This window comes from Lipophrys pholis (genome assembly GCF_963383615.2).
Source record: "Lipophrys pholis genome assembly, chromosome: 2".
Classification (NCBI taxonomy): domain Eukaryota; kingdom Metazoa; phylum Chordata; class Actinopteri; order Blenniiformes; family Blenniidae; genus Lipophrys; species Lipophrys pholis.
Window position 1 is genome coordinate 16,131,926 of NC_137636.1, and position 107,223 is coordinate 16,239,148.

The window sequence follows — 107,223 nt, forward strand, 5'->3', positions numbered from 1 at the left end:
ATAATCATTTAAAAAATGTCTAAAAATGTATTTATTTGCATTAGCAGCTATTCAATTTAATTAAGCCTATACAGAATGAAGCACATTTCTCAGAATAACAGTAAAGTAGGTAGAAAATACCATATATTTTGTGAACAAATATGCATATAATGAAAAATATGGTATATAATAAATATTAATAAAGAAATTGAAGAAGCATAGGCATTAGTGCTGTCAAACAATTCCAATTTTAATCAGATTGATCACAGGGTTGCTGTGGATTAATTTCGATTAATCACGATTAAATTTCGTTAATTTTTAATCTACACTAACTGCTTTTCATTTTGCAAGGGTAAACATATTCAAGAAAGAAAGGAATATATATGCACTTAACGTGTTTATTATATTAACACCTATAACGGTTCAACGGTTCAAACAAAACACCTCTCTTTTTCAAAACAAACATTTATCGACATTAATGTGTTACTGTTACTCCTTCTTCAGCCAACTACTAAAGATGTGTTCTTATTGTCCGAGTGGAGGGCTGACCACTTCTTATTTATTTCCTGCAACAGAGAACAGTCAGCTTCACTTAATGTAGTATTTAAAGCTGGAAGTGCTTCAGTAAAAAGAAAACTGTGCTAAATACTTTATGTTGGTTGACTGTTCTATCTTGGGCCTTTTTGTCCTCAGATTTATTATTGAGAGAGCCAACATGCTGTTTAGCATCTTTCATATCGACTTGGTTCTGACTGGCACCACCAGCTCAACTGGCCATTTGGACAAACTGCCTGAAATGCATTGCCAGTGACGTTTCAGGGATTTTGAGTCATTCTGTGCTGCAGATGGGTTATTTCTTAATTGCGTAATTTAAAAAAAATCTAATTAATCATGATGATAGATTAATCTGCCTTAACGTGTTGTGACAGCCCTAGTTGAAATATATGTGTTCATATTGAGGGAAAACTTTGTAACAACTTTAAAAGCATGAGTAAAATTACATGCCTATGAAAGTAAAAGTACTCAAACCTTAATCGCTATAATGTAAGAGTTTGTAATTTCTTACTTCCCCCCAGCCTCAGTGTCATGAGTTCAGACATGTCCATGCCGAGGAGAACTTGAATATAGAGGAGTGCTTGACCATGCAATGGGTGATTAAGTGAAATGTGCTACCTAATAAACTTTTTTGCTGAAATGTTGGTTCATGCTTTCGACAGCCTGTGTAAACAGTCCAGGGTGTGCATGTGTCTGTCTGAGCGTGCACGCCCTGTGTGTGTGAATCTGCCTCATATGCGCTGCACCGCTGGTCTCATGGTGCCCCCTGATAAGCTGGTGCCGCAGAGGGTTTCAGAATGGCGCTGGTGGCAGTGGAATTAGCTTCCATTGTCATGATAATGACAGTGATACTCTTGCCCCTTCCAACTCAGACCAGCCATTGTATGGAAACAGGAATGCAATTTCTCCTGCAGAAGCAACCGACAATCCTCAGTGAGAGTGAAAGGTCCCTAAATGACTCTCCATTCAGGCGAGGCTGAGGGGCCAGCAGCCAATTAAAGTGGGAACAGCAGAACAGTGCCAACCCTAAGACCTAAGGCTGTCTCTAAACACTCACATTAAGCAATACCAAGACACACCAACACACCAACACACACACACACACACACACACACACACACACACACACACACACACACACACACACACACACACACACACACACACACACACACACACACACACACACACACACACGTACACATGCACACGCACATACACATTAGCTGCTGCATTTTCCGTCTGACAAAGAGCATCTAATCCCTTTTACTGTTTGTTTTTTTTCCCTTCCAGACCTGATTATTATGGGGGAACAGGCAGTTTGTACTAAAATACTTGTACGATTTTCTCAGAACAACGTGTGTACAGACTTGGGAATATGAGTTGCAGATTGGAAAATGCCTTAATACAGACTCCTGGAAGTTTCTGAACAAAGTGGAGACACTCTCAAACACCATCCATCATGGTTAAATACTTTTGGAGTGTTTATGGTATTGGACAGCCTCCTCTGGGCATTTATCAGGCAGCTGAGGCAGAGTCACGATGGAGGGTATAGGGTTTCAGAAGTCTTCACTCTGCTGAGCTGTGAGGAAAAAGGGGAAGTGAGCCTCAAGAGCTCCAAGCAAGCCTATTGGGTCAGATAAATTTGTAAGCAACGTTGCTAATAATTACCCGTCGCCGTGCTGACAATCAGTCAGTCCCCTCGAACTAAAACGCTCCTCTGGAGTCACTCGTTTATTTTGCCGCCACCTTCACTCAAACATTTCCTGTTTGTTTCCACTGCTGCTTCTTATTATCGAACAACATTTAATCCACTTTTGAAACTTTCTGTGTTAACATGATTTCAAAATGTATTTCCAATTCCATCATAATAATTCTACGAAGGTGGTTGTTTACTGTATCGACCCACTATACTTTGTATTGTAATACTATGTTTGTTGATATAAACACACACAGCTTATCATGAGCATCATGAACTGTTCATGATTTAACTTATGTTAAAGTTTTGAGTCAGAAACAAAATAGCTTTATATATTGATAAAATAAGCCAATAACCTGGAGGAATGTACGAATAGTGTCTTTTTGTCTGTTAACGTCATAAGAAATATTTGTAATTTTTATTAATGGGTATCACTATACATCACAGAGTTTTAGTCTTTGATAACAAATCTAAAACATACCTTTTCCTTGCTCACATTCTTTTCTGATGGCAAAATTAATTGAACATAAAGATAAACACGAATGGTAAATGTATTTAGCTTTAGTGCTTCTCCAAACTCCAGTTTGAATCTGGTATTGAAGGCCTTTCTGTGTGGAGTTTGTATGTTGTCCCTGTACGTGTGCATGATTATTTGTGCACTTTGAGTCCTTCCCAGAGTCCAAAAACCATGAGTTTCAGATAAATTGGTTACTACCAACTTCCTGTGAGTCTGTGATTGTGTGTGCAGGATCTGCGATGGGCCCACAGTCAAGTGTGTTTTCAAGTGCTACAGAAAATAGATGTACTTTAGATCAACACTTTTCAGCAGGTATCTATATTTTAATAAAAACAAAAAAAGAAGCAACTTCAATAATATTATTGAAACAACCATCTTTAATAGTCATTTTGTAAAAATAAAACAATTTTACTCTCGTTAAGTTTTTGCTTAGCAGCAGCTGTGCGGCAAGGAGCACAATGTACATTTGAAGGTGGCAGTAGACACAAAGTAGAAAATATCTACTGCGGTTTAAATGAAAGCTCTCATACGGCTGCAATCAGCCTCCAATTAACGCTCTTTACATCTCAATGAGAAACTCCAGCTGCACTGTAGGAGCTGATGATACAGGCAGAGGAGGCACCGTGTATGTTTATGAGGATACTTAGTGACAGAATTACTGGGGAGTTTCTAATCATCTGAACAAATCAAGTAACGACTGCACTTACTCTCTGGAAATCTTCCCCTACTTGTGGCCTGCATGCACCTGAAGGGCTGAGGCAGTGTTTTCTTCTCGGTGGTTGTTTGTGAGTCCTGACATTCACGTTCGCTTGCAGCACTGAGTTGAAAGCAAATGACACGAGGACATTCAGAGAGGCTCTATTATGAGCGTGAGATTGAATTACGATTATGAATTCAATTTAATTATTTGCCTGTGACGTTTATTCTTCTACAAGGTTTTTCTGATTCGCAAATATTCAGAAGGACAAAGAGATGCATTAGTTCATGGGAGAAAACATAAAACATACTTATCAGACTTTCTGATAGGAACACATTTAATTTTACATCAAACCAATATTCAGTATTGTGAGAAGACGCAGTGATTATCCTGTCCATTCTCAACCACCATTAAACATTTATCTGTCCAATGCTCGCTCTCTCTCTCTCTCTCTCTCTCTCTCTCTCTCTCTCTCTCTCTCTCATTTCTCTTTGCAGAAAGCAGTCAGCATTGAGCAGCCCTCAGCATTTGAATGCAAGATGAACTTTGATAAGAGTTAATGAGAATACAGCATTGTGCGGTGAAATAATGGCTCCACTCATGTGCCTCCTCACCAGGAAATGGACAGTATGGAACCAGAGCTCCTCGCTCCTCCAGGTTTAGAAAGAGGAGAGGAAACAGCAGTGAGATGAAGAATGATGTAGAATAGAGCGGGCATAGACAGGGAGGATAGGTTGGAATAAAAACAGAAAACATGTACTGTTCGAGAGAAATGCAGATTAGTGTAGGAAGCCTACAAACATAATGACAGATAATTGCTTTATTTATGCATTTATGCATGTCAGCTATGGGAAAGTAAGAAAACTGAACTGCAATATATTGTGTAAATCTCTCTCTCTCTCTCTCTCTCTCTCTCTCTCTCTCTCTCTCTCTCTCTCTCTCTCTCTCTCTCTCTATATATATATACGTGGATATAAATGTGGATGTGTGTGATGTAGGAGTGAACTCCAGTGTGAGTAAGAGTAATCACAAGTAGATATCTGAACAAACCTTTGAGGCAAAGCATACATAAGTATGTAAACCCCAAATGGCCATACCAATTTAAGGTAAAGAGAAGAAATATAGAGTATTCAAATGGTGAATTCAAGAAATCAATGTAGATAATGTATTTATATTTACATACATATTCTGCACAGCAGCTTTGATAAGAGGCAGCTGCTCAGACACCTTTTAAAATCGCTTTAATGATTCTTATTTCATATGGTGAAAACATTTTGAAAACACCCACAGCGGTATATTATACCAAAACAGAAACTTTTTCTGAGTGTTTCTCTTGCCTTTGCGTTAGCTGTGGTGTGCATCCGTCAAATTATAAGTGCTCAATCAGTATGGACATTCCAGTTGTATTCTCATATATTTTACTAAATTAAACATTTTTTTAAATGCATGCATTTTTTGAGTTACACTCGTTTTGAGCATGTTTATATGGCCGTTTAAAGTAGCTTCAGTGTTTGTGTGGTGTGATGTTGTTGCTGTCTTAGTTATTATGTTGTACGTTTTATGTACAATTCTGCCGTCTTTAATAACACCGTCTTTTCACTTTCTGATTATTTTAGTCAAAATATTACAATTCATCTGAGAGAGCAAAATAATTGTTATTTAATTATGCTAACGATGTTACCCACATTCTAAAGTCTTCTTGTATGCCTCTTTTCATCTTAAAACACAATGAACGATAGTACATGAAGGCATATAAAGGTAGGTTTCACTGAAACACTTGGACTTGACCTTTACTAACAAGATGTGATTTTCCTAAAGCAAAGTAGAGACAGTCTACCAGTTCTTTTTTATTATACTGATGAATACATATAATGGTACCAAACCTCAAATACCTAGATTAGATTTGCTGTAATTTCACTGATAACCAACCAGCAAAATGTTGGATACTTTGGGCCTGATCTTGGGCGTGTGGAATCTGACCTGACTGAGGATCCTATCTGACAGACTCAATATAACAAACTTCATGAATATAGAATATCAGAAAAAATACTGACAAATAGATGAATGTACAATGTTATTTACTGCCTTTGAAAACACTTCCATTGTTTATGGTTGCCAGCCTTTGGCAGAGATGCTGCTGTCATTGGGATGATTCCTCAGCTGGCTCATTTGACTTTGTGACACATCGTCTCCTAGATTGTGTTCTACAAGCAAACCGACAGATCACTGGTATAGTTTCAAGGTGATTGTCCTCCTTGTACCAAGCATAACTGTGTATGTGACCTATAAAGAATCTTGAAATCTTGTAATCAGTGTGAAACATGCAAAGACCTACAGTAATTTGAATACTGTTTTTTGTGCGTGCCGTTACTCGTGGTGTTGTTCTTAGGAAATCCTCAAGAAAAACACACGCCACACAGAAAGCACTAGATATCTAGCAAGCTTAGTAAATCAGGACAAAAGTGCATTTGGGGCTAAACAACCTTTTCTTAACGAAGACGACAAATACTAAAACAAAAGGGATTCCTGCTGCTCAATTGCATTTTCTGACTGATATTTTGAGCAAGTATGTGCAGGACATCTACACTGCAAAAACTCACTGTATGTGTTTGATTGTTTTATTTCCTCTTGAAATACCAAACTAAAATGCCGTACAGTTACATTTGTCCCATTTGTACTCTGGCATCATGAGGTCATGTCTTCTAGCTGGCTGAAGAAAAAATGAAAATCATTTTTTGTAGTTCAGCACCTAAAATATTAATTGAGGAATTTCTGAAGAAAGTGAGGAAAGAAACTGGAAAAAGGAAAGAATAAGACATTTACAGAATCCACAGACACAATCCAAACCTGACAAAACAAAGCTGAATGAATGCCTCGAAAACCTGACATATTTCAAATAATTTGCCAGGGCAGATCCACAGAACGTTCCTGCATTAATCACCTGCAACGGCCTCGTCTCAGAGGGCATCGTAAGTTCATAGTGTGCCTGTGATGTTATGCAGGAAAGAAATGTTCACAGATCAAAGAAATATCTCACAAGTAATTACATTTTATTTGTTGGCCCTGTAAAATCTGGGGTAGGGATGCCTGTCTGTTGAAAAAGAAACTGTCAAAGGAAATACTTGGGAGCACATTAAAAATTACTTCTTTTTCGTCTTCTAATAGAAAAACTTGTCTCTGCTGTTACAAAAAAAAACACCATTCACATATGACCTTGATTTTTGTTTATACTGTGTTTGGGGAGCAAAAAACAACCGAACAAATTAAGCAAGTCAGAATTTTACAAAGTTGGCTCCATAAATTTGAGAACCTTTTAAACTTTTTGACAATTTAAATAATACATTTTTCCCTTAACAATTTGTCACATATTTTCATCCTCCCTTAATTTCCTTGGCATGACATGCATTAGATGAACTCACAAAATAAATTCAGTTCAGTTTCATCACAACACAAGAATTTCAAGAAGCATATCATGTCAATGTCCCCACCCCCCACCCCCCCCCACCCCCCCACCCAAAAACTGTCAAAGATACCGAGATTTAAAAAGACACGAGAGGATTGCTGATGGAGGAAGAAACTTTTCAGTTGAAGTGAAACTAAAGTGCGCGAGCAAGAGAGATGTACTGAAGATGAAGGAGATACAAGATGAGATCGTAAGATGAGGGTAAAAATAACACATTAAACTCAATAGGACAAGCTGTGGTAATGCTTGACAACAAAGGGGACTTCATGACTGATATGGAGGGTCTTAAACAGCAAAGGAAGAGGAAAAGGACAGAAACGAGATCAGTAGGCACACGAGTGGAACATCTTGAGAGGGCTGCTGATAAATGAACAAATAAAAAGGTTGAGAGAGGAGAGCGCTTCTCAGGGCTGTCATATCTTAATTGAAAATGACAGCTTCAATTAAAAATGTAATCATTCTGTCCGTTTTCTAATTAAAAGCGAAACGACTGATAGTTTTGACTCATTAACTTCAAAGAGTGATGCAGCCTGACGGAGTGGGGGAAGTGTATCATTAGCTGAATGGAGAGGGGATGAACAGATGAGAAATGGTGCAAAGGATGAGGAGGAGTGATGTACAGGCTAAGGATAATCTGCTTCAATGACTTTGTGTGTGAGAAAGACGCAGCTCTCGGTCAATGTTGGAGTGGGTAAGGGATAATGGGCAGGATGCAAAAAGCATCTATAGTCAATGAAGAAGATCTTCAGGCCCGTGAAAAAAACAAAAAAGGCTCACAGCAACATATTACTTTTAGAAGGTGATCTCTTTACCATTTCGCCTTTTCTGAACTGAAACAGCCGGCGCTGATGTCCTTTATCTGACTCACACGTATAATGTGCTCCTCATGAGGAGGACATTCGAGGACCAGCCCACCTGCCGAGGGCTTTGTGTGACAGTGACTGGGCAGCCTGGTAGCGTAGTCAGAGCCGTGGCTTGTTCCCGGAAAAAACAACAACATTTCAAATCACCACAAGTTAGCAACAACGCACCGCCAGCAGCACGGACTGGTTGGCTGTGATTTGGTGAATTTGGTGCATAACTAGAAACTTGCAAACGTGTTTGCTTGGGCTGCCCGGAGGAAATGTAATCAGAGTACAGCAGTGACACATGCAGCTGTGTCTCAATCAATTAAGGGGCTGCATCCTTCAAAGGAAGCAGCTTAGTTGGTCTTCAGAGGACGGGACCTTCAAACACTGGGTAAAATAACAAGAAACAAGACTGTGACGACAGTAAAACATGAGTTGGAGTCGTCTTCTTTTTGGCAACACTTTTGAAGATTGTTGTAATTCACACAGCTCCACTAATATCACACGTTTACATTTAGTTGTAATTTAATGCGCTTTCTTTTTGATAGGGGTGAAAGCTAATTTTGACAATTAAAAGTGTTTTACCCTACCAAGGATCACGTTAGTTCAGGTGTATTTTCCATAACGCAATGCTAAGTGGGGCTAAAGACAGAGCCCGAATCTCGCCACACAAATGAATATGTTTACTTGGTGCTTTGAATCTTCAGATAGCAGTGAAGGAAACATGTTCAGTGTTTCATTGTCTTGAAGATGCGGGGCTGCGTTTAAAAGGGCAGTGGACCTGCTCTTGAGGGGAAAATCTGTCTCATAGGGTCCAATTGTTTGTAACAGCGAGCTGCTAATTTGTCTGTCTGGGGCTTGAGGTGAAAATCATGGATCGCACTTTGGATGTGTTAAAGTAAGTTTAATTTGAATATCCGACATCGCTGACCATGCAGCTTTCTCACTTTTTCCTGGAGCTCAGTGGTCGGAGCAGCACTCACACTCTATGTGTATAGTTTATAACTTGTATAGAAATACTAACTACAACACCTTTAAGTCTGTGTGACTGGAAAACATCTTTACCATCAATTTGATTAATCATTCAATGTCACTGACCTTTCTTAGAATCTCTGGTATCATATTGGTCCTTGTGGAACCACTGTGACAGAACCTGAGAGGATGTGCTCAGAAATGGTTACAGCATTAGTATCCTGAATCTCGCTGTGCGTGGTAAGTGGAAAATAAGGCTAAATGACCTTCATATGTCCTAAAACACATACAAGCTGGTGAAGAGAAAAACAATAGTAGGTGAATAATGAAAGTCATTAACACGTCTGTTTGTAATTCTGCACAAGAAGGGTGATCTGAAAGGTGAAGTAAAAATTAACAGAAAGACACAAAGTCACAGAGAATTCAGTGAAGTGTATGAGGCTGATAAAAAAAAGGGCGGGGGCGCTCTGCAAGGCTGTGCCAACAGAAAATCCTATGGGCACTAACCTTAAAACTGACAGTACCCCACTGGTATTGAACACAGAATGAAATACTTTCACAGGAAGTCACTTGTCGGTTTTTTTCCAGTGTTTTAGCTGTAAAACATTCTTCCAGTGACCGAGTATCAAAATAATACACACTTCGTCCATCAACTGTTGCTTCGTTCAACCTTGTACTACAGAGGATCTTTCAAGCATCTGTACTTGACTTGCTTTTTTTTTTTTATTTCCTACTCTTACTCCCTCCATAGTGTGATTTGCACTTCTTACATTCTTATACCTCGATGCTTCAGAGTTGCTGTGAAAGGTTCAAGGCTACTGACTTTACCATTTAGCAACACTGAAGCTCCAATATTGATGATGTTGCACCCATGACTTCCTGTTTCTGTTTCAAATTAGCCTGAGAGTTTGAGGGTCCCGTGCTCCAGGCTTCAGTTGTTGTTCCTGGGATCTGCTGCAGCCACTCTGCAAGTTTGGGGTCACCGCCCCCCAGGTGCTCCTACAACGGGACCACGTGAGGCGTGTGAGGCGTACGTGCTCCATTCTGGCTGAAAGACATTGAATGAGAGTCCACGTCTGATCACAGCAATAAGATGGTTACATCTATTGGGCATAGCACCACCTGCTTGACATGCGACACATTCCAACCTGTGTGGGTGTTTGAGGACCCGTTTAACGCTGTTTACAGCTTTAATTGGTTTTGACCCTTCGTCAGACTGCAAATTGAAGTCCCACAGAGTCATAGCCCTGTTGTTCTCAACCACCTTCGAAGGGATGTCCCTCTGGGATTTGGATACTTTACGCAGTGAAGAAGTTGATTCAGTTGTTTTGTTTTTACCAAAGTCTTAACAACAAGATTGTCGTCATATATACAGTATACCCCAGAAGGTGTATTAAGTGACATTCAGGAGATTCATTTGTATTCATGCTACATTTCGGTCTATTTGCCATTTCAACATAAATTTTTATAGTAATCTCATGGAATGATTATGAAAATTGTTGGCATTAAGCCTTACAATTACAAACAAGTTGTCTGTTTTACTAAACAAGTGAAAGGGAGTGTTGCACTTTATGCCTGTCAATAGGAAACAAAATATGATGAAATGAGGTGAAAACAATTCAGTTATTTGTGTGTCGAACAAGAACATTTTCTCACTTATCGGCTGTCATGATGAATGTTATCTGACCCAGCTCTGGGGGCTTTCTAAAACATCCCACTTTAACGGAGGGAAGCTCCCAGTTTGAGAGTTTCCAGATGTATTTCCACCAGTGGGGAGTGGGAGATCTATCCACCGACCAATTATCCATGAAAGTGACATGTATTTGTGGTGGTAAAAATATTACAACATTGTATTGATTGATGCAATTAGAGTTTGGTTGTCTCATTTAAAACAATGTGTTACTTGTTAAATAAACTAACATTTTTTTAATCTTGAACAATAATTAGAGACAGCAACCAGTAAAGTTATTTATGCTCATCCAGCTCCCTTAAGCTCTTCACAGTTCATTGTTATGGTTACACTGCTTGCTGCCAACTCCTTCCCAGATGAAGCTCTGGTGAATCTCAACAGCATAAAGGCCAGGTAGGTGGAGGATTTCGCAGCTGAACGGTTATTTCCCTCCAGACTTGAAAGACTCAAAAACACAATGGAGAGGGACGATTGGGTTTTTTCAGTTTTTTTGTTTTGTTTTGGGAGTTTTTAAATGCTGCTTTAAATGACTATCATCATACACAGTGGATTACAAAGGTATTCATACCCCTTCAACTGTTCCACTTTTTGTCACATTACAACCACAAATGTAATTGTGTTTCACTGGAATATTCTGGAATTGATCAACACAATGTGCTGCATTAATGTGAAGGCAAAGGAAAATGGTTCATACCGCTGAATCCATACTATGTAAAGCCACCTTTCGATGCAGCCACAACTGCAAGTCTTTTAAGGTATGTCTCTACCAGCTTTGACCATCTAGAGATGGGACATTGTTGCCTATTCTTCTTGCAAAATATCTCAAGCACAGTCAGAATGAATGGAGAGTGTCTGCTAACAGCAGTATTCAAGTCATGCCAGAATTTCAATTGGATTAAGGTCTGGAATTTGCCATTCTAATACATGAATATGCTTTGATTTATGTAAACCACTCCATTGTGGCTCTGGCTCTATGTTTTGGGTCGTGGTCCTGGTGGAAGGTGAACCTCCCTCCCAGTCTCAAGTCTTTTTGCCGACTCTTAACAGGTTTTCCTCCCAGATTACCCTGTGTTTGGCTCCCATCCAGCCTCCTTGTCCCTCCTAAAGAAACACATCCCCACAGCATGCCACCGTCATGTTTCACAGTGGTTGGTATGTAGTGCCACACATAGCATTTGCATTTGGGTGATTTCTGAATGCATTTGGTTGCACTGGATTTTATTTCAAAGTATCAGAGGAAAGGGATACAAATGTTTTTTCACCCCCACACTATTCAGTTTTTATTGTAAAGAAAAATTGAAAACCATTGATCATTTTCCTTTCACTTCACAATTATGCAGCATGATGTGTTGGTCTATCACATAAAATTTCAATAAAAGACATTTACATTTGTGGTTGTAGTAGGACAAAATGTGGAAAGGTTCAAGGAGTTTGAATACTTTATACTTTATGTTTATGATCCTAAATGAGCATTTTGTTGTTTGTTTGTTTTTTTGCTGGACGGATGGATCGATTCATGACTATTAATGTACTAACTGTATAAAATAAAATAAATAATAAAGTCTATGTAGGTTCTGCAGAAGTCCAGAATACGTTTATGCAAGTTTGAATACATATTTTAGTTTTGTTATTTCAAGAAAGAAATGAGGACTTCACAGTAACAGTTGCCTAACATTATTAACCACGATAAAAAAAAAATTAGCAATCATAATCATTATTTCAGCAATCAGTCAATATTTAAGCATCTCTTTTACGTTTAAAATTACAAATTTGGCCGCACGGTGGCGCTCTCGCCTCACAGCACAAAGGTCGTGGGTTCAAATACAAGGCCTTTCTGCGTGGAGTTTGCATGTTCTCCCCTTGTGCGTGGGGAGGTTTCCTCAAGGTACTCCGGTTTCCCCCACAGTCCAGAAAACATGCACTGGGGGTCCCTGAGCAAGACCCTTGACCCCCCCCCAGCTCCTCATGACACACTTGTAAAAGACATTATTAATCTTAATGTGGTTCCCCTGGCTAAGGAAGAATTTTATCTTATTGAGAAACTTTATTTTTTCTTTTGAATTTTTCATTGAGTTTTCCCTGTTCCTTTGTACGTGATTGATATTAATGTTTTTGAGTGTGAACCGGAATAAATATATATGTATTTCATGTTTTGGTCAGACTTAGTTTGATATCCTATGTCGAGTATTGCTGCGGTGTGTGTTGTCTTCTCTAATTTCTCTCCAGATGATGCAGAAATGTCAGGTTAGTTAAGACTTTTCTCTTTTTTTTCTCCTCAGTCACAGCTGGCCAGTCCGAGTGAACAAGGCTATCCCTGACACAAAAAGATAGGACTGTGGAGGATGATGAATGGGGCTGCTTGAGAATGCTGCTCGGCTCATCCACTCTCTCCGTTATGTCTGTCTCACTACAGGAGGTGAGGAAAGAGGCACTAATGCAAAGTTAACCGAGTTTCAGATTCTGGCTATCTCTGAGCATAATTGAATCCTCCTACTAATTACTCATCAGAGACTGGCCCATATGAGCTGGATCCTCCACAGAAGAACCCGCTGCGCTTCTTTGAGAGCATTATTTTCTTTGTTCGGTACATCAGAAGTCTGGAAACGGTGCAGCATCATGTGTGTAGTCTGTCCGAGAGATGCTCTGGGGAGAGGCAGCCGAATGCAGAACAGAGATCAAACTGGACAAAGGGCTGTTATCTCACATTCAGGTTTTCAGCATTCACACAAAATTGTCACAACAAAGACATGGTCTAAATGCATGTCTTACAGCATTTTCAGAGAAAGAATCAAAAAGGCTTTTAACTTGAGGTTGAAAATCCTTCAGGAGGTTTATCCTTTAAGATAACATGAAACACTTTCCACAGTCATATAGATCCATGCACATACTAGATGTAAAAAGACACTTCTGAAGAGGGATTTTTATTGGACACGAGAATGTGTAAGTAAGTAAAGCTAGCATCAAAGCCAAGGTGGGGGGGTGAAGTCTTATTAAAAGCATAGTTCTCCATAGTTCTCTATCAGCCAAATCACAGTGCCGCCACAATTATTCAATACCAAGGGGGGGGGGGGGGGACCTCACATGGCAGCTTTCACACTGACAAAGCCCTTTTTGACTCGTCCAACACTGATCACACATTGAAATTGGCTCACACACACACACACACACACACACACACACACACACACACACACACACACACACACACACACACACACACACACACACACACACACACACACACACACACACACACACACACACACACACACACAAATGCGATATGAATGTACATGCATCCACACTCACCCAACAACACAACACAAGAGGCTCCAGCTCAGACTGGGACTATAGCTTGCTGTCCAATTGAGTTTGCAGGTCCGGTAGCAGAACATAATGAGGTTTTCACACTGAGACACACGAGCTACAGAGAGTGGCGAGAGGATGTGTGGGGAGAGTCAGTGGGTGTGACGTAGAGAAAGATGGGAAGAGGAAAGAGAAAAAGGCCCTCAATTATAATGTATGAGCTGTCTGTGGTGCTCTGTGATGGGGGGGGGGGGGGGGGGGGGGGGGGGGGGGGGACGAGCAGTGGTGCATTTAAAAAGAAGATTATCATGTCAAGATACAGTGATACCTCGATGAACACTGATATTCAGTGGATGCTGGTGCTCTGCTCTGTCTATCTGGGTGCCAACAGAGTGGCTAATCAGGAGAGAAGGGGGTGTGTAGCCGTGTTTATTCCACATCATCTCATGAAGATAAATCAAAATGAGGTATAGGATTGGATAATATCACTAGAATTGACATTGTTACAAAATCCAGAATCCATCTCTCCATCCATCTTATATAGGGGGTAGGGTACACCATGGAAAGGTTTGCCAGTCCACTCCAGAACAAACACAGAGATACAGAAAAATAGACACCCATTTACACTTTTGGGAAAGAAAGAGACTCAAAAAAAAATAAAGCTTAAATGCATGTTTGTGGACTGTGCGAGTGAACTGTTCTACCCAAAGAGAACTCGATATATTGTTGCTGGGACTCAAGAGGGCTAACTCCTACACCACTCTGCCATCCTCATATACATTTACCTTAACCTTTAATAGTTATTTGTTTCAAGAAGAAAATAAACTACCGTATGAAAACAGTGAAAGGAATTTTTGAGTCATCGCTCAAATCCGCTCCCTCACAGTTTTAACAACCACTCTCATGAGTTCCAGCGCTTTTCTTTTTTATCAGTCTGGCCTGAAACTCTCAAACTGTTTCACTCTGTTTTGGTTTCACTCTCGCTATAGCCTGACTTTAGGCCACAGCAGGGATCCGCTTTAGTGGAAAAAAAGCTATAAAAGCCCAGACTACAGTACCTGCTTAACGCCAAAAGGCAAGTAGATGAAGTCAGAGAGCTGGCTGGTAAACACATCGGAGCATTCAGAAGCTGATGAGAGCAGGATATTTCCCCCAGGCTTCATAGAGACAAAAACAGAGCAAAAACAGAGCGGATATTACACTTATATTTACCAGGTCAGCAGAAATTCAACTATAAATGTCACATAGTGTAGCAGCCAGATATGTAAACACTGTGCTTGCTGCCAACTTTGTCGTAACAGTGTAAGAATACATCAAACCTACTAAAAGCATAAAAACTTCAATCCTCATAGGTGCAAATAAACTTGCCCACATTCTTTATAAAAAATGGCCTTTCTTCCAAGTTTACAAAATATGTCCTTGTACTGAAACTGTTGACTACAGTTGTATACCGATTATCACTGCTGCAGGGAGATATTTCACATGCTTGCTTGTGTGTGTGTGTGTGTGTGTGTGTGTGTGTGTGTGTGTGTGTGTGTGTGTGTGTGTGTGTGTGTGTGTGTGTGTGTGTGTGTGTGTGTTCAGTTTAACATAGCTACCAAACAAGAAAGAAAATCAATACCATCAATTACCATCAATTGGAGGTTCACATGATTCAATCCTTGTGTGTTCAGCTGTTATCTGTCTATAAATGTACATTTAGGTACTAGAAGTTACTGGTTTCAGTATCAATGTGACAAAGGATGAAAGAATATTACTTATGAGTACATAATTAGGTTTTTCTCCCACACCATGTGTTTATTTCAAAATGTAAAAAGTGGCATTGTGCTTTTGTTCTGTGTTCTGTCATTACAATGTGACTGCTAAACATCAGCATGGCTGCCTGCATCCTTATGAGAGTTCATCACCAGTATATAGCCTGCAGCATATGCTCCGCTATGTGGTCAATTTGTCAGTTGGCTAAGCACAGCTTGAGGATGTCAGCTAAAACAAATCTCCTTCTGCAGGCCGAGCTAACTCTCAACAATAATACATGTGGGTGTATTACAGTAACACTTTATCTTGCACACAACTCTGTGTGAATAAACAGAACTTCAATGTTGCTCCACTTTATTGTGATGTGAACACATTTTCATTAAAAAAATATGCTTACGTTCAGTTTGTTCCAAAAGCTGCTTGCGGACACATTTTACCAGCAAGGTGTTTCAGTGGCTTTTCTGTTTTCTGCTGCTCTCAGTTTATTTATTTAGTTTACGGAGCCGATCCCGAAAGCAGGCATCACACCGGACAGGTCACCCATCCATCACCGGGTAAACACACAGAGACAGACAATCGCAGGCACATTCACACCGATGGAGAATTTAGAGTCAGTGCATGTTTTTGGACTGCTGGGAGGAAATCGGACTACCACACACGCGCAGAAGGAAACATGCAAACTCAGCGCGGCCAGGCCTCATTGCTCAACCTTGACTGAAACCGAAGACCTTTTTCCTCTATTTTGTTCTGCCCTTATTTACTGTGGTGTTTACAGTAATTAAAGAGATTTTCTCTCTCTCTCTCTCTATCGCTCTCTCTCTCTCTCTCGCTCTCTCTCTCTGTTTAGGTGAGTTAGATCACTGAGCTGTGTCAAGCTGAGTTCTGCTTCACCACCCCTTTACCTCCCCGCTGTCCTTCTCTCACCCTGCACTCCCTCCTCTGTTTCTCTTGTTAATTCCTCCGGTAGCTCACAGGGACCAGGGACAGTAAACTTAGCACGGACTCGTTCTTAGAGATGATGCACACTCCACGATACAGCTTCCCTGACAGACAAGAAGATTATGAGCAAACACATGAGGAACAATTCTCAAAGTAAATTCAATAGATTTGAAACAGTGCTGTTAACATTAATGCTGGATACTTTCCTGTCTAACAATTCTCATGTATTTCCTGTTTACAGAGAGCAATACATTTTATATTGTTCATTTCAACTCTTTAATAAAATTAAAATGTAAAAGTTAACACAGACTTATATATATACATATATTCGCTTTGTATTGATTTAAGCATGGTTGACTATTAATGCTTTAAAAGAAAATCTTGCCTGTTGTACTTCCACCTTATTATTACCAATTGGACACTTCTGCACATTCCTTTTGCAACACTGTGGGGAAAAACTCATAAAACTGTAACTGCTAATGCTGCAGATATAGGTGACAGACCTTCAAACCAACAGAGGTTAGAAGAGAATCACTGTTCAAAGAGGAGTTCACTTTGCACCTTTTTGTTGTTCACAGCCTGAACCTCTATTTGCTATAGATGAAGGGAATCCTTCTCCTTCATTGTCTGTACTTATAGGTGATTATACTCTAATTTTGAAATCAAGCAGGACTGTATGTGGTAATGAACTAAAATGAGTTTGACACTTTGACCTTGAGGTTGGTGAAACGAGCTTGTGAACAATGGTTGCTAATTTATGGATTATGAGTACATCTATTTTTAATGTGTGTTCTTGGACATGCGAATAGAAAACTACCTAGACGCAGACATGTCTCTGAAATACTATGTTTTTTTAAAAAGCCAAGTGAAACAGTGCAGGTCTGGCCTTCAGTTTTAGCATTGGTCACAGTCTGAGTTGTATTTCACACAATGCTGCCTGGCCCAGAAACTTCACAACATTTCAAGTGAAGCTGTCAGTTGCAGGTAAAACTAAGACTGCATCAAATGTATCACGAACAAAGCAATTATGAGCTCTTTTCAAGATTTATCAAGGTGCACATATTTTGTGATTTATGTGCGACTCGGGCGGCAAAAGGCATCATATTTCAAGCAATGTTTTAAACTAGCATATGTCTAAATGTTCTTCGTACAACAACAAACACAAATAAAACTCAGAGGTTCCAAGGTTTGACTTAGCATTTACAAATATTTAATTTGGCTTTTACAGTAATATTCCAGCTCCTACACTATAAAACCTAACAACAGATTTGAGAAGTAAGTCTTCTGTGTATAAAAAGAAAAGTGTATACAACCATAACAAACTCTATTAAGTTTTTATATTAGATATTGTGACTTTATAAGCTGATTTAAGAGGATTCTCTGACTTATATGGTTGCTGGATCAAAGTTAGATTTACATGTGCATTTTGAAACATTTCTTTAGATGGAAACACTTAAATGATTGGCGAATATGAATGTACCCACCAGCATCAAAATCCCAATGCTATATTTATTTTATGATAAAACAAATACACTGCTCTTCAATGTATATTTTGTAAAGTCGTGCTATTGAACCTCAATCACTTGTGGCCCAGGGGTAATTTAGCTGCTTGTCACGCAACTGACAACACAGTGATCTAAGGGTTAACAGTTTAATAATGCAACTGTGCCTGGGTTAAGTGTAGTGTGAAAAGAGGTAATAATCATTTTAGAGTTGGCTAAGATTAAAGTTTGGCTTGCAGCCAGTCTTACTCTGTGTTGGTTGTTAAAGAAGCTAATTAAAGCCACATGAAAGCCCCTCCTTGGGTGCAAGAAAGATTAAACACCCTCAGGTGTATTCTCTTCAACTACGGCACAACAAAAATGGAACAGCGATTAGACAGCATGCACAGTATGCAATATGTAAAAGCCATCTGCAGGGTGTGTTTCCAGATACGATATTAATCATGATCAAGATTCCGGTGATGGAAAAATTGCTGTTGCGTGATAATAATGATGTTATTTGACTTGTAATGAAAGCCTCATTTTCTTTGTGACTTTGTTTACAAGGGGCTCACCTACCACAAAGTATTTAGGCTCAGTGTTGCAATGAGGTACTGTATTAGCATTTTATGCTCATCAGTCCATCCATTATACCGATGCTGTCTCTTTTCTTCCCTTTTTGGCATAATGATGAGTAAAAACATTTGTTTCCTCAGAGTGAGGTCCCATGTCCCCAGTGTACAATCATAAACACAAAACACATACATGGACACACCATGCAGGTGAGGTTAACTGGTAACTCTGAAGTAAGCCAAAATCAAAATCATGGATACGCCCGCACTTTACAGCTTGGTGCAAACAGAAAGGAGGGGACTGTTGGAAGACTTCTTTTTTTTTTTAGCAGTTATCCCATGTAATTTCTCCCTTGTTAGGCTTCCGCAGTCATGTGACTTTGTGCATTACTCCTATTGGTCATTGACTGATAAATTTGCCCTGTGTAGTCCTGGACCACGACAAACAGGATCAATACATTTTAGTCTGGGACCACCCCAGACCAGTCCTAGAATATCAACATTGTTTGGTATGGCCAGGATCGCCCCTGACCTGGTCCGGGAACAATAAATCCTAACCACTAACATCACAAACAGAGCAGATCATGACAAAAAAATCTGTTTCGACTTGCTCTGGTTGTTTCACCACCTTGGTGTAAAGTACTCTTGTGTGTGAATGTGTGTGTGTGTGTGTGTGTGTGTGTGTGTGTGTGTGTGTGTGTGTGTGTGTGTGTGTGTGTGTGTGTGTGTGTGTGTGTGTGTGTGTGTTTGGTTATATGTCTTTCTGTGTTTGCACTGTGTGATGGGCCCTGGTGACCTGTCCAGTGTGTATCATATATTACTTACTCTTTTATTGTGAATGTCATGTGAAGACTATGTCTTCAGGATCTCTCTCTCTCACACACACACACACACACACACACACACACACACACACACACACACACACACACACACACACACACACACACACACACACACACACACACACACACACAGACAAAACAGCTTCCACTTTGCCTCGCTGGAATTTGTTAGCCCTGAGCTCCCGCCAAGCTCCTGTTGCTGAGAGGGAATCAGCTGCACACTACCCTAGTCCTCCTCCTGCCGGTTTTACCGCTAATGGAACAGCCCGCTGCGCCCCTGTCCACCCCCGCCACAGGATCGCACTTGGTACATTCCATTGGTGCCTCTCGAGCTGGTTTGTCCCTGACTCAGTAGTATCACAGCAGCCAGCCAAGCGGTTATCTGCACACACGAACTACCAACACAACACACACACCGAGAGTGACGACTGAAGAAGACACTCACAACAAAGAAGCAAAGAAATCCTCGGCTTTACGGTCTCGTCGGAGTCTTCTGGGTCTTTTGCATCCCTGATATGACCCTTTTCAGCCCAAGATGTGAGTACAATGGATAGATGGAGTGTGTGTGTGTGTGTGTGTGTGTGTGTGTGTGTGTGTGTGTGTGTGTGTGTGTGTGTGTGTGTGTGTGTGTGTGTGTGTGTGTGTGTGTGTGTGTGTGTGTGTGTGTGTGTGTGTGTGTGTGTGTGTGTGTGTGTGTTACCGGATGTTTGCATGCAGCGGTGTTTCTTAAAGGCAGTATTTCTCACTGTCTTCTCCTCGCTCACTCCTGCCATTTTTAGCCTTTCGCCCATACTTGCATACCAAGGCTGTTTTGTCTGTCACTGTCCAGGCAGACACATTGACCCAGGAGAGGAAATCCAGGGGAAACCTGGGCTGTGTGATGTAAACACCGCGATGAGGCTTCAGACAGATTTACTCTTTAGATCAGAAGTGTGAGGTGTCGGTTTCTCATACAGGCCCATGTCATGAACGTCTGCAAGGAAGAAATAGCCAAAGGCTTAATTGTGTTGTACAAAACGGTCTCCCATGATGGATTGCACACACATTTGTCTTCAACTGTGGACTGTATTTCTGAACACTCCTGGATCAGTTGCATGCAGGATGAAGATACATCTTAACTTAAACACTAGTTTAGAAACTGGAGCCTGCTGCCAGAGCTATGTGTCGGTTGAGAAAGCAAAGACAAGTTCAGCAGAACAGGCTGAAAGACTTCACAGGGAAATTCAAAGTCATCTCAGTCTGTCTGTATTTGATGTTGGATGTATTCAGGTTCTAGTCTTGGTGCTGTATTGCCCTCAACATAAAGCAAGAGCTTTAATTTGCCTCCTGTTTCACTGCCGTGTCGCATATTCAAGCTTTATTTTTGGCATTTCTTTCAACATGCCATTTATTCATATCAAGTGACTCTTCTTTTCCTATATTTACTTTTTTCTTTTTTTTCTTTTAGGCTTTTAATCCACGTTATATGTTGACAGTGAAGTCTGTGATTATATCGCATTTAGCCATGAGAGTGGAATCTAAGGCTTCATGGTTGCCACTTGGCTTCAAGCCTGATTTGAGGTCAGCTGCTGCAGTGGGAGATGTAAAGAGTGGGTGTACGTCAGCTTGAGGCATGCATGCTATATCCACATCGACAAACCACCTCATATGTAATGTATTCATTAACACATTTTTTTTTTTTAAAGATTGCATTAAAAACTGTGCATATGTCAAGAACTCACACATGCTTTCCTGAGCTAGGAATTGTTTGAAACATCAGTAAAAAGCGGGAAAAAAAATGTGGTAACAAACCTTCCAAATGATCACATAAATTTTTTCAAGATGAAAGAGACAACAAAACCTTTTTGGCAAGTTTCGGTATTTTAACGAACATTTTACCGAAAGTGGCTGAAGAAATGTGTTGAGCAAAATGATAAAAATCTTATTTTTTTCCCATCTGTTTTTGTTTCCTGATTGCAGACAGTGTTTCATCTTGACACACTGTCTGAGTTATGCTGATCAAAAGGCTGTAGGTTCGAGCTCTGCCAGAAACAATTACATCAAAAGAGATGGCACTGATAGAAGGCATGTACAACACAGCCAACAAAATCAATGTAAGCGGAAGAGAAAACTATCTTGCTGCAGCATAATCTTTCAGCAAGATATTCAACTGTCTCTCAAAGCCCCTTCATCTGTTAAAATGAAATAAATAAAGCTGTCCTCATTCTAATGGTTCTTACGAAAATACCTTCTTTTTTTTTTTTTGCTTATGACTTTTTGGATGATATATTTGTGGAAAAAACTGATTTGTGTGAAATCAGGATGCAGGTGATTTGCATGTTAAATTAAATTGGAAAAACACGTCAGAAAATTTTTGGGATGCTGTTCAATCCACTATGTGGAAAATTAAAGAATCAAAAGAGAATTGGGTGAAGGCGGAAGACACTAAATCCATCTCCAGGTTTATCTGATCATTTATCTCGTCTCCCACGCGTTGGCAAACTCAAATGTTCATGTAATCTGCAGAGGATGGATCAGGCAACATGCTAAAATGTGAATACAAAATAAGTGCACAAAATCGCTCAATGCAAAGATGGTATATATCTTGATGGTTTACTGGATTACTTAAAGTCTGCAACTCAAAATAAAGACATCTCTCAGTGTATACGGGCAGGCTCAGCCTTCCTAAAGATGATAGAGAGTTCAAGGACACTCCAGCAGGGCGACTGATGCCTGTGAGGGAAATCCAACAAGCACTTGCCCTTCTTCTGCCCCCTCTAGATATTCAGAGCAAGGGAAGCTTTCTGCATTGTTGCTGTGTAATTTTGTTTCCAGGTAGTGTGATTAAGCTGGCTCTCACTTTGGCTCTGCATGAAGCGGCTGCCTGGCTCCCAGCCTGACATCCTCTGATACAAAACACAGTGACAGACTGCAGATTGTGCAGAGGCTGAAGCTTTAGAACTCAGTACGGCCAAACACACTTGACCTTGATGTGTCCTCCAGTCAACTTCTGATTTTTTTATTTTTTTATTTTATGTATATATAGAATTGTTGCCTGTTATATTAAGCTGCTGTGGGGTTTTGTTTTTTGGGGGGTCAAATTACTAGATTTTTAGTTGGACTTTTCTTGTCCACTGTTTCAAACTAAAAATAATTTTGGCCAGGAGAGAGCAATCCAAATCTTCTAAGCTTTTTCTATGAAGCATAAAGTCAAATAATTATGGTGTAAAACTATTAATACGTTCATTAGAATACACATCTCTGTGACACAGTTTGTTGTAGGTATAATAGAGAAAAATTAAGGGAATGAAATAAGCTTCAAAAACCACAAGTGTATCAATGGGAGCACAACACTAATAAAGACTTATCAGAAATTTCAAAGGAAAAATTCTTTATCTTCACAAAAAGAGACCTATTTTTTATCTGTTTTCTCTTCCATATTTTTATAACTGCATAACCTCCAACTGACAAAATCTATAGCTTCACCTAAAACTAAATTAGCACAATCAAAAATAATCATAGAATAGCAAAAAGGATAAGTAGTCACTGAGACACAATTACAGAAATATTCTTGCTTGTAGTTTATCACATACTGACTTAGTGCCTCATTGGGGTCCTGTTAATACATGTTGAGTTTATTTGAATTCACCGTTTCCTTGTGTGCATTTGTGTTCCCTCCTTTTCTACTGTTCCTGCGAAAAGCTGCATTACATATTATAAACCTCCACATAAAACAGGAAATAGGTTCAAAACTTAATCTGTAGGCTCTTAAACATAATAAATTGGTTATAAAACCACTGTAGTTATCTGTAAAGTTTGAAGTTAAACTGAGCTATTTACATTACATAATTATGTTGAAGTTATCCCTTTTGTTTTGTTTAATTATTGAATGTAAATAGAAAAAGAAAACCGAAACGTTATAGGATTTGTTCCTTTTGTTGAAAAAACAAACAAACATCCAAAAGAAACTTACCAGAAAGCATGAATGAAAGCTAAAATATCTTCTGATATTGATAGCATCAACTCATTCTGGTTTTATATATTGATGGCATATGAAAACAATGTATAGAAGGGATATGAATGTTTTTACGAATACAACACATTTCTATGTCTTTCTGTGTTCAACTCAGTTACTTCTCACGACCCCCCCCCCCCCCCCCCCCCCCCCCCCCCCCCACACACACACACACACCCCCATCCCACTGTAGGTTGTGTCAGAATTGGCTAAATGATCATGATTTGTTGTGGTGACCCATGAGGGAAGGAGCTGAAAGATGATCATCATCATTATAATGTTTTCGATTCAACATAACATCTCATAATGTAACAAGTTAAACTTGGAGATCACTACAAACCTGTCTTTATTGTCCAGACTACCAAATGAAAGCAAACTTTTTATTTGTTCATTTACTGATTTGATTTCTTCGCGTTGCTTTTTATGCCTCAGTTAATTCTATCCCTCTGCAGAGAGAGTGCATATGATTTCTGTAATTTCCACTGTCAACATTAATATTGGGTTGGACATTTCTCCTTTGCTACTTTGTTCACTTCAGTCTCCGTCTTCAGGAATTAATAAGCTATTCAACAGAGTCCTAAGCAGCTTAACTGCTGCCAAACAAGAACAATACAATTTTACCATTGTCATAATATAAGTTTGACATTTATTTCAGTCTCTTATAGTGAACAACACACAGAAATATCCACAAAGTGATATCAAGGACATATTAAGTCCTGCGCTTCTTGTGATAAATTACTGTCAGGTTTGACTTTTATTTTCTTTGGATAATACTTTGACGGCTGGCAGGTTTACACAATGATTGTCATCGTGTGACGCGATGACAATTGAGGTAAGGTTCACGTTTTCGTGCCCCCAATTAAATGTCAGTTGCTGTTGCTAACCCTGTTTCCATCCGGACAAAGAAGGTGCTGAACGTCGATGGATGAAGTATTACTTGTATATACCTTTGCTTTAATGGCTAAAATAAATAATACTGTCAGTAAAGTCTTCCATGGGAGATCTTTCAATCTTTTGAAACCGTAAACTCCCCAAACAGCTCTTAGTTTGAAGCTTTTAAAGGCTTGAAAGCATCGTCACTGCTTTAAAGCAGAAAGAGACACAACAGAAATACAGTCCCCAGTAATCTTGGTGGGCATGTATGTGAAGCCTGCACTGGAGGAGCAAACTGTGGCGTATAGGATTTTGTTTACTAAACAGTGCTCTGATTACCTCCTGAGGTTTTGCTCCTGTTGAGCACGATAACTGTGCTCAGCAGCATCCTCCCCTCTCTTCCTGTGGAACGGCTCCATCATGCAGTCAATCATACAGTCGTCGTGTGGCTTTGCAAACACGCGTCGTAAAACTCTGTTTGGTTTTTCCTGCCAGTATTCTTCCTGTGTGAAGGATGCTGCATTATATTGAACATATTTGGTGGAACTCGTTGTCCTTTAAGTGAAGGAGGAGATGCGTGTTGTCGAATAAAATTCAGTTTTATTTTTTCACCTGATTTCTCCTTGTGCATCATGTAATTAAAGTAAGTAATATAGTCTTGACTACCAGTGACGGTATCCTTTTTGTCACAGGCTGAATTTTCTTCTGGATTTCAGAATGACAGTTTGACATCCCTGTTGCATAATGATAACAAACGATAAGTGACATTTGAAATACAGGCATCTTTCCTGGAATATTGAATCCCCACGTACATTTGGTTTGAAATAGGTTTTGCCCTTACCCCTCAAATTTAGCACATAAAAGTAATTGGCTGGCTTGCGTGGGTCCACGGTGGAGACAAATGAAGTGAAGGTTTCAGCAGCAGCAGCAGCCAGTTCCTTCTCCAGCAGAGAGACTATTGGCCGCAGAGGAACCATCTAGCAGGTCACCGCTCGACGATAAACTGTCAGGAAATTATCTCTGCTGTGGGAGGTGAGGCCGCATACACGTGTCTGAATTTCTTTCCACACATTCAAACCCATGCTTAATTAATTGTAGCTTCCAGCCATTTGACAGTCACGCTGTGTGAGTGTATGTGCAGCTGGCTCAGTCACACTCCATTCACCACCCATCTGTCCATGTCAGACCGGACTCTCCTCTCCTCTCCTCTCCTCTCCTCTCCTCTCCTCTCCTCTCCTCTCCTCTCCTCTCCTCTCCTCTCCTCTGCTCTCCTGCACCTTTAGTAAATCCTGTAACCAAGATGGCTTCCGCTTAAATAGCCAAAGAGAACTCATGTATACATGTAAAAGGTGTTTTATTTTAAATATTTTTATGGCGAGATAAAGTTTCAAGTCACGGTAGTCTAGAGGTGTTTGTTATCCTGTGCCCGCTTTGATTTTCTCCCACAGTTCAAAAACATAAATGTTAGGGTAATTGGCGTCTCAAAATGGCCTGTATTTATGAGTGTGAGCGTGTGTGGCTGTCTGTCTTTCTGTTTTGGGGCTGTGATGTGCTGGTGACCTGTCATTGTTGTACCCTGCCTTCACCCCACGACTTGATGTTGGATGAAGCAGAATAGAAAATGAATGGATGGACGAAGTACTTGGATAAAGGACAAAACGTCTTTCAGGGCATTGGACCAGGTCCAGGGGACCGGATTCAGTTTGCCTTAAGATGCCTCCTACCTGGACAAATAGGAATATGCATAAACATGGAAGACAAAATGGGAGTATAGTAAGTGGTACGAGCACTCAATATGCTCTGAGGGAAGATGGATATGAACACAGCTGCTGTCAATCTTATGCAGCCTTTATAGTCGTTCTCACATTTTATTTCGAACATAATAAATAAAAAAAATAAAAAAAACCTGAATACAATGAAAATGAAAACTTAACATGCTCAGAAAAGAGTAGGAAGAAGCGCAGGTGTATTAAATCCAACCCGCTCTCCAGTCCATCTGTTTGCATCCTGTGATTTTTTATTTTTTTTTCAACCAATCATATTCTCATAAATTTAAATAACTACTAAAGCAAAGAAAGCAACAAAAAAGGAAATAAACAGAAGGGAAAAAAAATCACCAAGAAGCCCCCCCCCCCCCCCCCCCCCCCCCCCCCCCCCCACACACACACACACACACACTTGACTAACAGTTTTGGAATGTTCCCCTAGGAGTAAGTTATTATGGTACATGATGTGTTCTGTTTGAAATGGAACCAGATCAGTGCATTTGAATGTTTTTGACATTAAGAATAGTGGATTTGTGTTGATCTCTGTAAAGTGATGACAAAGACTTCCACAGTCTTTTTTTTTTTTTTCTTTTTCTCAAATTAAAGCTCTGGATCAACCTGAGCAGACAGTGTATTGTATTGTTCACTCCTTTTGTTGTGTAGTACTCTCTCCCGTATCTGTACAAAGTTAATTGGTTGCTCTTCCATGCAGACATGAGCATGAGTGGAGAGTTGAAGTCAAGCCGCTCGAGGGCAACCAGTAAGAGGGCCAGCAACACCACTTACGGGTGAGTATGACTCCCTTCCTTGCCCCTAACACACACACACACACACACACACACACACACACACTGTGTTTTCATGCCTTTTGGGGACATCGTATTGACTTAGACATTAATTTTCAACTGACTCACTGTAAACTCTGTCATGCCTCACCTTACCCTAACCTAAGTTTAACATTCAGACATGTTTCCCCCCCAAAACATTCAACTTTTCATGATGTCAACTTGCATTTTTTTTTTAATGTAGACAGCATTCCCCAGAATGTGTGGTGTGCAGGGTTTGGTCCCCATAACAGTAATACAGTCACGTCCACATGGATGATAATCATGCACTCGATTATTTGAAGCTGCGCCTTTTATCTGTAATGCAATGGTTGCACCACAGCTTTCCAATCAATGCAACATTATTCGTTATTAGCTTCATACCAGCTTTGTATGTAAGCTGAAATTGATTTTAACCTGAGGAGTCGTCTCCATCAGTCAGTGTTTTAATCTATCTGCTGATGTAGTGCACACATGTGATTGGAGCGGATTACTGTTTATTGCAGGTGGTTCGATAGGACACTGTAGAGCTCCACTAACATAAACTCAGTGCTTGGATAGCAGGAGAAGGGAATGAAGGGCGGTAGGAGAGATGACCGTGAGTGGGCTTGTTTGAATTCGTTCATGCCTTCAGTACTCTTAACACGAGCTCTTTCCTTGACCTGCATCTCTTGCTGTGCCTGCAGCTCTGTCGGCCTGAGCCCGTCTAATGAGCACAAACCACAGAAAAGATTGTTTGTGTCAACTTTGAGTTGATTCTTATTTTGTAGCTCTTATCCCTTTTGACTCCAGTGGTAGTAGTTTTCTCAAAGTCTATTGGAGGGGATATGGAATGGAAACAAGAGGGGGAAAAAGGATATTTGATTTAGTTTTTGAGAAATATGATGGAAAGATAATCATGTAAAGATTAGGAATGACTGGCTTTGCGCCAACACTGTTGAGGGGAGAGTTATTCACCATTCCTAAGAGGGAAAGCTGAACATGTATACCTTAATCGTGATTTTCAATTCTTGTGTGCTTCTACTTTTAGAACTTGGGGGTTTTTTTTTTTTGGTTTTTTTTTTTAGCTTTTCTCACTCAGTATGTCTCAGGATCACTACCAACTTCATCAGCCACAGCTCTTTAAAATGCGGAACCGCACACGTGGCGCTCCAGGTTTGAATGGCTTAAAGCAGTTTCTACAACATTTTGAAACTACACTTTCAAAATACTTTGCTAAACAGCAAAAATCTGGAATGGGTTAGAAATACACACAAAGGCGAAACTGAATATTAACAGAGGAGATATTGGAGAATATTAAGGCCAACTTGTTTATCTCTAGCTTAATCGTCAAATCTCATTATTCGGTCTTCTGTGCAAATGGAGCTCTACATATTTTCGCAAATACTGATACTCATCGGATATTCATCATGGTGCGTCGGTTCTCTGTTGATTTCAGCATATCATAAAATCCTATAAATTAAAAAAAAAAAAATTCAAATCTGTAGTTGATAATAATACATAATGGGTATTTATGAATACAGCTGTAGCAGTTGTCGGTGTCCTCAGCATGTCCTTCAAAAGAGTTAATCCAGCTCTCTACGCTCCATCCTCCACTCCCTTCTGCCTAAACCTTAAACCCCCAAACGTTATTTGCCCATTCCACCATGTAGTTATTCAACAGAGTGCTGCCGTGCATTAATGAGGTTAGTCATACAATGCATGCATAAACACATTCCCACGGTGACTAACTGCACATGGAAAACACCTGAGGTATCGTCCCTGATATAGCCGTCGGATGTTTTGCAAGCATGCCGTTGAGCATAAACCGAACAGCCTGTGTTTCTGTGGTCATTTCGGGTTTATTGACACATCAAGCTGTCTTGAACTGTCCTACCTGGTTCACAAACTAAAAACACTCGGGGCTGTATCTTACGTGTTTGTACAAAGCAATGCAGCTGCTAGTTCAGTACTCAGGCAGTGTGAGGAATAAATGTACTTGAACACCTCGAGGTGCTCGTGAGCGCGCTCGTCTTAAAATGAGGTGGGATCAGGCACATCATTAACTCACTGTGAGCTTGAGGCAAACAAAAGCAATTGACCTATTGACAAACCTGTATAAATCATTGCTCTTAATTTAATTAGGTTAAAGCGCATGGTCTGTAACGGAAGATATTGGTGCATTTAGGCATGTCCATATTCATTTTTGCTTGGTTGTACCGATTCTCGTCATTTTTCATGGGAGTGTCTTTGACATCATTTCAACTCGGTCAGTCAGGTGTTCTCTCCCATTGCCTTTAAATACCTTTCAGTGAGGAAGAGTGTCATTCTTGCCTCCACATGTGACCGTGTTTATTGGCATTTCACAGCAGATCTTAATTTTATGATGTAAATGGCTAAAAGTGGAACTTAATGTTCAAAATTGAAAACCGGCAGCTATTTCTGAAAAGGAATTGACAGCTGGGGTTCAGGACCGAGGACATCTGCTGTGTAACAAATAAATGGAATTTATTTTTTATAGCACATTATGCTCCTTTAACAGTCTCAACTTACTATCTTTAATCATTCACATCACCACTTCTCACACTCACACACACCAGTGGTGACAGCTGCACTACAAAATGTTCGCACACCATTTGGAACAAGTTGAGGTTCAGTAACTTGCCCAACGACACTTTGACACATAGACGGAGAGGGCGACACAGGATTTAACCTCCAAACCTGGAAGTGGAACCTGCTATCGTGTGACAACTCATCTTTCTTCAATCTCTAAAACACACAATGTAACCTGCAGTCATGTCTGATTCTCATGGAGTTCCTGTTCTTGATCATCTCAAAAACACAAAAATCCTCTCTGTAAGCAAGCGCCTTACAATTTCAGATCATTTTGTTGTTGTTCAAACTGAGGGATTTTAAACAAATGTGTCCAAACTAAAGTCAGTTGCCGAATTGACCCGCGGTATGCACAATGACCTGGTCCACATATGGAATTTGCCCTTGACTGTATTGTATCTGTGGGTTTAAAAACTGTTTTTAGAACAAGGTAGCTTTTCAACAGATCAGGGCTCACTAAAGAAGATTTCTGGTGACAATAAAGGGTAAACCAAATTAACAAAAGGGCAATTGATTGCAGAAAATTATTCTCTACTGATAGGAGCTTGCACTTGATATATTTTTCTGTATGTGACCTCTAACACTTATTGGTCATGAATTTTGGCCACTCATCTTGAATTGAAAACCTGATGACAAAATATAAGAACAAAAAAATTGGTTTTGACCAAATGCACAAAGTCGTTGGATTTTTGCTTGTGATGTTATACAATCAATAAAAGACTTGTGGGCTTGTGGCCATGTTAATCTGTATTTTAGCTTTGAGCTGAATGTTTACTCGTGTGTGTGGTCGTGTGCATGTGTATATCATTTTAATTGTATGTGAAGCACTTTGTTACAACCTTTTGTATGAAAAGTGCTATATAAATAAAGTTAAATTTGATTTACAATCTAATTATTCTGATGCAGAGACAATAGATATATGTACTATTCATCTCTGTAGTTTAGCACTTTAACACAGTAACAACAACTGATTCCCAAATAAGAACCTCAACCAATAAGGCTTGCTTATTTAGTTATTTGGTGATAGTTGGAATGTACTATAAAGTTAAACTTTTGACTGGATGGTAGACTTAGGAGGGTATCACCAGAGATGGGTAGCAATGTAAGAACATGGTTATTCAGCTGTTTTATAGATATCAGAATAAACCCCCTAAAATGCAACCTGACAGAAAAATCATATTTATGCTACTGTGAACTTCACTAACGTCTGTTCAAAATGTTTCATTATAAGCCATTTAGCAGTTATTGAGTCATAACATAGCTTGACCATCCGAAGAGCTCTAGTCTCACCATGGCTATCAATAGTCCTATTATGTGAAACTGCAAGTATAAAGCAAAACTATGAAATAGGATTTCCTTCATGGTTGTTGGAAGACAGGGTCTACTTATAAATGAGACAAAGAATAAATGATTGAATAATTGAATTTACATGGTTGTATATCAAAAATTGAGACTTCAATACAGTCACAGATGTACATCACGGCGAGACAGCTACCAAATTCTCTCCGTCCAGTCTCCAGTAATCCCGCTCTGTGCTGCTGGCATCAGTGCGCCCGTTTACTCCCTCCTCCCACTGTTCTCACGGAGCCGGCCAACAAACACTTCTGCCTGTGGCCTAGATTACTTCACACACAAACTTTCTATCTCATGTCTACAATACCAAAGCAGTGTAATCTGCTCGACCAGCATTATGTGTTTCTGAATGGTTATTAGTGCTACAAACAAACGTAAATGCTCATCCTGTACGTGTCCCGGGATTCAGTGAAAATAATTTATTGCCTGTGCGAATGTAGCTGAAGCCATTTCTTGTTTCATGATGGCAGGCCTGACGACCCACCCCCCACCCCCACCCCAGGTCTTGTATGTCTCCCCCTGGTCTGTTTGCTCCAGAGCGACCCTGGCAACATATGGGTGTTGTCATCATTTATCGTTCATACTTCCTGACTGTCACAGGTCCCTTCCAGATTGCCGAGCTCCAGCTGTGGAAGCATAGATGTGGTAGAGTGAAACGTTTCATAACCCAAATGCTGTTGCCGCTGCAGCCGTGGACTCTGCACGCTCCAGTGCACTACAACAAAAGCTTACTGTACCGTGCTATGGTAGCCCTTATGGGAAGGGGGGCTCAGGTGCTTGCAAGAAGGGTCTCGGCGGTGTATGTGAGTGCACGTGAATGTGTGTGTAGGTAATTAACCCCCAGTTTGGGTTATCAGATTCGGTCCAGCAGGACAAAAGGTCTTTATAGTTTAGAAGTTATTTATCGATGCTATTTGCAGCCACTACAAAAGAGGAGCGGTTGCCAGTATAGCGCAGCACCACAAAGTGAGATTCACTCTAGTGGGGGAGCTATAAGTTTAAAAAGATTGATTGCACTGCTCAACTCTTTCCTCCTCAGATTTTCATCTTGAGCATACTTTCAGGGCATTCTCTGGGAACCCCTAGCTTGTGCTTGACTATGTGTGGTTGTGGCTCTTCACAGAGAGTTTGTATGGAGAGCTCTTTCTTTTTTTTTTTTTCCACTGTCTGCTCCATTTTGCATTGAGAGGGGAAGCAGAGAGGCACAGAGGAGATAGAAGCGGACTGGTCCCAACACCGAGTGGCAGAGTGTACTGAGCATCTGCTCACTGGTATTTTTGTCTGCTTTCGCCACGCGCTTCATTCTTTTAATATTCTCTCATCTGTTTTAATTATCAGGAGGCTCAGTCAGGGAGGACTTTGAGTTAGAGTGGAAACCATGCAGCCGGCACATTTGTTATAGAGACTCCAAAAGGCTGACGGGGACAGGAGAGGTGGGGATGAACTCTGCACTTGCCAGAAGCAGAGGGTGAGGATGTCCTGACTTTTCAGTGGGGGGGGACAATGAGCCACAACTTAAAGGCTAATGTAATTTACAGGAAATAGCCCTAAAAAGTGTTATTTATGACGTTTTACAGCTTAAATGTAATGTTTCTGTGTTGGCTGTACTACCGCCAATAGGGCTACTACTACAACTACTAGTACAAATATTTTATATATATTGTGTGTCAAAATAGTATAATGTTTTTTTTTTTACATTGCCTCTATAAAAATACCTCAATGAAATATGTAAGACAAAGGAAGCTTTCAGCCATCCCTGATAATATCAAAATAATGATAAAAGACAAAAATTTCAAACAGGGCATACGCCTCTCATAAGATTTAATCCTCGTCTAAGAGATAACAAACAGTGCGACACAATCAATCTTGTTAACAAAAAAGACAGTTATCAGAAGGTTTTTCATTAAGAGGTGTTTTTGTGTGATTTGAATAAAGATAACGATTAGATACTGGTGAAGCTCCTCATGCAGATTGATTCACAACTGCGGAGCTCTCACAGCTTTAGTTTTTAATCGTAGAGTGGGAGAATTCCACAAATAGGAGTGTACCATTTAAACAGAAGAGTGATGCAGGAAAAACTACTCAAAACTGAACACAATGTAAATGTCGAGTATGAATACTAGATAGTAAGTGGCGCTGTGATTGATGCGGTATAATGCCATGCATTAATGTAACCTCACCCGTTTTGGCAGCAATGAGCTATTAAGATGTTGGTCACAATGTTATAGTTACTGAGGTTTCAGTAGGCTTGTCAGTTTGCCATAGAAGAACTGTAAAGAGAGTTTCTGAGCTGCTGTGTCTTTCTGTTATAGTCACTGAGCCAACCGCGAGCATTAGCATTATTCCATACTTCTCTACTAAAAGGAAAAACACCACTAAACTCCTGTTTACGAGTGTCCACTGATTTTACAACAGCGTGCGTCATTTCTGACAGTCAGAAGCCCATGTTCCCCCCATCTTTGACATATCAGCAGCATTAAATAAACATTTGCCTCCATAAGAGCTGACTGCTGCCATCTGTATATTTGCAGTTTATCTCAGTTTTAAGACTCCTTTTTAGTTTGCATTCACGTTTTAGAGCATCTTCCTTTAACTTACTCATCCAGCTTTAGCACATAGCACTGAACGCTCACAACACTGTAGTGATAAAGCAATGTGGACATTATTAAAACACTAATGTAACTAGTTACTGACAACTAATATTCAGTAGTCGGTGTACCACTGCTAACTAAAATGTGAAGATGAACCTCAATAGCAGAAAGTCGCCACCTCTGGGGTGGTTCTGCAGGTTTCTTCTTCTGAAAACGGGAGGTTTTCCTTTCCATAGTCACTTATGCTTGCTTCGGCACTACATAAGTAAAGTTGAATTGAATTGAATTCATCTTTTTAAAATAAAGCACATCATTAACAATTGACCCACCATCTTCCCAAAAGTACCTTAAATACTGCATAAAGCTGCTAAATCATATCACCAGTCATCTGCTGGCCTACCAGATATTCCTTTGTGGATATCCTATGTACACAACTCAAATTCATGACAGTGCTTCAGGTTTGGTGTAAACCTACAGTGAGAATCTCTTGTAAAGCTGTTCTAACTCATTTGTCACCATACAACTCCTGACACTTGTTTTGACAGATTGTACGTCGCCCCGGGCTCTGAATTGGCTGACATAAACCCACCACAAGCACTAAAATGGCAAAGGGCAAACGGAGGCAATCTGCAATAAAAAAAGAAAGCAATGCTGATGCTGACCCATTTTTTTTTTATGAGTAACATCTTTCTGCATGATATTGTTCCCGTGTTATCACTCTGGACTGTCACAACACAGCAGACTGCCAGCTGTTAGGATGACCACCCAGGGCTAAATGTGCACACACTGGATCAACATCATTTTTTTCCCCCAATGGCTCATTCACATTATTTAAAGAGTCATGTGCTCACAGTAATAACCTGTGTTTATTTATTGTTACTGGGATGGATTCGTGGATGGATTGATATACAGATTTATACTTTAGTTATCCTTGAACAAATTTGAATTGTCAGCTCGTCCACATCCCCAAAAATACAAAACTCTACCTGAATAAAATACATATGCTCTACTAAAATTAAATACACCAACATTAATACAATCAAATACCACAACACACACACACACACACACACACACACACACACACACACACACACACACACACACACACACACACACACACACACACACACAGAAAATTAATTCAATACTATTAACACCTTACTTAAGGTAAATCTCTTAAACAAAGTTTACAAAAAACCTGTGCTGTCCCTAAAAAAAAAAAAATAAATAAATAAATAAATATTGGGTAGCAGTTGTGGCCAATTTAAAGTTCAATGGTTTGAATCCCACTGTGGGTCCCAGAAGAAGCTCATTGTTTCTATTTCAGGTTAACAGTGAATAGGATTGGTTGAATGCAGGGAACCGCTGGTCATTTTCATCTTATTAAAAAAAATATCCTTTTGCTTGTAACACACAAATACATGAAGACGTGAAGAATACACGTCTTGATCATTACACCTCATACATCCTTCCTGTTGTGGACTCTGGGTGAAGATGTGAATGTGCACATGCTGTTTGTGATCCAGGCACGCTTCATGACTGGAGCTGTATGACTTTGTCGAGTCGGGGTACAACAAACATCTTGCAGACCACATTGACTTCCTTCCAATACGCAGTTGTCCTGCGTTTGTTGACTTGGCCGCGAGTCAAAAATGAGATTTATTTTTTTTTTTTTGTGTACACTCAGAAAATCAGTTAACAAAGAAAAACAAGGTGAAGATATGCAGAGAGGAAAAGCCTGCGCCTGGTTTGTGGGGTTCATTTGTTCAAAAGCACGACACGTCCTCCAGTTTACAGTGATGAATTTCTCGCCATTTAGCTTCCACTCTCAAATAGCGCGGCCGTTCTGCTTATGTCTGCACCTTGTTAAAACGCAGTTAAATCAAGTGTGGAGAGAGTTTGTTGCCTGTGTGACTAATTTATCAGTGTTTTTATTGTGAGGAGTATTGCTGCTTTGCCAGACAATGAGGCCAGCCGGCTTTCAAGACTATCCGCACAGCAAACATGAAACAGATCTCGCCTCTCTGCATGTTTGTTGGTGTTTAGCATCACGGCTCCTTTCCAGCCACGTCGCATAAAATCGATATGGTAATGGGACTTAACAGAAGAAGGAAGAGAAGAAGACAAAGATTCATCATTGAGAGGAGACTTTCTTGTTAAAACCACTTTAATAATCACAGTAATAAGCTAAGGATTACTAATAATGAAAACCTATTGAATACTTTGTCCACTTTAAAAAGGGATCCATAAGTGTTGTCACTGAAGTCAACCTCCACGCCATCGAATGTGGTGTACACCCGGATGAGAACGACGAGCGTGCAGATGAGCTTCCCTGAAGCCGTTTCTGACCGTATGTGCAGAAATTCTTTGATTATGCAAACCGATTGTTGCAGCAGCTGTCTGGGTGGCCGGGCTCAGACGATCTTGGAGGTGAACATGCTGGATGTGGAGGTTCTGAGCTTGTGGGGTTATATGTGGTCTGCGGTTGTGATGCCAGTTGGATGTACAGTGCTACCAAACTCTCTGAAACGCCTTTGGGGACGGTTTATGAACATTCAGTTCGCAGACAAGAGCTCGAGTGGACATTCCTGCAGTCAGCATACCAATTGGACGCTCCCTCAAAATGTCCAACATCTGTGGCATTGTGTTGTGTGATAAAACTGTACCTTTTAGAGTGTCGTCCTTCTTATTGTGGTCGGCCTAAGGCACACCTGGGAGGAGAAGTTCTCACTAACACCGATTGAGACACATTTGTGAACAATACTTGGGAGAAATAGGTCTTTTGTGGACTTAGAAAAAGTATTCGGCCTTTGAGTTCAGCTCATGAGAAATGAGAGTAAAAACAAAAGTGTTGAATTGATATTGTTGTTCAGTGTAAATCAATTTACTTATGAAATGGATTTTCTGTGATTATATATTTTTTTTCAGAAATTTTTATTCAACCGATATTAACATTAAAAAAAATAGTTGTTTTGTCAGGTATTGCTACACCTATTCTCCTCCAAACTAAAATGTTTCAAGTACATATTTTTTAATTGTGATGAATATGATACACATCCAAACTCAAGAAATTTTCTTTTTTATCTTGAGTATTTCCATAACTTCAGAGATTAAAAATAAAACAAATTAAAGCAGGGATTGAAATATTTTTGTGTTATAATTGAAAATATATAGATGCTTAATTGTTCCATTTAAATGACGGGAAAATATGATTTAAATTGTGTTTAATATTTTTAAATGGGCCTATCAAGAAGTGACCTGCCATGAGTCCCTTTTCTCTCAATCTTTCTGTTTCTAAATGCTATTTCCATCTGTGAGTGTATGCGCACAGCTGAGGTCCCAGTAAGGAGAGATTTTGGTTGAGTGAGTAAGTTGAGGTCCATAAATGTGAAATGTGTTTCAGTTATGGCAGTTTTTTTTCTCTTCCGGTGTCATTAAAAAAACAACAACAGTCTAACCATTCATCGAACAGCACTTCCTCTCAACATCTATTTTACATCCAAAATGCTATTTTGAATGCTCTTTTGCCACGCCTTTCCCTCTGTCCTTTGTCAGCTTGGTCTCTGCATGGATGCACAGACAATGAGCTGTTTGCAGTCCAGTCCTGAGAGATGACTGGGGCTGTGCTGTAGGTAAAGGTCAGTGCAGTTAGAGGTGGATGTACTGCTGGGGAAAAGGTCAGTCTCTGCAGAGATGGAGGGAAAGTGCGTCTGCTGGTTTCAGGGCCGCTGACAAAGCCTTTGAGACGGCAGAGAACAACAGAGAAGATAGGAGATGGTTGGATAGAAATGGAGGGAGAGAGAGTGAGAGCAACAGAGTGAGAGCAACAGAGTGACTATGATTTTCTGTGGAGATAAGGTCATGAGCCAGCAGTGGTGACACCACTGTCTCGGGGCACACTGGTGAGAATGAGCATGATCACATGAAAACATGGGTGTCTTCCATTTTGTAATTCTGTTCATAACACGGCCAGATGAGTTATCCCTCCTGTCCTGCAGGCCGATCGTTCTACAGAGGTTGCTCTTCTGTCTGCTAATGAAGTCATCGCTGTCCTCACCGCCTACTCCGGACAAAAGCACGGCAAGCAGGTGGAAGATTGAGAGAAGCAGCATGAATAAGGATTAATGCAAAAATCTGAAAGACGGTCATGGTGTAAGACAGCCTAGGAGGAGTAAAGCGGACAAGTGTGGAACAATTGAAAGAGAGAGGAGTATATAAGAGAGAGAAATGCAGAGAGAATAACAGGAGTCAGGGAAACTGAGGGGTGAAGAAAGCAAAGGAGAGAAAGCAAGTGAGCACTGCACTGCGTGTCATTGGCCCCCTGGCGTGAACAATCCATCTCAAATTGATCTTCCAGCTCGGCCCAGCAGGGCATTCTGAATCAATCTCAAATTGATCTCTGTGCCAGAGGTCGGGAAAACTAGCAGTGGAGCTTATCAGAAATATAGTGGTGCTGGGAGGATCTGACAGGGAAACTTATCACACTGCACAACAGGAAATGGGCTCTGAGCCCCCGGGGCAGCAAGAGGACGAGTCTGCTGCTCCCAGTACACACACACACACACATACACACACGCACACATATACAGATGCAATGTCTCTGCATGTTACCAAAACAACCATATACTGACACATGCTCCCCTGTGTTCAGCACAGTACAGGAAGGATATAGTGTGCACAGAAGTCACCTAATCTAACACACACACACACACACACACACACAAGCTCAGGCATCAGTACACACCTGCAGGCAACCTCGAAAAATACAAAGTTTGTCAGCGCACAATATGTCAATTTATTCTTAAGTTAGACAGGTGAGATTTGAGGCCTGGAGCTCTTAATGACTTATAACACACTTAATGTGTCCTCAGCAAGGCAGTTTGAGAGGCTGGAGGAAGGACGATCAATACAGGCTTGCATTTAGACAGTCAGTCAGCCTAGAGGAGTCTCTCCAGGCCCAGTAAAAAAAATAAAATAAAATAAAACCATGGAAAGCAATTGTTCAAAAGTGACTTTCACCATTGTGCCTGGAAACACTTAGGAACTCCAGACCAGCACTGTAGGTCCACAGCACCCATGTGCATGTCACGGCCTCCTTTGGACACTAAACTGGCAAAAGTTTGTCGACGCTGCTGTGCTGTTATTATCATCTTGTGGCCACTGTTCTCGTTTATGTTTCTAAACGGCTGTGTGGGCTTTGCAGAAGCGCTCCTCACTTCTCACTGCTGCTTCGGTCACCAGATTGATGCTGACAGGGACTTTGCAGAGCACGACCGGGCACCAGAACACAGCAAAAAATTAACTCAAAGTTCAGCTTGATGACAGAGGGAGCTGCAGAGTGACACAGAGATAAGATGATGGGAGCAATACAAGCGACGAGCGAGTGCAGTGGAAGCAGTGGTGAGGGGAGGGGTGTGTTTGAGTGTGTCAGCGTTTGGGAGGCAGCAGGAGAGCCTTTTCTGTGGCCTGGATAGGAAAAGCTCTCTGTCAGCACAGAGGGGTAATGGGGGTTAGCAGCAGGAATAGAGGGGTGAAGAGGAGTGTGTGAGTATAAAGTGAGTGAGTGTGTGGGTACAAGGAGTGCGCCGACATACAGTGATCTCCAGTGAGTGTCAGGATTCAAGACAAACGAACATGAACGTATTCAGACGTGAACAGCTATGAAACACGTAAAGCTCTTTGCGAACAGATTATTTTCACTCCGAATCTAGAAGGTGTCAAATCGGCACAAAGGAAGATGGGGATTAAAATACACATCATTGTCTTTCCTCAGACCACAGGCTTTCACTGATCCACTAACTAATCCTTCTGCCAAACCTTTTTATGACCTTTGGCCTCCGTCGAGCCTCCTTCGTTGCCACACAGGAACACTCCAGGATCCTTGCAGCTTTACACATCGATTTATTCTAGCAGTCTCACCTGTGATACCTCCAGGTGAATGCTCTGAAAGACAACACAGTCTGTATTTTTTTATCATGCGGAGGATCATCTTCTTTTACCACAACATATGTTTGACTTTCGATGTTTCTGTGAAATTAATCAAAATGTTTTATTAGCTCAAGGACACAAGTTGCTATTTTAACATTCAGTTCAGAATAGAAGGGCAGAAGATTTTAAGCTGCAGTATATAAGATTTGGGAGACAGTGGTTGCTTCAGTGTCAAGTATTTTCTCAGCCTGGCTTTCAGAGTTTCTATGCTGTGATACCATATTTTCCACAAATTTTTTTTTTTTTCATTTTTTATTTTTTTTTAATTGTTAAGCAGGTCATGCATGCGACCTTATTCAGAATCAAATCATATCAAAATTTAGCAGTGCTGTTGTAGTACTGCGGAAAAAACCTTTTACGTACTGTATTCGCAAAAGAAGAAGCGAGAGTAGAATCTCAGCTTAAAATGATTAAATGTGTGGTAGAAAATAGAAACGACATGGGACTGTCTGAGAAATCTGTGAGGGACTGGGGGAAAAGGAGACAAACTGTTACTGTGATGATAAATCAAAGAAGGCTAATCGTGGGTTACAAGCACGGCAGCCAGAGCTGGAGGGACAAATTCACAGATGGGTTCTGGAAAAGCAGCTGCTGGTCGAGGATTATCGACGGTGCCGTTACGAAAATACTTTCATATGCGTTTTGTTTTTGTTTGTTTTTCCCTCATCGAGACAAATTCTTTTTGACCGATGTGAGTTTTACTCCGCTGCGACTCGTCTGAAAGGTTCGATAGTTGCAGTGGTATTGTTCAGTCTGAGAGGGAAGTATGTGATCGCATCATGGCTGAAACGTGTGAGAACTGTGAACCCTGTTGATATTAGTGTGTCCGAGCAATTTTTCGTGGAGGTTAGACGGAAATCCTGAACAATTTTTGGTGAATAGTGTATTTCTGCTTTTTACATAGATGACAAAAATGAGTTGCCGGCCTCTTAAACAGCTTGCAGGTAGTTGACAGGGAGTGTATTTGTATTCAGCCGCAGTGACTTGCACTGAAGTTGCTGCACCTCTAGAAGATTTCTTCATGTTGTTAAAAAACACAAACAAACTCTACACTCTAGGTTTGATTCTAATAGAGAATAGTACAATAGTCTGAACGTTTTCAGAAATCTTCTGTTTTTATCATAGAATTCTTTTTTTCACAGACCGACAACGCAGACATGACCATCTGAAAACACAGAAAAACACGGTTGCGAATTGAAATAAAATGAACAGAAACTTAGAAAATGAGAACATCTTCACTGAAAGTTATTAAATACCTGATTATGAAAATAAAAAGTGAACACTAAATACATCTGACGTCCAAAGACATTATAACCTGGATACAGATTTGACCAATGAACTGTTTCTGCTGAAAGTTTGCTAGGGAAAAAAAAACTATATTATAATTATTATTACAGTACTGGTTATTTGTGTCTGCAAAGATCAGCTCCAGTTTCTACGTGTAAAATACTGCTTGCGTGCGTGTATGAAGACTTTTTTTTTTATTTTAAATATACACCAACACACATCATTTTTCTTTCCGTGTGCTCGCTCTCTATAACACTGTGGTTCCGGCTGTTATTGTGTTTCATGCACTCATATAATGTATTCACCTGGCTTCAGATTTTCCTTATCTTCTACCTTCTTCCCTCCACTCGCTACATTTATTCATGTATTGACTCATGACTGGAAATTTGAAGTTTAAACACTTTTAGAAAGCATACTTGCATCTCAACTCGGTTCTTGCTGTGCTCGGAAAATTGCCACCCATTTGCATCTTTCTTCTGACTTTGTATGGAATTGTTGCATCTTTGAAATTCGGCTGAGATTCGGTCCGAGGACGCCTAAATGCAAAAAGTTGGAGTGAGGGTATTTGTAGACTTGATTGGCTGAAGACCATAAAACAACGAACACTGTGGAAAATCAATCCAGAAATTGTTGATGAGTATAATAACAGATGAGGTGACCTGCTTCTGCTCGTTCCAGAAAATGAAAGGCCGGGCAAGTAAAAGTAGTTTATTGAAAAACGATTGTGTGAAAATCCAATATTGCTATCTGTCAGTAGAGCTCATTCATCTGCACCATTTCTCACATTAACCTGAAACAACTTGTTATTAAAGAGAAAGGTAGCACAACATGAGTGGTGGTGAAATACCTTGCAGAAGGTAGTCTCTCAAAATCTTTTTTTTTTTTTTAAGTCTATTGGCCTAGGACTTCTCAAAAATATACAGGAGCATGCATTCTACATTGATAAGCTCTGAAAGTCATTATTGCATTAGTCAGAACTTTAAAGAGATCCCAGAGTCAGGTAAAATTGTAACAGTTGCTGGCAAAAGCATCCATCTCCTTTTAATATTTGCATTTGTGGTTGCGAACACATGTGGAACATTTCATGGGCTGTCGTGACTCGGCTGGTATCCTTCAAACACCAAGATTTGAGAGTCGATCCCACATTTTACCGTGCCAGTGTGTCAAAGTGAACACAGACCTCCGTGTTGCGTCCAAGATGTGTGAGCGCCTTGCACAGCAGCCATCACCACTGGTGTGTGAGTGATTCTGTGTGAATGGGTGACAGTGATCCCCTGAAGCGGGATCCATGCACAATGTGAGTGAAGTCCATTTGCCTTTTACTGCTTACTGTGCTGATCTCCACACACTTAGTCTTTGTCCACTCGTCTCTCGCTGTCTGTTTTTATGTTTCTGCCTCCTTCGTTTGCTGTCTGAACCAGAATGAGGCAGATGCAGGGACCCTGTTGACAAAGTATGGCAGATGTTGGCTGAAGTTAAAGTTTTGTCCAGTGAGGATCGCAGACTGCAGTCTGAAGTTGACTCCGCAAATGTCAGTCCTGTCGATCACAGTTAAAATCACGAATGACTCTCATGAGGGGCTTTGTGAATGGCAGCTTATTATTTGCCCGAGATATGCCCTAAATGTTGGCGTCCTCTTTTGCGAACTGATGTGGAAGCGGACTTTGTTTGCTTCATGGCTGGACGACAAATCGAACTGGGTACAGGTGTTCTTACACTCTTATTTTTGTTGCTGTACTTTGTGGGGCTGCCTGGTCTTTTTTTTTTGGGCTACAAAGCAAAAAGGTAGTCTGAACTCTGCGTAACCATGGAACTTTGCTCTTGATGCCGTTGAGCCTAAATGACTTTTAGCTTTTAATTCTTCTGTAATTTGAGGGCAACGGCACAGTTCAGGACACGAAAATGATGCTCTGGGCTGACAGAGTTGAAAAGGCTGGCAGGATTAATTACTTCAGGCAGCCTCGAGTAACCTTTTAACTTGGCGCTCTAACTCAGTTGTGACAGCGACTGTGTTGGAGAAAATGTCTTGATATCTCAGCTCCTCACACTCTTTATGAGTAATGAGTGGAGTGTGGCGGAGGTCTCTGTGAGTGACCTGGATGTCACTTGTCACCTTGCGGTGTAATGCTGCTAATTAGCACTAAATATCCTGATCTCTGAAATTTCCAATTACTGCTCCCAGAGAGACCCTGAGCTTTTGATGAATGGCACCAAACTAAAGCGGTTATCCCTCCTGGACAGAAGCCACACACACACACACACACACACACACACACACACACACACACACACACACACACACACACACACACACACACACACACACACACACACATACACACACGTGCATGTACAAAGAGGCACATGTACTGCCTACTGCACAGGAATATATCATACTAGCCAGCACTTTTTATCCAACTCCTTCAACTTCTTTTTCTTCTGAATTTCTAAAGCATGTTGTTTAAGAACATTTTTTTTTTTATTATTATTTTTTTTTAAAGAGCATCATTTGTGTATTTTGTAATGTGTTCACTTGTGTGCAGATGGTCTTAAATCAAGCAGAAGAATTGGACTTATCCCACTCCAAACACTTTGCCTGCGGGAGGATTAGGCCACACTGTGACACTACTGGAGGAAGATTGTTTCTTCCTTTCGTACACATCAAGCCAAATCTACACTGATCTACAGTATGCCTGTATTCATGGTGACATACCTGCAACCACATACATACTGTACATACACTTATCAAAGAACACACACATTGCGGCAGATTATATACTGGATGTTTTCTTGAGATTTAAATTCAATGGTTCCAGTTTTTGGCTGTGGGATCTTTTTTTGAATTTTTAGTATTGCTGTATATTTTTCTGTCAAACCAAGGGCAGCTAAATCTAGCACCTGATCAGACTGGATTATATGAAGTGGTTTATCTCTGAAAACAAAACATCTACTCGTATAATTCATTTACTCATCTACTGTACCACTGGGAAGTACTAAATGAGCAATTACTATAAAAGCTGTTGAGGCTTTTAATCACAGTAAATGCTTGCGCCGTAAAACCATTTGATGTGAAAGGCAGATTATGATAATCTTTTGTTTTTGCAGTTCACAGGCTTTTCCTATCCTGTTCTCCATATCCTCCTGCCTCCATGCCGCATCTGCAAAGTCTTCCTCTCGCTGATGTGTTTCTGTCGTTTGGGGCTTCTTTTCAGTCTTTTGGATCTCATTAGTTGTTTTTAGCTGTGTGATCAAAGCCCTGCTGTCAAATGTGACATTAAGGTTTAATGGTTACAGACTGTAGTGACACAGTTTTCTATCTGCGGTGGGAAAACTTTTTAAAAAATACAAGACGTGCGAATGTTGAAAACAACACCCAACAATAAAAAGGATTTTCTTTTTTTTTTTTTATTACTGTTGACTGACAACAATGCTGAAGATACTAATACATGAGCTTTATCTCCACCTGACATTGTGTGTCTAGTTGGCTAATCATACCAACCTCCTCTCTGCCAAAGCTGATCCAACAAGCCGGGCGTATCAGTCAGGAATGCCCCCCACCCTGGCAGCTGTAGGACAATCTGACTCATTTGTCCCAATGTTCCCATCCTACTTCACTCTGTACCCAATATCCTCCAACTCTTTCTCACTCCCCCTGTCCATTCTATCTTATCTACTCTTGTCTGAGTGCTCCAGCAAGGTGGCATTGTCTCTGCCTGCCATTGGATTGTTAGTTCACCACTAATGAGGACACTTATAAGGACACATAAGGGATACATTTAAAGGAACAATTGGACCAGGGAGCCAAAGAGTAAGAGGCCTTTATTCTGTGGCCTGAGACTGCTCCTTCTTGATGCCTGCCTATATCGTCTCATTTGCAACCCAGTAGCCTGTGATGTTCCACCTCTGCTACAGGTTCCTGTTCAAAGCCTCATTGATGCGGCAGCACTTTTAAGCTCCTCTCTATCAATGCGCCGCTCTTCTGCTCCTCTTTTTGATGGCGGAGCTGCAATCAAACCTAAAGGGCTGTCAGCCATTCAGTCCTACTTAAACCAAAAAGAAGAAGGATGAGTGCCAATCTGACACATAACCCTTATCTATGCTCTCTTATTCCTCAGACTGAATAAATTGCACTCGGGCTGTAATTTAACCTTGATGCATGTAGGATATAAATTTATGAGCTCCTTGAGTTGCTATTCCTCTTGTGGTCCTGTACTGTGGCCTGTAGCCGTATATCACCTTCCTGCAGTCCATCCAGTATATCCAACCATTGCAGCGCAGCAGGCCAAGCAGTAATGGATGTCTGGGAGCAGATTACATGGTGATGTGATATTGATCGGTTACTATCCAGCATGACATTGATTACAGCCACAGAGTATGATCGCGACATGTTTAAGGAGGGTCTCTGGAAGTAATAAAGACGCTCTTCATCAAGTCTTAGTTCCCCCCCGGGATGAGTTAAAAAACTGATTTGTGGATATGTTTGTCCATGTTTAAAAAATCTAGCTTTAAGTCATGCGCTATTCCAGACGCAGGCAGTGATTCCACATATTTTACAGTCTTATAACAAATACATTTTGAAATGTTGGTATTGGCAAACCAACTCAACTGAGAGGAATATTAAATCATGTTTTGATCCAACAATTAAACAACAAAAACTTTTGGATTTGATTAAGCTGTGTTGCTTTTTGTTACGTATTACCACCAGAAGACATATCGGGCAGCTGTTCTAAATAATATTCTCACCAGGGCTTCAAATATAATTATTCTTTTTACGTTTTTTTTTTTGTTTGTTTTTCATTGCCGCTAGTGTCTGAGTTATACAGGATGTGCTGTTACGTGTTGCATGTCAATCGATTAAGTGATGGCTAAAACATAAGACTTGCACCGTTGAGGAAACTGTATGAAAACATGAAAGTCCATTTTGTACCACTTCAAACGATGGGAGTAAACCTGAGGACTCAGGGGAAAAGACCAATGTAATTACAAGTAGAACATGCAAACTCTGCACAGAAAGGTCCCTAAGCCCAGCAGGGAACCTGCAACCTTGTTTGCAAAGCACTGCCCCACCATGTCAGCAGAAATCAATTTTATTTATATAGCTCTAATAACAACATAGTAATCTCCCACCAGTTAAAATGTAATATGAAATAAAGAAGAAAAAGTACACGTGAGCAAACATATATGGGATTGGAGAGGAAAAAGTGTTGTTTAATTTAGCAAAATCCTACAGCAGAACTAGTTTGTGAGCTGGTGGTCATCTGCCTTGATCAGTTCCAGCAGGAAGTGAAAACAACAGGACAGGGCCTGTATGAACAAACAAACAATCCACATTTTGCAGACTGAGTAATGCAGAAACTACAGCCCAGCAGTGTTTTGCTCCACAGAGATTTGCAGAAAGGTATTTAAATAAGGAGGACAGGGAGCATACTCTCCGGCAAAAATCAACATGCAGCAGTGGCATCTAAATGTATGTCAAGTTAGGAGATGAAAACATCTGGGTGCATTGAAGGAGATTTCCCAGCTGTCTAAACCTACTGCAGCCAAACTAGGAAATGGCCCGCAGGGTGACATGAGCCAGCCCTGAGAATCATAAAAAGGGAATAAGCCTTATCAATCATGTCGGTGTCAGCAAAACCTTATAAAAAGGTTATGCTGACAAGGGCGCTTTCTCATCTCATTGCAGGAAAGTTTAAAGCTGGGGAGTTTAAATGAATGTTATTTTAGTCTACCACGCTCATGGTTTTGCCACTTGGTGAAGAAATGCTGAAGTCTGAACACTGACTTGACCCGAGATTTGAGATGGCAGTATCTAAACTGTTGTGTGTTCATCAACGTGTAGAAAAGTGTCAATCAAATCGATCCTTCGATGTCGGCTCGTCCTATCATTGCGAAGCAGAATTCACCAAGCGTTGGATTGTTCACCCACGAACGGGGAACGTGAGCTGGGATTAGACCGTCGTGAGACAGATTGGTTTTACCCTCCTGATGAAGCGTTGTTGAAATAGTAATCTTGCTCTTCAGGTAAAGATATATGATTTAGTGTATAATATACCCAAAATCCCTAGCAAACACATCGATATTTAAATGCGTCTATCTGAAACAATATATAGCTTTACCGTTATGAATATGTGTACGTAGTTTTATATGTCCATGCGTCTGGGATGCAGTTTGTTGCGTCTAAATATTCATTGACGCGTTATGTGAAAAATGGGAGCAATTCAGAGGAATAAATTGTGAATGTGAGTGGAATGTAGAGAATAACGGCGACACTGATTAAATGAAAAGGAAAGAGGGAGTAGATTAGCTTAGAGTCTGTCCTTAGAGAGCGTCTGAGAGGGCGAACGAGCTGCCAGCGCTCCCTTCATCTTCCCCTCCTCCCCCATCAAAGCTTCTCCGCTCCCGTCTTGATCATACTCACCCTTAACATCCCAGGCTCTGCTCTTTCTTCCCTTTTTCCCTCCTTCTCTCCTCTAATTCTCTCTCTCTCTCTCTCTCTGTGTGTCTCTCTCTCTCTCTCTCTTTGGCAAAGCAGAAAAATTCCCACAGCACAGTTTTTACACACAGTAATCTCATTTCTTCTGGACTGCGTGCTGTTTCCAGTCTCTCTGTGTAGGTGTGGGTTGTACTCCAATGTGTTTTCTCTTGATTATTCCGCTGCATTATGGTTTTCCATTGATTTCACATAAAGTGAGCAGGGGGCATGTTGACTACAAACTAGCAATTATTATTATGCAAAATGTCAAACTGGCTTCTTTTTTTTTTTTCCCGTACTGCAATGTTTCGGTAACCGAAGGGAGAACTTAAAACAGTCGGGGCTGAAAAATCTGCAGCCAGGTGAGACACTGCCAACTCGAAGCTGGTGTTCATGCAGGTAACTGGAAAGTACAATAGCCGGAGTCTCTACAGCATAGAAAAAATCTGGCAACGCGTTAGTTGTTGCCCCTTCATGCTCATCTGTTTTCATGGACTAAACGTTTTCATGTGCAGCATCAACCTGAAATGTTTTAAAGCACATTCTCCCAAGATTTCACAAACTTTACATCAATCATGTGTCATTACTCTTTACTCTGGCTTACTGAGCATAAACCTATCTTTTGAGTTTTGCTTTTCAATCTCAAAACAAAGACTGTTATACAAAAGCAACGGCGTGACTTTAAAGGGCATCGAAACCAAGTGGGAGCACTGAATGCTTCTTAATCAGCCGATGTCAAGCTTTGATATTCTCTTCATTCCCTCTACTTTCCAACCCACCAAACTTTGTCGTGCATATTTTCCCGCTGGCAACTCATCTGTGTTTGCCTAATTGAAATATTACCAAAGCTACAACTCACAATGCTGCAAGAAGTTAACAAGTGTCTAAATGGAAAAGGTCAAACTTGACACCCTCATATTCATGTAACTTTCAGACAAAGCTCTCGTACCGAGTAAGAGACGCACCTCATTAAGTTTGCCGAATAAAATTGAGGAGGAACCCTGTGCACTCATGGAGGAACCTTGACATAAAGTTCTATTCCAGTGAAAGTTAATTCTGAACTATCTTCTCTGTCGGCTCTTTATTCTTTCGTTCACCGGTTGGGTCAAAGAGACAAAATATAGTTTTTTCTTTTGTGCTTAAAATAAATTTCACAATTATATGGCTAAAACAAAGATAATCTTGAAATAACATAGATAAGACTGGAATGACCACTGTAAACTAAAGTATATGAACTAAACCATAGTGTTAACTAAAAAGTCTCAGCATTTATTTTTTATATTTTAAACAGATTTTATTAGTTTGCATGAAAAAGAGCAGATGCATCATCTTCCTCATGCCAGTATAGATGCAAACCTACATCATTAATGTACTCTAACTTCAGCCAGTAACAACAAAAATTCATATGTAAAAAAAAATTTCATTTTGTGTTTAGTCCGAAACCTGACTTACACATCAGCAATTATGTAAGAACCGAGGTGCAGTGTTTCAAATAAGCTGAAAAGTAAAAAAGTCTATTTGAACGAGAGTGTGATATATTATTTTCCTCTGAGAATGAAGATTTAAAAGTATTCAATCATCTACATGTTCTGTTGTGTTATTTGAATGTTGATAATGTATTTCAATATAGATATATCTCACTGCGGTGTTTCTTTGAGATATAGGACAGTATATGAACATCTGAGCATTAAGACCTTTGACAGGTGAAGTGAGTAACACTCTTCTTCTTATCCTGGCCCATATCAGGCTGGAATACATTAGGCAGCCTGAAAGCTGTTTGTCCTCAAAATAATAGCAAACGAAAGGGGGTGAGGGTGAGGAAACAAATTGTAATTGCTTCACGATTGAGTCAGAGTTTCTTCCAAACTGCTGCTCTTGTGGAGAGTTCCCTGTCTGGAGTGGTCAGTGGAAGGAAAAGCAGCGATTCAGCCAAAGCTTGATGAATGTGGCGAGTGAAGGCTGGCCTGTGTGGTCCAATCTAACAAATGAAATATCCATTCATCCGTTTTCTCCACCACCCTGTTCAACTTAGAGGACCCAATACCAGCTGAGGGCGAATGGAGCGATTGCCAACGTCACTTACACACTGACACCTTTGTTGGAACCGGATTACCTTGAGACAAACCCACATATACACATGGACAACATGCAAACACCAAAAAGAAAAGCTCACAAGCCTGTCTATGAACCGTAGATATCGTCGGTGTGAGGTGAGATTGATAACCCCCCCCTCCAAAGAAAACATACACAAATGTTGGTTTCAATAGAAAGTCATCAGCATAGGCAGTGCATCAGTTTATTTTATATGGTCAGCAATTGGGTGATACAATATTAGGCAGACGGTCATAATAATAGGTCCGGTCTATATAAGCGCTGGTAATGCGTGTGTGTTCATCTGAGGTCAAGGGGTGTTGAGCGGTATTTTCCAAGCCATGATAATCTCGCCGTCTTTTATTGCATTGTTTATATCAACCGTGATGTGCATCGGACTATTTATAGTGGCTCAACTCATGGAAATCAAGGAGAGTTTAGAATATCAGTGATCAGATGATAAGATATTGAGCTGGGCTTGGAGAGAGATTTTTAGTTTGATCCGCAGACTTACGGGCGTAGCATCAACACAGAAACAAACACACATCTTTGTATTCACACCGAGAGGAATGTGACCAACTGTAAACACATCAGTCACGGCCCGGCTGCATGCGCTCATATGACTAACTGTGTAACAACAGGTGAGGCATGGCAGCGTTGCATGTAACGGCATTAGATAAGAAACATGTTTGCTTTCTTAAAAAGTTCATTAGTCAAGCCAAAAGACTTGGCATGCACTGCGGTGAGGTTGAGAGGAAGCTCTGCATTTCTACTGTGGGAAGCGGCAAGGAATAAATTGCATAATGATGGATTTCTGAGAGCAGTTTAAAACCTTGCTCACGTTAACCTTACTGCCAGAAGTGATTTCTGTGATTGATCCCTAAGTTTTTATCAGACAGAAATCAGTGCACCACAGAGATCATCTGGATTCTTCATTCTTACTCGTGCCTCTGCCGGTCATCACGCACCTACAGCACTTCAGCTCTTTTCTGCTGAATAGCCATAGAGGTTTTGTTTTTGAAAGAGTTAATATTTTAATCCAGGTGTTCTGGTGCTTGCTTCACACTGCTACACATCTGTCCTTCATTCAGAGGTGATGAGGAGAAACCAGGCCTTTTTTTAATTTTTTTTTTATTTGCCTGTATCCAATATTTTCAAATCATGCTTGAACATTTTCAATGCTGGAGATGTGAATTAAATCTATTGTATTTACTTATTCATGACTTTGGCATTTGACATGTTTGTTCATTTCATGTTCGATTAGATGGCTCGACCACACAAGTCCAGAAATCCACTGTAAAGATTAGTATATCATTCAATTCAATTCAATTCAACCTTTTTTGTATTGCACCACCTACAACACAGTCATTCCTAAGTGCTTTTAACAGAGAGAAACCCAACAAATATAAGATCACAAAGCTCAATTTCTTGGCTTTCTAATAGTTTTTTTAAATTTCAAAATATCATAAATGGACGAGGAGTTATGGTCTTAAGAAGACGGGTCAAATTCTGTCAGTAGTGACAAGATGGGGAAAAAAAACATTAATTTGACTTTTTAAAACTTTGGATGAATTTGAAAGTTTGAATGTTTCTCAGTCTCCAATAAAATGAGCATTTTGGAGATATTGATTTCTTTGTAGAGGCGTAAACTTGTCACTTCTCTAACGTGCTTACTAGTATTAGTCTGAGTTTGAAAGCCGGTACAAATCCATCTGCTTCTACCTCTACTGGCCTGGAATAGTCCCTCAAGCTTCAGTTGAATTATTCCTTTTTGTAAAATTGAGAGTATAATAATATATTTTTGAGATTTTCAACTCATCCTGCATTTGGACCATTTTTTTTAAAACCCAGCCTCGTCTCAAAAAGGACCAGTCAAGTATCACTTCTGCCCTTCATAATCCAGATGCAAATAGAAAATCAGTCTTTTGAAGTAGAGATTCCATAATAGGCAACGCAACGAAGCAACTCAAATTGAAAATCTTCTTTTCTTGCATCAAGTGTGCCTCACAAGGTACCGTGTGTCCGATTATTCTTGAGCACCTTGTTCAGGTAGAGCCGAAATTTCGCTTCTGCTGTTTAATCCAGTCACAGATGTCAGTTTCACCTTAAGTTGAGCTGAAGTTTCATTACCTCCTAAGATAATTCCCGATATCTTGTGAAATCGTTACTGTTAAATTTAATTTCGTCATAGTGAATACAAAGAACCACACTCAATGTGGTGAAATGATGGAACCGTCAATTAGAAAAAAGGAATCGATAATTATTTGTCACCAACAATTCCGGCTCGATCAAGAAAACGGGAATCTCAAATTAATGCCACAACGATTCTTTGTCTGTACAATTTAAATTGCATCCATCCCTGCGTCGCTAATATTTCATCTCACAGCGGTTTCTACCACAGGATCTGTGATACTCCTGATGTATTTCTGCCTGCGGATGTGGAGGCTGTGGAGTGCACATGCTGGAGGAAATCCCCGGGACGCTTTGTTCAACAAAAGCATCTCGTCTTTGCCCAGTGCACACAAAAACACACACGGCCACGCTCAGGCTGAGATGATTTATGGCCAGCCATGTCTAATGGATTGCTTTGGCTCTGGAGAAATTATGAAAAGAAATTAATTAGCCTTTAGTGACCCTGCTGTCATTCTGCGACACACACACACACACACACACACACACACACACACACACACACACACACACACACACACACACACACACACACACACACACACACACACACACACACACACACACACACACACACACACACACACCCACACCCACACCCACATCCACACCTCTGTACTTGGCTGCTTACTTTTACTGTAATTACAATCTAAATAGTCTGTGCTTACCTGTCGCAGATTTCCCTTCACTAAATCACATGAAAATACCAATGTCATATCGTTACTGTACCGTGGTGGCGTGTTAATGGCCCCGCCATATTTACAAAACAAATAACCAAATATTTGCCATCCAACATTCAGGGGTTAACGAACAGCTAATTGATGCAAATGAGCTGTGTTGATCACATGTCAAGACCGTTGAATAGAATTCTATCTACTTCTCCATCATTACGGACTTGAATTGAATTACTGCCATGACAATATTTTTGTGCCTAAAATGCTGAAATTAGTAACACCGAATTGTAGCGGCTCCGTAGAAATGAACATTAAAGACAGAAAATACTGCCGGCAGAAAAATGCACAGATAAATCAAAGTATATTGTGGTTATTCTAATATATTTCCACTAAAGAAGTGCAAAACTACTTGTCCCACAGTGTCTTTGAGTCTCACAAGCACTCCAGTTGAAGGTAAACCAGTGAATGCAAAGTGAAAGAAACATAAAGTGAACAGCAGCTTAGTTCCCTCTCAGTGGCGATTTTGGTGAATAGCTGTTATTTTCTCTCTCTCTCTCTCTCTCCCTCTCTCTCTCGCCGAGCTGAATTCGCTTGGAGAACAGAAAGCTCGGTTCAGCAGAGAAGCTGCGGAGCCCTCGTGTCCTTAATGTGTGCGAGATGTGCAGCAGGAGAAAATTCACTCAAAAACGGCTGCCTTGATTTTCATGTCCTCAAACGTGTGAGAGAGAACTGCTTCTACAGTCTGGCACAATGAGCTAAAACAGCATGTAGACCTTCTTCATTTCAAAGAGGAAAAACAGAAAGCAGTCTCAAAATTGCATTGAAATTATGCTTTGCATTTTTGGCGAGTGTGCAGCACAGACGTGAGCACTTGGTATAAATTATTTTGCGAGTTCTTTTCTCCTGAGCCCAGAAAACCAGCTGGTAGGAGACAGAGAACGCGTCCGTGACTTCTTGCTGGAGAAGATGCGATTATAGTCCACTCCAAAATAAGTCTACACTTCAGATCCACACAAACAGAGGCTCCAAAGTTGCTCGACTTTTTTGGTGCATGTGTGTCACTTTGTGTAGGTGTAGTCACTCAAGTCCCTTGATGTATATCTGGACATACCAAAACACATCTTTTCTTTGAAAGGAGCTGTTTACGATCTGGAGAATCGCCACCCCCGGAGAGGTAGATAAGCAGATGGCAGGGACTTTGGGCGTGTTGGATTCCTAAAAATATGTTGAAGTGTCCTGGAAAATGATATATTCTCTGAGCCAGTGATTTCATTTTTCTTTCTTTTTTTTTTTCCACGTTTCACAGAATAAGCCATCTCAAATGCAGAGATATCCGTCCATCTGTTTTCTATAGCTCTTTGTTTTGTCCATCTCAGGATCACAGGGAGCTGGAGCCCATCCCAGCTGACTGTGATGGAAAAGTACAAGCAGAACAAGTCCCCAGTCCATCACAGAGACGCGATCACACCCCCACAGCCACACCGACAGACAATTTAGAGTGAAGAAGAAATAACAAAACACACATCTTTGGATTGTATGAATTGATTTCACTCAATGTTTATCTATGTGCCAAGTTATTAAATCGAAAACCTTTACTGTGTCGATAAAGACTATTTCAAAGGTGCGTTTCAAAAATTAGACTAGCCTTCAACGTTATTTCGACACTCATCATATAGAAAGTAAAAGGTTTTAAGCATGGTTTTATATTTCTGTTTTGTAAATTAAGTGGAAAATTGAGTATATTTATATATTATGCCTTCCCACTGCTTTTGTAGCCCCCAAAGCATGTTACACTATTTTTTCTATTAGTAATAGTGATTTCTTGTTTCATTCATAGTGAAATACATGATTCTGTGTCTTTCCGCTCATGGTTTTCATCCTGTAGGACCAGTTCTCTCAAATCAGTGCAGTTTGTGTTGTTGCTGGCGGATGCCATCTGCAGTTCAACATATCGCCTCGATTTGTCGTTCGTTATGCCAGTGTTGTGAATGTCTTGAATTAATTTTTTTAAACTGAACTTTGTTGTTGTTGATTGTGTCGGAAAGAAATCGAAGCATGACAGAGAAATGAAGGAATGACTCAGCCAGCTAGACAAGAGTGAGTCAGCAAGATAGACAAAGAGACAGAGAGAGGGTGAGCAACACGGAGGGATTATTAGCGACACTGTGCAGGGATTAAGGAGCAATGCTGAGGCCTGACACACCAGAATGTGATTTTGCTCTGGCTTAGTGTCACTTTTCTCGCCTGCACAGACTCTGGTCTGTTTAGCGGCTCCACCCCAGCGACTGGCCCATATGAGTTCACTCCTGTCGCATCACTCACCTCCCTCTGATACTCTCTATTTTTCTCTGTCCAACACATTCTTCACCCTTTACCTCACAGAGCTCGCACTTTGAGGTGTTCAGTGGGTGGTACCGTTGAAGCAGAGTCCAATTTCTATGGATTTTCCACACAGGATGCTGCGGCAGAACAAATTCCGACTTGTTTTTAGTTTTCTAGCTGACTGGAGATGATGAGCACTGTATTCTTTCCAGATGGAGTGATTGCGCCGCGTGACTCACACATTTACACACCAGCCTAGTGTGCCGTTTGTTAAGTGATATATGTGATAGCTCTGTTAAAAGTGAATCGCATAGTTTGACTTTACTTCTTCAGCCACCTCCTTTGCCTCTGCTTCTGACTCCTTCTCAACCTCTCCTGCAGATCTGAGTTGGACCTGGACTATGACAGCTATCATGAGGACTACTATGACAGGTACTGTCAGAGAGCTCTGCATGGCAGCTCCAACACCTTATTGCTTGTCTGTGTGTCAAAGAAGGATAAAGGAGGAAGCTAAAGCAGATTTTTCGTTATCCTGGCTGTCTCCTGTAGCATTCGCTTTTCGTCAGCGTCTGCTACACAGCTGCCAGTCATTCTGTCTTTGTGTACAATGTGGCCTGTTACTTCTCAACTGTCGGAGGATCACTAGTTCTACTCGCACACCACAACACATAGAAATGTGCGTCCATATACTCCAAAGCTGTTTGGCTCCAATTCACAGACTTTCAGAGTATCAACGCAGAGTCTCTTAACTTTATAATTTTCTTATTAATTTGGTATGTGAATGCAAACATGGTAATGATCTAATGTTTTCATTAGTGACTATGTTTAAATGTCTGAGAAAAGCCTCCTGGGACTCTAATTTGAAGCGAATAACATGAATTAGAGGATGGATGGAAATTGTGAGAAATGACTTGTTTTAGAACAAAATGCAAGAAAGACAAAAATCCAGTCATGGATTCATGTTTAATGACTGTGATTAAACTAAAAGGCATTTATAGATGAATTAACTCAAGTGGTTTTTTTTAACGGTGAGTCAGTGTGTAACTGCTCTCATAATGCAAGTTGATCATTCTGTCCAAGAGTTGAATCTAGCGATTGAGGTGATTTGGAAGTTATTTTTTGTTTTTTATTATAATATGCTCTCACTTTGGTTCTTTTATTTTGAAATGGGAAGTGATATATTTGCTTCCGGGTCATAGTGTAATCGGAAGTAACTTGACACCGCGCTAGGGAGCTCAGCTGATGCAAGCGAATCGTCGTGTGCGCATCGAAGTTTACCGTCCTTTGTTGCGTTTTTTGAGTTCTATACTCGACTGTTTAAACCCACAGAAGTTCTAAAGACATTTTCTCTTTTTTAAGCAGCATGCAGCCAACGAGGTATTTGATTTGTGTGTGTTTTGCTCCGGTTCAGTGTTACTTTAATGGCGTGCATGTTTTCCTAAGTTTGTAATCCTGTCGTTCACGTGGACGCGGTCCGTTTTCACGGTGGATTTGGTGGATTTGGAGACTGGAGAAACCAAATAAAGCAGTTGAAAGAAAACCACGCGTGTCTGCTTCGGCCACGGAGGAATTTGCACAGTGAAACTGAAGCTAGATTGAGAATCACACCGACGGTGAAAAGCGTTAGTTATAAAACCAGGACGTTTCCTGCTGGCCTGAACGGCTTCACGACGGCTTCACTCCGGAGTTAGACGGTACTTAGGAACACTGGAATCCGGTATATTGTTTGAGACTGATCGTGAAGTCGTGGCTTGGAAGGTAGTTCGAGTTGTGTGTATTTATATTGGGAGTGTGTTGATTAGTTAGATGATGTACTTTAGTGGAGTTCCATTCAGAGTGGCCCTCTGTTACTGGTCAACTGCTGTGGGACCTCCCCCCTCCCCCATCCCTTCACCAATCCTCTCCCATCCTCCCCTCTGCACACTCTACACATCCGGAGAAACATAAAACATTGCTGTGCCAGACATACAAACACGCAGTTTGAGCTTCCACAAGATTTCATGTTGACATATTCTGCTGTTTCGCTTGGATTTTTCTGCCAGTTTACTCCAAAAGCTGTGAATTCTTGTTGACAAGCCACCAAATCTCACCCGAAACGTAATTCTTGTCTAGACCTTAAAACGTGTCTTCAAACAATTGCATCATCTTTTAGGAGCTTGTTTTCCCTCACTTGAAAAGGTGACACATCCCCAAAATGGCCCAGTGTGAAAACAGTTGGGTCATCACAACACGCACAAAAAGAATGCACCTCTCCACACGGAACACGCACAAAAAACAATTTTGTGAACCTTCTTTAGAATAACGCATTTTGGAGCTGCTAGATTGACCCGAGAGCTAAGATCCTAAACCCATCTTAGATTGTGAGTCAGTCGCCCACATGAAACAGGCAGGATCTCACCAGTATGTACTCTCAAGTATTGAAGTGATTAAAACACACACCCATTCCCATTTTTTTTTTCTCTCCGATGCGGATACTCAGTCATCTTTTTCTTCGCTTTATTTTTTCAACTGGTTTTCCCCTACCTCTGCATTTTTCCGTCTTTGCTCAGGGGGAACACTCGTTGCTGATTTTCAATTTGTTTTTAACACAGTGCATGATTATTCCCCATGCTGTTGGCGAGCACTCCTGACAGGCGTGTGTGTGTGTGTGAAATATTTGTGTATGCACATATTTGCCGCCAGGTTTGAGTGTGTGTGTGTCGGTGGGCCCATGCGTCTTTCTTTCAGATCTATGTTTGTAGTTCCTGCACATCAATATGTGGGAAGGAGAGGAATGGCTGTTTTTGTCCGCTGTCCTCTTGTGCAAACATGAAAGTAAAGTGTCTTTCAACACACAGATAACAGCCCAAGCTGACAAAGCTGCTTTCCGTGTGGGGTCTAATCCACAGAGACAAACACACTCTCACACACACACTCGCACACTTTTCTGTAATCCTCACTCGTCCACCGTCTCTCATTGTCGGAGCTTCTATTCTCTGAGATGACACTTCAAAGCCGGTGTAACAACACATTGTCTATCTGCCCCTGCAAACTGCTCTAAAAGACTTTAAATTCCCATAAGTCTTTGGTCTCTGTGTCTCTCCACACGGACAATGCACAAAGCCTCTAATCTCGCACACTTATGGTGGCCTAATACACTTCATCCTTATGTGGCATTGTGATGTGCATGTGTCTGAGCATATACTGTGGATGTACTGTGAGCAGTCTGTGCAGAGATCTCTGTGTCAAGTCGAGGGTGGGGTTTTTTTTTTTCTTCTTCTTCTTTTTATCCTCCTCATAGGATGGAGCAGAATGTGAAACGACACCGAAAACTTTTCAGGAAGCCAGACTGACTGGCTAACAACTCGATCAGTAAATCTACATTACCACCCAGCTCCGAGCCCTTTCAGCTGACAGCTTGTCTCGCTGTTTGCTGGCTTGTTATATACAGCCGAGGAGTTTTTTCTCTCTCCTGGCTTTACAGAAAGCATTTAGACAGTTCTCAGATGGTATGTGATCCAGAAATACCCAGATTGCGACTAGATATCGCCGGATTCACATTGCCACATAGAATTGTAATGTTTGTGATTTTTTTTTTTTCAGAGTTTTTTTTTTTTTTGCTCTTGACTGTAACTCCTTTGGTTGTTTTTCATCTATGATCATTTTTAGACTCCAAAGCAACAAAGAAAAGCCCCCCAAAAAATCCTGGTTTCTGGCGCTTCTGCAGCTTTGCCCAGTGATTGGTTGGTTTTGCACCTGTAGCTGTCTCACCTGGTCACTGGGTCAGTGACTATCGAGGTCACCCTCCTTTTTTCTGTTTTCCCAATCACGCCATCATTTCTATTTGTGCTGAAGCACACGTGCACAAACACCCGGTGCCATTTTCTGTAACCACTATAGGGGTTGACTGCGATACACCCCCTGTCACCGGCACTACGAGCCTGGCGGGGAGCTATTGATTGGCCCTGACAGAACCAATTACATTCAGTGACAGATAGAGACATGGAGCTGTCCACAGGGAGGAGGCGAGAGTGAGAGTGAGACGGTTTCATTCGCTCGCGCTTGATAGAAAAGAAAAGACAAAGGAAAATAGAATACACATATTTATCTACGAGACACCCGAATAACTACTTTACTCCATGTTCATGTTCTCCATACTTCATTTCTTTCCTTTTCAAACCTGTGCGTTCCTGATGTGTCGACGGGACGCGCCCGTGGCTGAAATATGTAATCGTGTCGCCATAATATCTGAGCTTTGGTGGGGAAATAATTTTTTTTATCAGCACACATTTCACATATTTGAAAGAAGTATTTAGAGTCACGATACATACTGTGTTAAAGGGACAAGTAGGAAATTCATTCTAAAATGGGTCTATTTGATCAAAGTAAGAAAACAAGTGGAGCTTCTATGCCACTGTTTTGATTTTTCTTCCATTGATTGTTAATAATCGTGAGTCATCTATTTCATTAGTTTTAATACTTTTACTGTTGGTCTCGTCTTTTTATCGTGCCTCTTTGAATTGTCACAACAGTAAACAGTATTCATGTGTCGTATAAACAAGCTTGTTTTATTCCGTTTTGATGTTACTCATTTGAGTATTGCACCAAGCTTTGGATCAGTTCAGTGTCTGGGTGAAGTTTGAAGTGGTCTTTTCTTTTTTTTTTTTTTGGAATATGAAACAGTCTCCACTTGAATGCCATTGTAGAGGAGCTGTGGACAGTTCACATTTTCAGCACTCAACACATGATGCCACTTCGATACCTGCTCAGTTTGCTCATTTTCACTAATATTTTTCAGCAGTGTTTCCAGGACTTTTTGAGCAAACTCCCCCATTTTATTATCCCTGACATTTGAATTTAATAGAAACCATTGAAACGCTCACAAATGCAGCTTGTTGCCCAAATACCGTAAGATAATGAGTAAAACTGTATCTACATGATTGGCAGGGTGTACGACTACCAGCGTGTGCCAGCATCCATCTCTCCCCTACCTCTGGGACCCAGCCTGGCCAAGCGATCTCGGTCCTCCTCCTATTCCTCCGGGCACAGACGCAGCCGAGACAGAACCCACTCAAAAAGCGCCAGAGGCCATTCCTCCAGTTCAACCGCAGCCAAGTGTGAGTAACCATGAATTTGTTTTAACAGCATAAATTTGATCAAGCTTTTCACAAATATTTGTTGTTGAACCCACAACGGACTTGACATGCTGCCGTGGCCTCGCTCTCTCTGCTCCAATTGTACTGAAGGAGTAGCTCCCAACGTGGGGTCTGGGACTCCCTGAGAGCGGGGGGACCGGAGGTTTCTGACAGGACCCCGGGCTTTACTATATTAAGACGCTTTGCAGAAACGAAAGCAGACCAGGAAAAATCCATATTACTATAACTTTGAAAGGTCCCACTTCGTGTATGTTAGTGAATGTGGGTATATGCCCTTTTGGTGGATTTTACTTTCATTTTGGCAAAGCAGAAAATAGACAAAGGGTCTGCTTCTTCTTTTTTTTTTTTTAAAAAAGCAATCTGGGAGCTCCAGAGAAATAATGGTTGGGAACTACTCTATCAGGTGAATGTTAAAACTCCCTTCAACCATGTATTTGACACTTTTTAATGTGGGAATGTCCAGATTCAGAGTGTTCTTGTGTACTTTACCGTCAACAATAACTGCCTGTTTTTACTTTTGTCCTCGGATTCTCTAAAACACCGCTGCTATCATAAATCTTGTGGTTTTACATAACCGGACATCTCCCAAAATGTTGCCCCGTCTTTAAATTAGATTATTTTTGCTGATCTGATTTTTTTTAATCCCGCGTTTCCACACGTATTAAACTCCCTCTAAAGATATGTTCGGGTCGCGTAGTTTCCTAATGTCACTTTCCTCTTCTCTCGCCGTGTCCCTGCAGTGGGGATGGAGGAGTTGCAGGTGATTAAAAAGGAGCTGACTCTGATAAAGACACAGATCGATGGGCTGCTTGACAGTCTTGACAGGATGGACACACAGAGGAATGACCACAAAGGTGAGACGCTCATTCAGGACGGCAGTGGAGGCAGATGAGTGCGAGATCAAATGATGGATAATCTATTCGCACATCAAAATCATTTTAAGGCAGACTCGAGCGATATGCCTCCTTCAGATTTCTGCTTGATTAGCTCCTTGAGTCACAACCCCAATCAAAATGATTCAGGATGTGTGCTGCCGGGGAGCCGGGGGATGAGAACACGCCGTACTGATGGAGCCGCGCCCACTTTACCTGACAGATCACTTATTTTTTCTCCATTCAGGCTTTTTTTTGAAAAAGTAGATTTCGCGGCGATATCTGGAGGTGTTTGCATTTAACGTTGTGAGAAAATTGTGGAGCATGCTGAACAAACAGTGTAGCTGAAGTATGTGACTGATGAGGCTCCAGAAAAAAAATTAGCCCCCCCCCCCCCCCCCCCAATATAAATAATCAACGACTTTGTGGCACAGAAGAGTTTGTTGTGAGAAGAGGTGCTGCTGCCATCATGTGGACGTTTCCAGCTTGTCACATTTGACTACAAGGGCCCCTCCAGAAATAAACAGAACAAATCTTCATTGTCCTTTTTTCTTTCTTTCTTTCTTTCTTTCTTTCTTTTTATCCATCATTTTGATAGAATTTAACAGAAAAGAAAACTTTCTTCTGGACTCCAGTGTTTTTCGGTGCTGCAGTAAAATGGCCTGTTAAAATCAGTAGTTTAACCTTGGAGTTATTATCACAGTCACCCTCACTATACATGTAGGCAGTGAGCTAAAAAGAAAAAGCACTGAGCACATTACAGTGGCGATGTGCGCCTGCAGAAAGCAGTGTGAGTGTATGAGAGTGTGTGTGTGTTTCTACTTTGGATGACCTTGGGAGGCCGATAGCTCTCATCTTCATATTAATTTATCTCCAGCTCTACTTGATTCCCTCGTCCACCGCGCCTCCCCCCCCCTCTCTCCTCCTCTTCACATCTGTCCTTCATCTTGTCACTCCCACTCCTGTTTACTGTCTGTCATCCGGCACAATGTCAGTGAAATGTCTTCCGTCGCGAGGAAAGGTGCATTTTCTGCACAAGGGACTTTAGGCGGGGCCTGTCGCGTGAAACGGTTTTCCTTAATCTCCGTGTTTGCATCTGTCTCGTCCTGTGTCAAGGGTCTCCCCTGAGAGAGGACAGTCCAGTTGGCTCACCATACGCTGTGTCAGCCAGCAGTCCCGAGCACTCCCTGTCCTCCCTCTCCCCTCCCAGCTCCCGTCATCGAATCCACAGGGAGAACCCTGGCCTGAGGGAGCCAGACGATGACCACCACACGGTAAATCCACCTAAATACACTGTCCGGTTTCTAAAGAATACCTCGAGATACTGCATGTATTCATTCAGTTCCACTTTGAAATCTGAATGCAGGATGTAATAAACACTTCCAGGTGAGGAAGCCCAGGCAGCAGCGGAGAGAACAAACTCCCTTTTAACTCCCATTTGAAACCCAGTCTTATTTTTTAGTCTTCTGCTCGAAAACTTTCCTTCTATTTCCATCATTCTAGTCCCAGTTTTCATTGGTGTGTGTAGTTGGTGTGACATGAGGTGGCAGGGAGCCAGTAACCAAAATGTGGCAAGTGGGTTGACAAACGGATGCATTTGAATGTCTGCTATATCCTCGTAGCTGAGGTTCACTACATTTCTACACGACTAATGTTTGGCCTCATGCTGTTTGTGGCCGTGCTTATCGGTGTCGGGAACTAATAAGAGAGTGAAGGCGTAGAGGACAACGAACAAGCAAGTCAACATCAAAACTAAAAGCGATTCCACACGCTGGGATTTGAGACCTAGATCACTAACGTACCGCTCCACCGGACGCAGAGGGAAGGGCACAGACACAGACGGTCCACATTGAGTTCATGACATGTCATGGTAACATGGATGTAAGAAAAAAGGAGCTCAACATCACTCAAACCCTTGAGCAGCATAACTGAAAAGTGGCGACCTGAGCCAGCGTCATCGAACAGGAACGTCTCCACTAAGCGAGCGCTCTGAGGAGGAAGCCTCACGACGGGTCAGATTGGGACCAACAGCTCTTGAGGTTATGATGGAACCTGTTTGTCTGGAGCTTTGTGTGTTAATAGAAAGAAATGTCATTCTATGAACTTTCTCGGTACGCCGAGGACTTGGAACATTGGAAAAAAGCGATCTCCCCTACTACTTCCTGTCATTACTCCTCCTGGCTGATTTCCAGTCGGTTGGAGACTTTTTTCAAAAGTTATTTGGTTTTATTCTTGTTGGACTCAGAAATGTGTGTAGATCATGCTGGACATTTGACAACTTTACCTGATGTCTTTCTTTAAGCGAAGCTTTCTGGATTAAAAGTGTTTTCAAGTGATGGAGGGGAAAATGAATGAAATAGATTGATGTATTTCCCAACATTGGTTTAAGAAACTCATTCAGACAAGTTGAGCACATGCTCTTCTCATCTGATGTAAACAGAGGGGGAAAAAAGAATCCACCACTGTGAAATGAAGTTATATGTGCATGAAGGAATTTCACTGAGTCATTCTGAGTTTGCGTTTAATGAAATACCTCTTTGTTCTCTCTCTCTCTCTCTCTTGCTGTCTGTCTGTCTGCCTTTGTGTCTGTCACAGATGAGCAACCACAGCTCTGACCCCGAGGAGGAAATATGAGGAGGAAATATGAGAAAAAGACGTGGACTAAGTGCCAAACATGGAGGAAGAGAACATAAATCATCAAGCTAACACCCATATCGGAGGCTCAATACTGAGAGTACATATCACACAAAGCATTCAATTAGAACACAACAGTTTGGTTTACGTGACAGCGGCCCCGTAATTCTGGGCAAAAAAAAAAAACGTCCCGTAAACACCAGGTCCACGTCGTATCGGTGAAGCCCGTTCAGTGGCCTGAGAGGGGACCGACGCTGCTCACATCGACATCCAGGAGCAAAGTGATGAATTTTAACTTCATAAACAAAACGACCCATTTACACTTTCTGAATAAACGTGTATGAACAGCAGTGCACCCGTCTAAATCAAGTTATTGTAGCGTCACAAGATCGGAGCTAGTTTCCTCATGAACCAAACGGCAGATTATCTGGTGAACATACTATACCAGCGCCAGACCAGACGTCACTACATGTTGCTCGCTGTGAAAGTGAAAAACAAAGACGTGATGAATTTTGAATTCATTTTCTCTTTAGGAAGAATTTGTCAGGGAGTCGGGCTACAATTTAAAGAACACGACTTGGCTTCCGATTCCATTTCACCTTGGATGTTGTGAGCATGTACAATCAGAAAACATTCTTTTCCACATAAAATCGGCACCCCCCCCCCCCCCCCCCCCCCTCTCGAATCAAACCTTTTGTGTTCTATTCTTTACACTCACATTTATTTCCAAATGAATTCAGCTGCATTATTATCCAGGAGAAAAAAAACGTTTTTGTTTGCTTCTTTGTTTTTGTCTGGCATTCTTTATTTACTCAGTGTATTGGATTGTGGGAGTGTTCAAAATAAGATTTGCTCATATCAAAGAAAACTATAGTACTTTCTGGAGCCGTTTTGGGAAAACTCACAGTTGCTTCTATTCTTGTATGTTTGGTGAGATTGGGCGCGTCCACCAGTGTTTAGTTTCACTGAAATGTTTTGGCAAAGTAGAAACCAGAGGGGCCGCGGCCTTTTTTTTTTTCTTTTTTTTTTTTTTTAATGGGGTCTGGGGGCGCCAGGGAAATAAAAGTTGGGAGCCACTGTATTAGAGGAATGTTAAAACTCTCTTCCGCTATGTATTTGGCACTTATAAAATGTGCAGAGGGCCAGGTCAGTCTGTGATATTGTGTATTATTGTATACTTCACTGTAATTGAACTGTCTTGATTTTAATCTTGTTTTAGAACTTCTCATGTGTTTTTTAAAGGCAATTCTGATGTTATTATAATTCCTATGATACTCCATGTTTTTTTGTTTGCATTCTTAAAATGAGCCCAAATGGAAATTCTCAATGTCACGGTAGTAAAAGTATTTTCATATTGAGTATAAATACGGTCCAGAGAACGTGTGATTTTTATTGTGGCAGACGCACAAAGCAGACACTAGACGCCATGCAAAGCGATGAATCATCCGAACACATTTTTGATTTAATCAGAGTATGGAAAGCACAACTGTTTCACCTGAAACTTGGACATCATTAAGTTGCTGAGTTCTTATCGTCTAACTTGCAAATAATCTGTGAGAACCGCTGTGACCTCACTGGTCCGACCCACATCTCCTTTGCTCAGTGCTCAAGACCGTTTAACTAAAGGTCATTGGGACCCTGGGGAGACTCGCAGCAGCATCCTGAGCTGTGTGCGGTGCTCCCAACACTTGGGTGTGTTTGGTCGTGTTACATGATACGTCAACTGAATTTAGACTCCAGTGTTTTCCTCCTGGAGCAAGTCGACCGTGAAGCACTGAAGCGACTGCAAAGTATGAAGCTCTGCATCAGAGACCAGCGAAACACAAGCTAGAAATGGGAAGCGGTGCAGTTCTAATGATCAACTGTGGTTTTAAAAATCTAATCTTTTGGTGTCCGTCGTCTCTGACGGCTGATTCAACACAATAAAGTCTTTACAGGGGTTGTGGGGACAATTCCACCCGCAGCGACTTATCCTAAAATAGTCTCTTAACAGTGGTCATCATTCTGTTGTATACAAAACTCAAAGCAGCACACTGGAATCATCCACTAGGTTCAAAGTGCTGAAGACAAAATGTGACTAAAGTGGCCCTTACACAACCAGCCTGTTGACACAAAGATAAGCACACGTGTCCCGGCGCTCATCCGGAGTCTCGGCACACTGGAACATCCTGAGGATGATGTGCTGAAAATCCCTCTAACAAACCATACAATTACACTTTTGTGCTAAAACTGCTGACCTACTTTAAATTTCATTCGTCAGTGCACATGAGTGCATCCAGACTGCAGCTGCTGAAGGCTCATATTTTGCCTGAACATAAGGTAAGCACCTATTATTGGAGTATTCTGTCATTAAAAAAGAAATACTGTTATTAGTGTCGTCAGACGTCTTCTGTAGAAGTTATTATGCCATCATGTCAGAATTAATGCTTGTTTAATATGTAAGATACCTTCCTAAATTACTGGATACCAGCACATAACAGTTAAAACTGTAGCCCAATAAAGACAGTATGATTAATTATTGATTTCCTGGATTTTCTGCTTTGAGCTCAGGCAGCTCTTTTTTTGAACGATTGTATTCTTCTCATCCCCATTTGAAGTGTGTTGCTTCCAATGATAAACTAACAAGTTCTAAAGTTCTCACTGAGTTTGGAAAATGTAGAAGTAGGTGCTGGGTGTCACATTCTGACTGGGGCCTAGTTTGTGATAAATAGGTAATGTGTGCTTTTATAAATGATTAGCTCTTCTAACTTGATGGGCCATAGCGAACCGAGCACACTCAATGAAACACTTCAAGCTTACTGACAAAATGTGCCATACAATTTAAAAAAGAAAGAAACATTTAATTGTATGTATGAATTCTGCTTCGTGTTGAAACGTTCACAACAAAATCCCTGCTTGACCACCAGAGGGCTACTGAAGGATTACATAAAATGTCTCAAGGGTGGACAGTATTTAATATTTTTTAAATTGTAAATGCCATGAAAAGTGCAAAACAGATTCACTAATAGTTCGAAGCTTTGTACAAGTGGCAAATAAATAGGTCCGATGTAAATATTTAAATGCAATTAGAAAAAAACTGCAGTAACCGGTCAAATGCATCTCAAGGAGAGAGAAATTCAAATTATAAGCACAAATTCCAACAAAGTGGGCCAAATGAAAACTGCAAAAAGTTATTGAAATTCTTGAGCAAGAACTGTAGCACCACATTATGTAATAATGTAATCAATTTTCACCTCGTTATGCAATAATGTCACGTTTTGTAATAATCTTGAAAATGCGAGTGTTCCACTTCTTTTTAATAAAATGTCATTTTGCCCTTTATCCATGTACATGGTTCTGTGTTTAATGAGAAAAAAAAATATTATGATTCACTTGGACTAGAATTACATTTCACTCTTTGCTTTTTCAGAATGCAGGGCTCTACTGCTGGTATAACTTTTTAAATCACCTGCCATTGTAGCTGGTGGATTTTTAAAGTTACAAGCCAAACAGTATTTACACCAGCCATTTCTATTTTCTAGAAATGAAACCAGATTGTAAGTAGCCCTGAGTGCATTTAATCATTTAACCTGCATTTTGTAATAACTTGTAATAACAAAATGCAGAGTTTTTACATAATAAGTTAAACATTTATTACATTATTGCACATTGCACCATTATTACATAATGCAGAGCTACAAGAACATTGCAAAGATCAAAAGCTTTATGAAAAAAATAGCCTTTTAAGAAAAGTAACAAGAATAAATAGAAAAAACTCTATAATCTTTGCAAAATTTATTTTTCATTGCAGTCCAGATAATTTTTTATAATTTATCTTTTGCTCTTAATGGTAATACCTGGTTTACAGCACTGCTGTCTATACGGAGCAGACACCTGCCACCTCATGAGTTTCTTTTGCATCCATATGGGGGGCTTGAAATGTAAGAGAACATGATTACATGCTGATCCACTCAAGGTATTTCTTTATTCTTTTGAAAGACCACAACAATGACGGCTTCTCCAAGTCCTCTGACCACCCATGTGCTGAACACTGGCACGGGAGTCCCAGGGTCAAACATGGCCCTCGGTCTTTATCGACAGAACCCCTCCAACAAGACCTGGGAGTTGATAACCGCTGGGTAACAAGATGATACACATATAACTGCTGGAGAATATCACATACTACAGCAAAACAAATAACATGTATCATCTCAACAGGAAGACTAATGATGATGGACGATGCCCTGGACTGATCACAAAAGAGCTGTTTACAGCTGGTGTTTATAAAATGCATTTTGAGACCGGTCAGTACTGGACGAGTATAGGAGAAAGCTCGTTTTACCCCTATGTGAAGGTGAGGAAAAGATTCAAATGTTATGTTTCCCCATCTTATCATGAACAAGTTTTGTTGTATCAGGCCGACCGTGGCCTTCTTTGCTCCCTGTTTCCTGTTCATTTCATTATTAAACCTTATTGATTCACAAGCTGCTGTTGACAGCTGATTGTCAGTCTGTGTTATCATTTATCTCTTTCACATTTGTCGTTTTGATGTAGATTGTCTTCACTATCACAGACCCTGGGCAGAAGTACCATGTCCCTCTGCTTCTGAGTCGTTTCTCCTACAGCACCTATAGGGGGAGCTAGAGATCCAGAGTGATGACTTCTCTGATGGTTCTTCACTTCCCTTCAGAAAATAAAACTCCAACAAGACAATTCATGGCAGCACTGAACTATTGATTGATTGATTGATTGAACAAACCATTTTCACTTTGCATTCAGGTCTATGATTGTTTGTCATTACCTGCTGTGAAATGTTTCTTAAAGATGCTGTTACAAAATAATCACTGTAGTATTGTATTGGTTTCAATGAATAATGTATATGAAATAAACATTTATAAACATTTTATTACATGTATATTTGAGACTATTATTAAAATGTGTGTTAATATCTCAGCTTCTTCCCGTATTTATTATGATTACATAGCAATCAGAAAACTAATCATATAATGTAATATTATGTTTTTTAAGCAATGCACAGGGCAAATGAAAGACAATAGCAATAAATCAAATATTAATGAAAGCATTATATCAAAAAACTAAGGCCTCGTTCGCATGACAACCATTTCAAGTGAATAACCTTTATTTCATTATGAGGGTCGAGTTACACATGATGGTGCTTGGAATCACTGAAAACAGAACTTTGTGAAAACGCTCTGGCTCAGTGTCTACAGAGGAATACTCAACTGTTCTGAAACACACAATCGTAGTAAATCGTTCCGCGCATGCATGAAGAGGATTCATTTATGACAATGGATTCATTGTGTGCTTTACACTCTTCAATTTAACAATTCTTCTCCAATCAAGAATACATTTCCAACCGCATCATCAGGAGACATTTAATATTCTTTCATACAACATATATTAAGTGGGACTGAATGACAAAGAAAGACAGTTTAAAGGAGCTTCAGTTATGATGGTGTTCTGTTCTCTACTTGCACACTTAGCTGGTTTTACGCATTAAAACAGCACACACTAGTGGCCATATAGGAAAACTACACTGTTTTTAAAATCGTAGTCTAAAAGCAAACTCTTTCTGAAACAAAAAAAAGATGCGTTTTTATCTTGAAATGTTGTCGTTTAAGCAGTTTCATAAGGAACAACTGTGTGACAACCTTTTTATATGAAGTTAGTGTGGCTATTCTGTTTTTATGTGTTGGAAACAGCTTCACTCTATTTCTTCAGTCTTCAATTTTGAGTCATTCTTAAAACACCTAAATGTTTGAATGCAATATTTTCCAATTGTTTACATTAAATAAAACAGTTGTAAACTCCAATTTTAAGTACTGTGTCGAGAGTATCTGGCTGCAGACAAGATGGCGGACAGAGACGACGTCACTCCGCGACTCTGTGTTCGATTGTTCTTCCCTGAATCGGTTTTTCCAACGTTGATTCCTCTCCCCTAAACACGGGCCTAGCCTATGATTGTAGCTCAGTGCGTGTTTTAAGGACAATATTCAGCCCGTCTCATTCATTTAGGTCGACATTATATTAATAAACAAATGGCGGACGACGAGCTGGAGGCTATCAGGAGGCAGAGGATGGCGGAGCTGCAGTCAAAGCACGAGGTGAGGAATGAACACGAGCCCTTTTAAGGAGATGCTGACTCCAGTCTAGGCTAGCTTACTGGAGCTAAAATAAAACTCCTCAAATGTCGGATATTCACGATCCACTCGTGAAACTGAGGCTGAAACTGGAGCAATAAGTCTCACACTCTCTGCAGCTGAAGAAATCACAGCCATGATTGTCATCACTGCGAGGCGAGCTTTGTGTAGCCAGTGCTCCATCTGATAGCTCGATGGCTTCAACTGAAAGGAACAATAGGCTGTCAACAAAAACCCACTGTCAAGTAGAGTGGCTTTATAATATCCCAACTACAGGTTATCATTTACTCTGTTCCATCAGACGTGCCAAATGTCAAAAAGCTGCTTAGTGTGCTCCCTCCCTTCATGCTAGCCATTAATAGATAACTAACTACAATAACTAACACCATTCGATGTGTGTTTATATCGTTCATAAGCCTACTTAACACAAACATGAACACATGTGTATATTGTCATTAATGATTGAATCAAAATATCAATACCTTGCCAGTCAAGGCTCAATGGTTTAAAAAGAAAAGGTAGATGGATTGCTTTGCAAGAGGTTTTCAAAAGTCTCTTAAAACAAGAAAACGTATATAGATACACAGTACAATGGGTAAAAACACACATTAAGCATCTTAAGAGTTATGGATACATTTAGTACTCAGTTTGTATTGCATAGTTTGGGATCTAAATGTGATCAGAGAAAGGACATGGTATATTGTAAGCACTTTGTTACAATGTTTAAAAAAGTGCTATACACATAAAGCTGTTATACACCAGAAAACTGTACACTTTCATTAAACCGTGTAGAAAAGTATATATATTCTTGTGTTGAGAATATTCAGCCTTAGTGTCCCTACAAGAGATTAAAAAATGTGAATAAAACGATCAACCTTTAGGTACGTTTGCATGAACTCAGTATAGTGTGTAATGAAATATCCCCATCAATATTCATATCAGTGTGCCTCAGAATTCCTTTAAATATCAGGATTCTAGTTCAAGGAAGTGTGTGGCGGAGGGAAACATAGCCATCCCATGCCCCTGGCAAGCTAAAAAGCCCAGTATAATTATAAGCAATAACCATTAAAGGCCCGATGTTAAATGTTTTGCTTACGTTTTATCTAAAATAAAGTCATATTTTATGTCATGATTCAAAAAAATTGTTATGTTTGTGCACACTCTTGTCACACTTGTTCTTCTTTTATTTTTTATTTTGTTGTTGTTTTCTTTTGAGGGGGTGGCGCATATAAACACTGTTACTTGCTGTTGTGCTGTCACGATACTAGTTCAAATCAGATTATCAGATTACACTGAGGCTGCTCATTCTTCTATCGGCTAAACTTATTTTGGCCAGAGTGTTTAAGAACATGACGAAAAGTAGAAAACTACAAATCCATGTAACGATCACAGAGTGCTTCTATCAATCGAGTTTTAGAAAAAAAACGTTTCATTTTTTTTACAGTTTACTTTAATCAAAATTTGGCCATTACTAAAGTTCAAGGCTCAATGGCTGACGTGACTAAACTCATCTTGGTTAAATTGTTCAATTTCCTCACAAATACACTTTCCAATGATGATGCTGTCTTACATATTCTTTCAGAATGCTAATAGTCAGCAAGGAGAGGAGGCCAAACAGAGGTAAGGTATTCAACTTGTTAATGTGTGAGGAGGCTGGTTGTACAGCCTGACTATTTAATAACTAAATATGTCTTATATTTACTGGCAATGGGGAGTAGAACGGATGGGTTTATGTTGTTTCTTTTCTTCACAGAGAAACCGATATGAGGAACTCTATATTGGCTCAAGTTCTAGACCAGCAGGCCCGTGGCAGATGTAAGTTTGCTTTCAGATTCATTTTTCAGATCCTGAAATTTATTTGAGTAAATCAATGTTCTTTTCTTTCGTTCTTCTTCCAGTGAGCAATCTTGCCTTGGTGAAGCCAGACAAGGCAAAGGCAGTTGAAAATTATCTCATTCAAATGGCCCAATTTGGAAAGTTGGGAGGAAAGGTGAGGAAATAACATTGGGGACATGAGGAACACAACTTTTTTCTTCCATCAGCAGTGGAATAAATACTGTCCGGCTTTTGGCAGATTTCGGAGTCGGGCTTGATTGAGATCCTGCAAAAAGTCAGCGAGCAAACGGAGAAAAAAATGACGGTCACAGTAAGTACCTCTGGATTGTCATATGTGCGATTAACTTCTGCTTACTTTCTCAAGTCATATTTGCAATCCTCTTTGCGTTGCAGTTCAACCGACGGAAGGTGATGGATTCAGATGACGAGGATGATTATTAACTTCAAGCTGAAGCCCTGGACCGAGCCAAGAGTTTCTTTGATTCACTGGGACTCTTAATGGCATCTTTGACGAGTGTTTTCATTTTAACTCAATCTCAGGATGTCACACTAGCTTTCGTGTCTCTTTGGAAAGTACAAACTAGGACGAACAGAATGAACAAGGACATTGGGCTGATATAACACCGTATGGCGGGGGTAAAGTGCACCCGGTGTTCAAGGAGGGCTTTCTTTTGCAACTTACGTTCAGTCAACTTGCAACACATTTGTTCAGTTTGCATTGTACCCGGCTCCTCCAGTCCTCCCCAGTAGTTACTCTTATTTTTTTTCACCATGTGCGCAAGCTGTTCTGCAAGTATTGGAAATTAAACATTCTGCTGGTGATGCATCTTTAGCTCAACTCAATACAATGCTTTGTTTTGGTTTCAAGGTTAACCTCCCTCTAGCTTTGAATGTTGCTCCTGGACATTTTCTTTGTTTGCAGGCATGTATCTTGAAGGTTTACAGAAAAAGTAATGAAAAGCCTTAATATGGAATGTTTGTTTTTCCAAGTAAACTATTTCTAAAATTGTAATTCAGTATTTGAATGAGTATTCATTCCTCCTGAAAGCCTCCAACTGCAATTTTAACACACTTTGTTTTATTGAGTTGAGCAGAAAAGTAGAATCTTTACATTCATCAGTACCCCATTACTGAGAAAGCCGTCTGAGCCGTTATCGGTGTAGAGCAGGACTGTCAAACATAAGGCCCGTGGACACCCTGGAGTTCAGGATTGCTATTTTGACTTTCAATTCAGAAACGAGTTAACGATTGCCAAATGTACCCAACTTCTTTTGTTACTAAAAACATGATGAATAAATGTGACTTTTATCATGAAGAGATTGCGCAATATTCAATAACAATGAAACAAAATAGAATGAAGCACAAACAAGAGTGTGAATAACTAAATAAAGAAACACTGAGAGCAGCATCTTGTCTTACAAGAGAAGTATTTATTTTATGACTGATTTTGTAGTTACACAGAACGAATTTTGTAAAATTCCAAGCAAAGGACCAAAATAATTATATATTTTGAGAAAAATCTACTTGTATCTAGAAATGAAATCATTAAAGCGGTTCTACATTGTGTACCTTTTAACCTGGATAAGCTGCAATAAGGTGCATTGATTTACGTGCTCCCAGCAGTGCGGGACTAGTTTCCTGAAGGAAAAACGTCAGGAAAGAACAATACAGTATATAATAATAATAAAATTAAATGTCTGCCTTGCCACTAAGGCAAGCACAATAATATAATATTGTAACTAATCAAATGTTTAGAGATTAAACCTACACAGAATTGTAAAATGTAAAACTGCAGCCTGCCTCTGCTGACACTGCTGACTGACAGCTCGGATCTACCTGTGGGCGGGTCTTTGTCTTTGCCCCATTTTCGCCTGACTGTGGTCAGATGATTTCTCATTGGCTGTTCACGCCTGTAAGCGAAGAATGACGCTTCTGATTGGCTGTAGACTCAGCCATGTGGTCCGCACCAGCCAATCACTGGAGGAGGAGGAAGTGTCGTAGAAGCAGAGCAGCAGCGGGTCCTGGCTCAGTGTGTCCGAGGTGACAGATCGCAGGAGAGGTGTTTTTAAACTCCAGAAAACACTTTCAGAGAGACGAGTTTTGCTGCTGAGAGCATGGACAAGCCGCATATCGTTACATGCACTGCTCCGGTGAATATAGCGGTAATTAAATACTGTAAGTATCACCTCGACTTATTTAAAACTTAGCTATGTTGGGATTTACTAATGTGCACATGTTAACTGTAACTGAACACTGATGGAAAAAGACCCTGGCTACTTTATTTACGTTCTTCCCCAATATCTGTATTTTAATACACTTTATTTTCCAGGGGGCAAGAGAAATGAAGAATTAATTCTACCTATAAACTCATCGTTGAGCGTCACTTTGCATCAAGACGAGGTATTTAAATGAGGTTTTCTTGACTTGAATTTGTAGCTTTGTGTTTGTTGGATCCTGCTTAAAATTGCTACACAGCGCTCGTGTGTTCTCCTGTCATACCAAGAAAAGAGTGGAGAGAGACGACATAGATAATGCTTTGTTTTTGCGATCATATCTGTGTACTACAATGTCATTGTACATGTTCAGTGTTGACATGTTATTCATTTTAGCTCCTTTCTAGACCGACTCAGACTTCACTGTTTGACAAGGGTTTTACAAAAGTTCTGTTTGAAGAATGTGATGGACACATTGTAATACACTATTAGAATTCAATGTCATAAAACTGACCTTGTCCTTTAAGTGTGCTTGGATCAGGTCATCATTATTGTGTCACCCGATGTGCAGATCTTAAAGTAATACTATTTGTGTGATGGACACTATTGTATTTAATTTTTTTTCTGCCTAGCTGAAAACAACCACAACAGTTGCAACCAGCAGATCATTTGAGGAGGATCGAATATGGCTCAATGGCAAAGAGGAGGATGTTTCCCATCCAAGGATCCAGTCCTGTCTGAGAGAGAGTGAGTCCTGTTTGTTTTGTTTTTTTTCCTATGAAACTAAAAGTAAATACATGAAATTATGAAGAAAGTGGAGGTTTCAAAGTAATGTTTTGTTTTTGTTTTTTTTAATTCTCGGTTTAGTTAGGAGGTTAGCAAGGAAGAGGCGTAATGATGGAGGCCTTGGTTTGGATTCAGCAACTCTCTCACACAAAGTCCACATTTGTTCAGTGAACAACTTCCCCACTGCTGCTGGACTCGCCTCTTCAGCTGCTGGGTTTGCTTGCTTAGGTGAGAACGTGTGTTCAAGCTAAAACTATATTTCAAAGTAAAATTAAACATTTGAAGGATATTGTGTTTTCTGGTTTGAACAGTGTTAACCTGAAGTCCTTCCCATTTTAATTGAGTCGTTTATTCAAAGTGTCAAAACATTGTCTGCGTTTCCTGCCCATTTTTGGGGGGGGATTTTTCTGCCATACTGTATCTCAAATGACTGGTGTTGCTACCTTTTGTCTTCCTGTCTTACAGTTTACACTCTGGCTCGTGTATTTGGGGTTGAGGGAGAGCTGTCTGTCATTGCTCGACAAGGATCAGGCAGTGCATGCCGGAGCATGTATGGAGGGTTTGTCCAGTGGATCATGGGGCTCCAAGATGATGGGGAGGACAGTATTGCCCAGCAGGTGGAGCCAGAAACCCATTGGCCTGAGCTGAGAATACTTGTACTTGTGGTAGGTCTGGTTGCAAGTGCATGTGAGTGATGTGCCTGATTGTGTTTGTGGAGAACACTGAAAAGGCACACTTTGAATGGAAATTGAAAAACACCAAACCAGAATTCCCTTTTCTCTTTCTCGCAGGCCAGTGCAGCACGCAAGTCAGTTGGCAGCACTTCTGGGATGCAAACGAGTGTGCAGTCAAGTTGTTTACTTAAGGTACATAGTTTACCTTCTAATGTACATTTTATTGTATCAGTATTACTGTCAGCAAAGGAAAGGGCTATGATAATAATTTGCACTATATTTAAAAACTGCCAATCGATTTCTCTTGCATTAACTCTGTGTGTGTGTGTGTGTCTGTGTGTAGCACCGGGCAGACTCCGTCGTCTCAGGTCGGATGGATGAAATGATTGAAGCGATACGAAAAAAGGACTTCCCTGCATTTGCTGAACTAACCATGAAGGACAGTAACCAGTTCCATGCCACCTGCCTTGACACGTACCCTCCCATCTTCTACCTCAATAGTGTGTCTCAGCAAGTCATCAACCTGGTGCATCGTTACAACCGACATTACAGGGAAACAAGAGTGAGTGGCTTTACTTTTCTGCTCTCAAAGCCTTCTTACTTGGTGTAGAACGCTTCTTAGATTTCCATAAATGACATCACCATGGCAATAAATCTAAGGAAATCATGTCTTACGCCAGGAATTATTATAAAATATAGCGAATGAAAGAAGTAGAGATATGCAGCTGACTTCATAGGACATCATATAATAGGATGTCTGTTGGGTGAGATATACAGCTCACCATTTTAAGTTAATGGAAGCTAAAATATATATAAGCATCCTTTAGACAAGTAAGAATATTGTACCTCATGCATCATTGCTATTCTTTCTCTCTAATTAGAAATGCCATTTTGTGAAAGTTGAAGAATCACAGTGTGTATTTCCTTGCAGGTGGCCTACTCTTTTGATGCAGGACCCAATGCTGTGATCTTCACTTTACAGAAGGACGTTTCTGAGTTTGTCCAAGTTGTTCAACATTTTTTCCCCCCAGAGACCAAAAAGGAAAAGTGAGTTGTGACCCTGACTTAGTATCTGCAAACATGGATGCTATATAACTTATTTCATTTTGACACAATGATACATAAGCGCATTAAGATCAGGATGAATTGTTTATTGTTTTGTTTTAGTCATCAAAATTTATTTGCCTTTAACGTCTTTGACATGGTAAACTTGAAGTTCCTTCTCCTCTGCAGCTTCGTCAAGGGTCTTGCAGTCAACAGTGTTTCTCTGTCAGATGAGCTGAAACAGGGAATTGGTTTGGATCCCATGCCAAAGGGGATAAACTACATGATTAGTACAAAGGTACATACACACACACACCAAACAGGATATTTCTGTGAATTTATTTGCATGTTCTCCCTGTGACTTAAGTAATTCGTCATTCTTGTTGTCAAGGTTATTGGTGACTTTAAGTTGGCAGTAGGTGTATATGCGTGCTCTCCATATATGTGGTCTGGTGACGGGTTGAAAATAAAGTGCCGCAGGAATTTAAAAAAAAATCACTGACTGGACTCTATTCATGCCGAATTAGTTGAACATTTGTTCATCAGTCTACTTTAAATAGCAAGAGTACTTTTTGGAATCAAATACTGTTTAACCACACAGCAGCGCAGCACAAAGATGTGATAACACAGTCAGGTTTCAATGAATGTCTACATTTCCTTTTTAACATGCTTTGATGCAACACGGTCTTGCGTTGCCTCAACTGAATGCGGAAGCCCAAACTGGCTGTTTATGGCTTCTTTGCTTTACTGAAAGCTCAAATAAACTTCCGCCTTTCTAACGAGCTTTTTTAAGAAAATGTTAAAACACATACATAAAGTGGAGTTTGCATTCTTGTGTAAATCTGCAACATAATATTTCTTTGTTTTGTGTTCAAGGCCGGACCAGGTCCCTGTGTTTTAGAAGATCCCACTCAGCATCTACTGACCTCTGATGGACGACCCAAGAAAACCATGTGACGTCCCACAGCCTGCATGAGACCAGCTTCACGGGGCACAATGAAACCAGTTCAGCACATTGCCTTTAGTAGCTTGTAGATACGTCTTTACAAATCAGAATCTCAGGCTCCTCTCTTACTATTGAGTTCTGCCAAACTCCCTAAATTAGTTATTTTTTTATCTTTCCTTGATAAATCTTTGTTTGATTAAAAACCTGTACATTGCTCTGCATCCAAAAGTGTGCTGTTTTCCATCTGTAAACATGTGTTTGACTCAGGTAATTATTAAATAGTACTCTTGAAATGGGCAAATCATTAATCAATAAATCAAGCTTCCTGTAGCTAATTTTGGCCTGTATATGTTTTTAAAAAAAACAACACTTTGTGTGGATGCTTTAGTGTTTTTCAGAAAGGTGCTGTAATTACTAGCGTCAAAGATTTTTATTTTCCATCATGTTAAGTATCACTTCAGACAGAAATGGTGCTTTAGTTGCAATTTATTTGTAAGAATAAAAATCTATTTTAGTGGAAAACGTCTTCTCGTCTTTCTTTTATTTCATCATAATCAATTTTGGAAAAATCCAGAAGCCCAGAATGTTTTCTTCCCAACCTATAATAGCGTAAGAGACAGGCTGTTCTCTTAAGCTTCAAGAACTATTCAACACATTAACAGCAGGTTGTAATTGAAGGATTAGGCAGCATAAGCGTGTTTAATACTGTCCTAGAGGTTGACTGCTAGAATCCCATCTTGTCGGGTTAAAATTATAAAAACAAAAGTGTCTTTTTGAAAGGCGACAACTATGAAACAAGTCTGTATTTAATTTATGTGCCGGTAAAAATGTGAGTGAATGACTGCAGACAGATATACAGCCATAATCACAGAGTGAATGTCACGCACTGCACGCACCTGTTGTGCCGGGATATTCCACCTGTCCAGTAAATGACGGCCACGCCCCCTGCAGCTGCACACCTGCATTTTTTTTAGAGATGACGTTTGAGGCCGGGATTGGCTACGGTAAGCCCCGCCCCTCTGCCTTCCCACACACACGCTCATAAATCGATTTTCTTCCTTGTCGAGGCCACAGAGCGGTGGGTTCTCTCAGGAGTTTCGGCAGGTTGCAGAAGGCCTCGAATTTAAAAGCTATGGGCAAGATTGAGTGGGCGATGTGGGCCAATGAGCAGGCTCTGGCAGCGGGCCTCAGTAAGTAGAAAGGATTTTTTATATAACTATTCTGTTCAAATTCTCTGAAATTTGTGAAAATCATTGCTGACTTTGTAATGTTCAGGGGAGATGTAGCTGCCTCATTTGTAAGCAAACCTTGGCATTATACTGTGTTAAAGTTGCATTATTTGACATGGTTTTCCTACGTGCATGTTGTTTCCCTGATGTTGTTTTCATCGTGTTAATTTCCTCCTTCCTTTTTTCAGTTCTTCTCACTGGAGGTATTGTGGGTGTGAGTGGACAGTTCAGAGGCTGGCAGTTTGCTGCTTATGCAATGTATCCTTCTCATTTTATTTTCTAACAAACAAAGTTAATGTACTCCTTTTTGAAAATGTCTCGAGATCTACTCCAGCACTCATGTTTGAAAATCTATAGGTCACAAAATATAGATAAATGCTCATTTATTCTTTAAGCAACACTCTTGTTAAAGTCAAATGCTCTCTCTAGGCAATATTTATGTGATGAAATATGAAGTCTTAAAGGTATTAAGATTTATTTCATCTGCTCCTCTCGACACAATCTTATATGTCCGGTTTTTTTTCTGTTAATTTCCACCTTGCTTTTTTACAAATACCCCAAGTGAACTTGTTGCAAACTAATTTTGCTTTAGACCTGTTGTGTTTTGATTATTTATTCATGCATTATTCCATGTTTGTCTATGATCTCTGCATGCTTGTGAAGCACATTATTGTATTGGTAACAAAGGATCCTTGACCAATAATTAGTGCAGCTGGGGCTTTTGTGTGCCTACTTGAGTATCCCAGAAGCAAGAGGGCCAAGGGGACAAGTGTGGAGAGACGGTAAGTGATGTCATATTATTGCTCCATATTTGGTTCCACTTCAGTGTGAAGCTTAGGGCTTGTCTCCGTTTCTTGTTGTCTTTCAGTGGCCAGTATTGCTTCACCGTTTGCGTCAAAGCCTTTGGACCATTGACAAGGAACTACTATGTCAGGGCATTTTTACATGCAGCGTGAGTTCATTGTTTCTTTTGCTTTCCTTGACTAGACAACATTCCTCCTTCAGTCGGGTCAACAAAAGACTTTCTCAGCTCGTCATGATCATGTATTCCTCACTCTGTTTTCTTTTCCAATCCTCAGAATCTGTGTTCCTGGAGGTTTTATGCTGGCCACTGTCCTTGGATGTGTCTGTCTTGGCATTGCAAGCCTCATCTACTTTGGAGTGAGTTGGTAGATTTATTTTTTTCTTTCTCAGTGACGGAAGTTGAATATATCAGCTTTGATAAAGGTGTTTCGCAGATGCAGGAAGTGCCCATATAATGGAATTAAGGAAATGGTAACAAGGAAGAGATTATGAAATGCAACCAGTTCGGGTGTGTGTTTGAACCCAACCTTTCCCCACCTCCGAAAGTGTGTGTGTGTGTGTGTGTGTACAAGACAAAGGCAACTTTGAACCATTCGCTTATTGCAGTATTTCTGGATTTGAATTAAATTGATTTGATGGCGCATGATCTTGTTGTTTTTTTTCAGGCGGCTATCCGAGGTGAGCACTGGGAGCCTATTCTTCCGCGGACAGAAATCCGAAAACCAGGTGGAATGGGTGAAAAACCTCCTCAGAATCCACCACCAAGGCCTCCTCCAGATGTGCGCAGGAAGAATGTGAACGACCTGGAGGGAGCAGCATACGACAACCCCTTCTCTACTACTGCTGATGAGTAGCCAGCAGCGTCACTTGTCTTTTATCTTTCTTAAAAGTTGTCACAGTGGGACGTCGCCAGATTCTGTCGCTCTTGTTGAACAAATAATTTCCTGAAGTTTACTGAAGTCGGTTACAGAGCAACATATTGGGTATGCCCCTTCTTGCCTCAATTTAAAGGGAAAAACTATGCAATATAACATGAGAGGAAGGTGGTTAAAGTGACTTGTCCAATGTAATTTTTTTTTTTTTCTTTTTAAAAAAAAAAAAAAGTCGCTGCTAAGTGTCAACCAAACACTTCAGGGCCAATTAGAGGTCTGTTGGTAAATGTGATTTGTTTGCTGCTTGGATAAAAATTTTTTAACCCAATACTTGTATTCGGTTTCAACCACTGTGTGTTTTAACTTCTGTGGCATTCCTTGTTTTGAGATGTGCAGACCTGACAACAAACAATCATTTGTTTTCTAAACTCCTGTGTATTTCCTGGAAGCCAGTTGATCACAATATTTTATGAAGGTTTTGATTTGATAGGAATACATTTACCAATATTTTATTTTTGGGCTTAATCACACTGATACTAGTCACTTTGTCTATTTTTATATGTTGTAAAATAAATGTATTGCCTCCTTTTTGAATCGGTTGTCTGAATTACATGGAGTTGGTTTTAATTTGACTGCTTTCTTTAAACACTATTTTAAGAAATGTACTTTGGAACTTCCCCTTTTTGCAAGCACAGAATTTCATTACATGAGAAATTCCCCACTCATGTCAGGCTTTTTGTTTTTTTTTCACTTTTCTTTTTTTTTTTTTTTTTTTTTTGACGTAGCCAGTTATCTTTCCATCTTCATGAAGAAGATGTTACTAATTTGTTAGGCATGAGTGCAGGTCGTTAAACAAGTTCTTCGTGTTGCAATTGTAAAACTATAATCTTCATGGGTTTTCTTTTTTTTTTTTTTTTTTTGTATCATGGCTGGTTTGTCAAGCGGCAGCGTAGAAACCAAAACAAGCTTCCTCATTTGGGTTGGGGGTTGTGTGATATACAACACCCGTGTACTTTTAGATAAAAGTAAAGGCTCTTGACGTTCAGCACAGTCACATTTTCTTTCTTGTCCTATTATAGTTGGAGTAAAATTTAACTTTCTACCAACACTTTCAAGCTGATAAATGAGGTCAAACCGATTAAAGTAGTGTTGGTCTTCTTCAGGCAATTTTGTTGGGTGAATTCTGCCACCCTGTGCTGCAATAGAGAACTGCATGAAGATTCAAGATTATAAGATCTGTAGAATTAGTTAGCCATCACACATCCATCTATCTTCTCTATACCACCTCATTCGATTTGGGGTTCACAAGACTGAGTGCACCCTGGACAGGTTGTTGGTTTGCCACGGGGCCAGCAGAGACATACAACCATTAGTAGTGTCACCATTGAGCATGAATTGCATGTTTTGGACTTTAGTAGAAAAGCCACACCTTAACTGCAAGAATGTGAGCTCCATACAGAAAGGTGCCACCCAGACTCCAACTGGGGTGAGAGTCCTACATCGCTATGTGCTTCCTGCCATCATACAGGTGAAGGCAGACTGAATTTATGTCGTGCTGAGTGCAGCTGCAGCTCTTCAGGGCTTGTGAATCAAAATGTCTATTTCTCTCATATTTGAGAAAGTTAAAACGGCAGTTATTTTCAATTTGCAGACGTCCAGAGACGCGACTGTGTTCATGCAGTGGTTAGGGTTCTCTCCATAATAAGGTCATAGATTCTAATCTGGAATGGGTCTGCATGGTATTCATGTGCATGTGTGTGTTTTCTCTGGCAATTCTGGTTTTCTCCCACAGGCCTAAAAACATGCATGTGATGTTTATTAGCGAAGTGTGTGTGTGTGTGTGGTGCTTTATCTGTGTTTGCTCTGTGGTGAACTGGGGACCTGTCATCACCCAGGTAGCTCAGACTGGTTGCAATAATTTGATAAAGCTGTATAGAAGTTATATACTCATATCTTCTTTACTGCTTGATCGTGTATTGGTCCTGACACATTTAATTGTTCATAAAAAGTCCTAATTGTTTTATTATAAACTACAGTAAATACAAGGGGGCCACATGGTGATGCAGTAATTGGCACTCTCACCTCAGCAAGAAGCTCTATCTTCAAGTACTGTCCGAGGCCTTGCTGTGTGACGTTTGCATGTCCTCACTGTGTGTGCAGGGGCTTCCTCAAACAGTCCAAAAACATGCATGTGAGGTTAATTGGTGGTCCTAAATTTCCGCCAACCTGTCCAAGGTGTACCTTGCTTTTAGTTAGACAAGATTGGCTCCAGCGCCTCTCGACAGGATTAAACTTTATAGAAGATTGATGGATGGAGTAAATACAAAGTGTGAATGGTTTATAAATGGAAATAAAATAAGTAACAAAGATAAATCCGAAGGAATAGTGTTAGAAATATAGAATCAGGTGTCAGCTCTGTTAAAATAAAGATATCTATTTTAGTAGATTTAATAATTTGAACTAAACTGAAAGTGGTGAAGAGTCTTCTTCCTTCTGCTGGTCCCATTAGGGGTCGCCACAGGGGTTCATCTTCCTCCATCTCAGCCTTTCTCCTGCCTCCTCTACTCTGACACGACCATCTCCATATCTCCCTTCACTACATCCATGAATCTTCTCTGAGGTCTTCCCCTTCTCCTCTCGCCTGGCAGCTTCATCGCCAACATTCTTTGTCCAATATATCCACTATTTCTCCTCATCACATGTCCAAACCATCTCAACCAGGCCTTTCTATAGTTTTATCTGCACTACCTTTACTGTCCCACTGATCTGCTCGTTCCTAAACCTGTCCATCCTGGTCACTCCTAATGAAAATCTCAGAATCTTCATTTCTGCCACCTCCACCTCAGTTATCTGTCTTTCAGACAGTGCCACTGTCCCTAGACCATACATCATAGCAGGTCTCAGTGCTGGCTTGTAGATCTTCCCTTTCACTCTTGCTGCAAAGTATCACAGGAAATTAAGCACATGATTGAGAATTATTGTAACCAATATAATCAGGGCTTAATTATATGAGTTAAGTTTTGTTGACATGGATTTACTTTACAGGCAAAGGGGAAACAAATAAGGTAATCAAATCAAATTAAAAGAAATAAATAGAGATTGATGTCGTTCTCAATGTGTCCTGTGGGGGCAATAACACCCCACCACGCTGCCTCGACCAGTAGAAGAAGAAAAAGTGACCAATGGAGACGCGTCACTCCGCTGCGCATGTCCGCTCACAGAAAACACTATTCTCCCAACTCGGGTGGATGTAACCCAGGAAAAGTGTACTATGTCTACCCGGGCTCTGCGGAGGCTGAAGGGGAAGCAGCGGGGTCAAGAGGAGCTGGACTTGGGGGGGCTCACTCTGGGTGGCAGCCCGGAGGAGCAGGCTGAGGCTGAAGAGGAAGAGGAGGAGGAGGAGGAGGAGAAGCGGCAGCTCGAAGCGGCTGAAATCTCCCCTCCGTCCAAAGGCAGCAGCAGAAAAGCAAAGAAAAACAAGGCTCAGAAAAACTTCAGCAACATCTACGAACTGGTGAGGTGATGATTTAACCCCCGTGTCCCCCTGTCAGGTTTCGTTTAACGTGTCGCCGCTGCGTGGTTCTTCTGTGAGAGCGTGAACTAGCGAAAGGACACGACAGCTGAAGCTCGCTCTGCAATGTAAACACCACCTGTTTTTTCATCGAATTCAACTTAACTCATACAATGACACTGTTAACAAAGTGTCACACGAGAAAAGACGCTGGGAAATACTCCACCCACAGTTTGAAGCGTGTCTGCCTCTTCTGTGTGTTTTTTTAATAAACTGTGGCTTTTCTTAAAGAAACAACATGGAGTCAAACCCGTACCTGCGCAGAGGACGTTTTATCATCCAAACTTTAGACGATAAAACGTCTTCTGCGCAGGTACTTTAGATTCTAAAGTCCCAAATAACTGATGCGTTTATTATATTTTAGATTATACAGCTGGAACTCGTCAATAAGACTGCGTCAACCAAAGGTGAACAAAACCTATCAAGACATTTTTTTTCGATTAAGCTATTGAAAACACAAGATAATAAAAGGTCAAATTAAAAGTGTATTTAAATAACGTACAACAATAATAAATAATATAATGAAGCCATGATATAAAAAACGGATAACTTACAATATTTTACATTCTTGCATGATAGTGTTGGCAGTGATTGGAATAATACCAGATTGTTGTTATTGCCAAGAATAAATGAATGAATAATCTACATTGCACACAGAACGGTATTGGACATTAGGCAGTGCAATGCATCAAGTTGTCCAGGTTGGGGGTATGTGGAGGGTGGTGTTACTGAGAGCAGTGCTGGTTGGACAGTCTCACACCTGCAGGGAGGAAGGATCTGCCATATCGCCCTTTCAAACACACATCCATCCATACATCCATCCATCCATCCAACATGGCTATTCAAACAGTTACATCAAGCTCAGATCTGTTTCTTAAGGTTATTTGCATGAAGGGAAGCTGAATTTGTTATGACACATTTGTCACTCGCTCTTTAAACTGTTAGTTACTTTATTCAGTATACAAGTAACTCATGGCAGTCAATTAAAATGGTTTCCTAGTTCAAAGAGTTTGCCGGTTAACATTGTTATGTTTGATTATCTTTTCCCTTGTCCTCCTAAATGCAAAGTCTGTTCGTGAATAATGTTCAGATTTATGGGAGCTCTCATTCTATTCCAACAGTACATTCCTATACAGGACATGATACAAACAGAGTGTTGCAAACTTTTACTTCCACTTTGCCGTGTACATTTTGTTGTCATTCTGACCATTTTTTTCCAGATAGGTGATGCAGAGGAGACTGGGAAACACTCAGCTGAAGAAGAAGCAGAGAAGCCCGACAGAAATACAGGCGGCACAGGAAATAATAACAGAGACTCTGATAAAAATGATCAAACGCACAAGGATGCATTTGCTAAGGTAAAAGGCCGAAGCAGATAAAAACGTTTCTGTTCTCTATTAATTTCTACAGAAATATTCACACTTTTGTATCATCTCTTTTCTGTAACAGTCCTCATCTGGAGACAAGGTCAGAAAGAAGAAGAAAAAGAAGAAAAAAGTGACACCAGAAGAAGGACAGGTAAATTATTTTGGAATTCCTATCTTGTCATAGCTTAAATGTTTATTATTGTCATATTCTTGATAATAACACTGTTACAATGATTATTAAAGGCCCAAACCGACACTAACAGCATACACAATTCCTCTTGGGTTACAAAAACAGTTAAATGTTCCCTTTACGTCTGCCAAGAACGGAATAAAATCGTTGGTGTCTATTTATTTGTTTGTATGTCTGTTAGCAAGATTATGTCAAAACTACTTCACAGATTTTGCTGAAATCTTCTCCACAGATAGATTTTAGGTCATGGAAGACTCCATTAAATTTTGAAGGTGATACGGATCCGGATTCTGGATCAAGATTTCATTTTATAGGCTTTTAAGGATTTCGTCCAAACCACATGTTAGATTTTCACCACTGATAGTTATAACTCATGGCAGGTGTCAAAAATCCCTGATTGCTCTTGTTACTGAATGTATTTTACCTCTTAAATGACTTCTAGGAGGCTGCACCCGATGATGACATTGATTTGCTGCTGGAGAACCTGGAGCAGTCCACTGGTCTGAGTCTGCAAAATGATGGTTGCGGAGGCTCTGACAGACGATCTGTGCTTCATGTGGAACACCGGTGAGGACACCACCTTCTCATCACGCTGACTCAACTCAGCAGTACATTTAATTTTGACTTCACTGGCTACAAACTGATTTTAAGTGCACTGTATTAATAAACCAGTTCTTACATCGGCTAAATTTAGATAATGTATTTGATTACATTGTTACATCTGCTGTTGTTTTTGTTTATCAGATCACAACTGTTAATCTCGTGAGTGTGCTATACAGTGCTGTTATTCTCAAATGCCACCATGTGGTGGTGCTTGGCTCACACAAGAAGAGCTAATCAGTGGAAGCTGCTTGTCTCGGGAGGGGAGGTGCCCTGGGAATCTAAACAAATTACAAAGTTAAAACCACTCGGTATATGTTGCATATCTGATGACACACAAACTGCAGTGTCAGAGTTTTTTGTTTCTTTGGCCGTCAGCTGTACCACACTAATAGAACAACTATTCTGTTTGCCTGGAAGTCACTCACTTCAAATAATTTGTGTTTGACATTGATGGACTCCCCAGAATAAAGTTTTCTCACTGATCAGCAGCTACTGACATGTTTCACTGAAAATGATTCATTATTTAAGGGATATCATACTTCACTCTTCTTCTTCACTAATAGAGCATACAGTTAATCATGGAAAACATAACATTCTCAGATAATCTGAAAAATCCTCACGGGTTACATTTTAGCTTCATATTTTGCTTTTGAACTCTGAAAGTGTAAAAACTTGGAGTTTTGCAGAATTACTGTTTTTTTTTTTTTTTTTCCTGCTTTACATGGGTTTTGTGAGGTTTCCTGTTACTGTGGCTCCATCTTGAAAAGCCTGAAAAATGAAGAGGAAGAAGAAGAAAACATGAAAATTAATACCCTTGGGCAAATTCCTTTACTCATCCTATTTCTAGGATATTGTGAGCAGCCACCTTACGGCGCTCCAGGGAGCTGATGGGGGTCCAGGGTCTTGCTCAGGGGACCCACAGTGGGGACCTCTCTACTGTGGGAATTGTACCTGTGAACTCTGCTTCTCCAACCTCCAGCAGGCCACCACTGCCCAGAAATGGAAATATCTCAATCAAATAGCTGTTATCTTGGTCCTAAAGCATTACTCTTCAGCGAGTTCATGTGGTTGTTTTACCTTCTGCGTTTGTCTTTCTGTCCTAAATCATCAGGAATCTCAACCCGGAGACCGAGCTCAAGAGATACTTTGGTGCTCGGGCTGTCCTTGGGGATCAAAGGTAAAAAAAAACAAGTTTATAACAAAGTAAGATTGCTGGGATTTTTGATGGCTTGTCATCCAGTTGTATTTGTTCTCCTATATCAGACCACGACAGAGAAACAGACAGTTCCACCGGACCACTTGGATGACCAACCCGAAGGACAGCTGGCCTCGTTTCAGCCGCCCAGGTAGATTCACTTGAACCAGACTGAAAATGATCTAACTTTAATTCACTGATCATTCTAGGCTGAAACTTCTTTAAATCTCAAATGTGCGTTTTTTTGGGGGTTTTTTTTATGACCATAAGAAATATAATATGTTTGTAGACAATATTGATTTGTTTTCTCATGGTTGCTTTGAGAAAAGCTCTTTAAAACTGCGGCTATCTGAGCTCCATGCCCTGGAGGTCATTTGGTTTGTGGTTCAAATGCTGAAGTGAACTTATCATGTCACTTTTGGTAATTTAGTGTCTTTTAGTTTCTCCAGCGCCCTGCTGTCCTGAACAGGATGAAGTGGTATAGACGGTGGAAGTTTGAAGGAATAAACACGAAAAGCAGAGCAAACAAACAAACCGATTAAAATACCATTGAAATGGCAAATGAATACTTTGACAGTCTTTGAAGTCTTTGACAAAAAACGAAATCAATAAAAACAATTATAGAAATGTAATGAAATAATACAATAACAAGAATAAATTACATTTGTTACACTTTCATATCGGATCAGTTCTGGTTTTCCAAAACTCAAACATAAAGGAAGCTTGTCTTGGCGTCTCTCCTTTTGCTCAAACGGATCATTTCATCGCCAGGTCAGTAATTTCAAGCAATTCCTCTCCTCCTTGCCTCCAGAAAGCACAAGCTGCTCTTTATCAGTGGATATTCTTGGATTTTGCCAGCGTAATATAGGCTGAATGCTGCATGTGATACCAGCGTCATCATAAAGACTGCCCCATTGTGAATGCACTGAAAGTCGTCATTGATGTATCATGTAATATCTGCTGGTAAATGTCATTTCAGGTATTTATTGAAGTTACAAAACCTCCCCCTTTTTTTTTTTTTCAACACAAAGCAAATGTTTCAGGCAATCACTGAGCCACTGTTCCTGTCCAGGAGACAAAAATATTTCTCTGTGGAATTGTTGTTTGAACAATGACACTGTGAAGTCACTACATCCTGGTTTACCATCGGCAAGAAAATCTTCAAAGTCTTTAATGATTCTTAAAATTTCTTGATCCTAAAATATAGTTTTGTTGTTGTTGTTTTTAACTGTGTCCTGCTCTCACTTCCCAATATTTGATCAAGCTACTGATCTGTTGACCACGAAATACATTCATTTAGAATTATCATGGGAAATATGAGGATTGTGTTCTTCTTAGCAAGAATTAAACAAAACTGAAATTATTTTTATTAGAGATATGAAATGGATGTGAGAAAGTCAGAACCGCACAGCTCACTATTTTTAATCATGGCCTTGTTTTCATTGTGCAAGTGTGCTATATAATGTATGGACTGTAAGCTCTGTGTATGTCACATTTATGTGGGACATTTTTTTATTGATAACGTCAGTTGCTTTTTTATGAGGCCTTGTTGGTAGTTTCAACCAGAGTGGATTGATTGTATACAGTATCTCCGTATGAGTAAATGGTGTCTTTATTGTGTTGCTGTTGTTAATACTGCTTGACTTGTCCGTAGGGATTTCAATGACCTTACTGGAGACAAAGGATGGCGTTCATTACTTTACCTTTGAACACGGTCGGGAGTACCAACAAGTACAGTTCAAGTTTTTGGATGCTGTGGAGTCCATGGATCCCAACAACATTGTGGTAAAACATTTGTCCATATCATTCTGATAAAACTTTACTTTTCAACGTGCTTCATAACTAGTCGAGCCCCACTCAAGGTATGCCCCTTGTAGAGGTTGACTTTGCCTTCAAAAATTGACAAATAGGTCAATTACACGCTCGGTATATTGTTTTCTAAAATGTTTTTTGCATGTATCGTGATTGAGAGCAATGCTCGTTTTCACTATGACAACAAACACCCCAAAACCTTCAAATAAGGCTAATAAACATTTAGCATTTCTATTGTAGGTTGATTTTCAGTCCTGAAAGGAGGACTGTGTCGAGTATTGGAAATTAATTTGTAATGGTTTTTATTGGTCTGGTTGTAATTATGCTATTATTAATCATTTCCACTGCAGTTATTGTCTACTTTATTTACTTTCTATGCTCGGCAAGATTTTTTTATTGAAAGTAAGACCGTACGTAGACACTCAAATATTTGACAGATTCTTTGAGCTTTTACAGTGTTTGCCAGTAGACATAACTGACATTTTCAGTAAAAAAAACAAAAAACCATTTGAGTGAGAAATATTTTTTATATTTATTTTCATAGCTGTTTGTTTGCAGACTGAAATTCTGACAAAGATTACTGCCGACTGAATGGAACATTTGCACTTACGTTGTAGAGTTTTGCAGCAGCTATCATTTCAATTAGCATTTTCTAACCCGATGCTGCACAATGCAAAACCACCGTCATGGTTGGCAGCAGTGCAGGTTACAATGCGTTGTGTTGTGGATTTATGGACGTTTGTCCAAAAGCACCAACCACCCCACCGCCGTGCGACCAACATGAAGGACAATCGACAAAAGAAAAATCAAAAATGTGTTACTTGAGTGTACTTTCCTCAATCGCCATTTTTTACACAACTTGATTCCTGAATACAGAACACTTGGTTTTTATGTGTGTGTGTGTGTGTGTGTGTGTGTGTGTGTGTGTGTCTTTGACCATTATCTCTCTGGTTTCCTCTTCAGGCTCTGCTTCAGCTGAATCCTTACCACATAGACTCCTTGTTGCAACTCTCTGATGTCTGCCGCATACAGGAGGATCAGGAAATGGCCCGAGACCTCATCGGTGAGCATCCCAGAGGCCTCTCGTGTCTTATAGAAATATGCAGTACTCTACTGGAATATAAATGCAGTTTCTGGAGAACTGGATGACTCCTTCCTTTTGAGGAGAAACAAATGATTAATTAATGAAGATGTTTTCTGAAATTATTGAGCAAATTTGCAAAGTGCACCTGATAAATGTTGACGCACTTGTGCGAGCTGGACAGAGCTTTACCAGCAAGAGATAAAAGTCGACGCCTCTGTTCTGACTGGCCTGACACACACACACACACACACACACACACACACACACACACACACACACACACACACACCAGATTTTGGCACAAAAATGAAATCATACAATCGGCTGCTTTTTAAGTGCAGGCCTGTTTTTCATCATCCGTAAGAGGACCGGACCCATTTACTGTATATTTGGTCATATCGACCCATCATTTCTGTTATTAAGTCTCTGCAAAGTCAGCCCGTTTACTGTGATGGTTTTAAAGCACTTTGAGGACACAGCAGCGTCAGCATGTCCGAATGTCACTACATCTTAATCATGTCGCTGTCATATTTTGAATGTCATCATACAAAATGTCATTGATGTACAAAGCAGATTCATCCAGTAACAGTGACCGCAACGACTTATTTTATGTAGAATATAACTGGCTGTTCTGAATGTTGTGTGTTATGCTTAGTGAGGATGCAATGTGTTTTTCAGTTGCTTGACATATGTGATGATATGCTCTTCATGTTATGGCAGGCAGCTGACACACTGAGGACAATTATTCAGTCTTTCTCCTTGCCGCTTAATTCAAGTCAGAGTTGCAGAGTACTGGATTTGAATCCGTCCGGCTATATTTCATAATGTGCGCTTTTTTAAATACTGTATGTAGAGTAGTAAATGCATTATAGCCTAATTTTAAATTGATTTTTTCCAACTATATTGCACTTGATTATAAGACAAAGAAGTCACACAGAGGTTTTCATTGCCCCTGCATTCAGGATGCAGCGATTTCATGCAGGGACATTGCTGACATAGTACTTTTAACGTTGCATGTTTATGGTGTTTTCTCAGAGGGAAGCTGTATATCTATTAATGTTGTTAATAAAAAGGACTTTTTTCTTTTTCAGAACGGGCCTTGTACAGCTTTGAGTGTGCCTTTCATCCTTTATTCAGTCTGACGTCGGGCACAAGCCGACTGGATTATCTGAGACCAGAAAACAGGTTGGCCATGCGTCTTCTTTTGCGTTTGTGAAGCATAAGCTGGAGAGTAGTGTAATGTATTATCCTAAATTAAATGATACAGACTGAGCAAGTGAATCTATGATCCTTGTTTCCAGGGCGTTTTATCTGGCCCTATATAAGCACATGATGTTCCTGGAGAAGAGAGGATGCCCACGGACGGCTTTGGAATACTGCAAGTTGATCCTAAGGTATATATATATATATATTTAGAAAAGGCTGAAGACCTAAATGTGACACTGTAATATTTTACGAGAGGAGATAAAATTACAGAGGGTTCTTTTTTTTCTATTCAGACTGTTAGAATTGCAGATCCTTGCATGACTCGTATATTTACCCGCATTATCTCAGACCAGCACCCCGTTTCTAAAGCAAGAATGAGGATATTCAGACACTGTTCGTCTCACTTGTGTCTTTAGTTCTTTTATTTATTATCACTGTAAAAAACATTGCATATGATCACATGGCTTGATAGCTACACAATAAAACTCTTATTTCCCGGAATAAAGTAACTATGATGGAGAGTCATTAGGCTCCCAAGATATTCTTTAAAGAGCTCTGATTTGAGCTTTACGATTATATTCTCCCAATAATAATATTGTTCAGGGACTTTTTTTTTTATGTGTTCAGTGATTGTAATTAAAGACGTATTGATTAAAGCTGGTTATAATCTGAAAATGTATTATTCTTAAGGCATATCAATCAGTTAATCTTTATTTCTAGATCACTGTTCAGACAGTAAATGTAGCTTGGTGCTTTCCGGTGATTAAAAAGATTCTAAAAGTAGAATTTTTGTCCATCGACACAACACATACATGAATTAAATTTCACAATGAATGGAATGTAATATATGCCTGACACTATTTAGTAAAATAAATATTGAATATGTATTGTCTATGATAATAAAACAATCACATTCAGGGATTATTTATACGTGTCAAATATGACCTTTCTGTGTGAATTTGTAAATAAAAAGTGAAGTGACAAATTGGGATCTAAATGAGAAGGATTAGAAAAACATTAAACCATGCAGTTCTGTGATCATCATTTCAAATTTTTAAATTCCAACATAAAAGCGAGACTCCGTTTCCATTTGTAACGTTGACGCCTCTCTCAGGTCTTTTCTGCATGGTTGTTCCAACAGCTCTGAGGTGTACAGTGAGGCAATGATGCAGCAAGATGTTGGCTAATACGAACTAATGTGTCTGACCCAGATGACGAACTTGATTCGATAATTTACATGCATATGGTGACATAATCCAAAGCAATCACTTTGTGTACTGTGTGTGATTACATAACATAAAACCTCTAATTTCACGCCGGTACAGACACATTTAAATTGCAGCTGTTCCCACGCACTGCAGCCATCAGCCTCTTATCAGCCTGTTGTGGCTCAAGTTTACAGACTAATGTAATGGTGGATGCTTATCTGGGATTTTCTTCAAGCTCTGGCTGTCTGACGAATTGACCGCTATACATTGCAACGTCAGTAAAGCAGCTATATGAGCCTTAGTCTCTCCAAACAACAGCTATTAATGCAGCGTTTGTTTAGAACATGAGTGACGTGAACTTGAATTAAAACTAGAATGGTTGCAATAGAACATGATTTTAACAAAATTGTAGATTTTTATTTAAAATATCGTGCCTTGTTCCAAAAACAACTTAAGTTGTAACTTGAGCATTTTTATAACCACCTCGTGATTACTTCAGCAGCCCCAACTGCAAAAAATGACAAACAGAAACACATTTCTGTTTGATGACATTTGGTTTTAAAGTTATTTATAGAAAAGTGTGAAGATCTCAATTTGATTTAAATGTCAGCAATAACAAATGGTTCATTTAAAGCCATCTATTATTTTCCTGGTTGAAGCTCTGACATGCACTTTAAAATGGGATGTTTTCTCTGTCTTCCTCATTAGTTTGGACCCCGACTCGGACCCGCTTTGCATGCTCCTGCTCATTGACTTCCTGACACTGCGCTCCAGAGAGTACCAGTCCCTCCTGCAGTTATATCAGGACTGGGAGGTAAACCCAGTGATATTTGTGTACGAGTTGGTTTGACAGGGTTGACATTTCATTCTCATGCAGTAATCTTTTTCTTTTCAGGAGCACCGAAATCTCTCTCAGCTTCCAAACTTTGCGTTCTCCACCGCACTTTGCCACTTTCACCTCAGCCAGCAGGACGATATGGATCATGAAGAAAGTAGCAAACAAAAACGCCACGCTGACCTGATGCTGCAAAATGCTCTCATCATGTTTCCCGGAGGTTTGAACATAGAAATACTGTTGTTCAAATTCATTTATTTAATTGCTTAACTAATACGGACGTGAACACTGCAGGATTTGGTGACCCTTTTCATTTAATAAAATCTTTTTTAAATATCTACTTTCCACAGTTTTGATGCCCTTACTGGACCTGTGTACTGTGCAAGCAGATCCTACAGTCACAGCTCACAACTTCTTCGGCCCGAAGAGTCAGCTAGGGTAATGCACATTAACCTTTTAACCTTTTCATACTGTTTAACTATCAACACTTGTGCTGTATACCTGAAATTAGCAAGTTGTTTTAGCTTCAGTTTTTAATAATAATTTCAGCATGGACTGTTTGTTTGTCTTTAGTGATACTTATGTCCACTTCTTCTATCTGTTCCAAGTCCAAACCTTCTTGTTCATCTGTCTTTAGGCAGCCGCCTGCTTTGGCTCAGCTGACTGCTCTCTATCTGGGAAGAACTTACAACTTGTGGAGGGAAGCACCAGTGATGCTTTGGCTTGAGGAGTCTGTGAAGGAGGTGTTACGCAGAGTCGATGCTACAGACCCTCTAGTAGAGGAATGCCAAAACAAGTAAGACATGAACTCTCAACTCTGTCATTGATAAAACATCACAGCATCAAAGTAGATAAGCAGTCACGCATGAGAGAATGTTGTAACAGATAGAGTACCGCTTATCTTTAATACTTAGTGTCATTACTTTGTTTCAGGAGGAAACAGAGGTACCAGAGTGCACCGAGGAACATCCATCGCCATGTCCTTCTGTCTGAGATCAAAGAGGCTACTTCAAGTCTGCCTCTAGTAAGAGAAGAAAAGAAAAACCCTGCAACCATTTTCCATGTCCATTTTCTGATGCAAACAGTTTCACATGAAAATTCCATCTGCATATGTTTTCCTTTCATGATAGTTCACAATCAACAAAATAATATCAGGACATTCCTGCTGCACTCCACCTGTCACAGTGCAACACCGATTTGATTAAAAACTACCACCAGACGAAATGCTTTCGAGGGAGCGCCGACTTTCTGTCACCAAGGACAAACCACAGATCTTCCCTGGAGTGCGATTGAACTTGTGGGATCTGCTGGGTTTTAATAAAAATCACTGCAATCAATCTCAGTAAAAATAAAAAGGCCCACTGTAAACTAAAAGTTCAATTTAATTCAACATTTATTAATAATCGATTTTGCCACACATTTCTCACAGATTGGTTTCCCCCTAAATCATGACCTTTTTCACAAATGGCAAAAGGACCAAAATAATCAGAAAAATACAAAAAATAGCCAATGTTGAGACAAGGAGACCGTCCCATTTATTTTTTTATTCGTGCCGTACAAAAGATTCTTAGAAAGTCCCCTCACAGAGTTCCCATTGTTGGGATGGCAAAGCCGGAGAAGCTTTTCCGAGTAAGTTGATTCCATATTTGGTTTTAAAGTGTGACATTAGTACTAACTGGCGGCTGTTCACTTCTGAAGTCCTAAAAGATGTCTCTGAGCTCATGCATCTCTGGTTCTAAGTCTGTGGATTTGTTTGATGCCCTCAGGAGGTGACCACTCAGCCAGTCATGGGATTTGACCCCCTGCCTCCTCTGGACTCAGTCACTTCGTATACTCGACCAGAGAGGTAATGGACAGCAGAAACCGAGAGGTTGAAATGTCTTTGGTTAGAAAAGTTTCTTTTAAGTTTGTTTATTCTTTTGATACATTCTGAGGTAAACAGGATTTGATATTTGAATAATTTAATGAGATCATTGTTAACTAGGATGAACCAAACTGCACTAAACACCTACATACTAATGAAGGAAGGAGACAAAACAAGTTGGTGGTATTTTCCTCATCTTGTCTTCATCAGATCCTTGTAGAGCACGTTTGAATTTGATTTATTGCTCTTTGATTTTTAGTTTTTCACCTCAGAATACATCAGTGTATAGTTCAGAAACCCGATTGGGGAAATGTCGCCTTAGACAACTCGAGTAGTTTACAGGTTGGCTGGTATTTAACTTACACATTGATTGTACACACTTTTGGCTGTTAATGGGACCTTTTACTTTGTGAAGTAGGCCTGCACAGTGAAGTGGTGGTTAGCACCTTCACCTCACAGCGAGACAGTCATGGGTTCAAGTCTGCGGTGGGCTCGCAGGCTTTTCTCTGTGGTGTTCCCCCACAACCCTGGCACACAAGAAGCACTATAAAATATGGATAGTATTCTATACCTTTAAAATGGTTCCTTTAAAGACTGGTTTTAAACTTTACAGACATGTATTTTAGTGTTTTTCTATCTCCACTCAGGCTACATGTGGGAGCGTCCAATGAGAGCACATTATCCCTGTTCTTCCGATCTTTGCTGCCAAACTTCAACCTTCAGGTGGGTGTTGTCACTCAAGTGAAAAATGTTTCTAATATGTTTGAGAAAATAAATACTCTGGGGTTTTGTACACACACAAAAAAAGAAGTAACTTTTCAAAATCTTCAGTGAGTAAATACATTTTTAAAAGGATTTTACTTATGTTAAGTGTTAGGTGTACATTTCAGTTATACTTATTTTGAATCAGAACTGACGAACAAGCTGCAATGTGAAGATGGCCATAAAAACACTGAAGAAGAGAAATCCCTGCTAAAGACCCCATGGTGTGCATGCGGAGATACCATGTGATTAAAAGCTGTAAACCCCACAAACAAAGCTCATTTTTGTCGTAACAAATTGTGTGAGGGCACAGTTTGTGAATCAATCAGTATAAAGTGCCCCAAAGAGTGTCACGTTGTTTATTTATATATTCTCCTTTTGAAGACGAGTTCTTCATTACAGTCAACAAGAGAACAACAAACACACACACAGAGATCTCCTGTAACTTGTGAATACCAGGAAAACAGAATAGCTGATAAATGACTTCAATGTATTGCTTTATTTACAATGGAAGAAGTTATCAAGGTGTTTGCATGTGTGTGCAGAGACTCTTCCTGTGACTATTATTTGCAGCCATCAGTGATTGATCCAAACGTCTGCAGGCTTTTTGTCATGACGAGTAACTAATTTGTGTCTTCATTTATCCAGTAATCAGTAATGTATAGATTTGTTCTTACACAAGTGACTATTTTCTTTCACTTTTTAAACTCAAACTATAATGAATGGGCTCCTCTCCCTTTTTTCTGCCCTGAAATTGTTTGTATCTCTTGATAGATCTTTATGACATTCGCCTCGCTCCAAAGGCAAAAGAAACGACCACAAAGTTAGACTAAAAACGGTGATGTATTTTAAACCCTGGTTTTTACACAGGATTTGCAGATTGGAAATGGAATACACAGATCCACCCCTGTTGCTGAGGCACCCCGCAGTGCTGGTGACTGTGGTCACTGAGCTGGGAAAACAACTTCACACACATCCATGACTGATGGAACATTTCCCCCACAGACTCATGTCCACCCCGCCTTAAGAAGGAAAAAAATAGATAAAAAGTCAAAGACAGCATAAGACCATGTTACAGTGGATCCTGCTCACCATGGTGTCAGTTAAGAAAACACTGTGATCATTCACACAGTGAAAAGTTGTTTTTGGCTTTAGTTTTGCTGTCTGCTTGAAAATAATGAAATTCGAGCTCCATATTTAATAGATACCAACTTGCAGGCTGATTTTATATAGCAAAGTAGGTTCCTCCGTAATTATCATTGGGCATTTTACTTAGTTTACTAAAAGGAAACAGTTCTACAGTGCACCATATACCCTCCATTTTCTACTCAAACCACTCCCAGCATATCCTGCAGCAGTGCAACTGCATTGTGGGAAAAAGCTGGCAGCAAAAATGGTTCAAGGAAAATTATTTGAAGAGAAATTGCACGCAACCGACACTTGCATCATTCCACTGTTTTCCCTCAAGGACTAAAGTGGAACGATGGAGATGCAGTTTCATGCAGATCTTTGTGTTCAAGGCATTTCAAATATAGGAGCGACTGGTGTAACACGCTCCTCTAGATGAGGTGGTTCTTACTTTGAAACCAATTTGTCGTCCAGATGGGCTTCTAATCTTTTAATAATAGGAGGCCGTTGAAAGTGTCGAAGTTTGATCTGAACACGTCACAACATTATTACATAATCAGCCACATTTCACCATGATGGAGAAGGAAAATATAATCTTTAAATATATCGTCTTCAGCAACTAATGATTGTTTGACTTTTCCCCTCATTTATTTCACAGCGTCATGTTCCCTCAGAACGGAGCCGTAATGTGGCTCAGGTTGTTTGAAAGGGAGCAAATGCACAGAAACGCCATATGGTGACGGCTTGATGTGGTTTAGTACGGCGGGACACAAAAATAACACTTTCAATCTGATTTACTGAAGTCTGCTGTTTATTTCATGCCAATAAGATATCATTCATTCTGCAATTTAGATTTAGTGTGCCTTGTTTTTAGAGCCTCAGCTCGCTCAGATGACATGAAAAGAAATCATGTAGTACAGTGGTGTGCAGTCAGGTATGCATCAAAAGTGTTTTCCATGCATGACGCTGGCTTGACGATTACACTGAAGCAATGAATAGGTATATGCCATTTTATATTATTTATTTTATTTTTATTCAAAATGTCTTAAGATAGATTAAACAGGAAAGCGTGCGTGCATGTGTGCAAAAAGTGCAATTCTATATATAAAGGTGTTTTAAAGTAGAGGGTTCATGTTCCAGATTAATCAGCATCTGCATTAAACACACACATCGGTTTGAGCCTGAAGCTGGCGATGCACTTGCTGCAGAACAGACGTGCGTCAAGCTGCATATTAATGTACGTTGTAGGCAGAGTTCCAGGTGAGTCAGAGGAAACCGTCTTTTATATGATCAAGAAGAAAACAATGTCACATTGACACAGGATAATGGTGGATTCTATGGTGGCTATAAAGGGAAACAAGCAAAAAGCACAAATTGAATGTAGTTTATTCTTAAACAAGGTATAAGGGGGGGGGGGGGTTACAATGACTCAAGTGTTTAACATGGTACTGTATGTACAAAGTGCATCATAGATGTGTATATTGTCTGTGTACTCAGTGCCAGTGGTCATCATAAACAGTCCACCACCGCATTAAGATACACATATAGTTAAACATCTTGTGGGATGGCTATACTGTATGAGATTACTGTTAACAGATGTGCCCAAGGCACACATCCATCAGGACATCTCTGTCCATCCTGATCCTGTTATCCACTTATGGAGGGGAAGAGATTCAATATGGATAAAAGAAATAAAGTTAGGAGAAAAGAAATATATTGCCAAGTTGTTCTTTGTTATCTTAACATAGTCAGATATCAAAAAGGAACATCATGCACAAAAACATTCCTTTTGATATAATTTGTGTTTTGTTTTTTTTTGTTTTTTTTAACTTTCATTGAAACTATTTGCATTTGAAACTATTAAACTCTTTCCTTTTTAATGACCTACCATATCTGATTCAACCACAGGTCAGTTTACTGTGTGGTGATTATTGTAGGATGAACAATGTTGTCTGAAACCTCATCCATCCATCCGTCCATCCATCCATCTTCTATTTTTGGTTTATTCTGGGTTATGCGGGGCTGGAGCCAATCCCAGCCGACTTTTAGTGAAAGCAGTTTACACCAGGACGGATCACCAGTCCCTCACGGGACAAATGGAGAGAAAGACCATCACACACGCTCACATTCACGCTTACGGGCAACTGTATAGTAACCAGTTCACCTCAAACACATGTTGTTGGACTGATGGAGGAAACCAGAGCACATGGAGGGGTTAAAAAATAAATAAATACTGAGTTCACAGACGAGGAATGATCCTGCTGGGAATATTAACACAGAACTATTATTGATTTCCAGTCTATTGGTACAGTTTTGATAAAGTCTGAATCTCTCTTCTGGCCAGGTCTATCTGTCCTGTCCACATGCGTCTTTAGAGTCTATATGCAAATAATTGTTGGATGTGTCTTTGTCTCCGCTGCTCTTCAGGGTGGGCCGCGGCAGGAGGACGACATGGAGGTGGCTCGAGCTGGTCAAGAGCTGAACCAAGAGGTGAATCGCCTGATGGTGGCCATGCGGGACATGCTGGCAAACATCCGGTTTCAGGAGCCGCCCAGGGAAGACAACCCTTACAGAGATGAGGAGGAGTGGGACTGAAAGCGGAGGCAGGCATGTTGGATGAAGAGTCAATCAAGACAAAAAATAAAAAAAGTCAATAAATAAATCAGTAAATGTATAATAAAGAGGGGATAGAGTGGGACAGCTGAAAAATATTTTTATTCGTCAGAATGGTGGAAGTTTGCTTTAAGAGCATTGATTTAAAAAAATAATGATAATAATGAAATACTTTAGAGATGTCTGGATTGCTGTCAACACGGGGAATCATTCCTTCAGTGCTGTTAGATGAACCCGTCACGTCACCAGGGTCGACAGTGTCGCTCATAACAACGTAAATACAAGCGGTCGCCGTCGGCTCGGTCACACACACACAAGAGGAGTGCTGCTCTTCTTGTTCTGGCTCTCTGTTCTTTTCTCTTCATGGAAGACAAAGAAAAAGCTTCAAACGCCTCCCATGTTCGATCACACTTTCAAAAACTATCTCAGCTGAACATTATTCTAAACAAACTTTTAGCAGCAGATTTTCTTCTCAATGCTTCGCAGCGTTTCACCAAAAAACAAATGAAGAGACAATGAGTTCAGTGTCTTGAAGTTCATCTTTACCAGAGGCTGACATTGTTTCATTTGAATTAAACATATTTTATTATTTCATATGGAATCAATTGAGCATCATCTCTTATTTGTGGGTTTTCTAATTAAACATGAGCATCTTTATCAAGTCACCTCCTATCTGTAAGAATTCTTCTCTGGTACAAAGTGGCCCAAATATATTCTTCCAAACACCGAGGAGAGCTTGTGTGTTGTTTTTTCTAATACACACTTTTGTAGGAATGTTGCAACCACAAACTCATCTCATACGAATGGTGCAGGAATGTTAAAAACAAGAAAACTTAACGTGTATTTGTGAAACATTTTCCCCAAAAAATGAACCGTGATCTGAAACCACAATATGTTTCATTAAAACTGATGCAGTGAAATGTCTCAGAAAACTGTGGAGAGGTTTCTGTACCTTCAGTGTATTTGTTATTTTTTTTGGGTTTGTGAAGTAATAAAACAAGTATTGATGAAGATCACTGAAGTGATCGCATGCTTTTGTTATGGACACCTTTTGGCTTCTTAAAACACTTTCATTTGGCACATTTTATTTTGTGGGTTTCATTATTGATACGTATTACTTATTTGATTGTAGTTTAGGTACAATGTTGTATTCTGCCTACTGAAGAAATATATGTCTAGCAGTTCCCCTTACTAAAAATGAAATTTATAGGAATAAATTAAATCTATTAATATCTGTGAAGTAACTATTTGGTGGGGAAACTGCAATCAGAGTGAGGTTCCTAATTCTTTTTATTGGCCTTCAGCTGCTGTTTTGGATTATTTCTTTTAAGTTTTTCAGACGACAACGTCGAAAGTGTCACTATAATACATCTGACTGTGTGCAACCCTTTTACATACATGATCGCATCTTGCAACAGGAAGAATCTGTCTGCTGGTCTTCTCATTTTTCCTCCGTGTCAAAGGGCCAACGTGACGCCTCTCAGTCAAAACGCTGCACAGAGCCAGTTGAGATACCGAGCACACTCACTGCAAACTGTTGCTGCCGTAGAAGCTCTGTTGCCAGTGGGCCACATGATGTCGGTGGCTGTTTTTGTTGAGCGAATGATGTCATTGTTCATTGTGCACCAGGATCTGTGGCTTGGGTTCTGAGAACTTTCCATGTGATCTCTGCTGTATAGAAAGACTCGGAGACTCAGAAGGAGCTGTGTGGGGACTCACATGCTGACTCCAAAACCACCCATCGCTGCATAAACGTTATGAATGTGTCTGATTCATAATGGTAACAGGTACCAAAGCTTCATATTTAATAACAAAAAGACTTGCAGCGACTTTCATTCAGTAGAATACGGTAGGAACAAGAATCTCAGTTTTCTGCATTATCTGGTTATAAAAATGTGATCCGGCCTCCATCTAAGTCACAATCTTTACTCGCGTGTCCAATATATATGCGCAGCTCGTGTGGAAAAGTAACTTATCGGCTAAAAATGGCAAAAAAGCCTATTTCTGAAGAGATTGTTAAACCTGGAGGCTAATTGAAACCAGGTTGAGCAAAGGTATGGAGCCACTTTGACTGATCAAAACACAGCAAGCTTGTTTTAATTGCTTCACTTTGGCCAACAGCCTCAACTGAAAAAAAAATAAAAAACTGTTTTTAAAACAGAATAGATTTGTTTGGCAAGTTTAAAACCAATATCAAGAATCACCCCCAGATTTTTTTGAATTGGGTCGATTCTAACTTTGCAGACGGCCAATAGCACTGGTACGGTCATCGAGTGGATCTGGCTATCTAAAATTAAAAAACCTCGGTTTTTGACTCATTGAGGAAGAGAAATGAATTTCAAGCCAAGATTTTAGATCCTCTAAGCAGTTGAGTAGAGGCTGTGATGAACCTGCAGCATTAGATCCAATTGCTAAGTAGATCTGCACATCGCCAGCGAAACAGTGAAAATACATCTTATTCTTTTTAAAAATAGACTCCAAGGGTTGAATGTATAAAGAAAACAGTAAAGGGCCTTGATATTGAAAACAAGCATCTTCTGATGGGAGCCACGCCTCATAGGAACCAGATCATTGAGGATCTGAGGTTAAGAATTGTTAAGCTGCATAAAGCCGGAAGAGATTGCAAAGCCATCTTCAAGACTTTTGATCTTCACCAGTAACCATGTACGGTGTCAAACCGCCACTGCACTCCTAACACCTAAACGTAATCACAACAATGAAGTATGGTGGAGGGAGCATCATGGTTATGTGCTGCTGTTGCTAAATCTACGCCAGTACAGCATAAATAATGAGGAAATCTGCCTTTTGGAGCGGCCCAGCCAAAGCCCAGAGCTGAATGAAGAAGCGATGCTGCAGGGATGACCTGGGGTCTCTATTGAGTGTTCAGCTGAAGCTGTACTGGAATGAAGAATGGCCCAGTATTCCTCGTGAGTGTTGTGCAGCTACCAGAGGTGCCTGGCTGAAGGTATTGCTGTCAAGGGAGGATCAAGCATTAATTAGAGAAAAGCACTGTTTTTATGTGTGTTATGTTTTTATATGGACCTAAGAGTCTGCAATAAAGATTGAATTCACAACTTATCCACCAGCTCAATGAATGTCCATTAAAGACATGAATTATTATAATTACTTGTGTGATAGATAGATAGATAGATAGATAGATAGATAGATAGATAGATAGATAGATAGATAGATAGATAGATGATTTCTTATGTTTCATAAGGATAATAAACCAATACTAAACCAACTAAAAACCCCTTAATGTCATTCCTGAGAGGCAAAACCTGATAATGTTTGATAGTTTTCTCATAAAATAATATTTTCATGTATATAAAATCCAATACTTAAACATCTCATTGCCCTACGGCGCATTTTTATAAGTCAAGTGATTTCTGACACGCTTTTTTTTATGACACATGCTACACTGAGAAAAAAACAAGTCTTTATGGAGAGAATTAGCAATTTTCTACTGTACATCTGAAAGGTAATTTTTACGACTTTGGTTTGAAGCCAAGCTCTGTGTGACTAATGTGTTAGGAACTGTAAGTATCACTCACTGACTTTAAGCGATATAATTCAACTTCTAACTTCATTACGCAGCTCAGTTTTAACTGATGTCTGCAAATTGTGATGGGATAACTTCACTCTATACCTAAATATTCAGAATTTGACTGATTAAGCACTATTTGTCTTTCAAAACGGCAGTCAGCTTTTACAACAGTTACAGTATTAACAAATTAAAGAGAGCCCACAGAGTCACTCAACCTGTGCTTTTCTTCACGTCAGAGACATTACCTGTGTCGCAACATATTTTGAAAACAGTCGCATGTGTGATTGCCATGACACGTTTAGTTGAATTATTATTTTTTTATTCCATCAGCAAACACAAGTTAGGAGTTTATTATTTTTCTTTGCCTCGGGGGCCAAACTGTTGACAGTGATAACATTGGGCAGATTACCATACAACGGACTTCTTCAAACAGTGTGTTTTATAAAGCCGCTGTGATCCGCTGCTTTTCTGTAAGATCAAGAAATCAAAGGACTCAAAAATCAAATGAGATGAAATGTATGGATTCTACAACACAAAACGTCCAAAAGCGTCCATCCATCTCCTCTGCCTGGAGCTGCACCAGATCCAGGCAGATTCCTATTTCAGTAACCAATTTCATTTTAAAGCACATGTGCGTGTGTCTGCATACACCAGAGAAACAATTGTGCATTTGTTTGTTTCCCCTATAGGTGGAAAAGTAAAGAATGAAAACTACATCCATCCCCGCCCTGTTTTCCTCCGCCAGCCGACGCTTCAGTGAGAGGAGGAGTCGCCTGAGCTCATCCAGGAACCAGCATCATTTGGAAAAGTCTTCACGGAGCTGACTCCTGAATCCCTGAGGTTGGCCATGTTGATCAGAGCCGTGTGAGCGAGGACTATGGCGGATGGCTGGATCGGAGCCCAGCGAGGGTAAAAATCATGAACTGCGATTTCTGTGGTTTGGTGGAGAAGGATAGTTGAAGAGTATGCGCCCCAGACCAGCTTCACTCGGAGGAAAGAAAGGAACTTGGGTGACAAGACGCGCTTTTCATCTGGACATATGTGCCTGCTCTCGGAACTGCTCCAGTGCGTTGAATTGAGCAAGAATTTACCTTTTTTTAATTCAATAAATGAATGTTTTTTTGGACTTTATTAAGTCCTTGAGGACTTTTTTTTTTGGGGGGGGGGGGGGAAGGGGCTGGAAAACCAGCGCGTCAAGCAGCTGTGCGCAGGTTCTCTTGAATTTTGAATTGTGACTGAAACTGCAGGAGCATTCAAAGTGGTGAAAGTTCCTGACCCAGTTTTATAGCTACAGATCAGATCAATTCCATAACCTGAGAACCTTCAAAGTGTCAACACATATATCAGACATGGAGCTGACCAACGGGTCCCTGCTGTACCCCTCCTTAGGCCACATGGAGTTCGGGCTGGTTGACTTCATGGATGAAAACGATACAAACTCAACAACTGGTGAGCAAAACGGGATGGGCTGCGTTCAGATCCACGTGCCCCAGGAGCTCTTTTTGGCGCTGGGACTCATCAGTCTGGTAGAGAACATCTTGGTGATCTTGGCCATAATGAAGAACCGCAACCTGCACTCTCCTATGTACTACTTCATCTGCTGCCTGGCCGTGTCCGACATGCTCGTCAGCGTCAGCAACGTGGTCGAGACCATGTTCATGCTCCTCAACGACCACGGCCTCCTGGACGTGCACCCCGGCATGCTGCGGCACCTGGACAACGTAATCGACGTGATGATCTGCAGCTCCGTGGTGTCGTCTCTCTCCTTCCTGTGCACCATCGCCGCGGACCGATACGTCACCATCTTTTACGCGCTGCGCTACCACAGCATCATGACCACGCAGCGGGCCATCGCCATCATCGTGGTGGTGTGGCTGGCCAGCATCGCCTCCAGCATCCTCTTCATCGTGTACCACACCGACAACGCGGTCATCGTGTGCCTCGTCACCTTCTTCTGCATCACGCTGGTGTTCAACGCCGTGCTGTATCTGCACATGTTCGTCCTGGCGCACGCTCACTCCCGGCGCATCGTGGCGTTCCACAAAAACCGGCGTCAGTCCACGAGCATGAAGGGGGCGATCACCCTCACCATCCTCCTGGGTGTCTTCATCCTGTGCTGGGGCCCTTTCTTCCTCCACCTCATCCTCATCCTCGCCTGTCCCACCAGCCCCTTCTGCAACTGTTTCTTCCGAAACTTCAACCTCTTCCTCATCCTCATCATCTGCAACTCGCTCATCGACCCGCTCATTTACGCATACCGGAGCCACGAGCTGCGCAAAACCCTGCAGGAGCTCATCTTGTGTTCCTGGTGTTTCGGAGCGTGAAAACACGGTCGACCCCCCCCCCCCCCCCCCCCCCCCCCCAAATGTCGCTACCTGACATTGTTCCTGATCACTGAAGCAGAAACTGAAGCAAATTGTGACTGAAACGCGTTTTCGAGCGACACAAGTTCCCCGCGCACCAGAGACTGTAGGCCATAAAGACTTTCGTGTATTTTTAGGACTTTTATTTTCTGTTTAGTGATATTTCTATTGTTGTCTGCGTGTGTAAAATCACGTAGTATTTATTGTATAAAAAGCAACATGCTTATAAATGTACAATTTGTGTTAAATCTGCTCTGACTGTTCGAGTTTGAATCTGATGAAGCTTGATTGGAAGTTGGAAGCAAAATCACACCGCGTGACAAAACAGACTGAAAGTCTCAGCAAATTATAAAATATTATGACTCGTTATGGCAAATTAACTTTCATGATATTTATGTCGTGCAAACCCCCCGACCCCAGTCCGCTGGCGTTACTTTAAAGCATATAGAACAATGGTCTTCATAGAAAACGAAGCCGGACATAAATGCAATTACAACATAATTGATTTCCTTCAGTAAATAAATGAAATATTAAAATATGATAGAAACGGGGTAAAATGATGATACATGACGGAAGGGCGCTGTACAAACCTTGAACATATGATGGAGTAGAGCAGTGATTGCAGGTTGCTTGTGAGCCAGGATTATATTATTTCCCCAAAGTTAAATGTCTGCAGGAAAAAAACAAACAAGGACTCAATAAATGGTTTGCGGGAGGGGAAAAAAAAAAAAATCACATGAACGACCTCATTTTGGTGATAAGCCGGAGGCGCGTACCATAAAAGCAGCCTTTATGAAAGAGGAAATATCAGTTAGTCTTCTGCAAGTTTTAAATTTGTAAAGACGGGCAACATCGCAAAGATTTCGATCCAAATTTAACTTATGCGGGCCAAGCAAGTGAGACAATATATGAGGTGTCCTATATATTCTTCTGATAGCTGCTATTAAAGTGTTTTTCTTTTCAACCTTGTCTGGAGCACATAATTACTGCAAATTAAGCGGACAGGGCGAAGACAGAGTTATACAATTAAACAAAGTCCTTCTAAAACAATCGAAAAATCGCAAAACGTCGCAAACATTTAGTCTTTTTATTTATTTAAATGATCACTTCGTTTGCCCTCAAATGGACCTTTCATGCCATGAGCGTGCTGTAAATAATGGCCTTCATTTTAGAGAGGCCCCCTTTCTTTTCTAACGAAACGGAGACCGAGTCCTTTGTTATGTGCTCAACTCTACCATAATCAAGGAAAAAGCCATACGAATTGATGTTTGTCGGTCAATAATATAGACTACTTGAATAAAGCTTTTCAGAGTGTTTGCTGCTCAATCATGTTGCCATAAATTTGTTTTCTTACTGTTATTAAAGCATTTAGTCTTTTATTCAGTGTATTTTTCTATTGATAGATAATTAAAACTCCTCTTTATTTTGTAACAAATAAGTTTTAATTTCCCAACTTTATTATCTGTATTTTGTCTTTCATATGATGTGGCTTGTTGCTGTTAATTATTAATGCGCCAAACACCTAACCAGTGTCTGTTGTTAAAATAGTAGAAGAATAACCTTTAGCACAGGTAACATGAGCCATGTTTCAATATATTGCCACAGATGAACATTATACAAAATATATTATTAATGCTGTAGGTATAACAATGATGCCAAAAATACTATTGCATGCACTCCATGTTAACTTGAAAATGAATAAAATGGGACTGTAATGTGAAGTGGATGGGTTGTATGTTACATTTAATGAATGCCACTGTTCAAATAAAGGGCCAAAAACAAAAGCTTGTGTGGAACAACAGCATTATTACTGATCCCCCCTGCAGAAGCTTCATTCCACTTTATTTTGTCCTTCATAATGTTGTTCAATGACATACAGTCGTTATCGTGTTTGTAAATGATCTTTGAAACCAAAGTCTTCAATGGTGTACGTATCAATAAGGACATTGTCTCAGAATCAAACCAATACAGTGTATTAATTCAATTCAATTCAATTCAATTTTATTTGTAAAGCGCCAAATCACATCAACAGACATCTCAAAGCGCTCTTACAATGATAGAGGACAACAGAACCCAACTAAATATTATGTGAGAATCATGTTTTATTTTAAAATATAAACATTCCAAAGGAGAAACTATGTTTTAGGATTATATCCATAGTCACATGTAGTGCTCATGTAGAGATTTGAGTATGAATATAAGCATCACACTTTATTTGTTATGTTTCTCAATCTAACTCTGATCTTAAGCTTAAATTCATTATATTTGACTCAAAACTTTTTCCTCGCTTCACATGAAAGAAACTGCGACATAACATTTGCTCTTAATAGACAGTGGGGCCATTGATTTACA

At 40.3% G+C, this 107,223-nt stretch overlaps 7 protein-coding genes across 8 annotated transcripts; all 7 read left to right on the plus strand.

Moving 5' to 3' along the window:
- Positions 1-19,429: 19,429 nt before the first annotated feature.
- LOC308127260 (RNA-binding Raly-like protein) lies at positions 19,430-64,356 on the plus strand. 2 transcript variants are annotated; one of them, XM_080492184.1, is made up of 7 exons: positions 19,513-19,855; positions 26,664-26,739; positions 54,720-54,770; positions 59,265-59,434; positions 60,214-60,327; positions 61,462-61,619; positions 62,941-64,356. In XM_080492184.1, the coding sequence occupies exons 1-7, from the start codon at positions 19,834-19,836 to the stop codon at positions 62,977-62,979; spliced, it is 630 nt and encodes a 209-aa protein (XP_080348310.1). In that variant the 5' UTR covers positions 19,513-19,833; the 3' UTR covers positions 62,980-64,356. The 2 variants fall into 2 exon arrangements, with proteins under 2 accessions (XP_080348311.1, XP_080348310.1); XM_080492185.1 differs by lacking the exon at positions 54,720-54,770 and having other exon boundaries at positions 19,430-19,855.
- A 745-nt stretch (positions 64,357-65,101) lies between these two features.
- On the plus strand, positions 65,102-67,910 carry uraha (urate (5-hydroxyiso-) hydrolase a). Its single transcript, XM_080492205.1, has 4 exons — positions 65,102-65,298; positions 66,958-67,097; positions 67,177-67,312; positions 67,513-67,910. Exons 1-4 carry the CDS (start codon positions 65,245-65,247, stop codon positions 67,600-67,602), a joined length of 420 nt encoding a protein of 139 aa, XP_080348331.1. The 5' UTR covers positions 65,102-65,244; the 3' UTR covers positions 67,603-67,910.
- An 899-nt stretch (positions 67,911-68,809) lies between these two features.
- On the plus strand, positions 68,810-72,362 carry pdcd5 (programmed cell death 5). Its single transcript, XM_080490664.1, has 6 exons — positions 68,810-69,083; positions 70,702-70,739; positions 70,873-70,934; positions 71,018-71,109; positions 71,194-71,265; positions 71,349-72,362. The coding sequence occupies exons 1-6, from the start codon at positions 69,018-69,020 to the stop codon at positions 71,394-71,396; spliced, it is 378 nt and encodes a 125-aa protein (XP_080346790.1). The 5' UTR covers positions 68,810-69,017; the 3' UTR covers positions 71,397-72,362.
- Positions 72,363-72,934: 572 nt separating this feature from the next.
- mvda (mevalonate (diphospho) decarboxylase a) lies at positions 72,935-77,136 on the plus strand. The gene is made up of 10 exons (XM_080493432.1): positions 72,935-73,130; positions 73,285-73,355; positions 73,801-73,915; positions 74,036-74,182; positions 74,420-74,619; positions 74,746-74,820; positions 74,972-75,190; positions 75,560-75,675; positions 75,862-75,970; positions 76,549-77,136. Exons 1-10 carry the CDS (start codon positions 73,070-73,072, stop codon positions 76,627-76,629), a joined length of 1,194 nt encoding a protein of 397 aa, XP_080349558.1. The 5' UTR covers positions 72,935-73,069; the 3' UTR covers positions 76,630-77,136.
- A 511-nt stretch (positions 77,137-77,647) lies between these two features.
- On the plus strand, positions 77,648-80,117 carry cyba (cytochrome b-245, alpha polypeptide). The gene is made up of 6 exons (XM_080458142.1): positions 77,648-77,808; positions 78,036-78,105; positions 78,555-78,629; positions 78,716-78,799; positions 78,927-79,008; positions 79,317-80,117. Exons 1-6 carry the CDS (start codon positions 77,751-77,753, stop codon positions 79,503-79,505), a joined length of 558 nt encoding a protein of 185 aa, XP_080314268.1. The 5' UTR covers positions 77,648-77,750; the 3' UTR covers positions 79,506-80,117.
- Positions 80,118-82,688: 2,571 nt separating this feature from the next.
- On the plus strand, positions 82,689-99,977 carry tcf25 (TCF25 ribosome quality control complex subunit). The gene is made up of 18 exons (XM_080458692.1): positions 82,689-83,037; positions 84,315-84,452; positions 84,544-84,612; positions 85,094-85,218; positions 86,366-86,431; positions 86,518-86,600; positions 88,104-88,234; positions 89,225-89,324; positions 90,437-90,530; positions 90,647-90,739; positions 92,468-92,573; positions 92,655-92,814; positions 92,945-93,032; positions 93,232-93,390; positions 93,528-93,618; positions 94,361-94,440; positions 95,106-95,181; positions 98,776-99,977. The coding sequence occupies exons 1-18, from the start codon at positions 82,795-82,797 to the stop codon at positions 98,941-98,943; spliced, it is 2,070 nt and encodes a 689-aa protein (XP_080314818.1). The 5' UTR covers positions 82,689-82,794; the 3' UTR covers positions 98,944-99,977.
- A 3,880-nt stretch (positions 99,978-103,857) lies between these two features.
- On the plus strand, positions 103,858-104,832 carry mc1r (melanocortin 1 receptor; the record flags this gene model as incomplete). Its single annotated transcript, XM_080489406.1, has 1 exon — positions 103,858-104,832. The coding sequence occupies one exon, from the start codon at positions 103,858-103,860 to the stop codon at positions 104,830-104,832; it is 975 nt and encodes a 324-aa protein (XP_080345532.1).
- Positions 104,833-107,223: the final 2,391 nt, after the last annotated feature.

Coding starts and splice junctions, on each gene's coding strand:
- LOC308127260 (XM_080492184.1), top strand. CDS start 19,834: ATGACCCTTTTCAGCCCAAGAT. Junction 19,856..26,663: donor GACCCTTTTCAGCCCAAGAT/GTGAGTACAATG, acceptor TCTTCCATGCAG/ACATGAGCATGAGTGGAGAG. Junction 61,620..62,940: donor CAGACGATGACCACCACACG/GTAAATCCACCT, acceptor TGTCTGTCACAG/ATGAGCAACCACAGCTCTGA.
- uraha (XM_080492205.1), top strand. CDS start 65,245: ATGAGTGCATCCAGACTGCAGCTGCTGAAGGCTCATATTTTGCCTGAA. Junction 65,299..66,957: donor ATATTTTGCCTGAACATAAG/GTAAGCACCTAT, acceptor TTCTTTTGAAAG/ACCACAACAATGACGGCTTC. Junction 67,098..67,176: donor TGGGAGTTGATAACCGCTGG/GTAACAAGATGA, acceptor TCATCTCAACAG/GAAGACTAATGATGATGGAC.
- pdcd5 (XM_080490664.1), top strand. CDS start 69,018: ATGGCGGACGACGAGCTGGAGGCTATCAGGAGGCAGAGGATGGCGGAG. Junction 70,740..70,872: donor GGAGAGGAGGCCAAACAGAG/GTAAGGTATTCA, acceptor TTTTCTTCACAG/AGAAACCGATATGAGGAACT. Junction 71,266..71,348: donor AGAAAAAAATGACGGTCACA/GTAAGTACCTCT, acceptor TTTGCGTTGCAG/TTCAACCGACGGAAGGTGAT.
- mvda (XM_080493432.1), top strand. CDS start 73,070: ATGGACAAGCCGCATATCGTTACATGCACTGCTCCGGTGAATATAGCG. Junction 73,916..74,035: donor CCAGTCCTGTCTGAGAGAGA/GTGAGTCCTGTT, acceptor TTCTCGGTTTAG/TTAGGAGGTTAGCAAGGAAG. Junction 74,821..74,971: donor AGTCAAGTTGTTTACTTAAG/GTACATAGTTTA, acceptor GTCTGTGTGTAG/CACCGGGCAGACTCCGTCGT.
- cyba (XM_080458142.1), top strand. CDS start 77,751: ATGGGCAAGATTGAGTGGGCGATGTGGGCCAATGAGCAGGCTCTGGCA. Junction 77,809..78,035: donor GGCTCTGGCAGCGGGCCTCA/GTAAGTAGAAAG, acceptor TCCTTTTTTCAG/TTCTTCTCACTGGAGGTATT. Junction 79,009..79,316: donor CAAGCCTCATCTACTTTGGA/GTGAGTTGGTAG, acceptor GTTTTTTTTCAG/GCGGCTATCCGAGGTGAGCA.
- tcf25 (XM_080458692.1), top strand. CDS start 82,795: ATGTCTACCCGGGCTCTGCGGAGGCTGAAGGGGAAGCAGCGGGGTCAA. Junction 84,453..84,543: donor ACAAGGATGCATTTGCTAAG/GTAAAAGGCCGA, acceptor TTTCTGTAACAG/TCCTCATCTGGAGACAAGGT. Junction 93,033..93,231: donor GGCCCGAAGAGTCAGCTAGG/GTAATGCACATT, acceptor ATCTGTCTTTAG/GCAGCCGCCTGCTTTGGCTC.